Below are 144,179 nucleotides of genomic sequence, written 5' to 3'. Positions count from 1 at the left end.
AACCTCCCAATAACCTCCCTCTCACTTGAATGAAAACACAAACTCCTCGCCAGCACTACCAAATCTTACACGTTCTGGCCCCTGTTCATCTCACACTTCATTGCCTTCTACTCTCCTTCCTCCTCACTATGCTCCACCTGCCCTGGTTTGCTTGTTATTCCTTAAGCACATTAAGTTCATTCTGCTCTAGGGCTGTTATCCTTGATATTTCCTTCTGCTTAGATCTTTACAGTTCTGTCTCTTCCATCATCCAGGAATGAGTTGGCTCAAACCACTGCTCAGATATCACCTCCTCAAAGAGGCCTTCACTGAATTACCTATAAAAGTAGCAACTTCCTTTCCCCGTTTTCTCTATAGCTCTTACCACCATTTGCAACTGTTTTTTAAATTAATTAATTTATTTGTATGCATGTATGTATATCTCCCCCGACCAGAACCAATGTGCCATGAGGATAGAGAATTTCCTGCCTTTTTTACTTGTGTATCTCAGGACCTAAAAATGTACACATAAACATTCCCTATATATTTTCTGAATGAAGGAATGAATGAGGGAAAGAATACTTTGTCACTCTCTCCTTACTGAACTTATACTTTGGACTTCAATTTCTATATCTGAAGATACCAGTTAATATGATTAGCTAATAACAACAAAAGTACAAAGAACAAAGGTGGAGACACTATGCTTCCTGACTTTAGACTACATTATGAAGGTATAATAATCACAACAGTATGGTACTGGCACAAAAACAGACACATAGATCAATAGAACAGAACAGAGAGGCCAGAAATAAACTCACACTTCTATGGTCAATTAATTTATGCAAAGGAGGCAAGAATATACAATGATGAAAAGACAGTCTCTTCAATAAATAATGTTGGGAAAACTGGACAGCCACATGCAAAAGAATGAAACTGGACCGCTCTCTTATACCAAACACAGAAATTAACTCAATATGGATTAAAGATTTGAACAGAAGACCTGCAACCAGAAAACTTCAAGAGGAAAACATAGGCAGTAAGCTCCTTGACATAGGTCTTGGCAATGTTTGTTTGGATTTGACACCAAAAGCAAAGACAACAAAAGCAAAAATAAATATGTGGAACTACCTCAAACTAAAAGGCTTCTGCCCATCACAGGAAACCATCCACAAAATGAAAAGGCAACCTCCTGAATGGGAGAAAATATTTTCAAATCATATATCAGATAAGCAGTATTTAAAATATATAAGGAACTCATATAACTCAATAGCAAAACAAACAAACACAAACAAAAAAAAACTGATTAAAAAATGGGCAGAGGATCTGAAAAGACATTTTCCAAAGAAGACGTACAGGTGGTCAACGGCAGGTACATGAAAAGGTGCTTGACATCACTAATCATCAGCGACATGCAAATCAAAACCACAATGAGACATCATCTCATACATTAGAATAGCTATTATCAAAAAGGTGAGAGGGGTGCCTGGGTGGCTCAGTCAGTTAAGAGTCTGACTTTGGCTCAGGTCATGATCTCAGGGTCCTGGGGTCGAGCCCCACATCAGGCTCCCTGCTCTGTGGGAGTCTGCTTCTTCCTCTCCCTCTGCCCCTCCCTAGGCCCACCCACCCCCCTTGTGTGCTCTTTCTCTCTCTCTCTCTCGTGCACTCTCTCTCTGTCTGTCTCAAATAAAAAAATAAAATCTTTTTTTTTTTAAAGGTAAGAAATAACAAGTGTTAGTGATGATGTGGAAAAAAGAAACCCAGGTGCACTGTTGCTGGGAATGTAAACTGGTGCAGCTACTATGGAAAACACTATGGCATTTCCTCAAAAAATTAAAAATAGAACTACCATATGATCCAGCAATTCCACTTGTGGGTATTTATCCAAAGGAAATGAAATCACTAACTTATATGGAAGCAACTTAAGTGTCCTTTGATAGATGGATTAAAAAATATGTGGTATTATATATATTTACAATGAAATGTTATCAGCCATTAAGAAAAGAAGAAAATCTTGTCCTTTCCGACAACGTGCATGAACATTGAGGGCACTATGGTAAGGCAGACAAAGACGAATATCATGTAATCTCATTTATATGTGGAATCTAAAAACAAAACAAAACAAACAAAAAACTGAGTTCATAGATACAGAAAACAGATTGGTGCTTGGGGTGAGGTAGGGGTTCGAGGTAGGTGAAATGGGTGAAGGTACAGAAAAGGTACAAACTTTCAGTTATAAAATAAGTAAGTCATGGGGATATAATGTACAACATGGTGACTGCAGTTAATAATACTGTATTGTATATTTGGAGGTAGCTAAGAGAGCAAATCTTTAAAGTTCAAACAAATGTGTAACTATGCAGGATGTTGGATGTTAACCAGATTTATTGTGGTTATTATTTTGCAGTGTATATAAATACTGAATCATTATGTTATACACCTTAAGCTGCTACAGTGTTATATGTCAATTACATCTCAATTTAAAAGAAAAAGACCTTAGAGAATTTTACTAGAGGAGCTGTTCTACAAAAATGAAGAAAGTTTTTCAAGCCAAAGGAAATTATGTCAGATGATAATTTGGATCTACACAGATGAATGAAGAGCTCTGCAAATGATAAATACATGAACAGAAAATACTTTCTTAGTTTTAAACTTCTTTAACAGATAATTGATGAACTAAAGCAAAATAATAACAATGAATTTTCAAATTTATAGTACAGTTGACCCTTGAACAACACAGGTTTGAAGTGTGCAGGTCCACTTCTATAGAGATTTTTTTTGATAAATACAGTAAGAGTCCTGTAAATGTATTTTCTCTTCCTTATGATTTTCTTAATAACTTTTTCTTTTCTCTAGCTTACTTTATTGTAAAAATACAATGTATAACACACTCAGCATACGATCTATGTGTTAATTGATTGTTTACATTATCAATAAGGCTTCCGGTTAACAGTAGGTTTCAGGAGTTAATTTTGGGGGGAATAAAAGTTATACATGAATTTTGGACTATGCAGAGGGTCAGTGCCCCTAATCCTTGCACTGTTAAAGGGTCACCTATATATGAAAAGTGAAATGTATGAGAACAATAACATAGAGGTAGGTAAATGGAAGTGTTCTGTTATGAGTTTTATACTATATGTGCATTGAAGCTAGACAGTAATAATTTTAAAATGTATGTTATAAATCCTGGAGTAACCACTAAGATAGTAAAACAAAGAGGTATAGCTAACAAGCCAGTAGTGGAGGTAAAATGGAATTTAAATAAAAATGAAATTAACCTAAAAGAAGTCAGTCAAAAAAAACAAAAAGCAGATGGGAAAATGGAAAATAAATAGTGATATGTTGAATTTAAATCCAGTGATATTGCTAATTATATTAAATATCATGATCTACACAAACTTAAAAGGCAGTGATTGCAGGTAAGATAAAAAAAAAAGCGAGACTCAATTATATGCCATCTATAAGGCACAAAAATATTAAGACATAGATAATATTAAAGTTAATGGATGGGAAAAGATACACTATAAAAACACTAATCAAACCAAAACTGGACTTTCCGTGCTACCCAGAGAGAGGTCCATACAACATTGTTCTGCATCCCTGTCGTAACTTAAAGAGAAACTTTCACAATGTCCTGAGCCCTTGATGTCCTAGAAATAAGGGAGGAGGATGTCCTCAAATTCCTTGCAGGAGGAACCTACTTATGTGTACCAACCTTGACTTCCAAATGGAACAGTACCTCTATAAAAGGCAAAGTGATGGTATCTACATCATAAATCTGAAGAGAACCTGGGAGAACCTTCCGCTGACAGCTCGTGCCAATATTGCCATTGAAAACCCAGCTGATGTCAGTGTCATATCCTCCAGGAATACTGGCCAGCGAGGTATGCTGAAGTTTGCTGCTCCTGGAGCCACTCCTATTGCTGGTTGCTTCACTCCTGGAAACTTCCCTAACCCAGATCCAGGCAGCCTTCTGGGAGCCAAGACTTCTGGTGATTACTGGTCCCAGGGTGGACCACCAGCCTCTCACAGAGGCATCTTATGTTAACCTGCCTACCGTTGCTCTGGGTAACACAGACTCTCCTCTGCGCTATGTGGACATCATTATCCCTTGCTACAACAAGGGAGCTCATTCAGTAGGTCTGATGTGGTGGATGCTGGCCCAGGAAGTTCTGTGCATGTGTGGCCCCATTTCCCCTGAATACCCATGGGAGGTCATGGGTGATCTCTACTTCTACAGAGATCCTGAAGAAATTACAAAGTAAGAGCAGGCCAATGCTGAAAGGCTATGACCAAGGAGAAGTTTCAAGATGAATGGACAGCTCCAGCTCCTGAGTTCACTGCTACTCCACCTGAAGTCACAGACTGGTCTGAAGGCGTGCAGGTGCCCTCTGTGCCTTTCAGCAGTTCCCTACTGAAGACTGGAGCACTCAGCCAGCCACTAAAGACTGGCCTGCAGCTCCAACTGCTCAGGCCACTGAATGCTTAGGAACAACCACTGAGTGGTCTTAAGTTGCTCTTCCACAAAGGCAAACAAAATGGAAAGAAGGTTGACAGAAAATAAACAGTTTCAAGAACGAAAGAAAGAAAGCTAGCTAGCTAGCTAGAGTGGCTATATTAATACACTAAAAAGTAGATTTTAGAGCAAGGAATAGTACCAGGGATGAAGAAGGTAATTTCACAATGAGGGGTAAATCTATCTATAGGACATAACAATACTAAATGTATATGCACTTAATAAGACAGCTTCAAAATACTAAATACTGAAACAATATAATACATATGAAACAAAACTGATATAACTGAGGGGAGAAATAAAAAAAAATCCACAATTATAGTTGGAGAGTTCAACAGCTTCTCTTTTAATAGTTGAGAGAATAAGAATAAGAATACAGAAAACAATAAAAATATAAAAGATGTGAATAACTACCAAAATTTTGACCTAATTAACATTTATAAAACACTCTACCTAACAACAGTAGGCTACATATTCTTTTCAAGTGCACATGAAATATTTACCACGAAAGGACATATTCTGAGTCAGAAAATAATTCTAATAACTTTAAATCAATTAAAATCATAAAAAGTTTGTTCTTTGACCACAGTGATATTATATTTGAAAGCAATAATAGATAGCTCTATGGAAAACCTACAAATATTTGGAAGTCAATCAGTATACTTCAAACAAACCACGGGTCAAAGAAGAACTCATGAGTGAAATAGGAAAATATCTTGAGGTTAAATAAAAACAAAAACCACAATATATCAAAAGTTGTGGGATGCAACTAACAATGCTTAGAAGTTATTGCAAGCATTAGCTACTTATATTAGAAAAGAACAAAGATTTCAAACAGATGATCTAAGTGTCTACATTAAGAAACTAGAAAAAGAAGAGTAAATAAAGCACCAAGTAAACAAAAGAAAAAAAATAAGGACCAGAGCAAAAATCAGTGATACAAAAAAAACAGTAAAACAATAGAGAAAAATCAATAAAAACAAAACATGATTCTTTGAAATTATTAACAAAATTGATAAAACTCTTGCCTAAGTGTTGGTAAACTATGGCCAATGGACCAAGTCTAGTCTGTAATCTGATTTTGTATAGTCTGCAAGCTACAAATACTTTTTACATTTTTAAAAGATATTCAAGAAGAGGTGGAGGGTGGCAATGAGAAGGAAGAAGCCTAAAATAGTTATTATCTGACATCTTAGAGAAAAAAGTTTTCCAGTCTCTGATCTAGCCAGACAGACATATTACTAGAGATCCTACTGACATCAAATAGATAATTGGGAATACTATGAACATCTTCTTCCAATAAATTCACAATTTAGAATTAGTATTATTTCTTCCTTAAATGTTAAGTAGAATTAATTCTTGAAGCTGGACATAAAGTTCTCTTCACAAATTCAATGTCTTTAAATTTAAATTTTAAAAATGTCTTTAATTTAAAATATTCTGATTTTAAATTTATTTGAAAATTTTTTGAAAGACATGAACTGTTAAAGCTCACTCAAAAAAATGGAAAAAGAGAAATAAATCATCTGAACATCTATTAAAGATACTGAATTTGTAGTTTAAAAAAAATCTCCCCTGAAGAGGACTTTATGTCTAGCTTCAATAGTTAATTCTACTAAACATTTAAAGAAGAAATAATACTAATTCTATGTAAACTCCTAGAAAATAGAAGAGGATGGAATTCCTTTCAACTTATTTCTAAGATCATTATTACCCTGTTCCAATACTAAAGATAGTATAAGAAAAAAATCACAGAATATTATGATAATGTACCAAGTCTAAGTGTTAGTCATTTCAAGAATTCAAGATTTGTTTAATTTTGGAAACTCAGTGTAAATTCAGTGAATTAGCAGACTATATTGAAGGATCACTAGAGGGGGATGTAGTGAGTTGCTCAATGGATGTTTAGTTACAGTTATACAGGAGAAGTAAGTTCCAGAGATCTGCTGTAGAACATGGTGCCTGGCATTAACAGTAAGATACTGTACTGTTAAAAATTTGTTAAGAGTATAGATCTCATGTTAAGTGTTCTTACCACAAAACAAAATATGAGACACAAGAAAACTTTTGGAAATGATGAACATGTTATTACCTTGATTGTGGTGATGGTAACCCAAGTGTATACATATGTCCAAACTCATCAAATTGCATATATTAATTTTGTGCAGGTTTCTGTATATCAATTATACCTCAATAAATCTGGGAAGAAAAAGGATATATTACACAGTCCTCTCAAGACCCACACATACACCTACACACAAACCTAGGAAATTTAACACCCATTTGTTATAAAAACTTTCAGTAATTTAGAAATAAAACTCTCTGATCCTAATAAGGGACATATACAGAAAACATGCAGCTTATAGTGTAAGGATGGACATATATTGCTTCTATTGGATAGAGAGCCCATAAAGAAATCTGCACATATATCATCAATTGATTTTCAACATGATCTGAGATAAACCAATCAGGAAAGAGTAGTCTTTCCAACAAATGATTCTGGAAAAAAAAATGGACATCCATAGGCAAAACTATAAACCCATTCCATATTTTATATCACCGACAAAAATTAATTATTAAATGTATCCTAAATTGGGGCACCTGCGTGACCCGGTTGACCGTCCAACTTTTGATTTCAGCTCACAGCATGATCTCAGGGTTATGGGACCAAGCCCCAAGTTGGGCTCCGCACTCAGTGGGGAGTCTGCTTGAGATTTGCTCTCTCCCTCTCCTTCTGCCCCTTCCCTGACTCTAAATAAATAAATAAATAAATAAATAAATAAAATATTTTTAAAATATATTTTTAAATGTATCTCAAATCAGTAAGTAAGTACAAATACTATAAAACTCCTGGGAAAAAATCGTTGTCATCTTGCGTTAGTAAAAAATGTCTTAAGTATGACACCAAAAGCATGAGCCATAAGAGAATCTAAAAGCCTAAGTTCTAAATTGAGACTTCTAAATTTAAGAAATCAGACACAAAGATTATTTACTGTATGATTCCATTTATATAACATCCTAGAAAAGGCAAAATTATAGTGACAAAAGCAGATCAGTGGTTTGCAGGAGCTGGGATGGGGGAAGAGTAATGAATGCAAAAAGGAATATTTTTGAGGTGATAATGTTCTATAACCTGATTGTAATGGTGAATACACAATTATACACATTTGTCAAAAATTGGAGGTACAGGGACACCTATGTGGCTCAGTCAGTTAAACGTTTGACTCTTGGTTTTGGCTCAGGTCATGATCTCAGGGTCATGAGATTGAGCCCCGCCTCAGGCTCTGCGCTGGGCATGGAGTCTGATTGAGATTCTCTCTCTCACTTTCCCTCTGCCCCTCCCCACCCCACGCTCACCTGCTCTCTCTCTCTCATAAATAAATAAATCCTAAAAAGGGGTGGGTACAGGCTTCCAGTTATGGAATGAATAAGTCATGGGGATTTCATAGCATAAGAAATACAGTCAATGGTATTATAGTATCATTCTCTGGTGACAGATGGTAGCTACACTTGTGGTGAGCATAATGTACAGAGTTGTTGAATCACTATGTTGTATACATGAAAGTGATGTAACATTGTGTGTCAACTATACATCAACTAACGAAATGTAAAAAAAAGTATTGAAATGTATACATAAAATAGATTAGTTTTCTTGCATCTAAAATACAAACAACAAATCTTTTTTTTTTAAAAAAGACAATTCTAAATAAGATACTTTAATAAAATAAGAATATGGAAAAGTACATTAGTATTTCTTGGACACCTCCAAAATTTTTGTAAAACTTGAAAACTATAGTCTGACCTAAGGTTCTATCTTTTGAGTTCCAAATAAAGCCACTTGTTTTGTTTGCTTTGTTAGAATGAAATATGGATTTAACATACTATGGGAGAACAGAAAACAGTTAATAAGCCATTCACATAATGAATGTCTACTTCAGAGAAAAGAAAATAACCTCAGACCATAAAAAAGAAGGAAATCCTGCCACTTGCCACAAATGGATGGATCTTGAGGACGTTATGCTAAGTGAGATAAGTCAGACAAAGACAAGACCATATGACCTCACTTATGTGTGGAATCTAAAGAAACCAAACTCATAGAAACAGATCAGATTAGCGGTTGCCAGAGGTGAGAGGTAGGATTAGGGAAGGTTATGAAAGAATCAGTTATAAAACAAATAAGGCTTGCAGATGTAATGTACAAGCATGGTGACTCAAGTTAACAACACTGTATCATATTTTTGGAAGTTGCTAAGGGAGCACACCTTAAAAGTTCTCATCACAGAAAAACAATGTTGTAACCATGTGAAGTGATGGATGGTAACTAAACTTACTGTGGTGATCATTTTGCAATATATAGAAATATCAAATAATTATGTTGTACATCTAGAACTTATACAACGTTATATATGTCGAATATATCTCAAAAAAACTGGAAGAAAAAAAAAGTCTCAGAGAGATTAAGCAACTTTCATGGAAAAGTCAAACTGTAGGTAGCAGAGGTGATAATCTGACCCAGCCTAAGTTTTCTAGAACAGAGCTGGCGCTCTTCCCTCTTCATTATGCTGCCTTCACATGACCAAGTCATCTAAAAACAAGATGAGGCAATAATAACTTTCAAAACTGAATTTTAATTTAGGGCATAGGTGGGGGAAAATAAATATTTTAAGTGCAGAAGCAACATAAGGACATTAAAATCATACAAAATTGGAATAAGACCTCTCGTCAGTAATTTACCCATGGACAGCCTTTGGAGAGGTAAACCTCTCTGGGAGTCAGTTCCTTTCCTGAAAAATTGAAGTAATAATGTATTTTTTGCAAGATTATTTTGATGTTGGGAGGTTTATGTATAGCTTAGTGTATCACCTTAACAAGTACTTAAGTCTACTGTATATTTTTGCACACTTAGTGAAGTGGAGGTGTTCTCTGTTAAAATATACTTAGGGAATGTGGGTTAAATAGGTTTCTTCACATCAAGGTTTCTTTGTGAGCGAGAGAGCACAAGCAGAGGAGAAGCAGAGGGAGAGGGAGAAGCAGGCTGAGCAAGGAGCCCGATGCGGGGCTCCAACCCAGGACCCTGGGATCATGACCTGAGCCGAAGGCAGACGCTTAACTGACTGAGACACCCAGGCGCCCCGAAACATCAAGATTTCTTAGAGCCTTCAGTATAGAATATTCATTTTTAATCTCCAGGAAGGGAAATTTGCATAAATTATTTTTCCTATTTTTTTGCCATGAAATCATTTTTCCATGCTACACAAGTTGTAAGACTCTGCCTTTTAAAAAGGCACATGCCTTTCCCAATTTCCTTGTCCAATGTTTTCTAGCCTGTTCCTCTTGAGTGTTCAAACAATTAAAGGTTATAGTTAAAGGCATGAGCTTTATAGTCCAATCCAGGAGTTCAAATTTCTGCCGCATCACTTCCTAACCATGTGACCTGGGCTCAGTATAACTCTCCATTTCCGCATCTGTAAAATGAAGGTAATAGCCTCATGTATAGGGTTATTGTAGAGATTAAATGAGTTCACAAATGTTGAGCATTTGGCACAATGCCTAGCACATCATAAGCACTCAATAATTGTTAGTTATCACCCAGCTTTGGTGTTTTGAATTAGGAAGAAGGCTGCAGTTCAAAGTAGCCACAAAGAGAAATTGAACTGATTAGTGCTGCTCGAATAAGCAACGACTCTTCCCCTGAATATGTGGGTACCTGCCTGCTGACCGCACCCCACTTGTTGCATGCTCAGGGTATGCCTGGGCAGGAGACCCAGCACATTCACAACTACCTTAGGCATGAAGAAAAAATTTCATGCCTGTGGGGCTACCCAGTTACCTCCTAGCCAGGATGTGACCTCCATGGTCTCCATGATGACATGATATTATTGGATAGACTTTGCTTTCTAGCTAACTGGAAGGAGTTCAGAGGAGGGCAACCAAGTTAATAAAAGGTTTGGAAATGAAACCCTATGAGAACAGATGAAAAACCTGGGCATGGTCAGTCCGGAGAACAGGCAAAGCAGCAGCCCAGGTGCACCATGTCATGGAGAAGACAGATTCATTATTCTCGGTTATGAATGAGGTTACCGCAGATGACATGGGGTTTAGATTTGGCCAGAAACATTTTGAAAAAAATGAATACACTTCTCAATAAGGTGTAAGACAATATAGGAGATTCCTAGGATGACTATTAAATTATTTTCAAGAGGAATGTTTAGGACCACCATAATTGCCCAACTGGTCTCTTGGAATAAATTAAAGATAAACCAACCACACAAGAATGGAATTAAATTAATACACCATACTGCTTTCTTTTTCATCCTTTTCATAATCTCTGTTATCACTGCCACTTCTTAAAGCAGTTGTGATCCCATGATCCTGAGATCATGACCTGAGCCGAAACCAAGAGTTGGAAGCTCAACCGACTGAGCCACCCAGGTGCCCTCAAACCAATTGTTTTAAAAAGAGTGGTATGAAGTGATGTCTCTTTCTATATTGTCCTGTAAAACCAAACTATAACTCTCTTGTGGGTAGGAGCCATGTCCCACTTCTGCTTCTTCGTAGCCATTTCAAACAATGGCCTTTAATTATGTGAATAAAAGCAAATAAAATGAAGATAGGATTATGACTTTGGCTTTACTAGTTTAAGATCTAGGTTAAAGCTCCCACTTTTGTGGCCTATAATCTTTTTTTTTTTTAAGATTTTATTTAGAGAGAGAAGGAGCGCGTGAGCAGAGCAAGTGGGGGGAAGGGCAGCAGGAGAGGGAGAAAGAATCTAAAGCAGTCTGTGCTGAGCGCAGAGCCTAAGGTGGGGCCCAAAACCACAACCCCGAGACCATGACCTGAGCTGAAATCAAGAGTCAAATGCCCAACCGACTGAGCCACCCAGGCACCCCCTGTGGCCTATAATCTTAAAGATTCAGATTCTATGCAACCAAATCAGAGTTCTGAAAAGTTAAAAAAAAAAAAAAAAAGCATTATGTATATAGAGCCAAGAAATAGTACAGTGTTACTGAACCTCAGCATCGGGAAGACCGGAAAAAAGAAAAAGCTGTCCAGGCTAGTTTAATCGTTAGATCATAGACTTTGGGATTAACTAAATCTGGGTTCAAATCCTAGCTCAGCTACTTAGTAGCTGTATGTCCTTTTGCAATGACCTTCTAAATTTCAGTTCCTTCATCAGCAAATACAAGGCCTATCAACACTGTAGAGAAGATTAAATGAGATTATTTGTGTAGAGCCCTTGGCTTGGTCCTTCCCACCAGGAAGCCTCAGCAAATATTAGTCATTATTTCAATACTTTGATACATATCTTTTTACTCCTACTACAATTGTGTGCCTGGGGGCTGGGGTTGGGTTGGGCTTGATTTTAACATTACTGAATAGTATTAGAGGTTCTAGGCTAAAATTCTTGTACATGATATCATAATTTCTGAAAAGACAGCTAATCTAGCTTCTATCTTGTTATTTTACACCAAGATATACTTACTACTGTCACTGAAAATTATGTCTAATAATTTTTAACATCGTATATTTGAGCAATTTTATTGCAATATAATTCAATACACTTTTCTTCATTATCTTTCTTGGGCCAAGCACTGCAATAGGAACTGGAAATAAATCTTTAAGTTGCTGGAAGCCCAGAAGTACCAATAAGCTGCAAACAACAGAAAAAATTGTCAAAAAATTAGAAGAAAAGTTACTCTATAACTCAGTTATGCAGAGATTAATAAGATGAAAGAAAAAAGATATGAAAAGTAGTCCAGAAAAAGTTTTATATGTTATAATATACACCAAATACATAGGTTGAATTCCAGAAGAAAATACAGCAAATAGACAAAAAGCTAACATAAAAATCTATAGGAGAACTTTGACCTGAACCACAGGTAGATTTAGAATTTAGATTTTTAGATTTTAAAAGTTTATAATGAAATGACTTAACTGGGTCAACATTTTGAGTTTCAAAGGAAAAGAAAAATCCCACAAGCCTCATGTAGATAAATAATCAAAACCAGTTTCTTAGGAAAGGAAAACTTTCCAGTTATCATTGTCTTCATCCTTTTGACAGTAAATCCCCAAATTCTGGGCTCATTCCTACTGTTTCTAAGGTATGAAATCAATAGCAAGATTATTCTTGGGGATATAAGGATAAAGAAAGGCAAGAAATCATTTATCCTTTCTGATATTTTTAATTGAAAATACAAACCAGAGATTAATAAAAAGAACAAAGTCAAAAAAATTTAGTAAACTTAATGTAAATGTCAAGAGTAAGAGCATAAATAAATGATTATTAGAGCATAACAAAAATTAGGGAAGTAAGTCAACTGAGTAGGGAGAAAGAGGAAATCAAAGAATGCTACATTTTTATTTTATACAGGGACATTAATAGTGTTACATAAACAGTTTTTAAAAGATATCAAATACTGTGGCGCCTGGGTGGCTCAGTCAGTTAAGCATCTGCCTTTGGCTCAGGTCATGATCCCAGGTCCTGGGATGGAGCCTCACTGTGTAATTGGGCTCCCTGCTCCGTGGGGAGCCTGCTTCTTTCTCTCTTTGCTCCTTCCCCCTGCTTGTGCACACACACACACTCTCTCTCTCTCTCCCCTCTCAAATAAATAAATAAAATCTTAAAAATAAATAAATAAAATATATAAAATATTAATGCATGATGAGCTGGCATTCAAGCCAAAGGAAAAATGGATTACTCAACTTCTGGTTAAGACTACCAGCTAACCAAAGAGAGAATATATAAAGTTAAATTACTATAACATACAGACATCAAAATTAATCCCAGATGGCCTAAAGATTGAAATGCAAAAATTAAAATTATAATTATACTGGTATAAAGTATAAGTGGCTATATGGTCTTAGGAGAGAAAAACTTTTCAATGCATGACATCAAAGACAAAAATATAAACGAAAAGGCTGATAAGTATGACTATAAATTTTTTTTCTGTACTTAAAAGAAACTCCATGTAAAAAATTGAAAGACAATAAACCAGGGGAAATTATTTGCAGAGTAAATGCCAGAGGTTAGTAGACTTAATATACAGAAATCTTATAAATCAGTAAGAAAATGACAAATATCACAATTAAAACACACACACACACACACACACACACACACGGGTATACTTGAGCAACTGACAAAAAGAAGAAATACAAATGCTTAGTCAATTTAGAAAAAAATTTCCAATCTGATAATATTTAAAAGCAAGGTAAATAAAAGTATGTTGACATGTTCAAAGTGAAAACAATAAATGAGGAAATTTTAATGGTGTTTATTTAAAAAACTCAGGACACAAAACAGACACTCGGGAATTATGTGCTGAATATTTTCCCCCAACACCTTTTATTTCTCAAAATCTTTTCTGAAAATAAGAGTCAACTTGACACCGTGGAGGACATTAAGATCAGAATATTGCTTCATTATTTCATTCTACTATTAATAGTCGCTTCTGTTCTCTGCTTGGTTCTCCCTAAAACCTATAATCACTTTAGATACTTTAAAATATGATTCACTGTAACTCCATTGAAATTAAAACTATACACCCTTAAAAGTCAATATAATTAGAAAACTAGTTTGTGGGTATAAGTTACACCTTTGCAAATTAGTACCCTGATTTGACCAGTTTAGGGCAAACCAAATTATGCTATATATTTGTGTCTTTTCCTTTTAAACGTTTTCATTTGGTAAAGACAACTCAAAATGTTTTGCATATATTTTAGGTCCCTTTTCAGGAAGAAGATTAAAAAAAGGCCCGTTCCAGACTCCACCCTGCCCCTGCAAGCCCCTATGCCATGGTTGCAAAATTTGAAGAAATTTACCATCTCTAGTTTGGATTAATCTCCAGGCAGATTAATTAATTCCTCCCTTGAAGGATCCCAGGAACGCCAGCCTAGTCTTGGCTCCTGGCCAATTGGAGGATAGTGGGAAGGCAGGGTCAGAACCAAGATTAACCTAGTGAAACAGACAAGACTCTGATGTAGGCTCAGAAAAGCAGGCTCAGGTGTCCCTCTGATCACTTGAAAGTGATTAGGCTTCTCTAAGAATCCTATAAACCCAAGGCATCTGAATCTAGTGTATGCAAGACTCAATTATTTGTAGATTTAATACTCAAAGAATTGGGTGAGATCACATTGCCTTTAGAAAGTGAAAGGAAGAGCTGCAGATCGCTGAATACATTAGCTTTAGAATCTGCAGGGTTGAAAGAGGAAAAAGAACAGGCTCAGTGGACAGTAGATAAAAGTCCATTATAACAAACCTGTGAATCTGACAAATAATTTCATGAGAGGATAATTTTATGAGGATGGATATATTGCTGGAAATAATGTTCAGTCTTATGGACCTGGAGAGAAAAGGAAACCACTGTCAGGAATAAATTACAAATTAGGGAAACAAAGAGTTGAAGGGTAAGAGAGATTTCACCTTCAGACAACTCTCCCATTTTATCATTCCTAATGCCAGCCCCAGATCTTTCCTTTTTGGGGGGTTGAGGGATGCACTGTTTTGTTTTGGTGGATTGTTTGGGATTTATTATTGCTGTTGTTACTGTTGTTATTATTATTATCATTCTTTCCTTGTGAGGATGGTTAGAGGTTAGAATGCTTGATGTGGGAAAAGGGAAAGAAAGTTGAAAAGTACTTACTACTTAATGGCAGGACATAAGGTCTATTAAGCTGTATGTTGCAATAAGTTTTTCAGGCTTTCTCCTCAGTGCCACCTGTCAACAATTAGTTAACTTTATTATACAGACTGGCAGGTGCATGGAGGGAGACTAATAAAAATATTTGTTGAGTTTATTATGGAGAAAATGCTTCAGTTACTTTCCAAAAAGCACTGCTATCATAGACCAATGTCTGTCAGGTCATATAACAGATTTATTATAAAGAATGTTTTCTTTTAAAGGGATCTATTGTCATGGAACTTTATCTATCTGAAAAACCATAGATTTATCAGTGAAGAATATGACAATGTGAAGCTTGTGACTTGTTATCCGAAGAAATCATTTAAAAGATGTTTTTAAATGTATCTAAATAACAAGGTTAGCCTCAACAGAATAAAGGAAAATGTACAACTCAACAATTTATAAGCATTTTTGTTTTTAATTACTTGAAACTATCTAAAGCTTAGAAGACACAATTTTAAGACCTTGGCCAATTTTATTAAATGTTTATTCAGGCTTATAAAACATCTTTTACATAACACACACACACGAGTCTAATGGCTGCTCTTGGAAAGTGAAGAATGTAAAAAATAATTCCTGTAAGTCATTTACCAAATAATAGGGTCAATGATCAATTTTCTGATTTCTTTTCAGTTGGCTCTACTTTTTGTTTTTGTTTTGTTTTGTTTTTTCCAATAGTGCTGCTACCTGCCTAGAAATCCAATGCAGCCATTTCAATGATGGAAAAAGACTAACAGTGACAAATCAGTCAATCCCAGAAGAATTTTCTCAGTGTCCTCAGAGGTTTATTCCTTTACTCTAAGATAATAAACCCAATGTAGTGGACCACATCTATCCATTGGCCTTACGTAGATGGTTATAATGTTTTTGCCACCATAATTATTATTAATTTAACATGTTTTGATCTTTGAGGTACTAAGGTAATAAGGCAATGGCAACTGAACATAAAACCCCACTGCTTTTATTAAAGGAATCAAAGAGAACAGTGTACTTTAATAGATGCACTATTCCATCCATAGAAAGGAAGAATTTCTATTTTCTGAGGGATTTTTGAGGCACTTTTCTTGTGGGTTAGCCACTAGAGGGCATCATGATGCTATACACTTAAAAAATACTTCGAATATTGATCACTCTTGAATTGATTACTCTCAAAACACTGTTCTTCATGCTCACAACTCTCATTTAAATGGATAAAAGTGAAGTGGTAAAAAAATAAACTCATCTATCTTCCATTAAATCTTAAGAAATCTGACACAACTGGAGACAGAGACTAAAACTCTGTATTACAAATCCACTGGATTACAACTGAAAGAATTCATCTCAGAGAAGAGTGGATGTGGCCAACAGAAAATGGAACAGGTCAACATTATTCTTGAAAGTAAGTAAAAGTCTTAAAAATTCATTCCCTGTTCCACCATGTTTTCATCATAAGCATTATAAGCCAAGAACCAAATTCAGATAATTTCTACTTCAAAGACAGTCATGCTCAAAGTTCAACATGTATTTCTCAAACAAGAGGATTGCTACTTCTTCATATAAGACTTCTGGATATCAGACAATGGTTCATCTTTAACCTCCCAGTTTGAGAGAAATGGTTGGAAGTTTTTAAAAACTTGGGCTTGAATTCAGTTAATATCTGGCTTCCTTGATTTCTTTCACATAAGTTTCATGAAAACATTTGGCTAAAGATGGTCAGGCTACATTGCCCTTTGTGATGCACAAACAGCCTTAATTTTAACATGGACTATAACAAATTATTTTACCTAATATGTAATTATTTCTCAAGAAGCATGTACTACACAGTGAATATCATCGTCAATGGGGAAAACTGAGAACTTTTCCCCTGAGGTCAGCAACATGACCGGAATGTACACTCTCACCACTGTTGTTCAACATAGTAGTGGAAGTCCTAGCCTAAGCAATCAGACAACAAAAAAGAAATAAAAGGCATCCAAATCGACAAAGAAGAAGCCAAACTTTCACTCTTCGTAGATGACATGATACTCTTGTAGAAAGCCCAAAAGACTCCACCCAAAAATTGCTAGAACTGATACAGGAATTCAGCAACATTGCAGGATATAAAATCAATGCACAGAGTCAGTTGCATTTCTATACACTAACAATGAGGCAGAAGAAAGAGAAATCAAGGAATCAATTCCATTTACAATTGCATCAAAAACTATAAGATACCTAGGAATAAACCTAACCAAACAGGTAAAGGATCTGTACTCTGAAAACTATAGAACATTCATGAAAGAAATTGACGAAGACACAAAGAATTGGAAAAACATTCCATGCTCATGGATTGAAAGAAAAAATATTATTATGTCTATGCTCCCAAAGCAATCTATGCATTCAGTGCAATCCCTATCAAAATAGTTGGAACAAACAATTCTAAAATGTCTATGGAACCAGAAAAGACCCAAACAGCCAAAGGAATGTTGAAAAAGAAAACCAAAGCTGGAGGCATCACAATTCTGGACTTCAAGCTCTATTACAAAGCTGTAATCATCAAGACAGTATGGTACTGGCACAAAAACAGACACACAGATCAATGGAACAGAAAAGAGAGCCTAGCAATGGACCCTCAACTCTATGGTCAACTTATCTTTGACAAAGCAGGAAAGAGTGTCCAATGGAGAAAAGACAGTCTCTTCAACAAATGGTGTTGGGAAAATTGAACAGCCACATGCAGAAGAATGAAACGGGACCATTTCCTTACACCACACACAAAAATAGACTCAAAATGGATAAAAGACCTAAATGTGAGACAGAAATCCATCAAAATCCTAGAAGAGAACACAGGCAGCAATCTCTTTGACCTTGGCTGCAGCAACTTCTTGCTAGACATGTCTTCAAGGGAAGGGTAACAAAAGCAAATGTGAACTATTGGGACTTCATCAAGATAAAAAGCTTTTGCACGGCAAAGGAAACAGTCAACAAAACTAAAAGGCAACCTACGGAATGGGAGAAGATATTTGCACATGATATATCAGATAAAGGGCTAGTATCTAAAGTTTATAAAGAGCTTATCAAACTCAACACCTAAAAAACAAAAAATCCAGTCAAGAAATGGGCAGAAGACATGAACAGATATTTCTCCAAAGAAGACATCCAAATGGCCAATAGACACATGAAAAAATGCTCAACATCACTTGGCATCAAGGAAATACAAATCAAAACCACAATGGGATACCACCTCATACAGGTCAGAATGGCTAAAATTAACAACTCAGGAAACGACAGATGTTGGCAAGGATGTGGAGAAAGAGGAACCCTCTTACACTGTTGGTGGGAATGCAAACTGGTGCAGCCACTCTGGAAAACAGTATGGAGTTTCCTCAAAAAAGTTAAATATAGAGCTACCCTACGACCTAGCAATTGCACTACTAAGTATCCAAAGTATACAAAAATAGTGATTTGAAGGGGCACCTGCACCCCAATGTTTATAGCAGCAATGTCCACAACAGTCAAAATATGGAAAAAGCCCAGATGTCCATGGACAGATGAATGGATAAAGAAGATATAATTTATATATACAATGGAATATTACTCAGCCATCAAACAGAATGAAATCTTGCCATTTGCACCAAGGTGGATGGAACTAGAGGGTATTATGCTAAGTGAAATAAGTCAATCAGAGAAAGACAAATACCAAATACCATGGAATTTAAGAAACAGATGAACACAGGGGAAGGGAAGGAAAAATAAAACAAGATTAAAATTGAGAGGAAGGCAAACCATAAAAGATGCTGAACTCTAGGAAACAAACAAGGCTGTTGGAGGGGAAGCTGTGGGGGGAGGGATAATTGAGTGATGGCCTTAAGGAGGGTACTTGATGGAATGAGCACTGGGTGATATATGCAACTGATGAATCACTAAATTCTACCCCTGAAACTGAAAGAAAGAAAGAAAGAAAGAAAGAAAGAAAGAAAGAAAGAAAGAAAGAAAGAAAGAAAGAAAGAAAGAAAGAAAAGAAAGAAAGAAAGAAAGAAAGAAAGAAGAAAGAAAGAAAGAAAGAAAGAAAGAAAGAAAGAAAGAAAGAAAGAAAGAAAGAAAGAAAGAAAGAAGAAAGAAAGAAAAGAAAAGAAAGAAAGAAAAAAGAAAGAAAGAAAGAAAGAAAGAAAAAGAGAAAAAGAAAGAAAAAAGAAAAAGAAAGAAAAAAGAAAGAAAGAAAGAAAGAAATGTGGGTATAACCCAGCAATTGTACTACTGGGTATTTACCCCAAAGATACAAGTGTAGTGATCCAAAGGGGTACGTGCACCCCAATGTTTATAACAGCAATGTCCACAATAGCCAAACTATGGAAAGAGCCAAGATGTCCATTAAAAGATGAATGGATAAAGAAAGACCCTGAAATCTTGCCATTTGCAACGACATGGATGGAACTAAGTGAAATAAGTCAATCAGAGAAAGACATGTATCATATGATCTCATTGATATGAGGAATTCTTAATCTCAGGAAATAAACTGAGGGTTGCTTGGAGTGGTGGGGGGTGGGAGCGATGGGGTGGCTGGGTGATAGACATTGGGGACGGTATGTGCTATGGTGAGCGCTGTGAATTGTGTAAGATTGATGAATCACAGACTTGTACCTCTGAAATAAACAATACATTATATGTTAAAAAAAAAAGAAGAAGAAGAAAATAGTAGGAAGGGAAAAATGAAGGGGGAGGAAATGGGAGGGGGAGACGAACCATGAGAGACTATGGACTCTGAGAAACAAACGGAGGGTTCTAGAGGGGAGGGGGTGGGGGGATGGGTTAGCCTGCTGATGGGTATTAAGGAGGGCACGTACTGCATGGAGCACTGGGTGTTATATGCAAACAATGAATCATGGAACACTACAGCAAAAACTAATGATGTAATGTATGGTGATTAACATAACATAATAAAATAAAATTAAAAAAAGAAAAATGTGAGTTAATGCCACTTTATGTTTTATTTATTTCTTTAATTAATAAGCTTCATTTTTTAGAGGAGTTTTAGGTTCATAGCAAAACTGAGTAGAAAATACAGAGAGTTCTCATATATCCTGACAACCTCCCACACATACCCTGTAACAACCTCCCCAGCTAGCAACATCCTGTATGACAGTAGTACATTTGTTGTAATTGATAAACCTACACTGACATATAATTAATGCCCAAAGTCTATAGTTTACATAATGGTCACTTTTGGTGAAACAATAGGGTTGACAAATGTTTAATAACATGTACTCACCATCACAGTATCATACAGAATAGTTTCATTTTATGCTCCATTGAGTCCTCCCTCCCCTATAACTCCTAACCCCTAACCCCTGCAACCACTGATCTTTTTACTTCTTTGAAGTTTTGCCTTTTCTGGGATGTCACATATTTGCAATGATACAGTATGCAGCTTTTTTGAATTATTTTCTTTCACTTAGTAATATGCATCTAAGTTTCCTCCATGTCTTTTCATGGCTTCATAGCTCATTTTCTTTTTTTTTTTAAAGGTAATTCTTTTTTTTTTTTAAGATTTTATTTATTTATTTGACAGAGAAAGAGAGATAGCAAGAGCAGGAGCACAAGCAGGGGGAGTGGGAGAGGGAGAAGCAGGCTCCCCGCCGAGCAGGGAGCCCAATGTGGGACTTGATCCCAGGACCCTGGGATCATGACCTGAGCAGAAGGCAGATGCTTAACGACTGAGCCACCCAGGCGCCCCATAGCTCATTTTCTTTTAGTGCTGAATAATATTCCGTTGCCTGGATGCCCTAAAGGACAAAGTTGGTTGCTTCCAAATTTTGTCAGTTATGAATAAATTTGCTATAAACATTTGTACACAGGTGTTTGTGTGGACATAAGTGTTCAACTCATTTGGGTATTTTGTTTTGTTTTTAGCAAATCTGGGCTCTTTGAGCAATGCTTCCTTAGAGTAGCTAATGCTTGGCCATTTTGGTTCTGTTGACTCATAGAAAGCCATGTGGCATCAGAACTGGAAGAGAATTTGGTTGGCTAATCCAATCACTCATTCTATACTTTAGGAAATTGAGGTACACACATGTGAACTCCTTGTTATTCTATTTTTTTTTAAGTCAAATATTCCTGGTTCTGTGTTTTTGTTTGTTTTGCTTTGTTTTGTTTTGTTTGTTTCGCTTTGCTTAAAATACAGCCACATTATGTGACGCCTGGGTGGCTCAGTCAGTTAAGCATCCAACTCTTTGTTTTGGCTCAGGTCATGATCTCAGGGCCGTGAAGTCAAGCCTTGCATTGGGGCTCCGTGCAAGGAGCCTTGAGATTCTCCTCCTTTCCTTCCGCCCTGGCCCCCACTTGTGTGCTCTCTCTTTAAAATAAAGTAAATCAATGAAATTTAAAGAATAAAATAAAATAAAAACAAAATACAGCCACATTGCTTTTTGAATGACTAGTAAATCTTAAAGATCTCTTGTCCATTGGGGTCAATCTCATATTTTACCATCAGTTTTTTCAGGGAAAAAAAAATGTAAACATGAAAAAAATACAGCAAATAATTTTTGAAATGCAAAGCTTGGAATGGGAATGGGCATGGAGAAGAAACACTGTTTTAATAGTAAGAGTTTTGGTTAAAAGGTTGTTCTAAGTTGGTGGTTCTACTTCAACGCTGTTGCAGACAATGCTCATCTTACTAACTTATCAACTGGCCACCAGTCTTCCCCCCTCAAAGGAGGGCATTGGCCTCCAATCTGGAAAATCAGCCAGACTAGTTAGTGTAACTGGATGCTAAGCGAGAACTCCCCTGTCACCTCCCTCTCAGCTGAGGTCCCAAAGCTGATAGTCATAGATGACAACTATTCCCACCTTCTAAAGAGAGATGTTAAACCACCTCAGCAGAGCTTGCCAAAGAAGTGTCCCTTACCTCAACCTGATCAGAAGAGAATGACAGGGAGGATTTCTTTGAAGGGCACTGTTGAAGGAGAGTATGGTATTTCCCTCAATTCAAAATGAATGAAAAGAACTTTTACAAGAACCATTTGTAGAGAGTGTGGGTCTTGTCAGGAAGGGATATTGACAGTTTATCCAGCTCGCACACTTCCTATCCCTTTCTCATACGTTCTCTAAACAGAGATCCAGGACAGAGCCTGATTGGTTATGGAGTTCTTGGGAAAACTTGGCGTTCATTCCCTGCAATACAGAGACTGGTATCCATTTTTACCTGGAAGAGTCTAAACAATAGACAAAGTCTGTGTGGGCGCCCTGTCAGTTGGAAAAGCTGGGCTGGCGTGGCAAGCAGTCAGCCGGAGGACCATCCCCTGCTCTAGGAATGGTAATGTTGGAGGCCTTCTGGGGAAGAGAGGAGTGGTCTCATCAAGAACCCACAAAAGCACCTGCATTAGTCGATACTAGTGCTTGCAAAATCTTAGGAAGAACAGGAGCAAGCCTCTGGGAATGATGTGTAGAATGATACAGAACTGACCCACAAGGGGAACTAGCCAGATCCACCACTATTTTTCTACATACAAGAATGTGGAGATGGAAGGGTGCCTGGGTGGCTCAGTTGGTTAAGCGTCTGCCTTCAGCTCAGGTCATGATCTCAGGGTCCTGGGATCGAGTCCCGCATCGGGCTCCCTGCTCGGCAGGAAGCCTGCTTCTCCCTCTCCCCCTGCTTGTGTTCCCTCTCTCGCTGTCTCTCTCTGTCAAATAAATAAATAAAATCTAAAAAAAAAAAAAAGAAAAGAATGTGGAGATGGACACAGGAACACTACATGTTTCTACCATCTTACTTGTTAGAAACCATAGCCCAAAACCTCAAAAAGATGATCCCCACCACATTCCTGCCTTCCAAATCTGATAAGTAAATCCAAATGACAGAAAGGAATTCACATCAAGAAACATACTGGCAAAGGAGTCTGGAAAGTATAGTTTTCATGTGTCCAACCCCTCCTACTAGAAGCGACAGAGGAGGAGGTTGATGAGCCCATCCAGAGTACCCAAGACAGTACCCTATGAGAGGAAGAACCCTGTAATTGGACTCCTGCTGTATAGAGAACCTCATTGCCAGATTATAATAGCAATGGCCGAGTAAGATGGTTTCTTTTTGTCTTTACCTCACCTCATATTCTCCTTTCTCTTCTCTAGCCTGGAGGAGCCAGTAGAACATAGCTGGGAATAGTGAACAAGGTGAAGAAATAGTAAAGAGTCTATATCTATTTCTTGCATTGCAAGTTTCTGAGACTGGGTTGGGTCTGAGTGATGTGGAGAGAGAAAAACTTTGAATTGGTATGAAATCAGAGTTTTAACATTAGACAAAGTCTAAATCTTTAATTGCTGAAACCATGACTCTTCCTTAATATCAGAAGGTGCAGGTGATATTTAATATGTTCGCCAGCTAGGATAGCATGGGCATTGACCAGTTAGAAAGCACACTAGCCATAAGTAACTGGTATAGCTCTATTAGGCACTGTTCAGGCTGGACATTGGCCCAGCCTGAAAGTGCCCTGAACTAGAGAGGGATCTTCCAAAGACACTGTTTAGGAAAAGAAAAAAAGGATATCTACCGGAACAGACGTAAAAGTTAGGTGTGAGGAAAATACAGTGTTGATTCCTACTTGTACCAACAGCATGTTCAGCTAATTTGATCAACTAGTTACAATAGATTTTTCACTTGGGTTAATCCTGTTGATCACCTTATTGCCCTGTAGTAGTCATTCATGGCTGGAGTTTAACAAAGAAGTATGAGATTTTCCTTCTTGATTTTGAGTTTAAAGAGTTGGGTCAATCAGTATGTTCCCTGGACTCACTTGCCATCTAACTTATTTCTCTTTCAGTCCTTCCAAATAAACAACCCATTCAACAGGGAGCTTGTCTGCCTATCTCAATCCTAATATTCTCTCTTTGATACAAGAACTAGAACCTATCAGAGGGTAATGGTGAATGATTATAAGAACAGAGTATATAGATATCTGAAATTTCCATATGTGAAACTTTCATGGGCCTCAGACACATTTTCCCAAAGGTGTAACAACTCATCCTTATATCCATTCTGTGAAGCCTGGCATTTTAATCTATTGATCTCTCTGCAGAATATCACTAAAGACCTTTCCTTTTGAAACCTTTGAGACCTTTTTTTTTTTTTTTTTTTTTGTAGTATACATTTATTGTTTGAGTTAGGGTCATGCGGTAGCAGTATATTAAAAAGCAATAAACACTCAAGGACTTCAAATTGATTAAACAAAGTAATGAAGTTTGGCTTAGAAGATGGCAAATCCCATTTGTCATTTTAAACCTTCACTGAATTAAGGGACATTATCTCAGTAAACATTGGATTTGGGGGTTCTCCCTGTGACTGTGTTATTCTATACTACCAGGTCCTAGTGATCTTTATTGGATGCTCATGAATAATGGGTCACTTTGCAAAGCTAGTGTATAGTGTGGTATCATTGGTTCTATTCTCTGAATACAGTGATGCATCTGTCATCTGTATTGTAGGGATTCAAGCACAGAGAGAGTGTCAAAATGACTAATGTCTATTTGTTGCCATTTTACAGTTATTGCTATTGTAGGGTTAAAAGGGAAAGGGACAGCACTCATTTGTTATGGATTGCTGAAAACACCTCGTTTTTATATAGATTTCAAATAAATCTTCCAAAATTCACTTTTAGAAAAGTTTGAAAAAGAATTCTGTTTAGCTGTGTCTTCCCCTCTGCCTTACCTTCCCCCCAAACATTCTGCTCATTTTAAAGTCAATCTTATATTTTACGGTTCTTATTTTGTTTAAAGTTGTTCTCTGTTTTGAAACACAAAACCAAAGGCTTGGTCATTTCTTTTGTCATTGTGTTGGCTTTCTCCCGAATTCTGACCCCACTTTTTCAGTTTGTTTATTTTATTAAGCAGAATGGCTATACTAGCAAACGTTTCCCTTCAGGCTGAATATCCTAAAAGAAATCAGTGGGATCAGGTTCCAATATTCAAGAAGATGAATGAGATAATAACCAAAATTCATCTTTCAGTTGACCTAAGTTAAATTACGATTCTAATATTGAAAAAAATCCATTCTCATTCCTACTCAATATAAACCTGGGTTTCCTGATTTAGACCCGAACCTACATATGAAATTATACTCAGCAAAGACTCTGTCTGTGGTGACTCCAAACATCATGGTCATCTGAACTAGCTCATGCATAATTATGCCCCATCACAGGGTTTTTCAGACCTTAATTCTTGTCTTATGCTCATCATCAGGACAGACAAGTTTCTATTCATTTTTTAAATTTTTTTATTAACATATAATGTATTATTTGTGTCAGGGTTACAGGTCTGTGATTCATAAGTCTTACACAATTCACAGCACTCACCATAGTACCTACCCTCCCTAATGTCCATCACCCAGCCACCTCATCCCTCCCACCCACCCTCCATTCCAGCAATCCTCAGTCTGTTTCCTGAGATTAAGAGTCTCTTATGGTTTGTCTCCCTCTCTGATTTCATCTTGTTTCATTTTTCCCTCCCTTCCCCTATGATCCTCCATCTTGTTTCTCAAATTCCTTATATCAGTGAGATCATATGATACTTGTCTTTCTTTGATTGACTTATTTCGCTTAGCATAGTACCCTCTAGTTCCATCCACATCGTTGCAAATGGCAAGATTTCATTTTTGATGGCTGCATAATATTCCAGTGTGTGTGTGTGTGTGTGTGTGTGTGTGTGTGTGTGTGTGTACCACATCTTCTTTATCCATTCATCTGTTGATGGACACCTAGGTTCTTTCCATAGTTTGGCTATTGTGGACATTGCTGACAAGCTTCTATTCTTCCATTTTCTTCTAAGTAGAAATAAAAGACTCAGGTGTGGAGGACAGGAAAGAGATTTTTGTTCCAGAAACAGTAAGGTTCTTGCCCGAGACAAGATGTTTGAAATGTGCTATATAAAACTTCTCTTTCTGTTCCCAAATAGGCTTCATATGCCAGTGAAGATGGAAGTAGAGCATTGTTAAAATTAAAGACAGTTTTGCCTTTCAACACAACAGATGAGGATCTGACTCATCCCGGACACCCTAACCAGGCTCTCTCTTTCCTTCTCTTTCTCTCTCTCCCCCAGAAAACCTGGCTTGGAGATGGATTTTCCATGGTGACAGTTACAGAGCTGCACCCAGGACTTGTCATGGCTCCTCTGGTCCCATGATAGGTAGGTGGACTAGAGATCAGAGAGCGCTACAGAGATGAGAATAGCAACTGAACTGACTCAAGTTGGGATGACTCCAACAGATCAAGGCCACAGCAGCTTGACAGTTAGATTTAAGATCCATGATGCCACTATGGGAAATCTGTAGTCTGAGTGTTGCCCAGACCCTGGATGCGTCCCGGGGCAATGCCCAGAAAACTGGGTCTTTATTCCTTCATGCGTGCAGTGTCATTTGTGAAAGCTCTGCCCACAAAGTCATCAGATGGTAACAATTTTCAGTCACTTCCAACACGAGATGGTTTTGAACTTTAATATGCAACCTAATTATGACTGCAAACACTTTGTTAGGCAAACAAACTTCAAACCCTTTTTGAAAAGACAGTTCTTCTCTGGTCACTTTGTCTTGTACAAAGGCTTTAAAAATAAAACTGTGTTGGGAACTACGGAATCCAGGGATGAAAAAAAAAAAAAGAGTGCAAAATTAAATGACTTGAATGTAATCACCGCTTGAATACTGAGTATCTGAAGGTTTTCTTTCAAACCAAGATTGAGAAAATCCAGCATCTTATATTCCATTTCCACTCTATAACCGTTTGACTTCTACCCCAGAATTACAGATATTTTTAAAGCAGATAAAGAAATAGACTTTTTTTAATTTGATCCCCAATTTCCCTTAGCTTGCTAACCTCCTCTTTTCTGATTCTGACATATCTCAGGAGCTTGAGGTTTCTTCTCTCCCTGTTTCCCTACCCCCTTTTGGATTTTCCCACAGTAACTTTTCTTTTTGCCCTTCTTAGTCATTTTTCAAGACTGGGATCATTACATAGCAAAGAGAAATACATGGATATCCCCTTTTCGGGACAAAACCAGGGAACGTGGGAGATTTGCAGTGTTGAGAGGATGGTGGGAGTGGTGGACCCTGAAAGAACCCACCTAAGGACACTGCAAATTTGCATCTCTGGATTCTATAGACATCTGTGTTCCTCTTGTCGTTATGCCACAATTCCCCCCACAGTTCATTTCCCTGCTCTTCTCTTGGTCCAAGAAATCCATAGCTTCTTGAGCGTTTTTCTTCATTCTGCTTCAGAGAAAGGATGAGGCATAGAAAGTAGATCTCTGATACCTACCTGTATCATTCAGCAAGTTTAAGAAAGAAAAGATACAGCAGGTGTGTTCTCCAGATCTCTAAAATACCAGGCTTCCCTTACAGAAGGGTAAAGTTATTAAGAATAATACACTTCAGAAGAAACTCTAACACTGCCCCCATTTGAGAATCACTGAAGGTATTACCTAAAATTCATGGTCTGTGAGTAGCCTTTGTCTCCCCGGTTTTCATTTCCAAAAAAGAAATTGCTTCATCCCTTTGTGAAAGTGGGAAAAGTTTGAAGTCAAATATTGCCAATAATCAAGCACATAAGAAGACCACTCTCTCCTAGGAAAGCCCATCTGTGCTTAGGGTATTGAACTCCAATTTTGTGACAAACAATTTTTGTTACCTACTAAACTGCTATTCCTCCCTGTGCCTTCTTCCCCCTGACAGTGAGATGCAAAATATGCTGGGAGCTCATGGAAAGTGTTCCTGATTGATACAAGAGACACACAAGAGGAAACAAACCCTTTGCTTCCTCTGGATCTTGCTGTCTGCATTTGAGGGTGGGCATAATGGCAGCCATCTTGGGGTCATGAGAAAATTCAGCTAAAAGACAAGCTAATGTCTTACAGAGGGGAGATGGAGCAACTGGAACCTTGATGATATCATTTAAAAACTAAATTAAACAAATCTGGAACCACTGAACTTCCAAATACCTTGTTATATGGGATATAGATGTTCCTTATTGCTACATCATTTTTAGTTGAGTTTTTTAAAATTTATCTGAAAACATTATGATATTGATAGGTGGACTACACCTTTGAAAGCAGAGAAACATAAAAAAATATTTCCCTATAAACTCTATTGGCAAGACTTGATACGTGGAGAGTGATCACCAATTGCCACTGTGCATGATCTCTAATAACATGTCTTAATCCTGGTCAACCAGTGAATCTTCTTTAACTCTTCTGATCTGGATTGATTGAAAATAAATGTAGATTCATTTACAAACTTTAAAAATTTTGTACTGAAACCATTATTTTATCAGCCCTTATAAAAATAGCAATTTGGGGACCATTAGCCTTAACTTAGAGATATTCCTCCTCTCTTATTCACCATCTACATTACCTCTTCAACAAGTCAACAGGGAAACATGAAAAGCCAAATTTTTCCTGTGACTGTGATAACTTGAAAAAGCAGTCACTTGTTCCCTATGCCAAAAGGAGGCCCCAGTACAATTATTCACATCAGTAATATGGCAATATGAGAATTCCAATAAGCTCCCTGTCACTGCTTAAGCTTTTAAGGGGATTAAACAGAGTCAACCTCAAACACAGTTTTACAGCTAAACTTAGACAAGCCCCAAGTTCTGACTGTTCTTGTAGAATTTCTTTTTAACTAGAACTGAAGCCTTTTGTCCTCAGCCTGCCCCTTTAGCCCACAGAGTAGAAGTTCCCTCATAGGCTATGAGCCCATTTGGGGAGGGGTCATGGTGGGAAGGTGCCTTGAGGTAAGGCCATGAGGGGATTCCTTCCATCCTGATGGTACCTTGACCAGACAGTGATAGACACCTTCCTCCCTCCTGCAACTTAATAATGAGAGTGAAAAGGGACTGTTTTCAGGGGTTTTTCACCTAAAGCCTGTCTGAATGTAAATTCCTGGGTGGAGAAATCTCAGGGGCATTAAAAAAAAAAAATCCATTAGGTTTTCAGAATCCATCAAGTGGAGCATTACATTAAGAATTTACTGCTGCTCCCTAACTGTACCTTTCTGGGTTTCCTGTCCTTGTACACATACATCTGGGGAACAGTCAAAGCCAAATGATTAACCATGGGAATGCCCCCAAGTGGGGAATTCTGTGCTCTCTTGGGAGAGGGGACTGGGAAACTGGGGGCTTATCTTGGGATTCACTAGAGTATCTCCTTCCTTAAACTAAACTGGCTTGTTTCATCTGTTCCTGCTTACCTCTGGGTAGCCCACACTGAATTTCACCAGAGCCTAAACTGTACCATTTGGGACATTTTCTGATCTTTCACAATTTTTTATATCCTCTTTTGTCTCTCTTTAAGAAGAATGTTATTTTCCCTTGGCCACCATCATTCTTTCTCCTCCATATGGTTACATTAAAATCTCCTTAGGGAATTTGACTTTATCTAATGATTTCAACTGCAACTTTTGCATCTCTGGATTCTATAGACGTCATTGGGGAGAGTCATCTCAGCTTGGGGACAACCTTGGAAAATGAATACATCATTTCAGATGAAGAAGATGTGGTATACACACACCACCACACACACACACACACACCACACACACACACACACACTGGAATATTACTCAGCAATCAAAAGAATGAAATCTTGCCATTTGCAACAACGTGAATGGAACTAGAGGGTATTATGCTAAGCAAAATAAGTCAGTCAGAGAAAGACAATTATCATATGATTTCATTCATGTGTGGAATTTAAGAAACAAAACAGAGGGTCATAGGGGAAGGGAGGGAAAAATAAAATAAGATGAAATCAGAGAGGGAGACAAACCATAAGAGACTCTTAACTGTAGGAAACAAACTGAGGGTTGCTGGAGGGGAGGTGGGGGGGGATGGGGTAACTGGGTGATGAACATTAAGGAGGGCACGTGATGTAATGAGCACTGGGTGTTATATAAGACTGATGAATCACTGAACTCTACCTCTGAAACTAATAATACATTATATGTTAGTTAATTGAATTTGAATGAAATAAAATTTTAAAAAACAATAATAAAAAAATAAAAGTGAACATTGATAGTACCCAAACAAAAATGTGTTTTCCATTCTGGGAAAAAAAAAAAAAACTTACTCTGTGTTTGGCTTGGTTTGGGGAGTATTAGTTGGGTGTTTGGAACTGTGTCTTAAGGTTTAATGGAGAGATTTATCCTGACTATTTTTTTTAAAGATTTTATTTATTTGACAGAGACACAGTGAGAGAGGGAACACAAGCAGGGGGAGTGGGAGAGGGAGAAGCAGGTTTTCGGCTAAGCAGGGAGCCCGATGCGGGGCTTGATCCCAGGACCCCGGGATCATGACCTGAGCCGAAGGCAGACATGTAATGACTGAGCCACCTAGGGTCCCCTATCTTGATTATTAATGTTGAATGAAATGGCTGGTAGTTGGTAGAGTCATGGACATAGGGTTCATTCACAGAAATGACTACTTGAAGGGTCATAAGACTAATTAAAGCCAAATTTGAGAAAAAGAAGAAGATATACTGGCAATAGCATTCAGAATGTGCGTTGCTAAATCTGCTTTGTTATATTACTTAAAATAACTCATATGGGAAAATATTTTTACTTCAAATAAATACGGGAAAATACAATTGATCTACACAAACAAAAGAGACAAATTAGCACCCGCTCAAATCCTACAGTCCAAAATAAGTCAAGATACAGAGCCAAAAAGAAATTCGATAAGCTCCACCTTTCATTTCTGTTTCCAGGTTGGGTTTCACACAATTTTTGCATGTGGGAGAAACTCAACATTACTTGACCATGACTCCAGTGATTAAGGATGCAATCAGGAAGCAATGGCAAAGGGAATGTTAAAAACAAACAAACAAACAAACAAACAAACAAAGGTAAAGTAGAGCTTTTAAATAGTTCAAGTAGATCTGTCTAGCTGCATTGGTGCTAAGACACCTCAGAGATTGCATTTCAAACATGGCTTAAATTAGTATGCAAGCAGCACTTGAGTTGGAGCTCTTCTTATTCAACAAGGGTTATTTATAGAATCAGAATAGCTCTTGGAAAAGATGCTGATTATTCACACTGCTTTGGCTCCAGCTTTTATTTATTCTTTCACTCCATCAAATATTTATTAAGAATCTTCTGTGTAGCAAACATTGGTGCTGTGAGAACAAGAGGAGTTTTCTGGCCTCATGGAGACTATCATAAAAAATTACCCAGATCATCATTTGATTAAAGTTATGATTAATGCTTAAAGGAAACTGTAGTGTGCTTTAAGAGTGTACTAAACGGACCCCTAACTGGAGCGGGGGTTCAGCGAAGGTGCCTGCAGACTTAAGATTACAACTAAGATCCAAAGATGGAGAAAGATTAACTCCTCAGTGAAGAAATACTACAAAGATTCCCCAGCAGAAGACACAGAATGATGAGTGGGGCCAGAGGTGTCCTGGAGCCCAGCACGCTCAAGGAAAATGAAGTCAGAGCATGACTGCTGGCGTGGCGAGCAGGGGATGAGGTTGACAGGTGGGCAGGGACCACGTAAGCAGGGGTGATGTGCTAAATATTTAGCAACTTGGAAAAAGCACAGACCTGGCCGGTCAGAAGGGAGACTGGCTGTCAACTACCTGTGTGGTGGAACCAGTATACCTGGCTGACTGTCAGCCGAACTGTCAGCCTCAGGATCAAATATGAATTGTAAACGTTTTCTAGATAGAAAAGTCTGCAGAAGAGGAACTCAGTTGACCCAGGAGCATGCATTACACAGATGCACAGTGGTGTTAGGAGCACTGAGATGAACAGAGACCAGTTGCTGCCCACAGGAAGCTTTCAATTGATAGCTAACACCACTCAGATATTAATTATTCAAAGATCTGCTCTGGTTAGGTAGAATGTTCTAGAAGCTCTTCAGAGCAATAGGTGGGAACAGAAATACAGTCTCTGCCTGAAATTCATTATCTCCTTATATAGTAGATGAAAATACCATTTTAGTAGCTCTGTATTACAGAAGGAAAATCAATTAATATTTTTTTATTATTGGACTTTTTTCTGAGAGCTCAACATGTATAGTGAAGTCACTCCCCCAATACAGAAGGCCATTAGAGTCTCTCTGAGGGTTTTGTTTCCCAGTGGGCCCACACTGGCACTCACACCTCTGTCTCCATGTATCAGCAAGAGATTGCCCTAATCTAAAGACAATCATCTTTCCACCAGTTTGGGTATTGCCAGACACAGAGAAGATAAGAACTGCCAGAAACACTTGCCTGTGAGTGCCATAATATCTGTTGGTTGAGAAAACAGGTTAGAGGATGTCTTCCCAAAATGTCCCTATAAAGTCAAGGTGTTTCATCTTTTCACAAGCCATGCAAGACCCCTCTTCTTATTATCCTCTGGGTACGTGCTTTAGCAAAGTTATGAAAATTAGTACAGATCCCTAATGGGTGTGGGAGGGCAGTAAACCTAATATTTAAGAAAAAAATAGGCTAAGGTCAAATGTTAATTTTTAAATCTTCATTTGATGTATTCCAAAATAAATTAGTAACAAACCAACTAGCTAAACAAATGGAAACTTCACTGTAACGTATTCAGAAAATATAAAAATACACAGAGCATGGCCAAAGAGATAGGTCTCCTTCCTCCCTTCTTATCTCACTCAGCAGGGGGACCAGTGTACTATGTATACATTGACATTTTTCTATGTTTATCAATATATACACATAGAAAGTTTTCTTTCCTTAAAAAATGGGGTCATTCCAACATATAATGTGACATATTGTTCTCATTGTTTAATATATCCTAAACATTTTTAAGTATTCTGTATAGCAGCCTCGCATTCTTTTTAATAACCTTTTTGTAGCTCATAGTATGGATATATCATCATTTTGTTACATGTTCCCTTATTATTGGGCACTTTATAGTGTTTTCAACTTTTTTTTTGCCTCTGAAGCAATGTTGTAATAGCATCCTTATAATTATGTCTTCGTCTATTTATAAAACAAGAAGTGGGACCATAAAATCATAAGGAGTTCACATTTTTATTTTATTTTATCTTATTTTATTTTTAAAGATTTTATTTATTTATTTGACAGAGAGATAGAAAGCACAAATAGGCAGAGAGGCAGGCAGAGGGAGAGGAGAAGCAGGCTCTCCTGCTGAGCAGGGAGCCTGATGCGGGGCTCAACCCCAGGACTGTGGGATCATGACCTGAGCCGAAGGCAGATGCTTAACCGACTGAGCCACTCAGGCGCCTCTCACATTTTTATTTTAAAAGAAAATTTCAAACTGCCCTCTAAAAAGGGTTGTGCTGATTTACTTTCCCAAAGAAATCATTTTAAATGGGAGCAGGGGGGACGAAATGACCCCATATGTTTAGTACTACTGACATTTACTCACATCATGCTAAGAGCTTTTGGATATATTATCCCCTGAGGTCACTACCCTCCTAGGAAGTAAGTAGAGCAGAAATCCCATGGTCATTTTTTCTGCTGAGACTTCTGGGAGTAGATACATTGGGCCATTTGCACACTGCCACACCAGCAACCAGCCTAGGTGAGAAGGCCATGGACTGTGATGTCAGGCTGTCTGAGTTCAAACCTTGGTTCTATTTTACTGCTGAGTAACATGGGCTTTATTTCTCTCTGAGGGTTAATTTTATGTGTCAAGTTGGCTAGGCCATAGTGCCCATGTATTGGGTCAAACATGAGTCTAGATATTGCTGTGAAGGTATTTTTTTAGATGTGATTAATATTTATATCAGTAGACTTTGATTAAAGCAGATTATCCTCCCCCCACCTAATTTGGGTGGTCCTCGTCCAAGCAGTTGAAGACCTTCATAGAAAGACTGAGTTCCCCGAGAAAGAGTGAATTCTGCCTCCATTCTGTCTTCCCACTCAAGCTGTAGCATCAGCTCTTCCCTATGTCTCAGCCCTGCAGATTTCAGACTTGTCAGCCCCCACAATTATGTGAACCAATTCGTTAAAATACATCTCTCACTAGAGAGATAAATACACACATACATATCCTACTGATTCTGTTTCTCCAGAGAATACTAATACACACTGTGAAGCCTCAGGTTCCTTATCTGTGAAATGGTAACAATGCTCTTTACTCTGTGAGATTACAGCACAGACTAAAGGAAATAAACCATGTTAATGTGGGCAGGCTCTCTCCAACCAGTTGAAAACCTTAATAGAAAGACCGAGGTCCCCTGAGAAAAAAGAAATTCTGCCTCCAGACTTATCTTCAGACTCAGGTGCAATATGAATTGCCAGTGCTGGGCAAACAGTCTGGAATCCAAAAATTTTGACTACTATTTCTAGAAAAATGAGCTTGAACCCACTGTTCTGTTCATTGACACCCCCTCCCCCCATCATGCAACACGAAGCGCACATACTCAAACTCACACACAACCACCAGGTACACACAAGAACCTCTGGGAAACTCCAAGCCCATGTTCTTCAGTTTCCCACAAGAAATGAAAGCCCATATTGCGAAGAGATGTATTCAAGAGCTTCTTGAGCAAAGCTGAAGCCAGGAATGAGATCTCCATCTTCTGGAGGCTTGTTTCCCTCTGCAATACCACCTCTCCACTTTGAGCTGGGTACTTCTTGTGTCATTAATTGGAGGTGTTGTCTTCACCACCCACATAGGGTGTGCCCATTAACCTCTGCATCATGCATTAGTTGATGCCATGACACTCTCCCTTGCTTCTGTTATGTGTCACCTTTGTTGAGGCTCCGCTCCATCCCTTCTCCCTTTCCCCTGGTTTTCGCTTCAGTCAGTCATACTGCAAGAGGCAAGAGGGAAGGAGGGGGGAAATCAGATAAGGAAACATCAATGCCAAGCTCAGCTAAGCCATTATCTAATACCAGACAGGTCACTGCTCCAACTTGGCCTGGAGGAAGCAAGTATTAGACTTTCACTGCCTTTATTTTGTGATGACAATAGGCATGATGAAATTAAAGCTCATATTTTTCCAGGCTTGCTTATTCTCCTAAATATAGATGGTCCCATGTAGCCAGCAACACATTCTGGGTCACATTCACTCCAGCTTCAACTCTGTGCTTTCAAAAATACTGCTAATATGTCTTGCTACTTTTGGTGCTTCAAACAGAAGGGCTTCCCAGAATATGTCCAAATATGCAGGAGAAATTTGAAAATTTATTCATGACTGAGTTGTCAACCTAGAGTGCCATTCAAGAGTGGCTCAAATAAAAATTTATTCACAAATACTTTGTGAATATATTATGGCTAACTGAAATGACATTTTGGTATTTTAAAAGTCATTCCAAATATGGAGGTGGACACTCTCTTGTGAGTGACTTCCCGAGAAGACAGGGTGGAGGAATGGAGCACTCACGTCTATAGTAGATCCACCAAAAAGCATCTCACCATGTAATGCTGAGAAATTCAAGTTTGAGGATAAAATGGTGAGAAACAACAAATAGCCATATTTATTGCTTGTCAACACCAACAGTGCTCAGGAGAAATTTAATAAGTTCCAATAAAATGAACTAAGTTTGTGAATAAGTGGTTTGAATTGTGAATAGGCTTTGAAATGCTTAAACCTTTCCCAAATGAATACATTTCTGTAAATAATATTGTAATTCTTAACAAAATTCTGTTTTTTGATACAGATCATCTTTGTGACCATGCGTAAGTCAGCAAAAAGCCTGTAACTGATCACAGTGGGCTGCGATAAGCCTGGACTGGGTCAGATCCCGACATCTGTGCTTTTGTTTGTTGCTACTCCTTCATGGTCCTGCTGCCTACACCATCTTAGAACTAGCATGTAGCTAATCCCTACTTATAAATTTAACTGGACAAGCTATTTTCCAAACTGGAAACCAAAGGGGGTAACATCTTTTTTAAAAAAATTATTTCTTTTAAGAGTAAACCTGCTCTGTTTACCAGCCGTCTGGTAACTTCCTCTTGAGCAAGATCCAGAAAATTACTCTGAAGTCCAGAGGCATATGGAGGTCCCAAACAATTCAGAGATCCAGAGTCTGACCAGGTCACAACAAATGTTGCCTCTCAGTGTAACACGGAAGCTCTGTGTGCTTTGCTCTCTGTTCCTGTATACTCTGGTCATTCTTGCCCACTGAGTCAGGACTGCCCAGCCCAGGGGGAGTACTCAGTCAAGTCTTCACTGCTAAGCTCTTCAGTTTACTGTCACATACTGTCGCCAAAACGTGCCCATGCTGCTAGGGAGGCTGTGGGTGTATGAGTTTCCCAGTACTGCTGAAACGAAGCATCACAAACTGGGTGGCTTAAACAATAGAAATGTATTGTCTCAGGGTTCTGGAGGCTAGATGTCCAAGATCAAGATGTTGGCCATGCTGGTTCCTTCGGAGGGCCATGAGGAAGGTTCTGTTCCAGGCCTCTCTTCTAGGTTCTGGTGGCCTCAGGCATTCCTTGGCTTTTAGACAGCATGCTCCTTGTGTCTCCACACTGTCTTCCCTCCACACATCTGTCTCTGTGTCCAAACCCCCCTTTTAGAAGGATACCAATCTTATTGGATTAGGGCCCACCCTAACAACCTCATTTTTCTTATTTTTATAAAGACTATTTCCAATAAGGTCACATTCACAGGTTTCGGTTAGGACTTTAAGACCTCTTTCGGTGGAATGTAATTTAATGCATAACACTGGGTCAAAATGAACATCCGTATTCAGTCGAGCCAAATGCTGGAAATTCAGCATCATTATGGACCCGCCATATTAGGTCTCCCAGACCTTGAATCTCTAGAAGCAGCAGTTGTGGTCCTGATTCTTCCCCTCACCCAAAGTAAAGACCCTTTTCTTACCAGGGACATCAGTTCACCTCATCCTCTAAGACAAAATTACTACAGCAGGCATCTGGATCATCTTCAAAGCACCACAATATTTTACCCCCAAGCAATGGCTGTGGTTATTTAATGTACATTTGTGAAACAAAGAGGGCTACTCAAGTAACAGGACATACCTATCAACTTCTCTCAACTTGAAAAATTGCTACATAAAATAAAGATAATGGTGTCTCTTCTAACCACCTCATAAAGTTGTAAAGACCATATGAGATGGTAGGGGAAATAAATAAACCTAAATAAACCACAATAAAACCTCAAACAGCTCTTAGGTGTAAACCCTTATTGTAGAGCAGGAGTCAACAAACTTTCTCCGTGAACCAGATAATAAATATTTTAGGCTTTGTGGGCCAAGAGGCAAGATCAAGGATATTATGTAGATACTTCCACAGTAGTCCCACATTATCAATGGTTTCAGTTACCCACCATCAACCACTGGCTGGAAGTAGGTAATCTTCCTGCTGCTGTATTTCCAGAAGATCAATAGTAGCCTAAGGTTACGTCACAATGCCCACGTCATTTACTTCATCTCATCAGGTAGATATTTGACCATCTCGTATCATCACAAGAAGAAGGGTGAACACTGCAGTATTTTGAGAAAGAGCAAAAGAGACCACATTCACATAACTTTTATTGTAGTATATTTTTATAATTGTCCTATTTCACTATTAGTTATTGTTGTTAATCTATTACTGGGTCTGATTTATAAATTAAACTTCATCATAGGTATGTAGGTATAGGAAAAATCATAGTATGCATAGGGTTCAGGATTATATGTGATTTCAGGCATCCACTGAGGTGGGGGAGGGTCTTTGAATGTATCTCCTTCAGGTAAGAGGAAACTACTGTACAGCAAGAGTGAAAACAAATTTTTGCAACTTTGTAGGCAAACCTCAAAATATAATAATAATTGAGTACAGTTTTTTATAATACAGGTCTACTAATAAGAATAATTAAATTCTTGGGGGGGAGGGGCTAACATTTCCTTAATAGGGATTAAAATTGGTGTTTCCTATGATCCAAATTTGTTGCAAGTGTTCATTTGTTAATGTTGATCTGGAATAAGAGTTTATGCCCTTCATCTCTGAAAATGTCTTTTCACACCTATAGGTGATCCACATGTCGCCTAGAACACTGTCCGTTTATAATCACGTCCCGGCAATTTTCACTGCATGGAGTGACAGTGCAAAACAATGCAAGTCCACGCAGGGTTTCTGTCACAGCTCCTCAGCTTGGCTGTTGGAGCACAAGAGCTGTCATAGATGGTACCTAAGCAAATGTGTGTGGCTGTGTTCCAACAACACGTTATTTATGAATGCTGATGTTTGAATTTCAAGGACTTTTCACTTTTCTCATGAAATATTATTCTTTTGATTTCTTAAACCATGTAAAAATATAAAAATCACTCTCAGGCTGTACAAAAAGCAAGGGGCTTGATTGGGTCCTAGGACTGCCTTTCGCCAATTCCTGTTTTAGAGGATTCATTGACCGAAAAAAATTAATCCTCATCTGATCGCTCCTACCTGACTGAGATCATTTATCTGAATTTCCACCAATCGCTCTCCCACTAATAATTTACAAATGTTTTCTTACTAATACGGTACATACACTTTACTCCTAAACTGAGTTGTGTGTTCTATAAATTACTTCTCATAAGCAGCACTGGAAAAAAACTCGAGTATGTGAAAACTGGGGACCTGGCTTTGTTTTTTCAACACCTCCCAACATCCCAAACAATGTTTATTGTAGAGTGATTTATACAAACTGAACCTTATAAAAATCCCCATACAAGACCTTCCCAAACTATACCCATTGTCTGGGCCTAGTGCCAGTCCTTGCCCCTTCAGGAAGCCTTCCCCAGCCAATTTGGTCCATCCTTAAGTCCACCTTCTCTGCACTTCCATTGAACTTATGATCCATGCCACATAACTTACCATTAACCTCTGATGAATTCTCATGCTAGTTTTGACTCTTAAATAAAACCAAAAGCACTCCAAGAAAGAAACTGATGTTATCCTTATTTTTCTTTCCCTTGGGAACTAAGTAAGTCCGTACTAGGCACCGTCAGAGGCCATGAATTCCCTGTCAGTAGCACTGGCTGCTCCCCTGGCACTCCTTTAAGGATTAGGCTGGGTCACTGTCCACCCACGTCTCTGGCCCAGAGACTTTTGCCAAGGCGCAACTACACTGACTCAACAGTGCTGCCATCCATGTGGGCACCGAAACTCCAGAGCTCAAGGAAGGGGACTGGTCCTCCAGCCATGGCTGGAAGCCAGGAATTAGTACCTACTTCAGAAGTATTAAATTAGAAAAAAAAAAAAATTAACTACTGAAAGATTTTCTTAAACACAAAATTTGAGGGACCACTGACCAAGTTCATGCCCTAATTTGTGCCCTCTCTAAATAGATGAATTTCTAAAATAAAGGGAAAAGCCCAGTGTCTCCCATTCCACTTCAGTCTTCTCACTTGGCATTTTCTTTCTTAGAAGGTATTACAGTAATTAGTGTACACATTTTTAAGGGCAAGTCTTGACCCTTGATGTATAATATGAGCCCCACGGCAGTAACTGATATTTTAAAACTTGTCAAAGGAGGGATTTAAAGCACCAGACCAACATGTTTTCCTTTATGGATGACTTATAGTGTGAGATTAATAAAATACTCAAAGATGTTGTAAGAATAGGCGATATCACCACACCTTGGGTGGGGGAAGCCACTTGGCTCCGGCACCCAGTCTCGCCACACCCCTGAGGTGTGGCAGAACAGCAGAGTATCACCACACCTACTGAGTGTGGCGGCTCAGTGAAAAGCAAACACTCGAAAGGCAGAAGGAGAAAAATCAATAGAGGTGCCTCAGGAAGTGATACTAGAAAATGATGTGAGGCTCGGAGGATTCTCACTGCAAGTGAAGATACACAATTAAAAAGAGATCACTTCTTGAAGGGTTCTGGCCAGGGCTGTTTGTGAATTCCACAGCCGTGGTTTTTGAGTGAGTTGGGATTGGTCTCTTCTCTGGTCAGTCTCTTATAGAGGACATTTCCCAAATTACTCCATCTTCTAAACACTGTAAGGATTTGGAGACTGAGCTGAAAACTCAATTAGCATTATGCAAACCGTGGGCTTCTGGTATTTCTAGTAAGTTTAGGGAGCTGCCAAACAATCCTGCCAAGTTCCTTGGAGCTTGGAAAGGCCTGGAAAGACTAATCCAAGAAGATGGCTGGCTGGGACAAGTACTCACTCTTTTACAGGCTGAAAGGGAAATGCTTTGGGACTGGGGAGGTGGACAGGTTGTGAGGGAATTGTGAGGCCCTAAGGATGTCAGCTTTGGAAAAAACTCTGGGTGGAACTGGACAGGGTTGAGAACCGAGTGTAAGACCACACAGACACGGGAGGTAGGCACAAGGGATCAAATGCAAATCTTCATCGGCAATAGAGCTCCTTCTCCAGACAAGATCAAATGTCTAAAGACTTCAGAGAAATTATTAATCCCAGGAGGTTTCCTTTCCTCTGTAAAGTTGGAAGATGTCAAGGTTTCCATAGAGGCTCTAGGGAGAAAAACACATCATCTTCCTTGGTGACACATTTGGCTTTCACACAGATTTGATTTTATTTGTAGTTAATGTGTGGTTCTTTTAAATTGGCACCTGACTTCCTCCTCCTTTTTGTTCTACTTTACTTCTTAGAAGACTGACTCGCTGTCAAGAAGAATCGATTTTTGCAGCAAGTGTTCTCAAAGATCATAAATAACTGGTATTCACAACATGTTTTTAGTAAAGAAAGGAATGGAAAAACGAAGCAAACATAATGAGCCTTTCTATATGTGCCAGATTCTGTGTTAAAGTATTTTGCATTTATTATCTCATTTCCTTGAGGAAGATATACTCTGTTAATTTTAGAATTGATACAAATCATCACCCGGTTTATTTCCCAGAGTCCAGAGTCTCTCATGGTTTGTCTCCCTCTCTGATCTCTTCCCATTCAGTTTTCCCTCCCTTTCCCTTCGGTCTTCCACTCCATTCCTTATGTTCCACATATGAGTGAAACCATATGATAATTATCTTTCTCTGCTTGACTTAGTTCACTTAGCCTAATCCCCTCCAGTTCCATCCATGTCAATGCAAATGGTGGGTATTCATCCTTTCTGATGATTGAGTAATATTCCATTGTATATATGTATATTAAGGAGAGCACATGTTATGATGAACACTGGGTGTTATATGCAACTAATGAATCGTTGAACACTACATCAAAAACTTATGATGTACTATATGCTGGCTAACTGAACATAATAAAAAATTTTAAAAAAAGGATACAAATCAGAAAAGTTATTAAATTTCAAAGGGCTAAAGAATAAATGAATAATTGGGAAAAGGGTTTATCAGAAGGGGAGGTCCTCCAGCTCAAGTGTGGCTAGATAGAGCAATCATCGCTGTTTTGATTAGCGTGTAGGTAAATGATGGCACCAGAAGGGATCTCAATCCATTCTTCAAACAACCATCATCCAGATCCTCTGCGCCCCCCCCCACCATGTAACACCACTAATGAGGTTCTCATTAGGTTCAAAATGGAAAATCAGCCATTTCTTTACCTTTCTGAAAGCCCATTCCTTGTCTTCAATTTCCACTTAATATATTCCACTGATAGGTTATCACCGTGTCTTCCAATCATTCATTTATTCAACCATTATTTATTGAGTATCTACTCTGTGCCAGATCCTGGGCTCCACTCTGTGCATCCAAAGTAGGCAATCCAAGAAGGCAGTGCATCCAAGAAGGGAACTGCTGCCCTCAAGAGGTCTGCTGTCGATGCCCTTCTCCTCAGGGAGCAGGAGGCAAGGACACTAGCCAGATGTGCACAGTGGCACCCAGGGAGCCACTTCAGTCAGAAAGGACTCAGGACTCCAATATGTGCAGCTAGTGGTGACTCCTCTATTCCCAAATAGGAACTGGAAGACCATTACTTCTAGAGAATCAGTGTCATGAGTCAGGTATAAGAGTCATTGACATAGAAGAAAAATCCAGTTAGTGATCAGAAATGGAAGAAAGCAAATGAGAGTGTTGGTCCCCATTTGGCAGTGGAGGAGGACATGGAGGACTCTCTGAGTCAAGGGTGGCTTGTACTTAGGGATTTTACTGAGCACAGATTCCCCCCCATGAATAGTGAGGGAGAGCTCAAGGATGCTGTTCATGGCGCTGAGGCAGCTTAGAGTTTCAGAGAGGGAGAGAGGACAGGAAATTAATAACCCCACCGAAAAGACCATGGCATGTAGTCAAATGACTATGGATTCCAGAATCAGACCAGAGTGTCAATGCCGGCACCACGGTTTCCTTGAATAAGCAACTTCAGCTCTGTGAACTTTAGTTTCCTTGTCCGTACACTAGGAATAATGTTTTTGTTGTAAGAATTAAATGAAATGATGTATATAAAGTCCCTGGCACAGTCTAAATATCCAAAAAGCAGTAGTTATTTCCATTATTTTTAAGGGTGGCAGAATAAGTACTACAATGGAAGAAAGCACCCAAAAAAGTCATCCCTGGAGAAGCCTAAAAGGGGTTTCCCTGGTGCACAGCCCTGAAGAATGAGGAGTCCCACAAGTAGTCACGGAGGAAGAGTAGAAGAAACCACATGGGTGAAACATGCCTAGTGCCCACGTGTGGCTGGAGCACAGAGGACACAGTGCATGAGGGAGAATGGTGGAAGGGGAGGTGGAGCCATAGCAAGGAGCCGAGCCACGAGGGGATGTGTGGCAGGTGCAAGAGCTACTTCCTCCCTGACCAGAAGATGGCGGAGGGTTTAAAGCTACAGACTACAAGAATCAGGTAATAATAGCTTATCTTTATACAGCCAACACTTACTTAGACCTCGCTATGCGCCTGACACGACTGTAAGCATTTTACCTCTATTAACTCACAGGATCCTTGCATAACCCTTTTAGCTAACTACTAAGAAAACTAAGCCACAAAGAGTTAATGAATTGGCCCCAAAACATAGCACACTAACATAGATGGATAAGGCCGGGAGGGAGGAAGTTTGGAGGGAAGACAGATTGGAAAAGAGAAGCCATTAGAAATGAGTTAGGAGAGGGGCAGCTGGGTGGCTCAGTCTCGATTTTGGCTCAGGTCATGATCTCAGGGTCCTGAGACCGAGCCTCACATAGGGCTCTGCGCCCAGGGGGAAGTCTGCTTAAGATTCTCTCTCTCCCTCTGCCCCCCACTTACATGCGTGTATGCGTTTTCTCTTCCTCTCCCTCTACCTTTCTCTCAAATTAAAAAAAAAAAAAAAATGAGTTAGGAGCGACCATCCAGGTAGGAGATGAAGGTGCCAGAACTAAGGCAGAGGGGAAGAAAAAGGAGAGGCTACTCTGAAGTGTAAAATCCAGAGTGCAGGGAGTCTGGTGGCAAGCTAGATATGGAGACAAGTCATTCCTTGGGGAAAACCTCTTTGGAATTCAGTTGGTCTGTTTTTCTCTTTGAGATATTTCTATAATATTGTCCTTTTCCAAGGGGATGACTCTGCGGGGATGACTCTGCAAGAACGACAGCTTGCACTTTCACCAACATCCATTCACTTGTCCCATTCCCCCAAATCTAAACACTCAAGGTATTAGAACTTCAAAAAAAATTCAACCTGGTATTTTCGCTTTTGCCTTGAAACAGGGTATTTACTCTTCATCTAACAATAGACCTGTTGTTTCTGTCTTCGAGGAGTTTCACTTTGATGTGTCAAAGGAAATGCCATGAACTCTAGGGGAGAGTCATCACTGCGTGAGTGCAGGATGAACAGCAGGTGTGGCTGGGGCTTTAGGAGAGGGGCCAGTCCTCCTATTCCATTTGTAGGGACAAAAAAGATGCATATTTCAAACACTTTGGTTTTCAGAAGTCAAAGACAGTTTCTAAAAGAGTCCTCAAATAGAAACCCAACACTTCAGAGTGAAGCTTCGTCGGAGAGGGGCCTCTCACTGTCCTGATGATCACGATTAGGAAGCCGAAACCAACACACACTCTTCTTTGCATCACTTGGGTGAAGCAGGTGCAAGACAGATGCACTGCCTGAACACCTGGGGAGGTTGAAGTCAGCTGGTTAGTTTGAACATTAAGCAATGACCTTCCCTGTTAGAACTTTACAAATTAAATTGTGTCCTAGACGTGAGTAAACAGATGATCTGCAATGGACAGCTTCGGGGACCAGAAAGAGACGATGGCAAAGAATCCCTTACATTCTTATTGTCTCTGGATCCTTCACACAGTGGTCTCCCTGGGGTGATCATATGCATATTCTTGTCCCCACAGAACAGCTAAGGGATCTGAAGCTTGGAGAGCTGTCCTGCCCAAGGTGACAAAATGATGGTAACAAAGTAGGACAGGCCTGGCTGCAAGCCTAGTGCCTTTGCTTCCACACCATGATGAGGTGGATTATGATGGCTTTAGTTCTTCTATCAACAGAGTCCTCTTTCCCTAACAATAGAAACTTCTCATTCCTGGGGGGGCCTATTCCCCTACTTAGGGATGGACATGTAATCTAGTATATAGATCACCTCCATTTGGTTAAAGTTCAGACAGCTGATCCAAGCTGGCCCACCTTCTCTCTTCCCCAGTCTTCCTCATCTTTCTCTCTCCGTGAAAGATGGACTTTTCCTGCTGAGGCTGTAGAGCTGTAGAGGCTGGGGGGTCTTAAACAGCCCTGACCCATCATACTCATCCTGGGGAATGACTTCCAAAGAGATGGAGCTAAAATTAAATCATGTTTAAGCTTCTGATTCCAGTCATGTCAGAAAGTAGCCCTACCTTTGGACTGTTCGGTTCAGTTACATTAACTCATAAATTATTTTTGCGGCACCTCGGTGGCCCAGTTGGTTAAGCATCCGGGTTTAGCTCAGGTCATGTTCTCAGGGTCCTGGGATTGGGCCCCATGTCGGGCTCCCTGCTCGGCGCGGAGCCTGCTTCTCCCTCTCCCTCTCCCCATCCCTTTGCTTGTGCTCACACACACACTCTCTCTCTCTCTCTCTGTCTCTCAGATAAAAAAAAAAAAGCTAATAAATTATTTTTAATCCTTTAAACTCATTTGAGTATATTGTCTGGATGTTTGGATTTTGGTTCAGCCACTTTCAACCAGAAGTTCAGATCAACAGATGTCCAATAGAAATAATGAACCTGAACATGAGAGGCTCCGAGAAGACCCCCTGAACACACTACCCAGTGCCCCATCCTCCCCTTCCACTTCTAGGCCCATCCTCAGTGATGATTCATCCATGCTGCTGAGGAACCTACAATCTGGGGTTATTTCAGGGAACTCTGAACTGTTCCTTTCTGTAACCAGAGTGGTTTGTTCTTTCCTCTGTCTTGGATTCTTAAAGAGCATGCCTTGGGTCAAGTCAGTGGCTGAGATATGAGCTCCTGGGAGCCCCTTAGCTCTGGGAGGTGGAAGGGAAGTGTAAGATGGGGCTATGGTGGGTTGTGCACAGCAATATTCATGGAATCAGAGGGAGAGAGTGGACTCTATCCATCTTACTTGTTTGCACTTGGATGGCTTTCAGGGCACTGAATCAATAAAACCGAGTCCTTCACAAGACCTCCATCTGGCCAGGAAGGCCCACGAGGATTCGCCGTTTGGAGCTTTCTGTCCAGAGCTCTTACCCATACTCCCCACATGGAGGCCAGCCCAGAAAAAACTATGACAAATTCCGTGCCCCTTCATGTCTCTCCCAAAGCTAAACAGAGACAGTGATGAGACCTAAATATGTTTGCTTTTCCTATTTCTACCAAATATACAGTGTTTCAAAAGAAATGCCGTATGTAAACACAATAACAAAATCTAATGTGCACATAATGAAGTTGAAAGGAAACTGTGCCCTGTTTCCCTCCTCCTGCTTACAAATTGCTTCTTTGGCAATGCTAAATTCTGAAAACAAAACAAAACAAAACTGGAACTATTCTGAGGCATAAATTCCAGCCCCCAAACCAAAACAAATATCTTTGATTTCTTTAAATAATAGCATTTATGAGGTTTAAGCAAAAGCTGTCTCACTGGCCCTCCAGAACATGCACACCACAGTGATGGGCTCGCTACCGGTGGGTGTGCATTTTGACTTGCACGATCTGGCCTCAAGAACATTTCTGACATATTGTTGTTTGTTTTACTCAGGATTAGCAGAAAATTTCTGTGGGTGTTTTACGTCACTGGAGTAGGAAGCACTGCAAAACTGTACCCGCCTGGTTGATATTTCTGGAAAGAGAGCTCTAAATTATTAGAAGAAGGAGAGAAGAAGGGGGGAGTGGAGTGGCAGGAAAGAAAAGAATGAGTAAGAATCAAGAAAGCCCCATCAGGAAAGCCCCACATGGAAAACTGAATTGATGGCAAATGGGATTTCTTGTATGTAGTGGCATTCAGCTCTGCTACATGGGGAAATCAAAGTTTTGATTGTGTCAGAGGGCGTGAAAAAAGTGTGGATCTCATCTCAGTGTCTACCAATTGGTGGAACTGAACTTCGGCAAACAGCAGTGAGAGTTACAACAAAGCACTAGAATTTCCCTTTCAATAAACTGCAGATCTGTATATAATTGGAAGGAAGGGGCTAGTGGAGTTTAGTCTGGAAACATTTGGTATGAAGTTTGAGATTTTTCAGATAGTCCAAAGGAGTAGAACAGTCACGGAATGTCTAGCCCACATGTGTTTTGTTTTGTTTTGTTTTGTTTTTAAGGCACAAGAAAAAAACCAACACTGCAATACAAGAATGGGCGAAAGATGTGAAGATACAGTTTGCAAAAGTAGAAATACAAATGCCAAGACTCAAAAAAGGAAAAGCAAACAAATAAAAGCCCTGATGTCATTTATAATCAAGGAGATGCCATATAAAATACTAAGGCCCTATTTTTTCATCTATAAAATGAATACAGTATTTTTTAATGTGATAATCTTGTCTTTGACAGGGTGTCAAGTGACAAGGCACACTTTTGTACCGATTCAATTAATACTATCATTATGGAAAGTAATTTGCCAGTATTTTTTTTAAAGGCATGCCCTTTGACCCCCATAAGCTTACTTCTAGGAATTTACCCCACAGACTATTATGAGAAGCACACAAATATTTACATTCATAGTAGCACTGTTTAAATGTTGAAAAGTGGGAAATAACTCAAATGTCTAACTATAGAAGGGTTAAATTAATTTACTCACATAACAATACTATAAAAATGTTTTAAAGTACTTTATCAAAAACATTTAGGGTCATGGGAAAGTGCTTAATGTAATATTAAGAAGCAATATCCAATTCCAGAATTATATTTAAAATATGATCTCATATATCATTTATATAACATATAAAATATATATTATATAGTAAATATGGTACATATCTATAGTAAATATTTATACAAGGAAGAATATGGGAGAAAATAAAATGTGTTCATGGTAATAGTCACTAGTGATAAAACTATAAATTATTTTGATTTATATATTTTTTAAAATCATCTATAATTTTTTAATATGAGGTGTGGAAATCCTAAAAAAAATAAAAAAGCATACTTAAGATGTACTAAGGAATATCTCTAAGATAGTCAAATAGACAGATAGCCAGAATGGGCAAAGTATTTGGTCTTCAACATTTTGTTGCATTTATTTGATTGATTGATTGTTTGATTGATAGAGTGAGCATGGGGAGGGGCAGATGGAGAGAGAGAATCTTAACCATTTTCCATGCCCAGCATGCAAGCCCCATTTCGGGCTCAATCCCATGACCCTCACATCATGATTTGAGCCAAAATCAAGAGTCAGTCACTTAACCGACTGGACCACCCAGGCTCCCTGCATTTATTTTTTAAAAACCAAAGCAGAGGAGTGTTATGAAGTAGTAAAAGGAGTACTGGACTCATAAATATGTTATATGTCATATAAAATATGGTCTGTTCTATATGTGTATGTGATATAAACATATTATACATATTCCAAAAAGGATTTTGATCTCTTAATAATATGAAGATGTGTGAGAAGCAGGTATTATACATATACAAAAGGAAACTTAGAGACTCTTCGAATAGGAGAAAAGTGAAAGTTCACAGTACCAGAAACATGGAGTATGTTTGTGTGAGCACTATATTTCACTTGGAGCTTCTTAGAAGTCAAGCCAAATGAGGAAACATAATGAGTTACACAGTTCTAATTATCTGATGAAAGGAAGCACACAAGTTTATCTGGAAAGACAGACTCTTCTTTTCCTACTGACTTCTAATAGATATTTGCTGTGTACATCTTTATATAAGAAATGTTGCATAGCAAAATAACATTGATCTTTGATAGATGTCAAGGACATCATATTAAAATAAAGCTCAATGAATATTTCTAAAGGAGTCAAGCTAGCACAGCCTTGGTATGAGTTGCTTTCTGGTGAGCTAGCTTGATGCAGGAATAAAACTTAAAGAATTCAGAAAGAATTCAAACTGGCTTTCACAGGCTGGATTTGACACACAGCGTGTTTTATAAAAATTCTAATCCACTGCCAATATTAAAAAATCGTATTTACATAAAAATCCAACTTTGGAGTTTCTTTTAAAAGGCTGCAATATTTGGCAAATTAAATCACTTTCTTCATAACCATTGGATGGCCTTTAGCAGCCAATGACTCTTGGGCCATTTGTTCAGAGCTAAGTCTTCCTTCATAGGTCACGCTGGCCTGACTCCTAGACACGTGTGCACATGTGAGCCTAGATCTAGAAGAATGAACAGATAGCACACCCTTATCTCTCAACTATAAATTGTTTCATGTTGACTAAATCTAGACAGCAGTCCATTTAACACTGAACTCTTAGATGGTACATTAAAAGACAGCATAATTGATTCTATAAATCAGAAAAAGTTCATGAAATAACAGGCTTGGAGCTGCGATCTGATAGAGTTGGGCACCAAGGAAATGACGGTTTTAAAGAAGTCATATGCTAAAGTCTGAGGGGATTTGGAATTCTTACTTTTCTGAAGATCAAGGTGGTTGGCACTCAATCAAGTAAGTGCCGCCTCTCCCACTACATCATGACTTTCCCTCCTTTCTCCTGCCTCCCTGTGCCGACTTTTCCCAGCACTGTCATGAGGCATTTATCTGAGCTTTTCCCAGGGGCAGTTTCCCAACTTTGCCCTGGCCCACATGTTCTCTTACCAGTTCTCCCGCCCTGCCCCCACACATGGTGATTCATGCTAGAATCTGGTGAAAAGGCAAGTGGGAATTCTGAGTTCAACTTTTAGCACAGAAATAAGAGGTGTTAGCTAATCCATACAGAGACTGAACTATAAAATATATATATATATATCCTTGAACTCTGAGCCAGTGTTATAACCAACCAAGCTAAGACGTCTCCAAAACATCTGCCTACTGGACCATCTTTAGTGGTAGCAAGAAAGAGTACTTTTCTTTAGTCAAGCCGTCTGTGGCAGAGGGTGTTGGTTGCGTGGTTGATAGCCATCCCTGATCTTCTTGTTCATGGTTTTGTGGGTCAGCATTTGAGAAGGGCTCAGCTGAAAAGTTCTTGCTTGGAGTTTCTCATGCACATGTAGACAGATGTTGGCTGGGGCTGCCATTGTTTAAAGACTGGACATTCAAGACAGCTCATTCTTGTGGCTGGAGTTGATGTTGACTATTGGCTTGAAAACTCAGCTGGAGCTGTTGACTAGAGAACCCACATGTGGCCTCCCCAGCACGGTGGTCTCAGAATAGATAGACTTCGTTCACTGTAGCTGTTTCCAGAGTGAGCACCCCAAAAGAACTAAGCATGGCCTTTTGGATCCAAGCTTCAGAAATCACACATCACTTCTACCACGTTCTATGGGTTGAGGCCAGCCCAAGCATGCCCTGATTTAAGCAGGTAAAACATAAGCCTCACTTCTCAATGGGAGAAGCATCAAGGAACTTGCAGATTTGGTTTAAATCTGCAAACTGTGACACATCAGCACAGTATACTCTTCCGGTATATCTCTGTATTTACAAAGTTACATGCTGTACAAGTCAGCTGCTCATTTTAGTGCAAAAAGGATCTGTTCTAAGTTTGCCAATTTTATGAGGGACTGTAGGTGAAAGACTTCAGTATCTGCCACCTCATTTTCCCTGTCATTTTTTATTAACTCTAGCAGAGTCTGGTACCTTCTCAGGCTGCCCCAGGTTTCTCTACTCCTCTATTCCCTCTTTTTCCTCCCTCCCTTTCCCTCCATCCCTCCCTCTCTCGCTTTCTGTCTTTGTCTTTCATTCCCCTTCCTTCTCTCCCTCCATCTCTCTCATTTTCCCCCTCTTTTCCACCAAAGCTAGATGTTTTTGCTCCACATACACATAACTTATTTCAGACAGGACACCCCACATTGCCCTGACACTACCCAACTGAGACTAAGAACATTCTGTAGGTTGCAGTTCCAAATTCCTGGGTCCAAGAGTATTATTGATCCAGAAGGAAAAGACTTATGTGCTACTCAGCCAGGCCTGTTAGAGCAGACCCTACGAGAACAGGCATGGACATTTAGGAAAGCTAATCTACTATATTTGAGTAGCAGAAAAACAATTAATCAGTTACGTATAAGTTGGGCTCTAGTAACACAAAATAGCTCTCCTGAAATCAACATTCCCTTCACTGGCTTTCTGTTACCTTCAATCTAACTGGCTGATTTGCAGTCCACTTGCATCCTGCCCTCTGCATCCACAACATCTTCTGTGAGCTCCACAGGCAGTGATCCTGAACCATCCCTGTCTACTTGCCCCAGTTCCATGATTCCAGTCATGAGCCCCCAATTCTAACCTTACCAGAGCACAACATTTCTGGTCATGTAAAATTAATCTCACACATTACTTACTCCAGAAAAATAGTTTCAAACAAAAGTTTAGACTGATAGCTGGACTCAGATATTCTTGAGCTGAAGGCAGAATCGTGTTCTCATATGCAAACAATGAATCATGGAACACTACATCAAAAATTAATGATGTAATGTATGGTGATTAACATAACAAAATAAAATAAAATTTAAAAAAGGAATATGAAAGATAAAATATGAAATTAACTTGTATAACTGCCACCATTTCTGGCACAACTCTGCCATAGGCATGTGTGCCTAAGTCCCTCAGTCATGGAAGTCCACAGGATATAGGAGCTTGGTTTTATGTATATCATTATATAGGTGCCTAAGAAATAGTCAAGTGATCTTTTTATGCCTCCCCCAAATAAAAAATGTAGATTAAGTCATCCCCAGTTATACGGGAAAGGATGCCTGCAGTAGCCATGGTTGTACCCCCAAGAGAGGGTGCATGTGCTTTTTAGGATTGGGGGCGTGTGTAGCTATTGGGAGCAAGAACTGATGGTATCGGTGCCTATTTCCTTCCTAAGACTGGGAAGCTATTAAATGCACTTAATAACATGGACAATTAATGTATAAATAATACCACAAATATTCAAGTCCCCATCTTAAGGCAGTTACAAATGGAGGAGGAAGTAAACACATAGTGGTCGAGAGTTCAGATTCTGTGGTCAAAACCATCTGAACACAAACCCCAGTTGTGTGATCTTGGGCATAACCAATAATCTCTCCAAGCCTCAGTTTTCCCTCTTCTGTAAAAAGGAATAATATAGAATAAACACCCTTATAATTATTGTAAGAGTTCAGTATAATAAACTAGCGTATTTCCTGTGCACAGTAAATACTGTTACATTATAAAAGCAGAATGAAATAATGGTTTATTATACTTGTTTAAATAAAAATATAGGAGCCAAAGGGAAAGTAGTGATTGCATCATTCATGAAGACACTTTTCTCCAGACACTTTCTTCTTCCACACAGCACAATTAACAATGTTTTCAATCTCCAATGTGATCTCTCTTTAAAAGATCATTGCCCATTGCCATAAGCATCGAAACATGCCAGGATGAAGACTTGCCTTGATCGCTACATATCTTGATCACCACATATGCATACCTACACACGGGCACATATAGTAACAGCGTACTGCCCCATTTCTTTGTTCTCCCTTTACAAGAAACTCTTCAAAACAACCTTCTGTGTTCACTGACTCTATTCCCTCCCCTCCCACACTCTTCAGCCCATTCCTACTGGTCTCTTATCTGCCCCCTTCAGGAAAAACTCTCATCACAATCAGCACCAGCCTCCATATGTCTTACATCCTTATTCACTCCTCAGTGACATTCTTCTGTCCCTGGCTTTATATTCTGTCCATAACTTATGGTTTCCCAAATTTTTTGTATTTCCAACATTGACCATATGCCTACTGTCCAGATTCATATGTCTATCTTTCAACTAGACTTTCCATCTGCTCATCTATAGAAACCCCACTCTTAAAATGTTCACAATGAGCTCTTGATTCTCCAATCCTCCCCCAAAGTAAAATTAAAAAGTCTTCACCTTTTTCAATCTTACTCAACTCAGCCAATGGCAACTCTATCATTATCTTTCCAGTTTGCTCAGCCAAGCCTTCAAGTGAAGAGTGAAGCCTTGACTTCACTCTTTCTAGCACATCTCATATCTAATCCTTCAGCCAAATCCTGAGGGCCTTATCTCCAAAATATACCCAGAATCTAACCATTCTCACTTCTCACCACTAGACCCCTAATCCAGCCACCATAATCTCTGGGTCATTGTGACAGCCTGCTAGCGGCTTTCTCTGCTGCCATCCCTTGTCCCAACATCATCTCTCACAGTAGCCCGAGGAAAACTGTTTAAAACATGTCAGTACAACCTTCTGATCAAAACACTGGGAGGCTTTCCATTTCACTCAGAGGGAGTGATCTGGTCCTGGCTACCTCTGTAAAATCTATCTCCTACCAGTGTCCTTGCCCACATGGCTACCTCAGCTAACCACTGCAACTGACTCCTGTTCCTAGCTTCCCCCAGTCCTGCTCTGATCACATTGGTCTCCTTTCTCTTTCTTACGTATTCTGAGCCACCTTTTGCTATAGGCCTCTTGCTTTTGCTGTTCCCTCTGCTAGAAAACCTGTCCTCAGATAATCTACATGATTTATACCCTCTCCTCCTCAGGTTTCTGCTCAAACATCACCTAACCAGAGGGACCGATCTTTGCACCTATCACTTTCTATCCTTTAACCCACTTTATTTTTTCTTCTTACTGCATACGAACACCAGACATACTCTGTTTATTCATTTATTTATCTTCTCTCTGCCCCTGCCACAGTGCAAGCTTCATAAAGGCAAGGACTTAATTTTAATCACTGATTTAGTCCCAGTGCATGAAATAGTGCCTGTCTGACAGTAAATACTCAGTAAATATTTTTCTGAACGAATGAATGAAGTGGTTTTCTACTCAATGCCACAATCTGCGGTAGGCAGCACGAGTTTTAAAGTTAAAGGAGTTCGGACATGGGTGAGTCAGAAAAGAATGACAGTGAAAAATCAATGAAACTGATTAATTGTCCAGTTAAAGCTGTCCATTAAAAGCTGATTTTTCCGTTGCTGAAATTTCTAATCAAAGAATCACTCCCCTGACTAAAACCTACACCAGGCTGAGTCATATAGGACATGCTGCTAGGCCAGTTTTTCTCCTGTGTGACCTGAATGACTCAAAGTGCCAATGACAATGTAGGCCTTATGTCCCAGGAACTCCACTTAGAAGTCTGGAATCAACTGTGAACTTCATTCAAGTATGTCTTGCTCGACTTGGTTAACTTGAAAACTCTTCATTCCTTGAACAACATTGCTGCTGTATCTTTTGTCATCCACTTGCTGTGTGACTAATTTGAATGTTAACATTTTTAAGTGAAAACGCTTTGATGCTAAACAAAGCTTTTGTAGACTTTCAAATGTCTGGATAGGATATTCTTTGGGGGGAGGAAAGCAACTTAAGACTTGCTAACCATAAACTAAATATACATGATTTTAATTGAGTGCCAGGAGCCCAAACCTATTATTTAAGCATAAGAACCTCTTACAATATGCTAAATATTGTGGCATTGCTATTTGAATTTGTGTCCCATATTTTAATGAACCATACGCTAAGCTTAGTTTCTTTCTTTTTTTTTATTTTATTGTTATGTAAGCTTAGTTCTAAGACATAAAAATTTCCTTCCCCTCACCCCAACTACATAAAGTGAGATGAACAGTGGTGAAGTGCCCAACCTGACACAAAAGTGTTAAGAGTTTTATTATTATTACTTATTATCATTATTATTTGTTTTAGGAAAATATTTTTGTTTTAATACTTTTAATGGGGTTTGCTACTACCTTCACAATTGATTTACAGGTCCATATTTGTATTAAATGACCAGACATAAATCTTTGGATAAAAGGGCCAAAGAATTAATATTTCTAAAAATTCTTAGGGAACAAGAGAACAAAGAAAAAAAATAGTTTATGTTGTTCATAACCAAGTTAAAAAAAAGTAGATCTGGATAGCCGTGGGAGACGCTATAAAATGGCACTGGAACTACTCCTTTGTGTAAGCTTTTGGCCTTGCTTTAGGGAAGATATTCAGCTGGTTCAATTTTCACCTCCAGAGATAAGGAGAGGAAGTGAGGAGCTTGGATACCCAGATAAACTTCCTAAGAAGGGAACTGACCAGCTACAATGTGGTATGTTGCATCCTGGGAGATTCAAGGACATAGTCCAAAAACTTCACAGAGCTCCCAGTCTGGAGGACAAAATCTTTATCATAGTGCTACTAGGATCCAGGTTGTCATGGGCACAAAGATGGGGCCATAGAACTCTGAATGTGGCTTTAGAGGGAGAAGATGCAGCCAGGTTTGGAAGGCTTCCAGGAGACCAACTCTTAAATCTTGAGAAATGAGTAGGAGGTGACCTGACAATAAAGATCTAGAAATGGAAGAGAAAGATAAGAAGGGAAAGATCATCTGAACTGTTGTCCCATACTATAGCCACTATTCACTTGTGCCTATTTCAGTTAACTAAAAACCAATGAAATACAAGTTTTAGTTTCTTGGTCACACTAGCCACATTTCAAGTGCTCAGTACCTACATAAGGCTACTGTTGACCATATTGGACATCATTACAAAAAGTTCTACTGAAGAACACTGACTCTGAACAAAAAGAAGTGTGACAGCACAGAGACCTAAGAGCAGGTATTGGTGGGGATAAGTGCAGGGGGGTAAGTACAGGTGAAGGGCAGGCTATCCAGAGAGGGTACCCAGGTAATGAGGCTGGAGGCATAGGCCAGTTCAGACAGACCATGAAGTTCCTTGGCTGATATCACAAAATGTAGAAGGATTCAAGTCCTGGCAAGTTCTGCCTCTCATTATGAACCATTCCCTACAGCCCTGGAAAGCTGCATGGCCAAAACATTTGAACAAGCATCCTTAGTTCACCAATTGTATATATGAAACCATATGTCTTCTGGTAATGATGGCAACTCACCACATCATGAAATCATTATTTTTCTTTGAAAAAAGGAGATTGAATTTTTTATTTGAGCATCTTATCCCCCTTTTACTTTTTATAAATTAAAAAAAATCTGTGTAACATTTTGCACTTAACAAAAACTGAGTTTTTATAGTTTCTTCGGTCTATAACATGCAGATTTTGGTAGAGCTAAGTTTTGGCTATAGGAACACATGGTTCATGCTATAAGAATTCAAGAATATGCATGGAGCACTGGGTGTTATGCACAAACAATGAATCATGGAACACTACATCAAAAACTAAATGATGTAATATATGGTGATTAACATAACAATAAAAAAATTTAAAAAAAGAATTCAAGAATAATTGTAGGTAAGCTCCAGCCAACCTCACCAAGCATTTTTCCTCAAACAATTAAAGATCAAAACAAGACTTTAAAAATAATATAGATAAATTGAGAAATAAGTAGGAGTAGATCACTCATTTAGGATTCCCTCCCCTACAGGGGCACAACAGGGCTGGGGTCAAACATCTGTCACTTAGCTATGTGGCTTTGCTTCAGTCCCTTAACCTCTTCAACCTGTTTCTGCATCTGTAACAGAGTATGAAAAATGCTTCTCTCAAGATGTCGCGGAGACTAATTAAGATATGTAGCAGCAGTTAGCACATGAGATCACTCTGTGTGTTTGTTGGGAAGGTAAAGAGAAGGGGAGTGGTTGCTTGATAGCCATTTAAATACCTAATGATGCTACAAGTTTGTCCTAATACTTCTGGCAACATTTCCTGACATGGGTTTTAAGGCTTTTTACACCAAAAATGTACATCAAAGATTATTAAGTAACGAAACCACAAAAAATAGTAACTCACATTTATCCAGGCACAAGAGCCCAGCACTTACATGGCTTTCATGAAAATGGATGTTTATCATGGCGGTTCCCAACTTTCCCATTCATAGTACACTTAATGACTCACCAAAATGCATACCTAACATTTTTATTTATTAAGTAGTTAGGGCCAAAATAGCACACTATAATGATTCATGCAGTGTTCAACAGATATTTCCTAAGAAATTTTAAAATAAGCCACAGCACCCTTATGACTTCATTGCAGCATCCAGGGGACCTTGGTATGTAGTTTGGGAGCCATGGATTTAGTATTTTACACTTTACAAAGCACTTTCACAGCCATCAACTCACTTATCTTCTCCACAAGCCCTATGAGACCTGGAGCAGATGAGAAAATTGAAACTACAAGAGAATGCATTCAAGATTTCATAGCTAGGAAGTTGCAAGTCAAGACACAAGTTTATTGGGTTCTGACTCCAGAGTCTTCCTCCTGATCTGTAAGCTGTTTCTTCCTCCACTCAGAATGTCAATGGCATCTTTTATTAATCTTCATTATTTTTATGTATCATTTCCCCTGAAAATTTAGTAAATTGAGATACTCAAGAAATATTTCCATGCCAGGATGCTCCTTTTCAAATTTATATTTTAATGCCTCAACCAGACAAAGTGCTATCCTGTAAATGTTTTTACAGGAAATGAACCTCTACTAAAAAAATGAAAAAAAGAATTGTAGCAGGTGTATTCATGTTTCAGAACAAAGCAAGGCACAAGTTTTCAGATGAAATAATAGAAAAGTTGTCATGCAAACTACAGAATGAAAATAATAATAGTAATAACAGCTACCAGTTACTGAAAGGTTAAAATGTGCCAGGCACCTTACTAAATGATTTACAAAAATTAAACCTTTCCAATAACTCTGTGGTATAGATATGATTATGATTCACATTTTAAAAGGTGGGAAACTTGAGGATCAGAAGAGGAACTTAACCAATATACTACTGAAAAAGAGCTGGAATAGCAGAAACAATCTTGGAAAAGAAAACAAGTTGGAGGACACAGACAACCTGATTTCAAGATTTACTGTAAAGTTACTATAATCCAGACAGTGTGATATTGGCAAAAGGATAAACATACAGTTTGATGGAATAAGATACAGTCCATAAACAGATCCACTCGGTGGGTCAATTCATTTTTAACAAAGGTGCCAAGGCAATTGAATGGCACAAGTTTATTCTTTTCAACAAATGGTGATGGAACATCCATATGTGCAAATGAATCCTAACCCATACCTGGGAACACATATAAAAAATTCATAGTGGTCACAGACCTAAATGTTAAATCTAAAACTATAAAACTTCTAGGAAAAAAAAATACAAGAAAACTTCTTGTGACCTTGGGGCAAGCGAAGATGTCTTAGAACACAAAAAGCAAGATATATAAAAGAAAAAAGGTAATAAATTGGACTTCATCAAAATTTAAAAGATACTTTTAAAAAAATTAAAAGCCACAGACTGGGAGAAGAGGTTTGTGACACATATCTGATAAAGATCTTGCATCCAGAATGTACAGAGAATTCTCAAAACTCAATAATAAGAAAACAAACAACTCGGTTTTAAAATAGGCAAAAGATTTGAACAGAAAGCTCACCAAAAAAAAAAATATATATGGATGAGAAATAAGCACCAAAAAAAATGCTCAGAATTCTTTATAGTTAGAGGAATGCCAACTAAAACCACAATGAGATACCACTACACACCTATTAGAATGACTAAACTTTGTAAAACTGACAAAGACAAATGCTAGTTCTTGTAAAGTTACACATATACTCACCATAATCCCACCTCATAATCCCACTTCTAGGTATTTACCCCACAGAAAATGAAAACATATGTCCACGCAAAGACAAATGTTATAATGAATCCTGAAACACTACACCAAAAACTAATGATGTAATGTATGGTGACGAACATAACATAATAAAATAAAATTAAACAACAAAAAAACAAAACAAAACAAAACAAAAAGACAAGTGTTATTATAGCTTTATTCATAATCACCAAAAAAACTCAAAACCTGGAAACAACCCAAAGCCCTTTAACTTGTAAATAGATAAGCAAATTCTGTTACATCCATACTATGGAATCTTACTCAGCAAAAAAAGAAATAACTGCTACCTTCAGTGTTTTACTGCAGTGACAATTTTTTACCCTTCATTTCCCTTTTAATCAGTTTTACAAGGCATCATTGCTGCCATCACATTTGTCATCATGCTGTTAAGTAATGGCAACTTGCATTTTTATAATCACATATATTACAGTCTTATTTTATAGAATGAATGGGCTAGTCACCTGAGTTGTATTTGACAAATGTTCAAGCCTCCATGATAGGATTCAGCAGATACTCCCTAATCATCAGCAACACATTCACAAACACCAAACCATTTAGCTGATCACATCCCTTAGGTATTGATTTCTGTCAGCTTACCTTCAATGTGTCTTCAAATTTTCATGGAGTTTTACTGTAACCCTCTAAATACCGAGTGTTGGAAAAAAGTCTCTGCTACTGTCTAATCGGGGAGACAGAATTCATGACTTTCCTTGGGAAAACCCAATTTCAGTTCATTTTACTTTTTGTAAGAAAACTGATTTAATCATTTTATTGCTATGATTTTAGTAGTATCTCCTATGACTGAATGATATATCTGATATATTCTTCATGAGGAAAATATGGAATATATATTATGTAAGATATGATTTATACTCTATATAGCTCAGAATGCTCCACCCTTTTACTATAAAAATAAAATTACAGTCCTTGTTCTAAATCCACTTGAGGTAGGCTATTACTTTGGTGATAACCAATGAACCATACCTCCTAGTGTTGATGACTTTGTGCATTTCCCTCCCACATTGACTCTGAGCTTGGTCATATGAGTATAAGGCTTGATAAGTGCTTGCATACTGGGCCTTATCTTCTTGGAATACTCACTCTGAGGATGTTTCTTCGTTGGAACGCAGCTACCATGATGTTGGAAAGGAAGTTGCATAGAGAACACAAGCATAAGTGTAAGAAGAACCCTTCTCCTTCTCTACCTGCCATCTCCAATCCAGTCTGGCAGTGAACCAGATTTGATCCATGTAGACCACATCAATGCTCTAATGCAGCAGTTTTGAAACCTCTTGGTCTCAGGGCACCTGGGTGGCTCAGCCATTAGGCGTCTGCCTTGGGCTCAGGTCGTGATCCCAGGGTCCTGGGATCGAGCACCGCATTGGGCTCCCCGTTCCTCGTGAAGCCTGTTCTCCCTCTCCCACTCCCCCCCTGCTTGTGTTCCCCCTCTCGCTGTGTCTTTCTCTGTCAAAAAAATAAATAAAATCTTTAAAAAAAAGGAAACCTCTTGGTCTCAAGGTCACTTTGTATTCTTAAAAAATTATTAATGATGTCATAAGTTTTTGTTCATATGAGTTATACCTAGTGATAATTACTTTATTATAAATTATAAATTAAAACAAAATTTTAAAATATATGCATTTATTAATTCATTGAAAATAATAAAGCATCACATGTTAATATTAATAATATATTTTATTAATATTTTAAGTATTTTGCCAGTATTAGTAGCAACTATATTTAAAAAAATAAACTTTGTGAGGAGATGGAATTGTTTCCCATTTTTTGCAAATCTCTTTAAAGTCTGGCTTAATAGAAGATGGTAAGATTCTTGTATCTACTTCTACATTCAACTTGTTGTGATATGACCTATCAGGTAGCTTTGGAAAACTCTATACTCATGGAAGAGTGAGAGTGAAAAGAGCAAATAATGTCTTAGTTTTGTTACGTAAGTAGCTTCAGCTTTATGGAACCATGCACTCTGAGAACCAAGGGATGGCAACTGAATGACCTCTAGGTCCCTGGTCCCTGAATGTCTGGGTAGAGCTCAGCCCTCTGCCAACATGGAACATTCACCAAAGACTATATAAAAGAATATCCTGGGGTCTCCATTACAGGAATATATTCCAACTATGGTTGCAGGAGAGAGGACTCTGCTCTCCCTTATACTACTTTAATCTACAACCAGCTAACAACCCAACTTCACCTCCAGGGTCCTCAAATGTGATTTCTTGTATCACTTCCAATGAGCACCACATAGCCAGGGAGAGCTCCTCTCTATCAAAGGACCCATTCCAAAATTTTCATGCCTCAGAGTCTAGATCAAAGACATCCCTAGCTCAGAAAGAGGAAGTAGCCACACCTACCTCCCAAACTAAGACCTTAGATATTAAATCCTCCTCGGAAGGGCTGATAGTGGACATATTCATTCTCCTTAAGATAACCATCACCTTCATCTGGCCCTAAAGCCTGGAAAAGGCATTCATTTAACAATTGACATTGCTATTTTACCCAAAGTCTGAGTTACACGGTGTTTATCACTTTGTTAAATATCCACAAAGATAACTAATAACAGCATTGACAAGGGCCAAATTAGTAATTTAGACAATTTATTCTGTGTTACCAGACTACAGTGATAAGAAGGATAGAGTGGTATGTTAGTGTTTTTCATGACAATAAAGAAACTTAGTGGATCCTGATTACCATTTGTGTAAATCGAATCGAATTGAATCGAATCAAATCGAATTGAATAGAATAGAATAAGTAAAATCCATGCCTGGGTTCATAATGGGTTCTGCCATTTACAAGCATTGACTTTGGGGAACTTACTTAAACTTTTCTCCGCTCAGTTTCCTCATCTGTAAAGTGGGGATAAGAGTCTCTACCACCTATGATTATGAATATTTAGTGGATTAGTATTTTTAAGCTACTTAGAGTAGTCCTTGGGACATACTAGGTATTATAAGTATTTGTTAAACATAATATGCAAGGTGTGTTTGTATGTTGAATTGTGATAAAAAGTTTGGAAAAACTCAGAGCTAGAGGAAGTGAGACATAAACTGACCTTCAGCAGACAAATAGGCTATAGAGGAGAAGAAGGAGTCTGTGAGCTGGGGGTGGAGGTTCTAGAATGGGGAGTCTGGTGGGTGGGGGTCTTCATTTAAGTCTCTCCTTTCACAGTCCAGGGCAGCTGTCAAGGGAGGGGAGAAGAACATTAAGAGGAGAGAAAGTTGTTATTTTACCTTATGGGGAATTTTTTTGTACTCAAATCCCCTTTATCAGGCAGGACCCAGATGTTTAAAAAACGATGCCAAGCTGTGATAAATGCATGCAGGAAATACAGTGCATCAAGCAAGGAAAACTGTAGGGTAAATCAGTTTGTTAAAGACAAGTACTATGTACTAATCATTTGCAGATGATCATTAAAATATATCCCCAACAGTCATTTCTTATGGTTGTTATTGTTTTCAAAGTTTCATCTCTAAAAATCTCTTAAGGCCACTTACCCAGCTGGGCTAAAAGCCACTTACAATTAGACAGTTATTTAACTCTAAACTGACACACGAAGGGTGAACAGTGTGGTTTGAAGTTCTCCACTCCTGTACATTGGAACCCAGCACGAAGAAAACGACTGTGACTTCCACTAACCTGCACAATAATTTGGACCATGGTAAGATCACTCTGAATTGGTTAAGCCCATCTAATTTAGGTTACAGGAAAAAATTTTAAACCTCATAATTTTGACATGAGAGTTCATCTGATGACTCCTCATTTGTAATATATAACCATCCTAAGCCAACTGATCTGTTACTGAATAGGAGCAAGACTGAGGGATAAGAAAGGTAGGGGCTGCTTGTGTTCAATTGCACTTAATCTCAGTGTCAGTGAAAGATCCATTCATTTGAATCAGTTCAAAAACAAACCTACAAGGAAATTCTGTACTGGTGACATAACAGTGTGATTCAGAATGAGATCTTAAGGCATCTTAAAAGATCATTATCAAGCAGGCTGTCTTGAGGCAGGTAATGTATTGTTATAGCCCCATTTTATGGATGAGCCAACTAAACCAAAAGAGATTAAGCAACTTGGATCAGGAAAGTAACAAAAAGAGAAGGAAATGCAATGCTCATAGCCAAGCATCCCAGAGTGTTCTTGGTTCAGTATTGCTTTGGACTTTCCTCATCTTCATTTCTATTATTCAGGAGTATAGTGTGTGTTACAAATCAGGTATCAGCTGTGTAAATAGGTACCCAGCCTGAAAGAGACATGTGTCAATGACCTGTAGGGCTGGATTGCCGAAATTATAGTCCATGTGACTGAGTCCAGTTGATGTAAGTATCCACTCACTGAACATCTCATGTGTAAGCTATACAATAACAGAAAATACTTTCCTTCAGATTGCCTGGTGATTCAGGTAGTGCGCATCTACCAAACTCACGGTGAGGGAAGATGAACAACAGGTTTGCCAACATTATACTTGGTGGAGTGCCAGTCACGAGCTTTTCATGAAGAAGCAAGTTGTTTTGTTTTGTTTCTAATGACATATTTGCATGTACTTAGGAAGGGGTGTGCCTATTCAGATCTATGACTAGGACACCAGGAAGGATAGCATTAGAGTGAAACCCATGAGGCAATGACCTTAAGCACAGGTGGTTGCCACAATGTCTATTATTAGGATCAGTGAGATACAGTCAGAAGTCATGTTGCAAAATGGCAGGATGGAAGGCCAGTTTCCCCTGACAAAGTGCAAAGGCATGCCATAAACACTTGCATGAACAAATAGCCTTAGCAGCAACCACAACCAGGAGAAAAATTAGAGGAGGCTTTCCACAACAAAGGAAGTATTGTTCTCCTGTGGTCACCCTTAAACTCATCCTTTGTTGAAGAAGACGCTTAGGCTCCAACATGGAACTGTGCATCCCACCCAGCCTTCTCCCTATGGGCTACGTGATGGAATAAGTTGATTCATGATAAACTGTTCCTTCTGACTGGGGATCCCACATCTCTAGTTCAATAGCAAAGACTTCTCCAAAAAACAAAGAGGTGCAGTAGGCCAAGCTGACTACTGGTAAGGCAGATGTGAACAGAGCCAATTCTCACCCATAGGCCAGGACCCTGTCCGAACTAGGGCGGGACAACTACTCGGGGTTCCCGCTTCTTCATCTTGGTGCTGGGGATCTCCAAGCTGGCACTCAAGCAAAAATCCTGTCTGCTAAGGGAAGTCAAAAGCTTGCAAGAAAACACATTCTGGTTGTGTAACAGACATGGATGATGCCAGACAACTGTCTGGGTTCCTGCAAAGTCAGAGGGGGGAATTACACAAACAGGGATAAGAGGGAATCTGGGTAAACCCTCCTGCTGGGGAGGCCTCTATCACCCAATGACTCCACAAATGCTCTCTCCTCACCCACCCCTGCCCCTGGTTTGGAGATTAATCATCTCCACCATGTCATCAAGGTGTGCCTGGTCTGACATCTAGCTTCTCGGTAGCAAAGCCCATACAATTCAAAAACATGCATTAATTCCACAAGACTATCCGTTGAGTATCTCTTAAGTTCTTTGGCAGAAGGAAAAGGGATTTAGAAGATTCCTAATATAATAATTTAGTAAGTTCAAATAACATTACAGGCAGTGAGTCTATAAAAGGTGAATTAAGATATGGACCCAAGTTTCCAAGGGCTCACAATCCAGTGAGGAGCCAGGTAAATAGCTCAGGGTCAGCACTATACTACAGGTAGCCAAGAGTATACAGAAGCCACAAGAAATTTCCTGCACTGCCAAGGTATGTTTATGCCACTTCTCCCACCTGTTTTTGAGCGGCAGAAATCCTCAAGAAGAGTACATTGTCTTCAGAGGGCCGCCAGCCTAACCCCTTCACCCGGTCAGGTAAGAAGGAAGGAAAGTAATTATAGGTGGGGTTCTGAGTGATAGGAGTCAGTGTTAAGTTCAGTTAAGCTAGCAAAGCCCATATATGAGAGAACTTCCTGTAAATAAGGTATTATGACTGTCTCCAGCTCATGATGAATAAATGAAATAATTTATCACAACAGGCACATTGCCTGAAAGAAAGTGGCTCACACAGTAATATGTCTTTTATTTTTCCTGTTCTGGGGTGTGGTTCGGTGACTTTCCCTTGATTAAAGGACTTTTGGGTCTGGGTGCATAAGGTTAAGTGCAATCGCAAAGTTGAAAGGACCCAGCCAGGAAGTATTTGTGATTTGATAGGGAAAAAAAAAACCAAAAAACCCTTGATGTTACGAAATGAACAAACAAACAAACAAAAGCCAAAAAACAAAAACACACTCACGTATACACAAATACCTTGGTAAAAGCATTTTGCCTCCTCGGCTTGAATTTTAAATCCTGGGATTATCTTTTAGGCTATCTCATTGGAAAAGCTTTCCCCAATACTTTCTCATTAGCAGATACAGAATAGAACACAATTACAATTAAAGATAATATGTATTGCTTTACTTCCCCCACCTCCTTTCCAACCTAGAATACTCTATTGCCAAACAAAGCCCTATGAACATAGAAATGTTCGTTCCATTCACCTTTTAAGCTTTTGTCCTCCAGATACCTTCCAAATCTATATAAAGATTTGTAATCCCTGAAAAGTGGGTTTTCTTTGCTATGGCTTCTCTTTCTGCTCAGAACAACGAAGAACTCACCATATTCCTTCTCCATTATATGTTAATAGATTAAGAAACTGTATCTGAAAATTAGCATCAAATTTAAACCTGAACTTGAAAAATCAAGGGTGTTTGTGGCTTTAAATTCCCTGCAGAAGTGAAGGTAGGTCAGGAAGAAAACAGAGACCTGGGCAAGGAGAGGCCCCTACCTGGTCTTCTCCCAAATCCTGTTTCTATTAAGTTCACTAGCACTCCTTGGGGGGCGGGGGGGTGTGGAAGTCTATTAATTACAGGTGATGTAATTACCTATAGGAGTGATTAGAAAATAACGGCCAATAGTCTTTTTTTAAATTATAGCAGGGGGGCACCTGGGTGGCTCAGATGGTTAAGCGTCTGCCTTCGGCTCAGGTCATGATCCCAGAGTCCTGGGATCGAGTCCCGCATCGGGCTCCCTGCTAGGCGGGGAGCCTGCTTCTCCCTCTGCCTCTCTCTCTCTCTCTCTCTCTCTCTCTGACTCTTGTGAATAAATAAATAAAACATATTAAAAAAAGTTATAGCAGGAATAAGAGGAAAGAGGAAGAGTGAAAATTTCTCAGGTTTGTTACTACTGATTCCATAGTTGCTTTATTGTGCGCTCCTGGCTTTTACCCTTTTGCCCCCAAAAAAATTTTAAATTAAAAAAGTTTTTAAAGTACTGAGAGAGGAAATAATAAAAGGGAAAATTCCTCACATTTAGGGAAAAAATGTGAGAAATTAGAAAATACTAACAGCTAATAATACACTGTGTAGTGCTTACTCTGTGCCAAGCACTCTTCTGAGTATCTCACACTTATTAACTCCCTTATTGTCACAATCCTGGGAGGTTGAGAGGATTATTAACCACATTTTACAGCTGAGGAAATGAGGCACAGAGAGGTTAAGTAGCTTGCCAAGGACACACAGCTAGTAAGCTTGTATGTACACTGAGCCTGTGCAGCTCCAGACCCGGTTTGGTTTTGTTTTTTAACCATTAGGCAGCATTACCCCCTTATGCTTTCACCCCCATTTCACAAGAATTGATTGAGCTGCATATGTGTAGTAGGATGAAGGGGCAGAAATTTTCCAAAAGAAGTTAAAATAGGATGTAGCTGAGGCTTGAATCACCACCGATTAAAGGGCGGAGGGGCTGGTCATAGATTGTCCGGGCTTCCTTTTGCATAGTCTGGCAACAATACTGATTTGTAATATCCAGGGCAACCCAGAGCCAGACCTTCCATGACCTTACTTCCTTGGAGCTGGAGAGCAGCATGAAGCCGCCCCAGAGAGTCTCCTGGTGGAATTAGCCACACGAAAGGGGTCATCTCCTGCTCCAGGCTTCCCAGGCTGCATTCCTACAGCTCACGAGCTGTGAGACCTGAGTTTGACTGTTCCCATCCTCACCTGAGTTTCTGGTCACTAGGCAATCTCTTCCAGGGCAGCATCTACGTCAGAACCTGTGCTGAGCCCCTCCACCTTCCTTTCCACCCTGTCTTTCTTTTATTACTGTCTTGGGAACACATATTTGTCCTTCTCCACTCATAGAGCAGCCAGACATCAGCCTCGGGAGGAGCCTGGGTAATGATTTGCTTGGGGGTTCTCAGCCAGGGCTGGGAGTTATTGAAAAGGACCATTTGTCCACACCGGGGAAAGGAGAGCAGCACAAGATTCTTACGTTGTTCAAAAGGAGGTGGGGATTTGTTTAAAAGCTTAGAATTGATATTCTGGTCCAACTCCTTCATTGCCCAGCTCGAGCTACGGCCCAGAGAGGTGAAGTGACTGTAGGCAAGTCATGGAGCCAGTTAAAGGCTGATAGGAAACTGGACCCAGACCCAGTGTCCTTGGGTCTCACTGGAGCTGTTACCACCACATGCTGAAGGGAGGCACCTGCACTCTCACCCCCAGGGACTCCTACTCAGACTGCCTACAGGACTCTTCCAAAGAGAGTCACAGCTGAGTGTTTTCACACACCACTATCTTCAACTCTTGTTCTCTTAGTCCATAAATCACCCTTTAATAAGAGAAAGAAGGTGCTGATTTCACTTTCCCCCCATGTTTATTTCTATATTCATTTTCTGCCTACCCTGATCTTTCTCCTGGATTCTTCCTTTCACTGTCCTCCCTATTTCTCTTTATTGTTTTGCAACCAGTTCTTGTGAGCTCTGAGATGGCCAATGGGGGTTTGGGTCAGCCCCATAGCCACTGTACCTGCTTCTTCACAGCCGGCTTTTCATGGCCTGCCTCTGGGGGTTTGGCCTCACATCTCCCTCTCTACTTGTCCCCATGGCAGCAGGAGGGCTGTGTCCTACTGCAGGGTCTCTGCTGGTGGCTGCATTCTGAACCGAGCCAGTCAGCTCCCCCATCCCACACACAGAATAACTGAGTGGTTTATCTTAACATGCATTCCCCAAGTTCCTACCTCACAATCCCAGATGGAGCCACATGGAACTATTCTGATTCCTGCCCCACAGGTATGCTCAGCTCTTAAATCCCCTCCCCAATCCCCATTTCACTCAAAACAAGATGACAAGAACTCTTTGTGGAATGCTCACTCTGTGGCAAGAATCTTGATAGGTCCTTTGCATAGGAAATCTATGAGAAGTTATTAATCTCACCATTTTGCTGATGAGGAAGCTGAGCTGTTTTAACAATCTGACCTTCTGCCTCACAGTTCTTCAACGCTGACGTTGGGGCTGGAATCCCAAATCCGTCGTGGACACAATCCAAGCTCTTGCCCCGCCCCCCCCAGCACCCTCATCTTTGTGCCAGTGTTATCAGTCATTCTTATTTCAGTCATTTTCCTGGAAGACCCTCGAGTGAATTAATCAGTCCCGGCATTTCAATATGAGGCTCTGCCCTCTCCCTCCTGGCGCCTGTATACATGTCTTGTTCTTCAGGCCCCTTGCCCTTCCCGACCTGCAAAGTTCTCCCTTCCCCTGCTAGCTTGCACCTTCTTTCTTTTCTCTTGGGTCTCTGTAGAGGAAGGAATCAAAACTGACAAGACAACGAGGAACTTCCTCTTCTGCTCTTGTTCTTCCCTCTCTCGCCACTTGAGTTTTGTTTCCTCCATGTATGGGGTCCTCTCACGCCTGTCTCTTCCCCTTCAAGCCTGAAATTCAGACTCTTTCCTCAGGTGCTTCAGTAAAAAAAAAAATCAGCTCCTAGAGACGGTTGCTCTGGCTCTTGGTGAGCACACGATTTGCCTTTCTGCTGGCTGGTTTCCATTCTGCTATCATCAAATAATGTTTGCTGGGAGATTTTCTTTATAATTAAAGTTCTCGCCTCCCTCCAAGCCACTGACAACTTAGCTTGAATCATAGCGTGTTGGGCGCCCAGCAGTGCGAACATCAGTTTTCACAGAGGAATGGGGGCTGAGACTTGGTTGAAAGCCACAGGGCTTGTCAGGAACAGAGCACTGACCAGAATCTCAACTTGAGACGGTGTATGGTTTTTCTTAGAGTCTAACAGTTCATCCACTATACCAGAAATTCTCAAAGTTTGCTTCAAAAGTACAACTGAGGTGATTTTCCACTGAAATAGATAATGGTGGTCTTCTAATATGCAGGGGGAGAAAGATAATTGGTAGATTTTTATCATTTTTCTTTCTTCCACACAATTTTCTAAACTTGTAAAGGTATCTCCTACGAATCTGAACAAAATAAATTGATCATTCATAATGAAATACTGTCAAAACATACAAATATATCTATGAATTTGATACACTCAGTTTAACAATCATGAGCAAACATACTCATACAACAGAATTACAGTTTTTGCTAATTAAACTACTTCCTGAAATGGAATTTATTACATCAATATTTAATTCATGATTTTTCGCATGGGAGCCCCTGGACTGGATTCTCTGGAGGGGAGAGGGGGGGCGGTGACTGAGTTTTCTTTTTCCTCCCTCGAATAATTCAAATGCAAGATTAGCCTTGGGCAGCCAGGAGCAGAGCACCTGCCCCTGTATGCTGGGGCTACTGGAGCTCCCGCCTGGGCCAGGGAGCAATGGGGCCAGGGTGGGAGGAGGCAGGCAGGAGGAGCCCGAGATGGGGAGAAGAAGCCAGAGCTGGCTGCCTGCTGACTGCCCAGCTTCTCCTTCCTGCCTCAGGGTTTTCTGTTCCTTCTCTTTTCTCCTACTAGGCTTTTCCAGATGGTGATTAGATTCAGCTCCCACTCCCTAGCGCATTGCCATGACAGGCCTCATGTCCTAAGCCCTACAGGGAGGAGCCAACACTGTGAGCATTACAGTTTGGAATCTCCTCGTTGCTTGCACGATGCCAACATCTTTGGATAAAAGTGGGGAGAAAGGAATGGTTTCCCTGACCACACACAGTTTGGATAGTCTGTGAGTCCATCTCTTCAGCGCGTTACAGAGACATTGAAAACATTCACAAAATAAACCATCTCGACTGGCAGCAAATGGTGAAAAACACAAAGGCATGGAGAAATGCTCCCCATTCGGGCTTCCATTTCGAGATGCTCTCGTCTTGCAGAAGTTTTAAACTCGATAGCAAACCTACTCGATAGCAAACTGTCTCTTCTTCCGGGTGTATGAAAAACGAGAAAGGTCACCCACTGATTTCAGTAGTGAAACTTTTGCTCATGGAAGACCAGACGTGCGATGTGGTGGGCAGCGTGCAGACAAGCAGGAAGCTATATGTCATAGAGTTACTTGTCCTTCGCAAAGCAAGAGGTGGTGGTCACTGGCCTCAGTGGGCTGTACATTCCCTCGCCAACAAAATCAACCAGTCCTCCTTGAAATTTTGTAGCAAGACCTGTGAGGGATGCTGCCTCTTCTCTAGGGTGTAAGTGGGCAGCATAAGTCCATCTTCAGAGCAAGAGGGGAGCAAGGTTCCAAGAGCAGCCACAGGCCGACTCCGGAGCAAAACCTTCCACGCTAATGTGTATGAGAATGACCTGGTGCGATGCTCATGTGATGCTCTCTCCCACTGTCATTCTGATTTAGTTGATCTGGTTTTCGGGGGCCAGAGACTTCGGATTTTGTAACCCAACCCAGCTGGTTGCAATGGGCAGCTAGGGTGGAGAATCACCTGCCTGGAGTCCCTGTCTATTGGATGACTTGTTCAAAGCCTCACTGAGAAGCATGGTGGCCCCTTTAAGAGCAAAACAAAAAGACTCTTTTCACTCATTTGGTGCCAGAGACCATGTCCCCAATACCTCATTTTATGCACAAGCTGTCAATACAGGAAATGGTGCAGCTCCTAAAGAAGATAATGCCTGGGTTCTTAAAAAGCCTAAACTCAACCACTCACTGGTGCACTGTATGGGACACAAACAACCTTCAGCTCAGAGACGCACAAACAGAAAACCCACAGTCTTTAGGCAAGTACTTTAACTTCCCTGGTCTCGGAGTCCTCTGTAAAATAGAGTGTTGGACTCATCAGACAACCCCTGAACTCCTTGAAAATTGTGTAAATTTATGGTGTTTCCTTCAATGTATCTGATTGTTTCAATCTGTACTCACCCGTTCTTTCCATCTACAAAATAGAAATAAAACACATGAAACATATACATTCTTAGTTTAAATGCCAAAGAATTTTTAAACTTTCTTTGTAGCTAACCTCCATCTTCAATGTATAAGTTGAAGCAAATCAAGTCTGGTCAAGGCTTCCTCTGGAGGAAGGTAACGTGAGACCTGCCTTGTTTTGACATGCCTCCCAAGGACATGTTCTGAAAGAGGAATCGGGGGCTGGGGGCACATTCTACTTTTCTCTCTGAGCCCTGAGTATGCACCATTAAAACTGATTTCCAAAAGAACCTGCTAAGCTCTTCCTGATGCAATTCTCTTGAAAAATTGCTAAAGAGTATGGACTTCCTATGGCAGATTTCAAGGCTTGGGTTTCCAAGGAGGCTTGATTCATGTGCAAATGTGACCACACCTGCCATCTGTCACCAGGGCAGGAAGGAGACATGATAAAGTGGTACCAAAAGCCCTAGGAATTTAACATTTGCACAGTTTGCCATCCTGTCTGTGCACATGGATTTCCTTTTCTGACTAATTTCTTTTGTAGAAAGAGTAATTAGCTTTATTACTAACACTGCCTCTGTTACTACCTCTAGGCAAATCATTAAGAGTCAGCTCTATGATTTAACAGCATTATAGTGCTTGGACTTTTAGCACCCCCAAAACTAACGATAGATAGGCACATACATGTATATGTGTGCATATATAAAGCTTTAAATGTGAACACACACATATATACCATCATCATCATCATCATCAAAATCAACATCAGCCATTCATTTTATTAATCACCCATTGCAATCTCTGCCCATAGCCATGTATAGAATAAACTAGTGGTTCTCAAAGTATGGTCCAGGGACCTCTGGGGGACCTTGAGTCTCTCTGAGGGAGCTCACCAGGGAAAAACTCTTTCCATAATAATACTAAGATGTTACTTGCTTTTTTCACTCACATTTCTCATGAGTGTATGATGGAATTTTCTAGAAGAATATCTGTGATATTGCAACAAATTGAATGCAGAGCAGACAAGGAATCTAGCTTTCTTTTATTAAGCCAGAAATTAAAGAGATTGGAAAAAAGTGTCACTTGTCTCGTTAAATATTTTGGTTTTGAAAATTTTGCCTACCCTTGTTAGCAATGTTAGCAATATTAAAATGTAGTAAGTTTATCATTATTTTTAAATGAATGTTCAGTTTAAAAATCTATTTTCTCAGTTTTAATTTCAGATAAGTTACATATACAATCCACATAAACAAAAGCTTTTGGGTGCGCTCAATATCTGTTAAGAGGTTAAAGAGTCCTGAAACAAAAATGTCTGAGACTTGCTGGCCTAGACCAAGTTCCTCCTCTCCACTCCCCCAGGTTTCACCTATTTGAGCCAGGCAGAAGGCCACCTCTTCCATGAGGTCTTGCCTGATTCCTGTTCCCCTTCCTCAGCCACACAGAAAGGGTCTAATAATTACTTGGACAACTGGTATGCACCAAGTCCTACCCTAGGGGCTTTTTCATGTATTAAATGCTCCCTCTCACTTGGAATCTCTCTGTCCTTCATTGCTCATGGGGTATTCTTACTTTGTAAAACATAGGCTACCATTCCTATTAAATTATAGGCTCCTTAAGACATCTCTACCTACCTTTATCTTTGTGTCCTAAAAATTGAAAAGTGAATAATGAATGCTGACTGACAAAATAGTGATTTAGAGATGAGCTGAGCAGGAGTGCTGAGGGAACACCTACCCTGAGGAAATGTGACAAAGAAAATGAGATTTGACGTGGGTCTGAAAGAGAGGGCTTCCAATAGTAAAATGGAAAGGGGGAAGACATTTCAGATGTGGGAATAACATGAGCAAGGGCACACAAATAGGGATTTTCAAAGTACACTCAAAGAACAAAAGAAATGTTAATGCTAAAACTGGCATTAAGATTCATATGAGGAGAAGCAAAGGAGCAGACAGAAAATGGAGTCTGGACTGTCTGAAAGAAATGATCACATAAAGACTTCTGGTTTCCTGAGGATGAGAAAAAGAGAAGTAATAACATTCTGTGGCTTATTTCCTAACATGAAAATTTGGTATTAAAGGAAAAAGTAAGCCAGAATTCAGTAGGAAGGGATAGTAAACAAAGAGCACTTCCCACATAGGTCAAGCCAACCCTGCTCTTGTGTTAAAAGACTCAATGTTCAGCTGTCTAATATATCCGGTACTTTCCTTGAAATACTGTAAAGTTCAAGTTTTGATGTGTTTATGTTTCTAAAAATTGTATTTTTATTTTGTAAAAACTTGATCAAAATAAGGTCAGGAGGTCTCATAAAAATGGCACCTAATTTTTTTTTTTAAACCTGTGCTCACAAAATAAGCATTTGAAACATGTCAGGCATTTCAAAGTCATTTTTTTCTACTGAAGTGAGTAGTACCCCTTCTTTGTAAACAAGAATAATATTTTCCTAATAGACATGCCATAGTTTCCATCCCCATGCAAAGTTTTACAAAAGTCTTCAAACATTTTGAACATTCAAAGTATTTAAAACTGGTTAAATATTTAAGACTGTGTAACAAATTTTAGAGGGCAGTAAAGTTGAATTAACATGTATTTTGCTTCTAGTATATTTCTAATAAATTACCAATCAACAACAACAACAAAAAAACCCAAAAACAAACCAACAAAAAAATAACACCAAAAAAAGAAAGTAAAGGAAGGTAACACTCATCCTTTCTGGAGTAGATTGGAAAGTTAAAGAGGGGAAGCCTTGATCTCAATGAGCGCAAGGGGGGAGGTGGCATGCATACATCCTACCTCATGGGAGCCATTATCCAAGCCATTAACCTGTGTAGTGTGTTCTATTGGCTTTGTGGTGGTTTTGATAATGTAACAACAAAAGACAGAGAGGGGATGGTTTAGGTGAAATATGAAACCTGATGAAACTATATAAATATTTGCTAGCAGTAGCAAAATAATAGAGTTGTGAAATTGTGAGTCTTCTTTAGCATATTTTAGATATATGGAATAGCTGATAGGTATTTAACAATTAGAGGAGAAGTGCCTGGGTGGCTCAGTGGGTTAAGCTTCTGACTTTGGCTCAGGTCATGATCTCAGGGTCCTGGGATTGAGCCCCACATCAGCCCTGCATGGGGCTCTGCACCCAGCAGGGAGTCTGCTTGTCCATCTGCCCCTCCCCCTGCTCATGCTCGCTCATGCTCTCTCTCCCTCTCTTAAATAAATAAATAAAATCTTTTTAAAAACCCAAAAAACAATTAGTGGAAACATTTCCTGTACAAGTGTCATTCATTAGAGACATTTTCTTATAATCAGTTCATCAAAATACCATTGTTATTTTATCTTATTTTATTTTATTTTATTTTATTTTATTTATTTTTTGAGAGAGAGAGAGAGTGGCAAGGAGGAATAGAGGGAGAGGAAGAGAGAGAATCTTAAGCAGCCTCCACGCTGGACAGGGGGTTCAATCTCACTCACAACACTGAGATCATGACCTGAGCCAAAATCAAGAATCAGACACTGAACCAACTGAGCCACCCAGGCTCCCCAAAAATACAATTTTATTAGAGGCCATACATCCAGAAATAAAAATAAGCTTATAAAATTATTTGTACTGCTATCCCCTTAATAGAATGGAATTTTTCTATTATAAGTTTTCAGAAAGTGTCTTACTTTTACTTAGGTACCATTCAGATTACATAGGCAAACATTTGTCATTTTCCAAACCAAGAAGTTTTCTTACAATTTTTAGACAAAATAAACTTTGCTTCTATGCACTGGCATACATATGTTTTATTATACACACACATACACACACACACACACACACACACACGCACACCATGCCACACAGAGGCAGCAGCTGGAGAGCGGAAAAGCCATGGATTTAGAGGCAAAAACCTCGGGATCCAGTTATGATGTGTTTACTAATTGTAAGACACAAACAAAGTCACTTAATTTCCCTGAAATCCAGTTTCCTCTTTTATAAATTAGTTATAATAATTACCTCTCTGCTTACCTCAGAGAATCACTGTAATACTCCAAAAAGATGACATATAGGAAAATGTTTTGTATAAAGATATCATTTTCACAAAATATTTAAATATATTTCTTATGCTTTAAGGGCTCAGTTTCAATAAGAGCTATCTTTGTTAGGCAAAAGTTGAGTTATGAAACTAAAAGTACAACTTTCCATATGATGTGGAGTTTCCTGTTCTGCGTTTTACAGAGCCATGTCCCAGATGCACAACTATTTATTACCATATGACCAACTCAAGCTTTGATTACAGTTATTAGGACATGAAAATATTGACAGAGGTGAGATCCCTGTTGTGAAATATAAGGGCCATGAAAATCTAAAATGTCATGGGACATCATCTTTCACTGCTGGACTGTAAGAACTAAGAAGGTGGAGGATAATTTCAACAAAATAAGTAGAATTGGAAATAGAAGGTTAAACATTACCTTACTGATGAATTTACCAGCTAGACTTCCCGGCTAGCATGAGGAGGTCATGCTGACACCTGGGTTTTGATGCACCCCTGGGTTGGCCCAAGGCCATCGAGAGCCAGTCCTCCTTCCTGGGGCATCATTCCATTGCAGGTACCTGTCTACCCCACTGGCCTGACCCATTTGTGATAGCCCAGGCCTGGGGTGGGACCTCTCTTCAGAACCTCAGCCTCACTCTCAGTCCATGCTCCAAACTTCCCTTGACTCCCAAGGGGCTTCTCGTTGTCTGTTAAATTGCTGCTCTGGATCCAGGCTTCCTGTGCCTTATGCTGGGGACAGTCATCTTAACTGATCACCTAAGTCCAAGAGTCTCACACTAAAATGACTACAGGCCCCAGAAAGTAAAAGTAGATGGGAAAATGGGCCAATGGAATCTGTCACCCTGAACAGTGCCTGAACCATGGGAGCATGGTTCCATTGAGCCAATGACCTCTGAGCTGGAGCCCGTGGTAACCTTACAGAAAGACAGCCCCTCCCCAGGTCTTCTGATAGTCTAGAGCCTCTGGGTGAAGGGAGAAGAACGTACGCCAGAGGGCAGGACACACACAAGTCAACAAGGCAAGCCCAAAACCCAGATGAGGAAGTCATAGATCATTTAGCAAGTTATTAGCAAAGATAAAAATAAGAGCAGAGTTTACTATTTCCAGTTAATCCAAAAGATTGTCACTAATTCAGAGAGTCACAGAGTAGTTACCCTAGATGGGACTTGAAGATCATCTTGTTTTCATTTTGCAGATGAAAATATCAATGCTCAGAGACTCTTCTAAACTCAACTACGTTAACACCACATGCACAGCTTACTGTCCAAGACAAAGGTATCGAAGCAGATATGTTGTCCTGCATCTGGTCTCCTCCATGTAGGTATAGACTCTGCTACATGCTGCATAAAGGTCAGGGAGATGTTATCAGTGGTCAGTATATTTCACTGATTATAATATCAACACCCAATAATTGTCTCCATTTCAACCAGGAAACCAGTCAAATATGACAAACGTGCCCTTGTAACTCAACAAGTCTCTGAAAGCATCGCTCTGCTATTTGCAACTTTTGAAAACCAAAAAATGACTCAACCAAGAAAATGATTTGATTGAATTACCTTGTAGAAATTACCTTTAAAACCAATGAGTCTGTGAACTGCAAATGGGATCTCAAACATCCTGGAAGGAGGCTGTAATCATCTCTAAAGAAAGCCAGTCCGCAGCCGTGGAGAAAGCAAAGTCTAAAGTTCATAGACCGGTACAAGAGATCTGTCTGACTGACAGCTCTGCCATAGTTGGGGAAGGAGCCACTCTTCTTATGTAATGGGAAGTAGACTTTCAACATAGGGCACCACGAGTGGCTCCCAGTGAAAGCGACGTGTGCTAGATGGTGACTGTCACCCACAGGAACCTGTTTAACAGTCATGTCCGGCTTTGTTAACATCATGTTTTAACAGGAGGGTTTTATAGATCTCATGTTATTACTCAAAAATGGGGGGGGCAATTATTAATCAGGTCAATACCTATCCTCCCATTTAACCAACTGAGAAACCAGGGTGAGTATTTGGCCTTTCCAGCCTCCTTCCAAGGTGAGTCACTTTGAAGCATCACACCTGGGATGCCATGGCCCTGCACCCTAGCCACAGTGCGGCCCCCTAAATTGTGGTAAAAAACAACAAGTGAGAAAGGGGACCCAGACCTTGGAGGGATTCATCTTTTGGTTTGAATTTGTTGATTTAGGGCAGAGGGAAAGGTGGTCTCTATCTTTTCAGAAAAGTAGGTTTTGACCTTAAATTTTTTTCAAACCATCATGAGACCATGTTCTCCATTACGAATAATTTCCAAGTGTGATTTGAACTGGAAACTTCATTATCTCATTCAGGCATGATCTGTGTCATTTAACAAAACACTGCTTCAGTGTAGAAATAAATGTGTTTTCAAGGGTGTACTGTGTCTAATGCACAGAGTTCTGACTTCTACTCAGAAAGAACTGGCCTACTACCTATTATCTCATGCTCAGAGGGGAGGTACCAACTATTCAGGTCAAGTTGTTCAGAGGGGAAAAAAAAATGTGACATGCCTATACAATAAAATCCTTCACATTTATACAGGAGTTTAAGAAGCATTTTCATATAACTAATGTAATCCTCACAAAACCTTTGTTTTATAGATGAAGCCCCAGAGGCTTAGGGGTGTTAAAACTTGCCAAAACGTCCCTGGCTTCTAAAATGCTGGAGTCAGAGTCTGGCAATGCCTCTAGCTCTGCTGCTCCTTTGGACACATACCCCCACCTCCACCCCACCTCCTCCAGCTCTACTTCCCCAAGTAAAGAAGGAAGCCAGGCTTTCTCCATCTAGTACTCATCTCTGATTATGAGATAAATGCCTTCATGCTCTGTTCCATGGCACACCCTTCCCCGGCTCTGCACTGCTGGTAACATCCTAAGTCATCATACCCATGATAAGAAGGGCCACACTGGCCTTCCTCCTTACCCTCTCCCCAAACCAAGCATGATGCCTGTCTCTTATTGCTATAGGTATTTGTAGAAGGAAAGAAGGAAGGAAGGAAGGAAGGAAGGAAGGAAGGAAGGAGGAAAGGAGAGGCAGAAGGGGAGGGAAGAGAGGAAGGAAAGGAGGGAGGAATCTTAGAAAACTCTTCTCATTACCACACAGCTAATCATATAGAAGTGTCTTTAAGTATTTACTTACTATTGCTTGTATTCTGTTAGAATAGAAGAGAAACAGGATCTCAGTAGGGATCCCACTGTCAGGAAAACTATAATATAGCAAAAAGATAACAAAAAGGGGTCAACTGGAGAAAACCCCTGCACAGGACAGACTGTCAGAGGGGGGTGGGGGGCATTCAGAGAGAGAGAGCAACGGGGCAGGAGAACTCCAGGACTAGGGGCCCTGGGAGAAATGGAAGCTGCCCTGAGATCTCACTTTAAGTACAGAAGAAAGCAGCCTGTCAGGGTGCAGGCTGGCACAGGAAGAACTGGATTCCCACGTTTTACGTGAATTACGTGCATTACGTGCGACAAGCCAAGAACACCACGAGGTGACACTGGCTACTCTGTGGGCATCAAGTGGCTCCATGAGTCATTGCTAGAATGTCAAAGGGATTTCTTAGTCAGAAAACTGTCTCTGCCTCGCTGTTTATGATCATCAATTTAGACAAACAGAAGTCTAAAGAGCAAACAAGGTGGCACAGTGCCCTGGGCCCCTGGAATGCAGGCTGTGCCCCATTGGTGGTGAAAGCACCCTCTGCCCTTATATCAGCCTTTCTCCACTGCAGTGAGTGTGAGACTTCTGCATTTACACCCCTGCTCTTTGCTCAGCATTTCACTCAAGGGGGACTGACCAACATTGATCCAAACGCAATGTACCCACGATATCTTAAAATAATAATTATTTGTGGAATCAATGTGTTATTTCCACATACAAATATTGCAAAAATCCTAAGATAAGTCACTCTATATGATTCCCATTGTGCAGACTATGGCACACACAGCTTGCAATTGAAAATGACATTCTTCATCGGAGGATAAGTGGTTTTCATGATTTAGATTGGAATCGGTTTTTTGTTTTTTTTAAAAAGATATTATTTATTTATTTGACAGAGAGAGAAAGAGTGCCAAGCAGGGGGAGCTGCAGAGGGAGAGGGAGAAGCAGGCTCCCAGTTGAGAGGGAGCCCAACGCAGGATCCCAGGACCCTGGGATCATGAGCTGAGCCAAAGGCAGATGCTTAACAGACTGAGCTACCCAAGTGCCCCTAGATTGGAATAATTTTAAAAGTTAAGATTTGGGGCACTTGAGTGGCTCAGTAAGTTGGGTGTCAAACTCTTGATTTCAGCTCAGGTCTTTTTTTTTTTAAGATTTTATTTGTTTATTTGACAGAGAGAGAGAGATAGCGAGAGCAGGAACACAAGCAGGGGGAGTAGGAGAGGGAGAAGCAGGCTTCCTGCCAAGCAGGGAGCCCAATGCAGGGCTCGATCCCAGGACCCTGGGATCATGACCTGAGCCGAAGGCAGACGCTTAACAACTGAGCCACCCAGGTGCCCCTCAGCTCAGGTCTTGATCTTGGGGTCATGAGTTCAAGCCCTGTGTTGGGCTCCATGCTGCACATGGAGCCAACTTAAAAATAAATGAAAGCAAGAAAGCAAGAAAGCAAGGAAGGAAGGAAGGAAGGAAGGAAGGAAGGAAGGAAGGAAGGAAGGAAGGAAGGAAGGAAGGAAGGAAGGAAGGAAGGAAGGAAGGAAGGAAGAAAGAAAGAAAGAAAGAAAGAAAAAATAAATTTATGTCTTGCCAGATAAACATGTATAAACTTGTAATCACTTAATATTTTGGGCCTCAATTTTCTCATGAGTACAATGCATGAGTGGAGAGAGAAATATTTTTTTTAAGATTTCATTTATTTATCAGAGAGAGAGACGCAGAGGCAGGCAGAGGGAGAAGCAGGCTCCTTGCTCAGCAAGGAGCCCGATGTGGGACTCGATCCCAGGACCCTGGAATCATGACCTGAGCCGAAGGCAGACGCTTAACCAACTGAGCCATCCAGGTGTCCCGAGAGAGAAAAATATTCTATCTCATTACTTTCAGCTCCAGATTCAGAGCATCTGATCTCTTTCTATCCCTGAAGTAGCAAACAACACTAAAAGGCATGCAGTCTCCCCTTGAGGAATTTTCGGAACCCTGAATATTTTGAATGACTGGAAAAGCAGTATCAGCCCACTCCTCAGGACTCTCTCAAATAGAAGACCACTGTCTCTCCCCCTGTAACTGAGACTCAGCAAAAGACCTGGAGATTTGGAGATGCTACCAGCAGATTATTTTAGTAGTGTTTGTTTTCCTGAAGTATTATCAAGTCATTTTTTGCCCTAAAAAAAAAAAATCATCAAATAATTCTGCAACCAAACATTCAAAATACTGGCAAAAACAGGATCCCAATCTTTTACCTAGTAGACCTATTTTAGTCCTGGTTTTACAACTTAACTACTTTGGTGATTTTTGATGCCCAAAACTCAGGGCCTTGCACACCTTGCTCTCTTAGAAAGGGGTGATGGGGAGGAGAGAAAGGAAGAAAGCTTTCCATGTCTAGTTCCCAGGTTTGCCTGAGGGACACAAGAGATAATTGGTGTAAAAGTACTTCATAAAATTTAATGTGTTCTACAAATGAAAGGGATTGTATTTTTTTTTTTTTATCATGAAGCCATTGTTCATGTGATTGGAGGAAGCCAGATCTATAGCGTAAACATGTATTATAAATATAGGTCTAAAAGTTAATGCCTTTAGCAAAGGAAGCATTATTTTCATTATTATCATTATTGAGAGGGCAGGACATTCTGAATGCTAACAATCAGAAGAAAACTCATCAGAGGGAGCTCCACCTTTTAAAGATAATTAAACCTTGCGACAACACAGGTAACCAGGCAACTGGGCTACCTCCTACCCTGAAACAAAGCAGGTGACAGTGGCATAAGTCACCCTTTCCCTGGTATCAAGCACAACTCCCACTAAGAACACCACCCAATGTCCAGGTAATGACAGCACCCACATGGGTCAACAACCCCTCCTCATGACATGACAGAGACCTGGGATGTCATGCTGAATCTCCACCTAAGGATCTTGGTTGACCAAGGAGACTTCCAGAAAAGTTGACCTCCAACAGCTATTTGCTCTTTCAGGCCACACAGGAACTTTTCCAGGCAGAAAGGAATACCTCTCTTACCTGAGATGGTGTAATCAGGACAAGCAGCGTGAAGCGTCACCAGTCAAAAACAATGGTGGGGCTGGGTTACTCCTGATTTTCTGCACATCTTGCAGGGCAGAACTTTTCCTGAAAATCCTGAAGTTCGGATGTTTACAATTATAGGCAATGAGGCTCAAAGAGCCGGCCTCATGGATCACTTGTGTTTTATTTTTGGTTTTGTTTTCATTAGATGCAACGCTGACCTGAGCCATAAGCCTTCCAGGGAGTTGCACAAGCTCAGCTTTTAGGGATTGTGTTTCATGGTCATGGAAGAAAAATAAATAAATAATTGGATTTAATAGGTTTTCACAATCATACTATCTACTTAACCTTCCAAGATCATTACTCACTTAATTGCAAGCCCCAAGGAAAGATCAGAGGGTAGGGGCTACACTAGGCAATCATAACAATAAAAAAGTAGATTCTTCACAATTGATGTAAAATCTAAATATAGCATCAAAAATCACTTCAAGTGTTCTGATTGAAGCCCCTTAGATTTAAAATAACTAGGCTCCCTTGAGAATCACTCTCATGACAAAATGGATACTTACATATTTAAACATAAATATATATTTACATGTGCCTAAAACAGATTATATGGATTTAAAGTAACCTCAGGGAAGCCTCAAGCTATGAGTGACAGGCTTTTGCTCTACTGTAGCTTTGTACAAGCACTGTCCGTCCCTTATGGATGAGTGACTACACTGCGGAGCTCTGCGGTCCACACGAACACTGCGCCCCGTGTGAGGGTGGCGAGCACACAGAATACATAGCATGTGCCCGAGAAGGGTGCTTCCGTCCTGCAGGAAGTGCATTCTCCGCTTAGCTCTAGAGTCCCACAACAGGTCATTCAGGTTATAAGAAGCTTTAATCAGGTGTTCTACAAATGAGAGCATTCTTCAATCTCCAAAAGATGTTTTCCATCTTGACACTGTCTCAAGGAAAATCTTGAACGTAAGACTTACTCTAAATCTGGTTCTTATTCTCTCATCTACTTCTGTGCGATTAAAGCAAAACAAAAGCACTTTTTTTTATATATATATACTCTCTATACAGAGTGTACTCTAATTGGATTCCTCGTCACCGTTCCAAGTCAAGGCGTCAGATCCACGCTGCGTCTGCCAAGTTTCTCCTTCAAGCTGCAATGTCCTTGTTTGTGTTCACTCCCAGTGTTCCAGATGAATCTGTCAAGCCGGGCTCACACTGCCCCCCATCCTCCCACAGAGGGCTTGTCTTGTTGATGAGAAGCTCAGCAGGAGGATGGAGTCCACAGCGTGACCGACTGAATCTCAGCCCCAGGAGCACTGGGTCTTGGGGGGAAGGGCAGAGCCGACAGCTGCAGATGACAGGCCCCTGGACAACTGTCACACCAAAGGGTAGCAAACGCAGGCAGTCTCTCCACGCTCCAAACAGTGCCATGAACCAGGGCTGGGAAGTAGTTTCCCGATCTAGGGATCTAGTCTGCCCTGAGCCTGACAGGCAGAGAGACTCACAGGCTCCTCTGCAGGACATTATGTGCTAGGTAGATGAAGGAAAGAAAAAAACCCGTCTTCTTTGAAAAAACAGTCTTTCTATAAGTTGCAGTAGAACAGAGAAAAAGTGTATATTCCTGATAAACCGTGTCTTTCAGAGGCTTGTGGAAAGGAAGGAGATTGTATTGTAATAAAATTAAAACCTTATTAAAATGTTAAAAATCGATTTGATATCAAGTAATTCCTTAATGAGGTGGGCCAAACAAAAATGATTTGGTTAAATTACCATTCTAATTTTCAAAAGGATGTTTTCAGGGAAGGTGGGTGTTTGATTACTTCGTTGCTACCACTGAAAGTGCACGCCCGAGGATTCTGTATAGTCTGCACCAATGGCCACCCCAATGGCACAGGACAGTCACGGTTTGCTCCCATCTTTGTCTCCTCCCTACCCCATTCCATTACTCCCCTCCTCTGACTCATGGCCAATACTACCATAGCTCACACTCTCGGTCTCTTTTCCAAAAGCAACCCACTCTTCTCAGTGTGCTTCCCATCATAATTTCAGGTATCACTCCTGACTCCGAGCTTGCTGTGTAGGATCTGGACATCGGTGTCCTAATAACAGAGGCACAACCGAGAGATCTTATCAGGACAACCTGCTCCAGGGATAACACAGGCTGAGCTCGGCAGGAGCACCCTATGGAGGCCCTGAACTTCAGCAGGTCTAACAACTACTCCATCTCCCCAAGGCTCCTCCAGGAGGGGAATGTGCTCCATCTCTGTATGCACTAACCTCATCCACATCCACATGAAATGTTCTAGAACAATTTGCCTTCTACTCCCCCAGCAAACACCGAAGCAGGATGCAAAACTTATTTTAATAGCATTGGCCTTCATTCAAAAAACATCTATTGAGAATCTACCTATTGAGAACCAACTAAGCAACTCTTAGTTGCTAAGAATATGGAGATGAAAAGACAGGTAGACCAAAGTGGTGGTGGTGGGTGTTAACAATAGTCATTAAGGTCATCCCAGTTCCTTTGTTCTGACTCCATGATCACTAGTAAACTCTTAGTTTTATAGGGACTTTAAAACACTTGGACATACCTGGTCTTATTTGATCTTCACAATAATCTTGTTGGGTAGGGATTGTTCATCTTGTAGATGAAAGAAACTGAGGCTCAGAGGTGCTGAGTGATTTAACCTCAAGTCACATAGCTAGTAAGTGGCAGAATATGAAATCAAACTTAAAACTTCTCACTGTATGTCCACTGCTCACTCCATACATCATGTAGTCTCTTGAGGGGCAAAGCGGGAAGTGTTTTTCCAGAAATGTCTGGGTGGTAACACGACAAACCAGTCTTGAACAACTACCACATGCAAAACCAGCCCTGGCCTCTGGGAAGAAAATGTAGCAATACAAAGATGAATGCAACATGGTCCCTACTCAAAGGACTTTAGTGAAAGGAAGAAAAATCACTGACTGTGAACCAATTCAGGGAAGCTAATGAATCAGGGGAAAATGAAAGCGAAAGTGCCCTGTGGGGGTTAGAACCTGTAGGATCCAGATTGAACTTGGGCATTGTGTTTGGGAGGGGCTATCTTTGTCCTCCATCCCAGTTACTCTCAGGCCAAGAAGCAAGAAGTAGCAATATGGTTTTCCATGTAGACTTTTCTATAGTAGAGAAAGGGAGCTGCTCATCTGACACAAGGAGGTTGACTTCTAAGAATTCTCTCCTAAATTAGTAAGTTGGAAGAATAACTTATTTTAACAACTATCCAAAAAAATCTCTTGGAATTTGACAACAGAACATGAGTCCTCAAGAACCTGAAAACTTTCAGAGAACCGACAGGGTTAAGTGTGTTAGCCTACAAAGCTAAAAAGTAGACTTTGGACTATTAATGATTCTCTGTGACCTTTACCTAAAATGGTCACCTAGTCTCTGTTTTTGACATCTATTTAGCTTTGAAGCTTCATAATGGTATGGCGGGACAAACTGAAGTTACTACCATTTCTTCCGGAGGATGAGGAAAAATTCAACAAGGGCTGGCATTCGCTAGATCATAAATGGCTAAGAAAATGTGATCTGCTGCCAATAGCAGCAACTCTGGTAATAAAAGAGTCTCTGGACCACATCACGTACTTCTCAAAACAGTAAGACCAGAATAACTGTTGTGCAAGGGAGAGCGTCAAAATAGGTTTCCCTTGCATGAGCTAAATTGCACTGCCTCTGCAGACAAAGTCAGTGGTCTGTGTAGGAGTATGATTCCTATGAAAATTCGGTCCCACTGTTCACTGTTTGAGAGACCAAATGGGAGTTAGAGCACCCCACCAACCCCACTCCCTTGTCCGGTCCATCCTGACCTCTCCAGGCTGCACCCTAGATGGGGAGCTACCATTACCACTGGCACACACTGAAGGCTATGGAGTAAAAAGGCCCCTGGAGATGGAGGCTCTATTTCCTGAGGATGGGGCTAGAACCTAGAACCTGGGAGACTTGAGAGGGGGAACAGAGGAAGGAGAAAGACTAAAGAGAGGGAGTGGGAGAGAGGACGAGATACGTGACAACCTCTTTTTAAAGACTTCTAACCCAGGACGCCAGGGTGGCTCAGTCGGTTAAGCATCCAACTCTTGATGTCGGCTCAGGTCATGATCTCAGGGTGGTGAGATCGAGCCCTGGGTCCAGCTCTGTGCTGGGCATGGAGCCTGCTTAAGATTCTCTCCCTCTGCCTCTGCCCACTCTGCTCTCTGTCTAAAAGAAATAAAATAAAAAATTAAATAAAGACTTCTTACCCTTGTGCAATGGGAAGAAATGTATCTTCATCCTGTTATGCTACCCTGTTCTGTGAGGTATACTAGATCTTTGAGTAAAGAACCGTGCTTACCTGCTTCTCTGTCCAGAGGTCTGAAAGGGAGCCAAGCCCCTTTGTGGATTGTCAGGGGTACCATCACTGGTTATTAGCAGTTTTTTTAAGCTACCCAAAACTCATCTAATACATTTAGTTTTGGCTTCAGTTAACCATAGTTATTTTCTGTTGCCTGCAGCCAAAGGAGCCTAGCTATTCCCTCCCTAGTCTTTCTAATACTGTACTTTTAAACCTACCTAGGTCAGCATCTACATTCTCCCCACCCTCCTGTTACAGTGAAAGAAGCGGCCCTTCTCCTATGGAAAAGCAATCCCTTTAGCAAGTGCTTAGATATCACCCTCTTCCATACTTTCAGGGACTCTATTCCTGCATCATCAGTCTCTCCCTGCCTACTAGGTCATTCTTGTAAGCTTATGAATAGACTCAGCTAGCAACCATCCTAAAAGATCCCACTTGCCCTACTTCTCCTATAATCACTGCTCCTCTCTACTTCATGTGATAGCTGCTCTTCAGAGAGAGTTGTGCAGACATGTTTCCATTGTTCACTTCCCAATTCTCTCTTCAACAAAGTCTTGTCTGGGTTCTACCCACAATAGGCTGCTGACACTGAAATTGCTTTTGCTAGGTCCCTGGTGACCTCCATGCTCCAAATCCACTGGATATTTTCCTACTCTCATTTTACTAAGCTTTTTGGTAGTATTGACCTAGCTGGCCAGCCCCTTTCTTAAAGGCTCCTCTTGACTCATCAGCAGGCTGCTCTTGCTGAGAGTGGGGTGAAAGAGTAGAAGCTATGGGCGTCATGGGATCTGAGCAGCTAGGAAGCCCAAGGGAGTGAGGACGGGGGCTCATTTCATTTTTACAAGAAGTACACGTGGTCTTCTTCAATGACTTAGATCATTTCATTCCCCTAATTCAAATCTTTCACTGATATTCCATCACACTGAGAATAAAATTCACAATCTTTAAAATGCCCACAAGGAAAACCCCACATCATCTGTCTGTCCTATCTATAGCCCCAACACCAAAAGTATTCTCTTGACTTGCCCAAAATCCTGCATTTTCATTTCAAAACACTAAGAGCTACTTAAAAAGTTGTTTTCTTCTGCTTTGTGTTTTGATCTATATAAAATTATTATTGGTACTTAAAATAGAGAGTAAGGAATGGAACTCTTATCAGCTATTGAATCAAACTTTATATACAAAGTCTATCACTGCCAGTAGGATGGGGGAAAGCTTCAGGCCCATGTCCATTCTGGGAACTCTCTGTTCTTTGAAGCAAATAAAACCACAACCATCCTCTTATTATTCAATAGGCAATTGTACTGGACATGCCACTACAACCAAAGATAACACAGCGACATTGTCTTATAACATACTGGATAGAAGAGACTTCACAGAGTCCAATGTTTTATCCATGTAAGTCCAGATGAAGTTCAAGCCGGTGTGCAAACCTATTAACCACCTAAGAAATTTCATGGAGCACTTGACTTAAAGAGTTATCATTAACACCACACTTGTCTTTCCCTTGCTCCCCATGCCATGAGTTTTTGAGATTTGGCTTCAATCCTGAAAGTATATATCTCCATTTCATTTTATACTTTTGCCTTTACTACCACTCCCAGGAAACTACGTCAACATCCACAGTGCAATTTATACAGGGGAACAATCCCACCACCTTAGTCTGTATTGTTTTCATGTAGAGCATACATTATGTTGTTTTGCAAAATTTATAAACACAATGGCAAACATTGCCCAGTTTGTGGGTTGGCAGACACACCCACGCACTCATTAGACCAAGAAAAGAATGGTTTTCTATGAGGTGAATAGGTAGATCAAGGGCAGCAATTTTTAAAGCCTATTAGGATTAAACTCTCTAGCATTTGAATCTCTTGCTTTTGTCTGTGGTTTGCAGTGGTCTGCATTGGGGCGGGGGGTGGGAGTCCAGTATGTATGACCTCTTTTTTGGACAGATATCATTTGACAAAGCTATCCACAGGGTTAATCTAGCCAAATATTTATCTGGATGTTATCAACTTGTTATGGTCAGGAAAATAAAGGTAATTTCAAGAACAAAGTAGAAAATCATACTCCCCTTTAGGGCGCCTGGGTGGCTCAGTTGGTTAAGCGACTGCCTTCGGCTCAGGTCATGATCCTGGAGTCCCGGGATCGAGTCCCACAATGGGCTCCCTGCTCAACAGGGAGTCTGCTTCTCCCTGACCCTCTTCCCTCTCGTGCTCTCTATCTCCCATTCTCTCTCTCTCAAATAAATAAATAAAAACTTGAAAAAAAAAAAAAAGAAAATCATACTCCCCTTTAAAATAAAAAGAGTTTTTAAAATCCAATGGCTTCTTTTTTAGCCTCCTTCACTCTTAACTTACTTTACTTGGTTATTTTATCATCTTCCAACATATTTTCCCCAACATCTGGATGTAACAGAATCGAAAGATTCTTTCCTGGTTCCTTTTTCTGAAAGAGGTACATGTAGATGTGACTGGCCTAGTATGTCTGAAACAAGGCATAGAGCCTGCTACCCCACGGCATTGTTACAGTATGAAAATTTACCTTCAAGTAACTTGAGCTTGGGATTCAGCAATTAGCTGAGTCAGTGGAGGTCACAGAGAAATTCAGCAGTATCAACTACGATTAGTCAATTGAACAATGAATCAACAGGAATTTCTAAAAACTCCTATGAGTTTAGAAATTAGTTAGCACTATGAGATTTAAAGAAGAATACCATCTGGTCCCATCTTCAAACAGATCATATCCTAGGAGGGGAAATATGATCAACACCAAACTTTCATTGTCTCCTTCACCAGGCCAGTTATTATTCTCCTGTTGGTAGGAGAATTCACCACCCTCCAGTCTTAAGATAGCAGAGCTTTGAAATCAGCACATGTCACTACAGAACTATAAGTATTTGGTTCCCTAGGGCTTCCTGTTCCAGTCTCAGCACACAAGTAGCATTTCCATTTCTCTGAACTCTCCCTATTCTTTCATCCTTTCTATTATTTGGATATTGGTCTGTCTTCTCAACTTGAAAGGGCAGGGAGATGGGAGCATGAGGGTCCCCTATGAGTGCTAGAATGATAAACTTATTCATAATTGTACCTTCTACCAACTAGCATTTAACAAGTCACCCAGCTCATAATTGTTACTCAAAGAGAAATTGTTTTAAGATTTGAAACCAGGAAAGAACAATGAACACTGTACATGTCTCAAAAGCTGGATGCAGGGATGATGAGCAAATGCAGAGAGTTTAAGGAAAATTTACCATTTGAGCCTATGAAATCAGATTGGAGGGTGGGAGACTGGAGCCAGGCAGGTTGGCAGGAACAGGGCTATCATGGACCTAGCCCTGAGATAAAGAAGCCCTAAATTAGGACAAGGAAAGTACTCAAGAATGTAAGAAAATTTGGGGTGGGGGTGGGAAGCAGTAGAACTTGATGACTAGCTGCCATGATGGGAATGGGACAAGCAAGAATAAAGACAGGAGGAACATTAGAGATGACTTCAAAGTTTTGAGCTGCCACAACTCTGAGACAAGCATGCCATGGCAGAAACAAGGAACTTGGAAGGGGAACTGGTTTTGTGGGGGAGAGATGATGAGCTCAGTTAGAGACTGTTGAATGTGAGGCGATGGGAAGACTTTCAAGTGAAAATGACCAGTGAGCAGTCAGAGATATGGGAATAAACCTTGAGCAAGGGGCAGGATGCAAGCTGTAAATCTGTGAGTCATCAGCCCCAAGTGCTCACAGCCGTGAGAATGGAGACAACGTCCACATACTGTGATGCCAGCAAGAAGAGTAGAAGACCAAGGATGGAGCCTTGGGTCATGGGACATGAGGAGGAACAAGAGGCAGATGGGAAACTTTAGGATAATTGGAAAGTTAGCAGGGAAATGAGGAGAGTAGAGCTCAGGAAATATGAAAGGATGAAAAATTTCCAAGAAGCAGGTGGGAAAAATAACGAGGGCTGTGGAAGGCATAGTGAGAACGAAATCAAATGGAAGGAAATTGGATGTTACAGTAGCAGTTGGTGACTTCTAGGAGCCAATTTGGGCAAACAGGTGGGGGTGGGGATTAGACTTCAGGGCACAAAGAGGGATTAGGGAGAGAGGAAACAGAGATTATGAACTATATTTTTTTAAAATGTCAGTGAAAAACAAATAGCATTATAGCTGAAGAAGACAAAAATATTATTTCTGAGAAACATTCTAGAAAATATTTTATCATATTTGTTAAACAAAGTATTTAATTCCTAAATCTCTTGCCAACATGGAAACCAGAGATTCAGATGGAATTTGGCTATCTTTGAAATGGAGCTTATTCCTCCCTCCACTGCACACGTGCACACGTGCACACACACACTCATATTTGCCTATTTACACACACTCACTTAAAAAGTTCACAGACCCCTTCTCATGCCACAAGAGTCACACTTCTCAGAATTGGGGTTTCTACATAAAATCAGCCTGAAACTTGCCACAAATGGGCAATCTGAACCTCTAATGATATTGAGGCTAGGTAGCAACCATTGCCCAAAGCTGCGTGTCCCTCACAAGAATGCTCTTATTTGAGCATTTTATCTCAGCCTTTGCTCTGGTGTTCACAATCTACCTTTTGTGTAAAAAGGACTGCATGTTCAGTGTTCATGTTTACCCTTTAACTAGCCAAGCCATATTAGGGACTTAAAAAAAAACAACAACAACCCACTAATCCCATCATTGTTGATGTGGTCATTCCTACAGCAGTGGTTTCAATATAGTCCCTGAGAAGACTGAGGAGCCAAAAGAGCCAGCTGCTAAGCCTGTGCCAAGGACCAGCAGGAGTACATTGGCCAACATCTTCATTTTTCATTCAAACACCCGTTTGTCTAAAGTCAGCCTGTCCCCCATTACCCTGCCCCTACCTTGTCCCAAAACATAAACACCCTATGCTTTTCCAAGGTTAGAAAAGATGTGACATGTGACCCTAGAACACATATTTATTGTATATGTGTAAACATCTAAGAGAATTTCAACTCTGGCATCTGTGATGTTGCTTGACCCTAAGCCAAACTTAGATTTGAATGTAGAATATAAACTTCCAGAAGTTTAGTTTGTAAAATATAAACACTTTATCCTAAACCTGAGAATACTAAAAACAGATGCCTTCAGATAAAGAAATAGAATGTTCTCATGATTTTGATTTGGGGACTTAAAAACTATTAAATTCTGACACACACAGAGGAGTACACAAAGTTGGAGCTTAATGAATTTTCATAAAATAAACATGCCCACGTAACAAACACCCAGGTGAGGAAATAAAACATAATTAGCCCCTTAGAAGGCCCTCTCTTGGCTCTTCCCCATCACTACCTGGCTGCAAGGAAACCTGCCTTCTGAAATCATATATTAGTTTTACCTGGTTTTAAGTTTTGTAGAAATAGAGTTATAATGTATATATCCTTCTGTGTCTGGCTTATTTTGCTCAAGGTTCTGTTTGTGAGATTCACCTATGTTTTTGTCGTTGGTTATAGGTGGTTCACTGCATAAACATATTGCAATTTATTTATCTCTTCCTCTGTCGATGGATACTGGAGGTGTTTTCATTTGGGGGTTATTGCAAATAGTGCTGCTGGGAACATTCTTGTACATGTCTTTTGATGCCCACGTGCTTTCATTACTCTTGGGTATAAATGTGGGAGTGGACTTGCCTGGCCATACAGCATGCATACAGTCAGTTCAGTAGAGAGTGCCGAACAGCTTCCCAAGGTGTCGTCCCAATTTAGCCTCCTGCCAGAGTGTACTTGAACTCCAACTGCTCCATCCATCACCAGCATTCAGTATTGTCAGGTGTTCTCAGGTTTTTTCTTTATTTTGTTTTTGCCATGCTAATAGGTTTGGCCCTTTTTAAATTATCCAGAGACCACAGTGTCAGGAACAACAGCACGATCATTCTTCAGCCTCAATGAACATTACTAATATGGGGCATCCCCTATTTTCAGAATTTGCAACCCTGCCAATGATTCTTCCGAATATCTGAAACATCCTTTGTGTTTACATTGAATGGGGATTTTACCAGGTCTTTAGTTTAAAAGTCATACAATTCAAAAAGATAAACTGGAGTGCTAGAGTCCCTCAACTCTATATTCAGATGTCTTAAAAATAAATAAACAAAAGATAAGAATGCAAGATAGGAAGGAAGGCAGGTGGACAGATGCTGTTGATTCTCATTAGCCAGAGTGATCTTCTGAACATGACTTCAACAACAACAACAAAGGAACAGATTCTCTAGGAAAATCTTTGATTTGCTTTAATTCCCTTACAAGTATATGTTATTCTTTGGGGATGACCATGCAAAAAAAAAATTTTAATTAAATTATACACACACACACACACACACACACAAACACACACACACACACACACATACATACGTATATACATATTTATACACATGTAAAATAAAGTATAAATGTAAATAAAAATAAATGACATTAAGACACAGACATCAGGCAATTTCAGACAACACATCTCTCCAGCATGTTGGAAATTGCTTGATTGGGATGATGGTTGTTGGAAATGCCCCTGAAATGCCTGTAATCTTCACAGTTATCACTTGAGCTAACCATGCACAACTCCTCAAACCCCCCCCCCCCAAATTTAGGAGAACAGCAAAGGGAAAAGCCAACTCCAAAGCCAACTTCCTAAGAAGACTCTCAAGTCATGGTTGCTCTGCCTCCCTGAGCTCCAAATGTGCAGAGCAGACCAATCTCCTCCCCAGCTCCCTGAACAAATGGGGCTCGTCATCAGTCCTCCAGGCACATGCTGCGGTCAGCCCATCGGAGCAGCAGTCCTCCTAGTGTTAGAGCCTGGGTGTACCTGTAAGTTTGCCGAAAAAGGCTGCAAAATCCAGAAGGGCAGAGCCCAGGTCTTATTCATCTGAGGAGTTGCCCAGAGTCACAAGGACTTTGCAGGCACAGAGCAATGTCCAAGAGAACTTTCTGAACTGCCCCCAGGCTAACTGTGTTCCTACTGAGAGTGTTGAGTTGCCCATAAGTTAAAGAAAGTGGGTGTTGTTTTCCATAATGTGGAACCATTTAGTTCATCATTTTGGATACTTCCACCATCCCAACACACACGTATCCATACACATGCACCCCGTCCTCTGGCTATTCTCCCTCGCCTACAAATAACACACAGGCACTGCAAAATCACTCTCCTTTCCCTGACAATTCATAGCCTGGCTAGCTTCACCCCACTGAGAATGAGCGCACAGCTAAAGTGGTGTCGTGGAAAAGGCCAAGACTGACACAGGCGCTGTGAATTCTACTCTTATCAGCCCCTAACAGGCTGTGTGGCCTATGTCTTTTGAGCCTCATGTTTCTCATGCTGTAGGTCTCTCAGCTTCCTTCAATATTACAGACGTGCATGTCTCCATAATTCCTCAGACCCAGGGATCATCCAGTGCTCCTCTTCCCGTTTCCACCAGGACAGCGTCACAGCCTGAGTAGTTCTGATTTTCTGTTTGCTCAACCGAGGCAGTTACATCAGGATCAGTCTTATTAAATCAGAGTGTGGGAAGAACGCTTCTTGTCTGTTTTGGCAACAAGACACTTGGACATAGGAACTCAATAACTGGACTTACAGCACTCACAAGTCATTCTCCCTTTCCAAACCCAGCCTGCCTTGCTAATAGGACGCAGCAAAGGAGGAGACCCTTCAAACAGGAACAAGAGATTGCACACTAGAAACCCAGCAGGTAAAGAGTTTATAGAGAGCTCAGCAATGCCCCACCCTGCCCTTCTTGTAGCCAAAGAACCATAATTTTCTAAATTACTTTTTGCCAGATTGCTGCACACAAGAACAGATGAGGTCTTGGCTTTCTCCTAATCCCGAACAGGTTGAATCTTAAGAAGTCTAAGTAGATTTTCTCCTCAGAGCTGTCTGATCCATGATGAAGTCTGCAGCAACCCCATGTGTGAGCCTGTTTGCCTTTTCTCCAAAAGCCAGGACAAAAGAAGGCACTCTGGGTAGACAAGAGACATGTACTGAAGTTTCCTTTTTCAGAGCCGAGTAAAAGCCTGAATGTGGAGACTGATAGAATGTCGACTGAACAGCAACAAAACAATCGATGAAGTTGGTTCCCTTCCAAGAAGCATGGGTCTGAAGGTGTGCCTGGATATTGCAACAAGATACCTAGAGGGAATTCCAATGTTTTTCCTCTTTTGGAAGAATAAAACAGAAAATTAATTCCGGCTTCTAAGAGCAGGAGTAAGACTCTGATCAGAGCATGATTTTTTTTTTTTCTTTTTCTTTCTCTCTCTCTCTTTTTTCATTCCAGGCTGAACAAGGCCAAGCACCAGATGTTCAAAGTGGTAAACTGTTGGAGTTCTCTGCAAAAGCTCTTCAGCCAATTGCACTTGGGTGGTGGTTATTCCTGCTGCTCTCCTGTGGGCCCCCCATATTGTTGTTGTTGTTGTTGTTGTTGTTGTTGTTGTTGTTAAGGTTAAAGTCCAACCCCAGCTAAAGCTGCATTCAGAGAGTGGGAGTAAATGTCTGGCCACAGAGAGAAGTGGGGAGGGTGACTTTCTCTGCAGTTGTGTGTCCTAGATTTTCTGAAATGATTACATTCTGAGGACTCAGAGGCAGCTCACACTTTCAAGTCTGAATGCTGACTCATGTCCTCCCCTTCAGGGCAACGGAAAGGAAGGGTGGAGTTGGAGTATCGGGTTGGGGAGCAGGCTAGGAACTGACTTGGGGCTGGGGGGGAGCAGAGGGAGAGAGGGAATGAGGACACCGGCAAGACTCCCTTCCGAAGGCAAACCTTCCTTCTGGTTTTCAGTAAGACTCGTGAAACTGGAGGGAAGAGTCGGCAAAAGTTGTCCCGCCAGCATTGTTTCGTCTTTCCTTGCCTGATCCATTCCTTGTTTTCTTCTGAAATCTTTGGGACTCGTACAGCTAATAAAGGGGGAGGAAAAATATCAAAAGGCTATTTTTGTCTTGATTGCAAGGATCAGTGAAATGAGTCAAATAAACTGAGGGGAAAAAATCCCCCATAACTCAGGCTGATCCAGAAGGAAATCTCTGCCAAGACTTCAAATTGTCATTTCCTCCAATGACCTAAATGGGTTCATGAAAGTTTGGGTCCTTCGGGCAGCTGGCTATCCACAGGGACATTGAGTAGCTTACTCGTCTAAATAGTCAGCAGTTTGATGGTGTCATTTGTCTGACTATTCACAAGAAACACACGCATACGCACACACACACTCTTTCCTAATCTCAGGTACTGTTGGAGTTTTTCCATTAGGAAACCCATCTGCGGTGGGTCCAAAACCCATCTTACCTCTGGTGACCCAGGACAGTTTCAAAAACTAGCATTTTATGTTACCTGTACATACAGGTGTGTTTTCCACAGAAGTGATGCGTAATCATTCGGGGTGGTTTCATTGCACTCAGATACTCCCTTTGTGACCACTGATTCATTTATTCAACAAATATTTATTCTGTGCCTACTGTCAGGCACCTCGATGGGAGCTGAGGATGCATGGAGGTCATGTCTACTGGGAAGCCTTAATATAGGCACCTATATTTACACATCGACATACCAATGTATGTATTTAAACTACAGGTCGTGTGGGTGTTGTGAAGGAATTGAACAGGATGCAGTGATAGGACTGAGGGAGGAGGTGGAATCCGCTAATCAGCTGTGTGAAGAAAAAAATGACCAACTCTGTTGGGCTGGAGAAAAGTGCTCAGACTGGGTCTCTTTCGGCTTTACAAACCCTGTGCCCAGCCTAGCACAGAGCAGACATTCAAATGTTTAATTGGATGCCTCTCAGCTTCACCCACACTCACTACGATGCTCTTAGGGCTGACAATCAGGCAGAGTGCACTGGCTGTACTAATTGTTTGGTGGCTACTGCTCAGAGACTCTGAAACACCCTCCCCTACCCCCCACCCCCGGACCAGTCTTGAAGCCCACCCACAGTTGAGCAACTAAAGGGGGAATGGATCCCCAGCACAGATTCAAGACCCTACTCTACTACTCCCACTGTGCTTGTTCTAGTGCATGTGTGCTAGAGCTCTCTTGGCTGCTAAATATTTCAGGGGTAAGCCCTGCTGTCAGAACTTGGGGTGGGAAGGGGTGTGAGAAAGCCCATGTTCATCCGGCTTAGAGACAGCCAGCTGTCTTGCGGGAAATGGCTAGGATTTGGCAATACTGTGCCCCTTTATCAGTCTCATTACTGCCATCAGAGAGCATCTCCCCACCCCAAGTCCTGCAATAGATTCGTAGAGAAATGAAATAGACATGGTTTGTGACTTTTCAGGTTATGTACCTAAAATGCATAAGGCAGACTGTATGCAAAATGTACAAAGAGATAAGACATTTGTTTTATCTCAGTAAGTTCGATTTTGGGTAAAGACAGTTGTATCAAAGTTGACCGTTTCTTACTCAGCCTTACTATCGATAATAAGTCAACCAAACAGTGAAATTCTCTTTAACTGTAGGCACAGGAAGAAGCAGGAATAGAAAAAAGATCTATTTAATTATCCTTTCCCTATATAAATATAAAACACAGATTTGCATGTTTAATATTAAAATATAACTCTGAAAATTATAGATAACTCCATCTTTAAGTTTAGGGGCTTAGAATACAATTCAGAGTGAAATTTGAGAGATCTATAAATAATCACAAGTAAATCACCTTGCTCTCTGTAGCCAGTCAGTGCTGAACTGAAGCCTGGTTTTCTTTTTTCTGATTTAAGAAAGCTCTTTCCAATGCCTGCTACTTCTTTCTGCTCCAGCTCCTGGTCCAAGGCGTCACTTTTCAGTTAGACTTTAAGAGACCCATGGGCCTACCAGTCCTCTCCCTGCTTGGCGCCTCTCCTACTTCTCCCTCATGGAAAGAAAAACATCTCCTTCCTTTTAGGCAGCTCAGCTGAACTCCATTCCTGCTTATTCTCTCAGCAAAGGAGGAAAGATCAGAAAACACAAACCACTGGGTCCTGACCATAATGTAAGTCCTTCCTGGCGGCATCCTTCTTATCAGAAAAAAAAAAAAAAAAAAAAAAATGGACGTCTCTTCAATAACCCATTTCTCCAGTTTTGTTAGAACTTTGCGCCTTTAAGATCAGAGTGCTTTGTATGGAGCAGAGAAGAAATCTACTGGGAATAGCAGGAACAAGCCATCTGAAATCCCGTTAGTACTCCATGACTCCCATCTTCATTGCTCTTGCCTTCCCCAGACCCACTTCTGTTTCTTCTCTTCTGTCTAGTCCTCTACCCCATAGTGGGATTGCTCAATTCAATTACTTCAGTTCACTTCAATTCAACCCATATTACTAGGTGGGAGGGTGTCTGCAAAAGTACTTTGTAACAGGAAAGCGCTCTACAGATATGAGTTAGTATTACTAAGTACTCACTTTGGGCTACTCTTCGCTGGGTTGTAGGTGGGGTGGTGAGGACAAAAACAGATGAAAAGCCTTGACTGACATTCCAGAAAAATATGACATCTTCATCAAGAATTACAGACGATGGGTCATGAAAGCGGTCTTCCAAACCTACTGGAGAGTGCATTTGAATGGACCTAGAAAGACCTGTGTGACTTCTGCTGGGCAAAAGGGTAAGAGCATTGAAAAAAAAAAAGAACATAATAGATGGTATACCCTCTTGCTTAGGAAGAAAGAACCATCAGATCAATGGTAACCCTGACAGAGGAGGGTGAATAAGGATTCTGGTTATTTAGTTGTACCCTCAATCCTCCATGATGCTGCATGTAAGAATTCAGTGTCCAAGTTTCATCTCTGTTTTGAAAGAAGTCAAGTTACACCTGAGGTCCTTGAATCAATATGACAGAAGTTCACCTGTGTACAAAAAGATCAGTCCCCTTCAGTGTGCTTGAGGACTTGAAGAGACTAAGGGTTTCGCTGAGCCATAGAGAATAGCCTGGGAGTGGGGGTTGGAGGTGACATTCTTTACTAAGTAAAGTGCAAACACTCCCTTATAAAGAAAGGTGCATTTGGAAGGAATGTGGTCCTCATACATCACCTGTGATTAGCTTTTGGGCAACTTTCATGGACAGGAAGGCTTCCCATTCAGGAGCAGACAATTCAGCTGATTACCTTGTGTGTCTTAGGTCATCCCCTGAGAATGGGAACAATGGCCCTTGGACCTGTGGAGGAAACTCAATCAACCAACTCAGGTGTGCAATGAAGCGTTTGAAGAGCCATTGAAGATGCTGTTTACTCTCAATGGGATTTTTTTTTCTTTTTTGGATGAAGGTAGATAACATGATGCCTTTTACTAGAATCTGTTATCTGGGAGATTTTTGTTTTTCTGTTTGGGGCTTTTACCAGTTCTGTATTCAAAGACCAACACAAAACCCCTATTTACTTTCTGTCTTGGAAGATGCTGTCAGCTCTGTGTGGAGCACTTCCTAGAAAATGCTCCCCTCCCCCACCCCAGTAAGCCTCTTCAGTTTGGCTACAGAAGGATGTTTACCTCTGACACTTACCATCAAGGTTCAAACCTTGTCAACCTTTTACCATCCCTGAACACACAAAGCCACACTCCCCTAAAAGGGCCCTGAGCTCTCCCAGATGCATTTCAATGACTTCCCCCCACAACTTTTGCATTTGGAGAATTGCAGAGAACCAGATCTTATGCCCATTGGAGAGTTTTGTCAGCTGTGATTTTCCTAAGTCAGGTATCCATAGTCAAAGACAAGAGCAAGAGGAAATTTTAGCCCAAACATTAAAGAAAAGGAAAGGAGTGGAGGAATTTAGAATTACTGCAAAGTTTTAGCTTTTCTAAGAGAAAGCAAGGACAGAAATGTAATTAGATTCTTAGATTATAATCTAATTCTATCTACTTCCCTCCCTTTCTCACTCATCCAGAATCACTACTTCTTTAACAATGTTGAAAAACTGAGAATGTCTAACATATACTCCCATTGAGTGATTGAAAATGGAAGCCAGAGGGGGAAAATATTCTCCAAATCTCATTCAAAGCAAAACTAGAAACCAAGATGTATAAAAGAACTAGAGTGAAATAAACCTCCAGAAGATGTAAAACAGAGGGAAATCCGGGCAGTTGTAAAACTCTCCCAGATCTACAATTCAATGTGTTTAGCTGGCTAGTTATTCTGAAATTAGATCTGCAAATAAAGAACCAAAAAGACAGACGGTAGGATCAGACGGGACAGGCAGTGTTTCTGTGCCAAAAGACCTGGTAGAGAGGGAATGTTCATCATTATTCTCAAATGGGGGAGGGGGGAGGAAAAAAAGAGAAACCTTTCTGGCATCTACCCACACAGAAAATTTTTGTACTTCTTACCATGGAAATATTAACTTAGAGGAAAGGAACAGAGCACTGGGGAGTTCCATCCCAAAGCCTTTCTGAAAGGGAAATGCCCAGAAGTACAACCAGAAAGGCAGACTGGCAATTGGATTTGTGCAGAATCAGACACCAGATGTGTCTACACAAGCTGCACTTACTCACCAGGGATTCAGGCAGATCACTTTCTCACCCCATGAGTTGCAGCCCTCTTGGCCACCCCCAGTCCATGGCCCACTTGCCAGGCCCTCAGCAGAGCCCCTGGTTTACTGAAATACCACATTGCTCCACCCATCCCTGCTCAAAACACGCAAACTCCCTTCAGCATCCTACACATCCCAGACAGTCTCAGCCTAGTTGCCCTGCTTAAAGTTGCCCTGCCCTTCTTGGATCCCTCAGGGGCAGGATCCAGGCACTAAAAACCCTTGGGGACCCCCACTATTCTGAAGCCAAAGTCCTTCACCCCAAAATAAATCTCCAACTTTCTCTTTCTAAAGTCCCATGAAACAGGGCGCCTGGGTGGCTCAGTCGGTTGAGCGACTGCCTTCGGCTCAGGTCATGATCCTGGAGTCCCGGGATCGAGTCCCACATCAGGCTCCCTACTCAGCGGGGAGTCTGCTTCTCCCTCTGACCCTCTTCCCTCTCGTGTTCTCTCTCTCTTAAATAAATAAATAAAATCTTTCAAAAAATAAAATAAAATAAAGTCCCATGAAACAGAGTTGGATGGGGTAACTTTGCAGGATTGCTAATGAACTTTCCCCATATGCAGTTTCTCCACATTTCTTTTTGTTCAAGGAGTAGAATTCATGAAAGCACTTACATTGGATTTGGCACCCATGCCTTTCCCTTTACAAATACCATTATATTCACCACAGGTTGATGGCTCATCACAAGGGAATGTGGAGCACCCCGCCAATTCAGTAATGTGTTTTCTTCAGGTTCCAGGTGCCCATATGCTCCAGGTTCAAGGTAAAGTGAAGAGACTGAGAAAGAAACCACAACAGATGTATTCCTTCCCCAGTTCCAGGAGGGCCCCAGTTCCATTGCGTGCTTGGGACTACATAATCATTCAATCTAAATGTTCGTCAACAGATGGAGATGAATAATTCTCACCATGGAGCTCATAATGATTTGAAAAGGAGGTTGTACTGAGATGAAAGGCACTGACGAAGAAACATCTTTTTGTGGAGAGGCGGACTTAAGTGACAATGTTTAAAGTCCTGAGTTCCAGGCCCAACTTTGGCTCTAACTAGCTGTCACAGAATTTTTCTGGATACAAAGATCTCATCTGAAACATGAAGGGGGTAAATTAACAGGTTTTTTCCACAGTTAAAAGTTCATGACCTGTTGTTTTCTTCATATAAATGTTTAATTATCCAATTTTCCACAGCCACTCGAACTGACTCTGCCCAGCCTACTACAGCCATGGTTATGCCAACTGCCTCGACAAGGGGGGCAACTAGTCCCTGAGAGTTAGGCTTTTGCTGTGTTCCAAAACCACATTCGGCTGTCTCTTTTATTAATTACTTGCATCTCTTCTTCCTTCTGTTAGAACAGATCACTCAGAGTTAACTCTCTAGTTGATGAAGCCAAAAATCACCTGGCAGCTGTGCATCCTGGAAGGTTTGCCACACACATAACAATAGGACATTAGAGCATTGAAGAACCTTAGAAACTATCAAGAGGAGTGGCCTCCAGAATACAAAGGGGACATATAGGAAGATCCATTAGAATGTAGGAAAAATACTACATCACCTGTTCTTATTTATTTTGTCATATCCCTACTAAACTTCTATTATTAGAGTATGTTTTATAATGTATATAGGATATCAGACACTTATAGATTCATATTATTTGTAAATTAGCATACATTTATTGAAACATGCACACTAACTGCTTTTGTTGTTGTTACTTATAGAAGTGTGTGATCCAAAAAGTTCAACGATTAATTACACCAAGTTCTGTCCACCATCAGTTTTTGTTAATAAAGTTTTATTGGAACATAGCCATGCCCATTCATTTACATAGTATCTGTGGCTATTTCCACACTACCTCAACATAATTCAGTAGTTGCAGCAGAGATGGTATGACCCACAAATCTGAAAATATTTACTCTCTGGCCCCATACAACAAAAATTCACTGACACTCGATCTAGATTAACAACTTGATTTCTATAGATGAAGGAAGCAAAGCCTAGAGATGTGGACTATTTTGGCAAAGCAGAATTAGAACCACAAGTCTTCTTCATAGCATTCTTCAGCTGATGCTTTGTGCATGATATTACACTGTCATCCTCATACCTTGTGTTCCTTCAAGTCTTTTGACATCTAAACTAATATATTACTAGACTAAAATTCCATTTTACCCACAAAGACTTCTTCTACCTGAGCTTCCCTTTCCCCTTTCCCCCAGGCTCCATTACTCCCACCACCACCACCCTGGGCTAGGTTGTGTCAGCCTCTCTTATGCCACACTGACAACCTGCCCCCTGCCAAAAGATGCTGTTCTACTGCTCATATGCTCTTTAGCTTCAACAGAAGATCCCCTATTTTTTTTGCCTTCCCTTTATGCATTCTAATTAGTATACTATATTTCTTGAACTACCTGGAAATGCAGCGACCAATAACATGTTTACTTATTTGGAATACCTGGCAAAGATGCTAATACTAAGATAATGAAAATCAGTCAGGACTCTCCAACTGTGGGATCATCAAAGGGTCTTGCTCTGCCCACCCAATGTACACTTCTTCAAACACGTGAATTTTGCAGTCAGAGTCAGCACCAGCAGCAGCATCACGTGGCAACGTGTTAGAAATGTAAATTCTTAGGTCCCACCCCAAAACTACAGAATCAGAAATTCTGGGGGTGAGCTCCAGAAATCCGTGCTTTAACAAGTCCTCTGGTTGAGTCTGATGCTTGCTGAAGTGTGAAAAACATGAATTCAAGGAATGTGGCATCACCACCAAGGACCAAAAGCCAGAAGGGAAGGAGCCCTTCTAGCACAAGTGCCTCATCTGAAGTCCCCCTCCTGCCAGCCCTACCTGCATCGTTACATTTGGATAAGTTCCCGGGAGAGACACTACTTCCATAAAGGCAAGAAGGAGCTTTGGGTGCTTAATGGAAAAAGACATTGCAGCTTGCCTAGTGATCATTGTGCTTCACGTCAGTTATGATCATGTTGCACTGCTGGATCACTGCATTTTTAAAAATATTTATCAAGGACTATGGGGTTGCCTGGGTGGTTCAGTTAGTTAAGCATCCAACTCTTAATTTCTGTTCAGGTCATGATCTCAGGGTCATGAGATCAAGCCCCGAGTCGGGCACCATGCTGGGCAGGGAGTCTGCTCGCGATTCTCTCTCCCTCTTCCTCTGCCACTCCCCCACCCTGCTTGCCTGCTCTCCCTCTCAAATATATATATCAAGGACCTAACTAAATACAAAATTCTATGTAAAAATGGATTGTGTACATCTTCTCAGTAAACATTTACTGTGGAGCTTAGAGTCTGATGAATGAGATGGATTTTTCACTAAAAAAAAAAAAAATCACATACAGATATTTTGAAAATCCAAGTCAGGTCCTCTGAAGAAAAGGAACAAGTTGCCACATGAATATATGTATCGTGGAGGAATTTGACCCAAATGGGAGAGTTGGGGATGCTTCCCTGGAGAACCGACATCGGAGCTAATCTATGGACAAGATTCAAAAGTGGGAGAAAGCACTGTGCCCTAACAGAAAACAGTATGTGCAAAAGCCCACAGCAGAAGGAGAATGATATTTTAAAGAACTGAGAGCAGACCAGTGGGGCTGGAGCACAGAGTGAGTGTAACATAAAACGCGACAGGGGAAGCAAGATGCACCCACACTAAGGATTTTGTTAACTGTTCTAATAGTGAGATCACTCTGGCTGCTGTGTGGAAAACTGTAAGGAAGCTAGAATGGAGTGACCTTTGTAGTTGTCCAGGCCAGACATGAGGTAAGTTAGACCAGGGAGAAGTAGACAGATTTGGGAAGATAAGTAAGCAATAGCAATAGATTTGGTGACAGGGGGTATGAAAAAGAGGAATTTGTCAAGGAAGATTCCTTAGTCCTGGGCATAGGAAACTGGATAACTTCTTGCAGATATAGAGACACTGAAAGGGCAGCAGAGAGGGTGGAGTTGGGGCAGGTATGGAAGGTCTGTGAGGTCTGGTTTGAATGAGCATGTTTGCTGTTCCTTTGATATTTACAAGTAGAGACATCAGGTAGGCAATAGTAGAGTTGTTCTGGAGCAGAAGAAAGACATGAGCTGGACATATAAAATCGGTGTTCACAGGCAGAGAGATGATAATTAAAGCTACAGATTCAGATAAAATCACCCAGGGAGAGTACAGACAGTGAGAAAAGAAAAGGGTCTGACAGAGAAAAAATCAGGACAGGCATTTCTGAAGTAGCCCCCTGAAATGTTGGAAGGATGATGATATAAACCACCATCATCACCCCCCAACATGTTTCTCAGTAGAGGCAGATGGAAGAGGGAACAGGCCAACTGGAGGAGTTCATCATCTGATTTTTTTAAATGTAGAATTGGTATATCATCATTATATTAGCTTCAGGTGGACAACATACGGATTATGTTTCAAAGGCAGTGAACCCATTAATTTTTCTCATATATCTAAAATAATTACATAGGAAATGGTCAAGTGGGGGAGGGCCTTAGACTTCAAGAAGAGTTTATTATAGTCTCAGAATTTTCCGGTCAGCCACAAAGGATATGCTGTGCATGCTCCATTCATTTTGCAGGGTCCATGCCATCCATGCATAGGGAAAGGCAGGCGCCAAGTCCCAAGGGACTTGCATGTTTGTTTGGAAATCATGACAAGACTTCACACTAACAAGCATTTCCAAATGAAACTATTATATAGAGCTATACAAGAGAAAGAAAAAAAATCACATTATGAAATTATACAGGAGTTCAAGGAGACCCAAATGTACTTTTCCTAGAAGGTTCTCAGTTGCTTTTGCTAATTAGACAAACAGCTCAGCTCCATAAATGCAGGGTGGAGAATGAAGTAGAAATTACTGTGTTTTTCTCCTCGTCTGCAGAAAAGGTCACTGAAGCGGAGAAGTTCTGCACCTAACACGGTTACTGAACCTAAAGACACCGAGGATCAGGAAAAGTGCACCTGGGAAAGCTGAGCACGGGGAGGAATCAGACAGCTGTGTGTGGTATGGCGGGAGGTAAGCTGAGCAGGGGACATTCACAGGAAACTGTCCACAGAGTGAGAGAGATCGAAACTGATAAGACTTCTCTGAAAGTATACCCACAGAACTGGCCAAGGGTTCCTAACAGAGTGTTCCAACGTACACAATTGTGTGTATGCATGTGTGTGGCCAAGAAGGAAATTTAAGGAAGGTAGTGATAAAAGAATGTGTGTGATGGGATGTCTCAAGAGAACACATCTTCACCAATGTAACTATACTTTCTGGGCAGTAACTTGGACTTCTCCAGGTCAGTTATTCAGACTCTCAACCAATCTTCACCATCATCAAGAGCACCCATTTAAGTGGGAGCTTCCCAGAGGATTATGATCTACAGTCTTGGAAAAGAAGACCAAGGAATAGGCCCTGTAAGAACAGACCACTTGGGCCCATTGTGCTCTTCCAGCTGAGGAAAACATGGCACCTGGCCTTTCCATGCTCTCTCCACCTTCTCTCCCCAACCTAGGTCACTAAAGGTGAACACACAGGCAAGCTCCTCTGATGGATACATACCACAGACTTAACTTTCACCACTGATCCGGGGAAAAATTTCTCAGTGCACCACACAGGGCTTTCGGCAATTCCCTCTTTCAATATAGATTTCTGAACTTGTGTGTTCACTTAGGTTCATACACTTCATAATTCTCTCTGTTTTATAGAACTAATTGCTGCTGTAGCCATTTCTACACCCTTAGGTGTCATCACAGTCTTTTTCTTAAAAATGTGAGTGCTTGTTCAAACTGACTTCGGAGCTATAATTTGTGGAACAGACTGAGTCACTGATCTCAGCTGGTTGCCTTTGTCCTGCTTGGCGTACTTCCTTCTTTTCTAAACGGAATTTTCTTTGAAGAAAAAAAAAAATCACTTTTAGATTACTTTTTACAGAACTTTTTTTGAAAGGGAGTTTTCTTGGGAAATTATATGAATCCAATGTTGAGGCTCTCAGAGAGCAAAAATGCTACTCTTTGATATACGTTGTGAACAAAAGAGCTAGAGAAAAATCATCTATATGGAAATTGTTTTTTAAGACATGTTAACACAAAAATTTTTTTCTGAATAAAATTGATATGGGGGTTGGCCACTGCCTCGCCATTTAACTCCCCTGGGTCTCAGTATCCTCCTACCACAAAATAAATTGTTAGATAATGTAATTGTATTCTATCTTCCTGAGAAGAAACACAAAAATGAAAAGTGTTTTTAACACTAAAATTAAAAACAAGATATGCTCTACTAAGGCAAAAAGAATCCCCATTTACAAGCCAATAAAATAAGAGGCAAATACAAATGTTATAAGGCATTTTACTGCAGGGGTCCTTTTCATAGCCAGTCCATGCAGAATCTCTCAAAAGTTGATCCAATTCACAAAATTGATCCAAATCACAAAAACTTACGAATTTAACCATTCTGGAGCTATTATACTGCCTGAGTATGATACCTCTCTATATATCCACCTGTTTATCAAAATATATCAGATACATTGATGTTCTAGGCATTTCAGACATGATCCAGTTTAATCTTCATAACTTGGCATTTACAGATAGGAAAACTGAGGGTCAACTGGGTGACTGTTATTTGAACCCCCAGCCCAAGTCCATCTGACATAAGCATTTACACTAAAACTGTGCTTTGTAGACTTTGGTTCCAGTGAGCCCTTACTTTGTCACAAAAAGAGATCTGGTCAAGTGTATTTGTTCCTTTAAAATAGATGTTTGGTTTAAGTTCCTTTTTCCTCCATTCCTTCCCCCAACTCCTTTCAATTTTAATTTTTTTTTTCTCTTTTGTGGCTGGGTTTGATCTTACATAGACTTCTCAGGAAAACTGTGTTCATGTAAAACTGGAAGGCCACAGAGCTTCCTGACTGGAATAGGCAGGTCGTTTCTGAGGGTGCGGAGCTCTTGATGAGAGGAGGTAGCCCACCTCAGTAAGTCCCGAGAAGGGATTTTCCTACGTCATGTGTGACTCGTGGTATATCTCCATACTTCACCCTCTCTAGTTCACGTAAAATGTTATGAAGTCTGTTTTCTTTTCTAAACGGAATTATAAAAGGATTTTACCTTCATTCCAGCCCACTTATTGACCATAAGTGACAACTAGGAGATTTAATGTCATTCTACAAAAGCAATTAATCCAAATGGTTACTTCCAAATTGTTGTCTTCCCAGTTCTGAGTCTATAAGCAAATGGAGACCTGCCCAATACTGGCCTCGAACGTCAGTATTTTTCCTGCACACAGAGCTCTTGGCACTGAAGCTGTGGTGACTCTGGTGCCAACGCCTCAGGAAAATTACCTTTCTTTTTTTTCTTTCTCACTTTTCTTTCTAACCTGCTATTCGTAGAGTAATAGGAACCTTGAGAGCTTTCTATTATAGACCTGACTTTTAAAGGGAGAAGTTGGCAGAATCTGATCTATTTGGACAGGATTTATTCTGAATGGATTTTTTTTCTGTTGAATATTCTGGACTTCTGACTGAAAACATCTTGGAAATCCCAAAAGTTGGCATGCTGGTGGCTTCTTTATGTTCCACATCTTTTCTAGCACATTGACGGTTGCTGCTCTTCCCATCTCTAGGGGATAATGGTTGGACCGTGTTCCTTCAGCTGACACAACTGTCCTCAGATAAATGGCTCACACAGTGACACATCATCCTGACTGCAAATTATTTTCACGGCTGTGAACTCTTCCACTAAACAACTTACTTCATTGACATAAATGGTATTTTCTTAGCCTGGCCCAGCTGGAGCTGGAAGAAAATCCTTTTCAGAACATGTGTTTCTCTGTCACAGAGAAAGTCTGAACCCAAAAGTTTGAAACTTGCACCATTTTGTAAGCCTAGGTCTCACATTACTCCAAAAGTCACAATATCTTGGGAACCAGGTGTGCAGTCAAAAATAACTGCTTTCATTTCTATAACACTGAGTGTCAACAAAACTCATTTACATACATTATTTCGTTTGAGTCTAACAATAAGCCTATGAGGTAACAGGACAAAAACTATGATTGCTATTTTTCAGATAATGAAACCAAAATTCAAATCTTACTATTATTATTTTGAAACAATAGTAACTAACATGGAATGGGGTATTTGGTACACAATGTAACTTCATACAAATTACCACAGTTGCATTGACAACAACACTACAAGGAAGTCAGACAAATACTGTTATTCCAGTATTTTACATGAAGAAACAGATGACTGAAGGTAAACTTTATTACTATTTCTGCTAACAAAATGTCTCTACAGAGCTATTGGCAGAACACACTCTCCTCAGTAACTGTCCCTTCTCATGGGCAGCTCTGTGCAGGGGACAGGCCAGAGCTTGCTGTGACATGTTCTGCTTGCTAGCTCTAACTCCGCCCCTTTCCTCCCACTCAACTCCCAAACCTACTGGTGAGCCTCAACACAGCTGTGGAGAACAACTCAATTAGACATATTTTTATTGATAATTTGAATAAAAGTAATATAAATAACACTACTGAAATTTTGGAAAACAGAAGAAGAGAAAACCACCAAGAAGTCCCATGACCCTAACTAAACCTCTGTTGGTATTAGGTTAAGTTTCCTCTACCTTTTTTTCCCCCTCTGCGTCTGCTTTTCTCCTATTTGTAATTACATGATAAATTTGTATACATTTTAATTTTGCATTTTCAGTCTACAGTTGTATTCTACACTATTCATTCATTTTAACGGCCGTTAATTCCATCAAGCAAATAAAATATAATGAATTTACCTGTTGGACACATGTTATTTCTGCTATCTCACGCGTGTAGCTTTCCTGATATTTTGGGTTGTTCCCTACAGTAGATTCCCAGAAGTGGGACTACAGGGTCAAAGAGCACAGATATTTTTCTGGCTCTTGATAGCACCAAACCACTTTCCTAAGAATTTGTCCTAATTGAAACTGCCATCAACAAAATATAAGAGATCAATTTCATTAAGATAATTATTGAGTTTTGATTTTTGCTATTTATTGTTTTATTATTTAAATTTGTATATTGCTAATTAGTACATTTCAACATTTTCTTTATTTTTGTATTTTTTTTGAATGATCCGTTCATGACAATTAGACTTTAACAGTATCATTTCCTTGCATAGTTAAAACTATTACTAGTTCACAGGGCATAATTAGGAACATAATTAGGAAAAATGATTTCTAAAGTCATAGTTAAATGATTTGGAAGTTCCCCCCCTCCGCACTGTTCCTCTCACATAATGTATCAGAGGTTGATTCACACATGTGATGTGTGAAGCACAGTGAAAATCACACTGATCTCCATAAATGATCCCAAACGAAAACAATGCCCTGTCTTCACATTTGACTGTTGTTCTCATTAATTAGCACAAAAAGGATAAAGGTATTACATCGTGGGACCAAACCCAGGCCCTACATAGCAACTAGGTAAATCAAGTAAACATACTGAGCCTATGCCTTCATTTGTAAAAAGGAGTAATACTAATCCCTACACAGGTCTGTTGAAAGGACTGGGGAAACAGGTTTACATGTGTATATTAAAATGTGAGAAATGATCAATTTTGGCTTAAGTTTTGAAACACAACTTTTAAAGAGCTAAGAATCCCTAGTAAGATAATACCTGACACTAGACATGCCCAACATAGATACAACCTTCTCATTTTCTAGTCACTGAGGAGACATAGCTGAGACACACAAGGAATAATGTTTTCTTCTTCTACGTTTGAAGTCCAATATTATTAAGAGACTTTATAAAATCTACCAACCCTCATTGTAGCAACGCAACAGAGACTGGGCACTAGATAACTATGGTTTCAAGTGGTAAATGTCTGTTCTTCATTCTAGGCTCCCATGCGACCAGAAACTGTAGACTCTCCAATGTCTATTGCAATGCACAGCAGAGTAGGCATTCAATAAATATGTATTTACTGAATACAGAAACTAATTATATCAGAGTAACTAGAAGTTACTGACTCCTGCCTCAGGCTGGATAAATAGTCTGACAGGAGGAACTTACTTAGTTTGCTGAAGACATCTGTTTGAGGAGGAGTGGGAGTTAAATGACCTAACTTACTAGTGTAAAAAATATATATATATACACAAATTTAAACACCAAATATACACAGTCTACTTAACAATAGCATTAAGGGGCCTCACTCTAGTGCCCTGGGTCTTCCAAAACATATAAATGCAAAGCACAGAGGAACCAGCTTGTGTTTGAAATCCCATCACTGTATCCTCTTCAAGGAGCAAATCCACTGAGCTTCATCAGAATAGCCAAAAATTTCATTTAAAAGGAAGAGGACTTAGTGTGACAAAAATGTATGTACCAAGGACAGTGAAAGGACCTAGTCCCCTGACATGTTCAAACATTTTAAGGAAAGCTATTATTTCAAGCACATGTCAAGATGATGGGGAGGGGGTGTAATGAATTACAGAATAACCAGTGTTTATGCCTGAGAGGTCCTTGGGCCATTCTGTACCTCCTGGAAATTGTTCATGCACACAAGTCCTGTGATCATGGGGCTATGATGAGTGGATGCTGACAGTGTGACAGCAGAGGAAGGCATGACTCACCACTGCTCCATGTAGGAGAGAGCTGAGCAAAATCAACTCTGTCTTAGAGATGGACTTCTTTTTCCACATTCTGCCTAAATTCTGGTGACTTGGTGCTACAGGACAGGATGGAGAAAGAGTGGGGAACTAATGACAGATGAATTCCACTATTTTGGGAAATTCCACTTCTTCCTATAACTCAATCATTTGGGGTAATTATAATTACTTAATTTGTACCTAACAGCTAATAATCTCCCACCTTTTCTCCATATTGATCCATTGATTTTTTTTTTTTTTTTTCCGAGAGGGAAAGAGAGAGAGAGGGCAGGGACAGAGGGAGAGGGTGAGAGAGAATTCCAAGCAGGCTCCACATTGAGCGCAAAGCCCGATGCAGGGCTCAATTCCACAACTCCAAGACCATGACCCAAGCTGAAACCAAGAGTCAGATGCTCAACCGATTGAGCCACCCAGGCTCCCCACCATTGATTTTTTTTAACTGAGCTTCCCAAAGTGCCCAGCACTGCATTTCTAAGATGGTTCTATCAGTAGGAACACATTCATTTCTCCTCACTCCATGCTTTCATTGCATCAAGAACTCAAGATAGGAATGCCGCCAGTCAAGGGAGAGTCAATAAGACTTGATGACTTTCTCCAATTTCTAAGAGTTATCCACCAATGAATTTGACTGGATGATTGAGTCATAATAAATATGTCACAGCATTAGAGATATTTTGTTATCATCACAAAATAATTGGAAAAGGTAGTCAGAAAAATGTCATTCCTGAACATAGTTGGAAATGTCCACCGTTGGCAACAGCTGTACAATATTGCTTGGCTGAGATGTTCTACCTGTCTTTAGCTGCAAAAACAGACTAAGAATCTCAGTGGAAGCAAAGAACTAGGAAAAAATGTGGTGATAGGCAAAACTGCCTAAATCAGTCACAAGACATTAGTTTGCTTCAAGTATTGGCATTATTAGATTGCAAAAGACTTTGCAGCTCTTAATTCCTTGAATTATTTATGTCTGACTCTATGAGTGAAGTATAGCCGTTCCAAATCTTGTTGTCCATTCACGAGAAGTTCTTACACGAGAGCAGATGCACTCACTGTCATAGACACCAATGGTGGGACTGGTAACAGGGCCTCCTCTTAACCTTCCCGTGGGTCCTTTCCGACCTAAGTCTGAAAGGCTGCTCCTGTCTAACAAATGGATGATAAGTTGGGGGAGACCAGTTAACTGCAGGTAACCAAGAAGAAAACATTCTCAGAATGACATGAGGTAAGACATTTAAAGAGAGTTAATGTCATCTTCTGATGTCTTTCCAGTGATTTCCTTAGAAATCTGTCCATGATCACTCACATAGAGGCAGGGGGAAAAAAAAAACAAAAAACCAACCCTGGGGTTAGTGAAGGGCCTTTATCCACAGCTGAAACTGATGAAGCCTCCTGGCAAAACCCCAAAGCACTTTGTTTCCTGTCTTCTCAAAGTCTTGACCTCCAGTATTTAAGGAACCAATAACATGTTCTCATTTCTCGAGTTATTTTTCTCATGCAACCCATGACAGCTGTTTGCCAGCTCAGCATTCAGACTAATTTGTTACAGAAAATGGGGTTAATGTGTGTTTACCAAGGTCTAAAGATTAGCAAAAGGCCTAAATATATGTTATGCGCAACCAAATAAGATGTGTAATACTTTCATAGTTTTGTGTATTGTAAAGTTAGGACCTTGAGATTCAGAACATTTAATTTCTAGATATGTCTCAGCTTCTCATTTGTTGTTCTGTTTTTCCTTGGAAAATAGCATGACAAAATATTCTGATAATGATTTAATTTAAACAAAAAACCTTCTGAAAAGAAATACAATTCTGTACTAGCTATGTATAACTACTACTTAAAAATATTTTTCTTACAGTAACCAAGTGATTTATATTCAGCTCAACAATCTTGCATACTTGTTTTGAGGACTTAAAGCTTCTGTCCAGATAATGGGAAAGAAAAGAAGAACACATATATTGTGTTCATTTTCTTCAAATACTAAAATTTTGCAAGTGCTCATCTTACATATATCATATCATATATCATATCATATCATCAATCTGCCCCCACTTGAAAAAAGTATACTGGTATTCAAATACAAGAAGGAAAAACTGATATTTGATTGTCCCATTGTCAACTAAAATCCATTGGAAGCCACACATATTTACTTCCTTTAAAAAGAAGTTCTGGGAACTCTCTCAAAAGAATGAACGAGAAAGCTTCCCAAGCAATAGCCAGCACATTGTTCCCTTGTCCTGTTGGCGATTTTGCAGCACCAGCTGATGGGGGAAAAGGTATCGAGCTGTGGCAACATTTTCTCAAGTTTAAAGCCTTCCCAAATTTTGGAGTTTGGGTCCAACTTAAGTATTTTGGTGCATGATAATATATATCGTTGGCCAAGTGCAACTTCCCGTTTCTAAGAAGGGTAAAGGCTGGAAGAGTATAGTAAAAAGGATCATAAGCCTTCTTGGATATCAAAGAGTGCTCACAAAACCACATTTTGATGAGTTAAGTGTAAATGAATCAGAAACTTATGGCTTACATTTCCCTGAAAACACACATGGATTTTAAAAAGAAATGAATGAAAAAAAAAAATGTCCCCAACACAATACATTTGGTATATTGCCCACCAACGTTTAAAAGAAAATAATTCAATACTTGCAGCAGACGAGGGATAAAAGGGATCTTGCGAGGCTTGGTCTGAGAGCACACGAATGTATCTCAGCTGTCAATAGCCCAGAATAACTACCTTCAGGGCTACTTCCTATGACCCAAACCAATTTAAGCACAAAAGCACACACTTTTTTTTTTTTTTAACTGAAAACAGTAAACAGTTCCTTTATTGCTTAACATTTTCTTCGGAGAATAAAAGCTGAAAGACACCAACCAGTGGCCATGAACAAAGTAAAACATAATACATTATTCTCTACCTTAAAAACTCATTTATTCATTTTTTTCCACAAATATTTATTGAGCAGCTACAATGTGCCAAGCACCGTTCTGGGCTCGGATGACTTAATGGTAAATATGGCAGATGAGGCTCTGTCTTTATGGAGTTTACTGTAACAGGAAACCTTCCCTGTCTTATTGCTGTTGGAAGCAATTATTTAGTAATTGTCAAAACTTGGATTTGGATGTCAGGGTGACTAACTTTGTGTATGTCCTGAACATCTGGGGAAGAAGGAAGAATAAAAGGTCCCAGAGGGCCCTGAGTGGATATTATAATAGGTAGGCCTCATGCTTACTTGGGTTGGCTTCCCAGCAAGGACACTGTTAACAAAATCATGTGAATTGATCTAATTTTCAGAGAGAAGCTGATGTTATAAAACCAAGTTTTATGAGGGTCTTTATCAAGGGTCTCATTTTAATCAGCTGTAAGTAATACAATCATACTCAATGAAGCACAGATCTTTAACCAAATATGAATCAATTCAACAGGGCAAGTACTCAGATAGCATTTCATTTTTTTCCAGCTCACAAGAAGTGCTATAAGGAACAGGGAGAGAGATCATAGAGCCTACAGGATAGCGTCAGGTGTTGCCCAGCACTTAGATGCCCCGGCCTACATGGGTACCATTTAATGGCAAGACATTAAGGTAGATTTCTAAACTTCCAAAAATTATCCACAGCTTCCATCTTAAACCACACACCAACTCGACAACACTGTTGTTCCAAGTTCTGCCCTCCTGACCTCTATTTCCTTCCTTGTACGGCTCTACCAGTAGCTACACTTACCCAAATAGATACCACACTCCCTTGCCCCCAGCCTTCTTCATCTCAGCCTATGTGTTGCCTTCATTGTTATATCCCTGGTGCCTACTTCAATGCCTAACTCATAGCAGATAAAACATTTTTCATTGGATGGATGGATGGATGGATGGATGGATGGATGGATGGATGGAGATATGAGCTTCCCTGGGAAAGTTCCTGGTCTGTCAGAGGCTCCTAGTCTGTTAGAAGGTAATGCTTCCATGCTAACTCCTGGTCAGAAGCTCCTGCTCAATTGTTCTCATCAGTGAACCCCTGATAAAAGTCAACACAAGTGAACTTTACTGTCAAAAAGCCCAGAGTTCAAATTCCAATTCTCCTCTTTATTAGTTCTATTACCTCGGCCAATCACTTTACATATCTTGGTCTCTGGGGCTCATATTACATCTGTCTCCTCTGGTTGCTGATGGTGGCATGAGATGGGCTCCCAAAAGCACTGGGCACATGCTAAACTCTCCCTTTCCCCCCATCCATTTCCTAAGGTAAATTCAAGTCAATTTAGCTGGAAAAAATAACCACATCCAATCAAATTTTATTTAAGAACTCCTGAGGAGGAGGACTGAGAACAGCAGAGGAAGGGGTGGGGGGAGGGTCTCAAGAAAACTGTCACCAACATTTTCTTGAGAATGGCTGTGTCTAAGGAGGGTTGCCAGGGAGACCACTGGAAGGGAGCTGGAAAAGGGGGACAGGGTTGGTCCTAGAAAGTGTCAGACTCAGAATACGTCAAGAAGCAATGACAAAGTCAAGGGTCTCCAAAGTGCATGAGATGAACCACTGCTTTAAAAAATCTCTATTTATAGTTCTTTAATCCGAAAAGAAAAGGTTTTTATGAATTAAGTTTTACTAGTATCTTCTATAGGGGTTGGCACTGGCCTCCTCATTTTATCCACAGTCAAGAGGTGAAGGCCAAAGTGACAGCTCAGGAGGGATCCCAAGGGAGAACGTTCCCTTGGCGGACAGTGGGGCCAGGGGATTGCAATGTATCACAGCTCACATGCGCCTGGTTAAGTGGCCTTCCAGCTCATATAATCTAGTTTTAACTAAGCTAGCCTTCTCAAAACAGTCAATTGGCCCAAAAGGTTTCTTTTAAAGAAACTGTGGACTAAAAACTAATACTAATAATATGAGGATCAGTAAACGACAAGAAACTAGCAAACCTAACACTTCTACTATAAGAGCTATTCATTATCCACATTGTGAGACCAAAACAATAATGATCACATCAGAACTGACGCATTAAATCACACTGCTCTCATTAAAAGTATTAATAATATTTATCTCAGCAAGAGCAAAAAGGTCTTTTGTACCATTAAACTAAATAAAATAAAAATTATACTTAAAACACTGTTGCAACCCTAGCTCATGCTTTTAAAGGTTATATATTGTGTGTGCCTTAGAAAATATATATTTTGAAATAGTAGAACATGCATATGTTTTATCCATAAATCGGTAGGCATACATTAGAGGCACATGCTCATCATTTTTTACTGACAGGGATTTCCCCTAAGTTGGGAGACCCTGCCCTAGAAAGCAGTTTGTACATGTACATGCTACAAGAAATCACCTGGTTGCACTGAGCAGAGCCCTGCAAGTGTGAATCGGCGTGAGCCAAGCCCTGTCTGGGTTCCTGGAGACCACCAACAGTCAGGCATGGGACAGGATCCACGCTGGCGGATGCCCCGGAGCAAACACGTGGTCAGCAGCCAGGAGTGGGGCCCAGGCAGGAAGATCAGCGCATGTGAAGACCACTAACGTTAGTGGACATTTATGGCCCTGTTTATACCCCTTACTCATGGAGAATACTTTGAGGAGGAAGTTGAAAGAAAAATGGAATTTGGCTTTTGGAACAGGAAGGGGGAAACTTTCAATTGTGGCTAACAGTCTGGGGGACCACAACAAGATAGGATTCCATGATAAGAATCCCCAGGAGGTAGTGAGATAAGATGACTCAGCTGAGGGCAGAGATGGAGAATGAGATGGACGACTATTCTAGCAAGTGAAAACAGGGAAGGAAGCTCCCTTCATGCCAGGATTCTCAGTTTGAGAAATAACAATTAATAATGACATGTTTAACAATGGCAGAAAGGAATGCAGGAAAGAGGAGGGGTGGTGCTCAGGATCCAGCCTGATTTAGGGAACACAAAACAGGCAGGTGCCATTTTGGCAGTTGGCTGAGCCCTCTGAGGAGGGCGCTACCTCAGGAGTAAGCGCTGCCAAGAAACTCAGTACACAATGAATCAAAGTGGAAAGAGGATGATGTTTTTGCTCCATCAACCTCCCCCCCTTTCCCTTTCCTCAATATGCTTGGACATTTTTAGTAGCCAGCTAGCAGGAGACAGTCTAAGCAATGCTGAGAAAGGAGGTAGACATGTTTACTGGGGAGACGAAAAAGGAAATAACACCAAGAGGATGAGAAAAAGGGAGCAATAAAAGTAAAGAGGAGAAATGGAAGTAGTTGACCATTGAAATTGGAACAAAAGTGCAAAAACATTAAAAAAAACCCCATAAAATAAAAAGACAAAGGATGATGAAAATAATGGGGCTGAGACATTGAGTTACATCAAAAAAGACTGGGGTAGGGGGGGCCATCCCTCATTTTGGGAATGATAGAATTGCATCTCTGCCCACTCCCCAGAAGGCAATCAGCATGCCCTGGAGTAAAGAGGAGCACCCAAGCCTCCTGCATCTAGGCCACCCCTCTCTCATTACCCTCTTGTTATTCAAACAACCAGCCATTTTCCTCAAGGCTTATGACTTTGAATCATGGGGGACCTTGAGACAGCCTGATTGTTGAGCTCACGATCCATGGGATAGCATGAAAATGAAGGAAAGGAATTGATAATAAGGGTGGAAAAAAAGATATTAAATGACTGGGAATATCCATAGCCAACAGTAGGAGAAACTCAATATGAGCAATTATTGTTTGCATACCATTCCTCACAGATGAAAAGTGGCAGCAAGTAAACTTGGATTTAGGTGCCACCTTGTCCTCCTGCATCTTGTCAGGGGCAAACATGTCGGATAGTGCCCTGCTTTGGAGGAGAGAAGCTTTTCTTTTTGTCATCACCTGCAATTCTTGGAACAAACACAGCATTCTACTTTAAATCTGGGGGAAATGGGCTGGTTAAGTTTGCAAATGGGCTCATATACTACTTGCAGAATTCATTCAGGAGTTCCATATTGAGTTTTGACAGTCCTATCATCACCACGGCTGATAGATAAACTCAATCTTTAAGCTTCCAACGGAATTCAGGACAAGTGGACAAGAAGAACTATTGTCTCAAACAAACAAAACTTCACAGAGTTGTATTTTCTAATGATATTATGTTAAATAAGTTATTCAATGCTAAGCAAAACATGTTGACTTAAAGATGGTGAGAACACAACTTTCGGTGCCTAAACTTTTCTTAAATAGTTAAAACTGTTCATTTTGTTTTTACTCATGTACATGAGCAACATAACTTATGCAAATTTTTCCTCTCTTTAGCTAATGTGGAAAAGTGACATAGACCTTATATGAAACAGAACTTGATTTTTTTCTCTAATTTCATATCATAACATTTCACGAAGATTAATTAAAGTAACATGAAAAGAAAAAGAAATGAGGCACATACAATGTATGTGAAAAAGGTGCCACTTGAGTGTTACCTGAGGTCCCAGGATATACATTTCTGATTTTTCTCCTTTGCCCTAGCTCATGGATACCCAAGTGTGAGACAAATACCACCAGAGGTGGTATCTGGTTTTAATGCTAGGAAAGTTATTCTCCATTCCATTTGCTTTCCATCCTAATTGCCTCACTTTGAAAGTCTCAGTTTGGGCTACTATGGGCTTAGCCTCTAACGATTGCTTTTCTCACCTTTTTAATTTCAAAGCAAAGGTAGCCTTCAGCATTGGGATATTCAGCAGGCTGCCATAACAAAATCCGATTGGCTAGTGGCTTAAATAACAGGAATTTATTTCACAGAATTTATTTCGCCACAGAGTAAGTGTCTGGTGAGAGTTTCCTCCCTAGCTTGTAGACGATTACCTTCTCACTGTGGCCCCACATGGTCTTTCCTTGCACATACACGTGGAGACAGAGAGAGCTTTCATGTTCCTTCCTCTTCTTAAAAGGACCACTCTCATGCAAACCTAATTACCTCCCAAAGACTCTACCTCCAAATACCATCATAATGGGGATTAGGGCTTCGATATATGAATTTGGGGGGTGAAGGACACAAACAGTCCATAGCAGCATGCAATAATTACTAGTTTGAATTTAATAAACTTTTTTTCCTTTATAGTCCTTTTGTAGTGACCTTGTATTTCTAGCAAGTGGTAGTGGATTTCCATTTACAGTAGTGGCAAACTAGTTACTTTTAAAATATATTTGCCAAAAAGTGAATTTTCTTAGACAAAAACATTAAGTGAAATATAACAGAGGAGGTATGAAGATATGGCCAAAATCATGAAAGTGGTAGAAAAATGACTGGTTATCCTGGGGAGCCATACAAGGAAGTCACTCCTAGCTTGGATAGTCTGAGTGGAGAAAACCAAAGAGACTCGCATCCTTCACTTGTTCCATGGCAGGCTGTGGCCTCCAGGGCATAAGTCACTCATGTGTAGAAAAACACAAGACCATTATCAAGACCTTGTGGACAAAATTCAGATACCTGCCAATCTAAGATAGATCTAGAAAACTGTTCCAGATGTCAAGAAAACTCTTGTTTTCAGCAATTTCTTTTTACTGGGCTAGATTCCAAGTAGGTTTGGAAAACAGAAAAATATTCCAAAATAGATGATGGAAGAGTAGAGAGAGGTTCACTATGAGGTTACCCTGTGAAAGGGTTCACGTATCAATCAGGACAGCCTCACCCTGAATATCAAGGGCTTTCAAAGTCAGAAGAAGCTTGCTTTCTCACTGTTGCAGAGTCTGTGGTGAGTCCTGCAGCTTTCTACAGCAGCTCCCTTCCAACCTGTGACTGAGGAATCAGGCAGCTGCTACATTCTGGCTCCATCATTTTAACCCATGGTTTCCAGGCCAGGTAGGCTAGGGAAGAGAGAGAGCTTGAGAGTTGCAGAAGGGCTTCCCAATGCCTCCACCTAAAAGTGGCACATGGCATTTCCACTCATGGTTCATTGGCCAGAAGTGGCTGGGAAACATTGTCTCTCATGTGCCCAAGAGGGAATGGAAAACAGGATATTGGTGAGCATCCAGATGATTTAAAAGAGTATACAAGCATTCACTTTGAAGTCAGTTATGAATTACCTGGAGAATCAGTGAAGAATTTAGAAAATGTAACTGAGAGCATGAAATAAACAACCTGTATTTTTTCAAAAATATTTTGCCAGGAGGTCTTTGTCCCCCCGTCAAAGGTACCTAAAATACCCTTTAATATTCTTGTAGGCAGAGCTGCGTACTTGGGCAGGTGCCTCCGGTATAAATCACCAATAGTAATTACCAACTCCTTTGTTAAAGAGAAAGTTCAGTGTTTTGTTTTATTTTTTAAAAAAGACCAGTAAGAGGTTTCCAAGAACAATAAGACTATTTCCTCTCCAAATAACTTGAAGATAACCTTACTTGGAATCAGGCTCAGTCAATTCAGTGAGTGATGATTCTCTATTGTTTCATCATTTCTTGGATCTTTATATTTCTGTTCCATAAACTCCCTGTTACCTTTCTACAATAAATGTCTTTGTCCCCAGAGATTCCCTGAATTTGTAAGTGTTCACTTGAAACACTTTAATCTTGACCAAAAGCCTATGAGATCCATTAGAACTGGGGGTTTAGTCTACCCAATAAAGTCAGCATGTTTAAAAGCAGAGGTAGAATGACTGGGGCCACCTGCCACGAGAGACAATGAGCAGTGCAGCATTGCTGGTGACACTCAAAGCTTCCATCAGGATTTTTCCACTGTAGCCTGTTTATTGGGAACATGGAGGGAAGACACACCCCAGCAAAACTACAGTCTTTCTTCATTGTTCATTCTTTGGCTTGGCTTGAGCAAGTATGAGGTAAAGATGGAGAATGCCTCAGGTCTTGATTTCACCGGGGCTTTCTAAACTATTAGTGACTCCAGGGGCCTAGACACCCTGAGGATTGGAGCAGGCTCTAATTCCATACACAGGAAAATGCAGAGGCAGTTTGCTCACATACAGGATGGCGGTTCTCAAGTGATTTCTTTAACAGTCCTTTGTGGAAGACCCATAATTTGAAATCCTGGCCAAGTGGGGGCTGGGGGGAGTATCACATTCCACTTTAGCCACTCTACACTTCCTTTTCCTCATCTACGAAATGGGGATTTAAAAAATAAATATCCAGTTCTAATGATGCTTGTGAGGATTCAGTGAGATAAGACCACAAAGCATCTATGTGGCGACTCAAGCATCATAAACCCCTAGTAGGATTAGTTGAGATGGAAAATATTCCTGAGCTGTGGGATACAACACAGGGATTATTCAGAAGACAGGGAATTCTTCCTTTGTTCCCTTTGTTCCCATCTTTCTTTCTCAACTCATACACATACTGACTGCTCTTTAAATTTGGTCATTCCATTGCGATTAGTCAGAGAACTATATTGCTCGAAAATTCAGAGAAGCCAATGGAAGAAGGGAGTGAATAAAAGTGGACTCAGCCTACACAGAAAGAGTCAGGAATTTTATGAACCAACTCTAATGGAGTTCTCTTTCCTTCTATACTGCAATCTCCCTCCTCTTATAAAGAGGCCCCTATTGTGGCACATCATGGGCAGTTTTTAAATGCAATTAAATGAGATGCAGAGACCACAGTCACGTCCACACATGACCTGAAGCCTCTGTTTGACCTAGCCTCTTCAGAGGAAAAAAGAAGATTGCATCAAACTAAATTTGCTAGGACCTAGACCTTTAATTATACAGCTTCACCATTCTAAAGGAGGCCGCCACTAATTTGAAATTGTCTAGCTATTGCCTGCACAAGCAAGGTTTGCAAGAGAACAGAGCAATCCCAAATTGGGCCATAATGGACCAAAGTCTGTCCCATATAATGTCCCGAATAGCTAAACCAAGACCCAAATCACCCATGTCTGTCCTGTAAAATATGAAGTAAACTTTCATTGATGCTGACTGTAGGCTCTCTATAAGACATTCTGTTAACCAGCAACCCATTTCCATTCTGATAACATTTATTAACTCTTGATCTGAAGGAAAAGCTTACTCAGCACAACTCACTCAGAAATCTCTAGTGAGAACTGGATGATAATAACAACCTCACTTTGACAGTTTTGTGTTGTATGCCTTCTTTGTAATTTTTGGTGCCCTTGGCAGCTTTGAAGAGCAGCCATGACTCTTGACAAAGAGTGATGACCTAGCATATACAACCTAATGGCACAACATTGTTTGGATGTTTTATAATCATTTATTTCTTACAATAAAACCATCCCTTAAACGGTAATGCTGGTTCATTGCAGAAATTTTAGAGAATGTGATAAGGAGACTAAGAACACATAATCCCATTAACCACACAATCATTGTCAACATTATGGTGTGTTTTCCTTCATTTACGTCTATTAACCCAAATAGGTAAAACCATGCCCACACCCTCTACACTTAAATTATATCATCAGCACTGACAATCATTAAAAATCATCTGTGAAGGTCATTTTTACAGTTTCTTTTTCATTAAAGGCCATGCTATTATTTACTTATCCACTCTCTTAAAGTTGGACATGGCTATTTCCAAGTTTTTTACTCTTATAATTAATGCTGTTTTGAATATGCATATATCCTGTCAGCATTTTAAATTATTTCCTTAAGACATACCAAATTATTGAAGTAGAGCATATGAATATCTTATAAATACATGCTTATCTCTAACATGTAGTATATAGAGAGGGTCCTCCTTGCCTTTCTTATTCTTTACTTGACCAATGATATTTGGCTGTTGTTAACACCAGGGGGAAAAATCACACATTTGAAATTAAGCTTGAGTCCCATCTGAAATGGGATGATTAATACGGAAGATTGTTTTCAGATATTTCTTCAGGAACAAGGACTAATGACTTATATATTTAATTGATATGGTTTATAATTAGAAATCTACCTAATAATATATCTGAGCACTAAGGTAGAATTTAGGAATGAAACAGATCAGGTTCAGGGACAGGAGTAGGGCATGGTAAAGAGGCAATAAGGAAGCCCAAAGTCTATTTATCCCTGTAGAGCAAGCTGGCCCCTGCACCATCTGGTGAAACAGTACGCACTCACCTCGCTCCTGATGTGTAGGACTTACTGGCAGAGGGACAGGAGGGAAGAAGCAAGTTTTCTTTCTCCAGATAGGGAAGGGCCACTATGTCAGGAAGTGTGGCTGGGACATGTGGGTCTCCTGCCTATGGGCCCCCAAGTCTTCCAGAGAAGCCCAGCTATTCACAGCCCCTCCACCGGAGGAGAGAAGGTACCCCTGGTTTACATTTCCCACAGCAATGGCCAAAGGACATCCACACAGCTCCCAGCTCTGTCTATAGAACCCCATGCTTTTGCATTCAGCACATGAGGAAGCAATGAGGTGATGATTTTTAAATGTTTGTGATGTCCTGTGCAAGTGTAGCAGGTACGTCAAGGCCTGTGGGGAGGCATCAACCCCTTCCACTGAGATTCTAAACTCACCTCTAAGGAATGTGTTTGAGTGAGGGAACAGCTCCCTCACTCCCTTCTTTTCTCCATCCATTCATTTCTCCATTTGTTCTTTTCTTCAAAAAATAGCTCTCGAATCCTATCTACCACCATGCAGTGGCTACTGTCCTAGGAATGGAGGACCAGTCAACAGGACGAATGTCCCGCCCCCATGAGGCTTACAGTCTAATCAAAGACACAAGCAACTAAACAAGCAATGGCAACACAACACAGACGGACTGCAGTGCGGTGGAAGTGGAGAGGCTTCTGGGGAAAAAGATGCCAGTCAGGGGTCTGTGGGCCAACCCAGAACAGAAGTGACCCAGGCGGAGGGGCAGGGCTGCAGGGTAGGGAAAAAAAAAAAAACCAGGGAGGAAACTGTCTAGGCAGGGAGGGGGCAGTCGCTGGGACAGCAGCAGCTAGGGGGACTGCCCAGGAGACCATGCTGGCTTCCTTCAGCTCCTACTTACGATCAGAAAACAAGAAGGCAGCCGAGCAGGAAGGTGGACCACGCACTGCTGCCACAGACCTGCACCAGCCAGATGCTGGGGGTTTTCTCAGTAAGCTTTCCCGGGGGTTGGGGGGGTGGGTGCTCAATACATACATATCCCCACGTATAAATACGTGCGGTCTAGATAATATCAACTCAGACACAGATGTAATAGTAACCTTAGGTTTAAAGAGAAAACTTTGACTTGGTTATGTCCGTCTATGAATTTGGAGGAAGTCCAATATTTGAATTGCATTAAATAAATACTCAAGGCTAGGGAAAAAGCAGCTGCATTCACCACTAAGAGGATGCACCCCCCCCTACTGAATCACTTTAAGGCAGAGTGGCAAATCCCATTATTTGTGAGCATGGAGTCAATTCACGGGCAAAGATGAATAGCGAACGCAGAAAATTGTGCTGAAAATGAAATCGTTATTGTTGGGTAGCCACCGGGGGAGGCCGTCGGCGATCACTGGGGATAGTCCCCGGATGTGAGAAGGTCCAACCGAGTTCGAAGCCCGATGGGATTACACATTTCTGACATAACTTGAACTCTCCTGAGACTGCAAAATCTCACCTCTTTGTGTTTTTCTTTCCAGCCTGTTAACTGAACCACAGTAATGGACATCAGAACAGTCCTTGCATTTTTTTCCTATCAAATCTGCTAAGAGGGGAAGAAGTTCCTGTTGTTAATTGCGGGGGATCTCCCGCTCTTTGTTTTAAGGAGAGTTTAAACAAAATGATCACCCACTCTGAGGCTTTAAACAAAGTTCAAACAGAACGAGGTTCTCTTGCCAAGGTTTAAGGCAAATTTCCTCTGTCCAGATGGCTTCCTCAAGCAGGCCAACATAAGAACTAAGACACTCAACCCTGTTGCCTTTTAATGCTGCTCCTTGATTGTTGCTAACGATCCGCAGCTGTCGGGCCTTGCTGGTTCCTTACCCTCTCTCTGCTGGCCACATCTGCCGGCAGCTCTAAGGAAGAGGGAGAGACTGACAAAGAGCTACCCCAAAGCAACACAGGTGGAGTCCTCAGTGGTGAGACCACGCATTTGGGACAAGGTTAGAAATTAGTTTCCACAAGAACTTTCACAAAAAAAAACTCAAGGATGATTTTTGATAAATTCCCTGATGATGGGAAATGCCACTCACTGTAGCAAACCCACCAAGATATCCATGAGTGTGGTGGTTATACTTGGTAGGGCACTTTCCCTATTGACTAGTCCACACGTTTATCTGGGTAGCAGCCCGGATTGGGGTGGTGGCCATGAGAATTCCTAGTGTGTTCTAGCAACACTCTCTTCACCCTCCTCCCCAGCTGTGCACTCAAGCCCATCACCCACAAGACACACTCACTTTGGTGTGCACCCAACACAAGTGGGTCACATCCACCTCCTGTATGGATCCCCTCTGTTTTCTGTGTGTCCTGCAGACTTCTGGTGATGTTCGCCGGTGTGTTCAGAGGTCTTAATACAGAAGCTTGCTGGGAGGTCCATTTGATTCAGACATTAAAAAGTGCTTTCTGATGATGTCACCCTATTGGGTACACTACATTTTTTTAAAGATTTTTTTTTTTTGATAGAGAGCACGAGGAGGGGAGGGGCAGAGGGGGAGGGAGAAGCAGACTCCCTGCTGAGCAGAGAGCTGGACAAGCGGCTTGATCCAGGGACCCTGGGATCATGACCTGAGCTGAAGGCAGATGCTTAACTGACTGAGCCAGCCAGGCGCCCCCAGGTACACTGCAGTTTTAATAGTCAAATCCACCTCATCTATGTTATTCTACATTCCCTTTCTATGCCCTGTATGCTCCTTCTCCAGTTCCCGTTTCTTCAGGGAAGCAAGCCTATTATCTTTAGCCTAAAATCCAAATGTAAGATTTTGACTTAGCAGGAATTTTGTTTATTTGCTTGTTTGTTTTAGCCTACATGAGGATATTATGGAGTTTCCTCTTTTTAATTCAAAATATTGGAAAAGAGGTTTGAGCTCCCTAGTTCAGCTAGTAAACTAACTGATGACATGAGGCTAACAAGAGGCATACACTGGTCTGGTGACAGAAGGATGGCAGGCTTTGCATACAGACCGAGATTGAGATTATGTTTCTTTGATTACTTATCTTCTGACACTGGCCATATTTGGTGGCATATCTGAGCCTTTGCCTTATTACACATGAAACTAGAGGACATGCTCTGATCTTTGGGGTCATATTAGGGATTACAGATAATATGTGTAAAGCTTCAAAAAAAATATGTGTAAAGCTTCTAGCTCAGTGCTTTCCACATCATAGGCACTATGGGAACTATTATTAGATGTCAAAAGGTCTTCGTATTTTGTTGAAATGTGAGTCAATTTCTTCCCAATAAGTGGCCATTTTGTCCACAAGGAAATGATGTGGAAAAGAGTAGATGGCTTGGTCCAAAAGCAAACTATCAGTAGATGCAAAGTGGCCAACAATTGGTTCACACTCTATGGGGTTGGGGCACCCCCCTCGTTCCCCAGCCACCCTTTGAGTTTTCTCTGCCTTAAGACAGGCATAGGTCCTCAACTCCCCACCTACTTCTGGTCACAGTTTAAACTGTCAAGCAGGCTGGCAATAATAGAGTAACACCTTTCAAAATTGATCAAAGATTTGACCACTGCCTCATATACTTGGTGCCTACAGCATACTTGGCAGTTGGTGTAACATACAAATATCATCCTACCCAGAAAAGGAAATCCTAAGATGAGGCTTCCTGAAATAAGTCAATCAGAGAAAGACATGTATCATATGACCTCACTGATATGAGGAATTCTTAATCTCAGGAAACAAACTGAGGGTTGCTGGAGTGGTGGGGGGTGGGATGGAGGGGGTGGCTGGGTGATAGACATTGGGGAGGGTATGTGCTATGGTGAGCACTGTGAATTGTGCAAGACTGTTGAATCACAGATCTGTACCTCTGAAACAAATAATGCAATATATGTTAAGAAAAAAAAAAGAAGATAGCAGGAGGGGAAGAATGAAGGGGAGGAAGTTGGAGGGGGAGACGAACCATGAGAGATGATGGACTCTGAAAAACAAACTGAGGGTTCTAGAGGGGAGGGGCGTGGGGGATGGGTTAGCCTGGTGATGGGTATTAAAGAGGGCACATTCTGCGTGGAGCACTGGGTGTTATGCACAAACAATGAATCATGGAACACTAAAAAAAAAAAAAAAAAATTTAGGCCTAAAGGTTTAATTTCCATGCTTTCTGGTTTTAAGCCAACAGACTGCAAATATTCATTTAATATGCTTTCTTATGGTTTAATGTGTAGTAATTTTAGCATTTTTAGAAATTTGTTTTCCTGAAAAAAAATGTGTTCCACTGATATTTCTGAGGAGTGGGAAGAGAGAAGGTTTAAGGCCAAACTTAACAATTAGAATTATGACACTCATTAGTATAATTTGAAAAAAAAGTATAAATTATTCCACATGATTTTTCCCCATTTAACCTATATTTCATCCCCAAAATTGAACAAAGAAATTAATAACAAAGCTGTGAATGTGAATACATACTCAAAGTAAAATGAAAAAAAAAAAAGATGAGGCTTCCTGATAAGTTGACCCTTGAACAATGTGAGAATTAGGGTTCCTGACACCCCCATGCAGTCAAAAATCCATGTATAACTTCTGATTCTCCCAAAACTTTACCACTAATAGCCTGCTGTTGACTGGAAGCCTTACTGATAACATAAAGTTGATTAGCACATATTTTGTATATTATATGTATTATATACTGTATTTTTCCAATAAAGTAGAGAAAAGAAAATACTAAGAAAAATCATAGGGAAGAGAAAATACATACAGTACTCTACTGTATTGATCGGAAAATCCACATGTAACCGGACCTGTGCAGTTGAAATCTATATTGTTCAAGGGTCAATTGTATACCTCATTTTTTTTTAAGTTTCTATTTAAATTCCATTAGTTAACATGCACTGTAATATTAGTTTCAGGTGTACAATGAGGTAAAGACTTGACTGTCCCTTCTCACTCATGGGTACATGAGTCCTACACATATATCCTAGAGTGACAGCAATTAGAAGCAGGACCCAAATGCTGTCCTTCAATAGTTACAGAAAACAACAACAACAACAAAAAAAAGGGGGGGTTTCTGACAAAAGTGAGAGCAAGGTAGAAGCAGGAAGCTCTACTTTCTCACACTGTCCCAGGAAACACAAGATAAGCTTGTTGGGGGCCTCCTAGTCAATGACACATTGATAAAATATGTCTTACAACATGAGAGGCAAGTCTAAAAAAGTTTTTCTTACTGGAAAGATTGCTAAACAATCTTTTCCGGGGTGCTGTCAGGGAAAAAAGAAAAGGATCAGGCAAAAGAAGTTTTTTTTTTTTTTAATATTTATTTTAGAGAGAGACTGTGAACAAGCAGGGGGAGGGGCAGAGGGTGAGGAAGAGAATCTCAAGCAGACTCCACGCTGAGCACAGAGCCTGACTCAGGGCTCAATCCCACAACCCCAAGATCATAAGCAAGAGTCAGATGCCCAACCAACTGAGCCACCCAGGTGCCTCAGGCAAACGAAGTTTAAGAGCAACTTATTCCTCATATAACACAATATCCCCTATACATAGACCACTATCCAATACAGTCTAGATTTCCCTAGTTTATATTTTCTAGACTTTCTTCAAGTTTCCAATGTCACTCATCTTTAAAGAGGATTATGATAAAGTTCATCACCATTGATGTACAGGTATATGCCCCTCCTTGAAGGTAAAGCAGAATTCTCCTTCTCCCAACTCCGAACTTCCCTCCCCAGGAAATCCTGAGGTTCCCATGCATCTGTTGTGCCCCCAAGAAACCTGCATTCTAAAAAGAACAACATGATATTAAGTTTTTGTAAATATAAATACAATTATTATGAAATGATGAACCAGCAATAGCAATACGTCTTATAACAGACACCCAAAGAACCAACAACAGCTATAGCCTGGGACGGCTGATGAGGATCCATACCCCGAAATCAGAAACAGCCTTTGTGCTCAAGGAAGCAGAGGCATGCTGGGCACTCCCTAAGGAACCTCCTTGGACCTCTGTGACTTGGCCAGCAGGAGGTCTGCCTCTCTGATTAACAACAAATACAAAGTCAAAGACAGTGGTATGAAAAGTGTTTTGATACATTTTTCCTTTCCAGCTTGGCCAGCTACACTGGGTGACACCCTTGTAGGACTGGCCTCTTTGCACCATCAGTGCCTCAGAGTGCATCATCCTGCACATCTGCAGGTCCTTAGCTGAGGTATTTCCAGAGATCTGGTGTGGCCTGGTATTTCCAACATCAGCTCTTGTGTCCATGTACCAAGTCAGCACACAAGGTGGGAAGTCTGCAAGGTGATATCCTATCCAGGGTTATAGAGACTAGGAGGTCATAGCAATGGACTTAAGATAACAACAATGTTAATCTTCTCTTCTGACAATTATGTTGTGGGGGCAGGGGTCTTCTTTCAGTCAAATGTGGCAGATAAGATCAAATAGGCATGGCAAAAATAGAAGAAATGTTCTCCCCTGCAGACCTTAAGCTGTGGCTAGCACAATGCAATTGCAAAAGGTATTAGTTTTTCATTTTACTTATTTTTAAAAACCTTTAAAGGCAATTATAAAAACAGATGATTACAAATGAATTTAGTATCATCATCTTTAGCAAAACAAACAAAAAACCAAAAAAGTTGATTATATAACAGAGGCAAATAATAAAAATGACTAGACCCTTTGGTAATATCATATATTAAAGCCATTTATCTTTCAATTATTGAACTACTAACTAAGCAGATCATTTTGTAATCAACTCTTTTAATAATTTTTTTTAAAGATTGGTTTAATGCACTCACAGGCAAGAAACTGACATGCTTCATGGGCAAGTCTGAAAATCCTGTTTGCCTACAGAGTAATATGTCAGAGTGACAAGAGTAGTAATCTAGGCCCACTTCCAGCAGGGCAGACACAACGCAGACTAAACAGGAATGGCACAGATGCATGTGTATGTGGGCCAGGGGTGTGAGGACAGATGAGGGATAGCAGACCCAGATCAAAAAAAGCAAAGCAAAGCAATTTTCTCATTGATCATAAGACTGAGAGTTCTGACACAGCAGGTTTCCTTTCTCCTATCCTTCACCCAAGGGCTCTCTTGGTCATTTGAATCATCCGGACACTGGTCTTTGGGTCTGTGAGTGAATCTCTTCCCATCCAAGATAATGGAGCTGATCATGGAATGGTAATAACTGTGAGCAGCACTTACTGAAATGAGTTAATATGGACTCCTTGGACCATCTGCCTCTGCTGGCGAGTGTCAAGGTGCAATTGGAAGAGAAATAGAGGAAGGAAGAAAGAGGAGAGAGAGAGGAGAGGGAGAGAAAGAGATAGGTTGTCTGAATCAGTGTTAGACCACAGCCAATTCTCATCCAAAAAAACCAGAAAATCCTCCCTTAAAATAAAATCTTCATATAAACTCAATTTCCCATCTCTCTTCCATTCCTTTCCCCTCTCTTCCTTTTCTTTCCTTTACTGCCCTTTCTCTCTCATTCCTTTGGTATCACCCAACAAACTAGAAATGACTTAAAAGCAACCCAAAAACCAAAGGTGAAAAATATAAGTCATGTCAGAAATTCAGAGGCAGGGATAATATATGTCAGAATAGAAATTTGAGCCATAGGAAAATTGAGAAAGCATATATCTGCAGGCTGAGGGTCTCACCATTATGCAAACTGAGCTCTAGATTTTTCTATGAAATTCTTGGTAGACGAAGTGGAAAAGGAAATCAATTACATGTTTGTTTGTTTGTTTTTTAATTCTTCATGTCAAGACTAGAAAAAATGGAAAACTAATTCTAAACCATGAACTGTGCCTGACTTGCTACCTTCTTCAGTGAAACTGTGGTTTCCCATCTGCCAAATAAGAAGTGGATCTGTCCCATGTTTTACAGTATTAGATGTAGTTAGAAGTAGTAAGATATTTTATACAAAGAACTTACCTTATGAAATAAATAGTAGATATTTCTCATGGTGATTTGGAATAATAACAACAAAAAAGCATGACCTGGATATTAAATATGTATAATCAAACATGTAACCTATTTATAAAGCAAAAGATCAGATTCTGCCTCATTAAAATCTGGGCCTGGGCAGTTGCTGCTGGGTTTTTTGTTTGTTTGTTTTGCTTTTGTTTTGTTATAATTATTTGATAGAGTAGGATTGTAACTTCATCTAATAACTCTGGTTGAAGATTTAAGAGAGACAAATTACAGTGATTATGGGGCACATTTATCCATTTTACATTTTGAGAAGACAATATTAAGTAGCTACTAGAGAAACTGACTAGCCTCAAAAGAGAGAAAGGATCCATTCCAGATTCCCATCTTAAAATCTTCCTAAATTTTAAGAAGAAATTTTCTGGCAGTAGCAGTTTAAAACACAAATAAACAAGCAAAACTCTTCTGTGGCCTATTTGTATGTCAACCCTACCCAGAAGAGCAAAATTCAATGGAGATTTACCAAATCTAAATACTTGATATTTATTTGCCTCGAAGACAGTTGACACCTCATTTATTCTGTTGAAGATCTTATATAACCAAAATTGACATTACAGGGACAGATATTATAAATTTTTATTGTTTATTATTAAGTATATTGCACATACCACAGAGCCTTGAACATATCACTTAATTATCAAAACAATAAGGCATGAAACAAAAATAAAAGTTAAAACTGCTAGAAAGAAGAAAAATTATGAACTGAAGACAATATGTTAAGTTATTGAGAAAATCAATGGGAAAGGTAATAGAAATAAGAAGATATTTTACAAATTGGCCGGATATAAGAGAACTACCAAAAATTTGCTAAGATTCCTCTTTACTTTAGGCAATTACAACTGAGAAAATATAATGGGAAAACTTTCCCACTCAAAATTGCTATAAATGATAATCAAATGCAGAGAAAACTCTAACCAATTACATAGCTATACTAGTCAACATTAAATTGATTCATTCATGAATATTAATTGGCAACCATGACTTACCAAATACTTGTGTAAAATGAGTAACAGAAAAAGAAGGACTAAGACAAATAAACCAAAAAACTGATCCCAGAAGAAACAGAGCTATTTCAAAGAACTGAAGAGAACCTTTGAAACAGTGATATGGTGGTCTCAGAGATATTTAATATTAGGTCCACTTAAAAAAAAAAAAAGGCAAATATAAGACGAAACAACCAGAGAACATGACAGAGCTTCACAAAATAACAACTGAGATTGTCAAAATAAAATATGTACAGACTAAATGGTAGGTTGGGTGGAGCAAAAAACCAAGTTGGTGATCTTGATAGTCAAGTTCAGACATTATACCAGCACATAGAGCAAAAATGAAAAGAGAGAAATATAAAAGATCATCAATGGGAAGATATATATATACAGAGAGTCCCTTCCCACTTTAAAGGAAAGACTATATAACTAATAATAATTAAAAGAAATAATAAAATAAACTTTCACCACGCCAAGGAAAATCACAAGTCTCAAGAATAAAAGGGCAAGTGAGGGACAAGATAAATGGAAAAAAAAGATCCACACCTAGACACAACATTGTGAAGTTTCAAAACTCTTTAGATAAAGAGAAGATTCTAGTGGGTTCCAAAGAAAATAAATAGATTACCTGCAAGGAATAAGAATCAGACTGACATCAGACTTCTCACCACCACACTAAATGCTAGGAGAAAAAACAATGCCTATCATTTTCTAAGGGAAATTTATTTGAATGTATAATGTCTTTGCCCTACCAAATTACCAATGAAGGACCAATAAAGACATTTTTAAACATGTAAGAACTAAGAAATCTTAACATCCAAGAATCCAGTAAGAATACATTATTGGAAGAAATATAATAGCAACACCAAAAAAAAAAAAAAAAACCTTAAAGAGAACGACAAGAGAATCAAAAAACAGTGGCATCTGAATATGACCCAGAAGGAGTAAAAGAAGCTGAAAATAATTAAAAGAGGCTCCACTGGAGCTTGACACTCAAGACCATCTATTCTAAGCAACAAGATTTTCAGCGACACAGGATTAACTTTCCTTCAAAAATAGGTCCAATCACATGGCTTAGTTCTTGCTGTTTGAGGGGCCTTAAATTTTTAAAAGTCTTTAGAGCAATAACAGAAAAGTTTAATTTTATTAAAGGAAAAAATGTAAATGACATAAACCTTGACAATTTAGAAATGATAAAAATCAGAAGTTGAAGCAGGAAAGGGAAGTGAGAGATAGTAAAATGCTTTTGATTCCTCCTGGGAGATGTAACATGCATTACCAAGTGATAAAGCAGGAAAGAAAGCTTAAGTGTGACTATGTTAGGTAATGAAATAGTGAGTTGTCTTGATCAAAAATGGCCAAATAAGATTATGACTCTCTTCTCTCCCCAAATGCAAGAAAATATAAAGGAAATTGAAAAGGTATGAGCCCATAATATCAAAGAGAACTAACTGGAGAGGCACTACAAGAACGTGAGACATTTCCAAAAGCTTCTGAAAAATGGACAAAGACATACTGGTGAATTAAAATGGAATGAAAAGAACTTCCATCTAGAATTCATGAAAGGAGAGTTGCCATAGAGGAAGGAGCAGGTCATCAAGGTTGGAGCCCAGGTGTGAAAGAGTGCAGGGGTGAGGATAAGGGCCAAACAGGAAGACTAGCTGAAGGTCTCCGTCTGGGAGGGGTACCCACTCTGCCCCCACATTCCAATCCCTACTCCTGTACCCAGACTGACAGCCAGCCACACATTATCACTAGGTACCCACCCAAAATTGTAGGGTTCCTTGCTAAAGAAATTAAATGAACTCTCTGAAGAGAACTAAGAAAGCAAACATGAAGTTTCCTTCATTGCGATATCTGGGGGACATCTAGGGTAAAATGCAGCTCCCCATCCTTTCTATCTAAGTAGACAAGCCCCTAAATTCATAGAACTGCCCAACCGCCTCCCTACAAAGCCCCTATACCCTCAGCCTTCAACATGAACGGGAAGGATACATGAACAACTGAAGTGCAACCACAGGATAAAGAGAGCAAAATAAACTCTCAAAAAAACATATCAGAGGAAGCAGAAAATTCAAACAACAGGTGTGACTTTTTACATAAATTTTCAATAAGTATTCTCAGATTTTTAACTTTTTATCAAAGTATAAAATACATACAGAAAAATAAGATTATTGGTGTACAACTTAACATAATATCACAAAGGGAATATATCCATTAACTACCACCTAGGTTGTCCACATTTTTAAAAAACATATATTACCAGAACCTCAGAAGCCCCTTCCATGCCCCCTTCTAGTCTTCACCCCCTCTTTTCTCCATGAAGGAGCCTGACTGCCAACACCAGAGATCTGTTCAGTCTGTGTTTGAATTTTACATAACTGGAAGCATGCAAGATGTATGTTTCTGGTTTCTCTCACTTGATACTGTGTTCATGAGATTCATCCATGTGTCTGTGAAAAAGACACATATGGTCCTGCCCTCATGGAGCTTACATTTGAGTGTGTGGAGATACCCAGTGACAAGAAAGTAAGCAAAACAACAACATATCTGTGGGGTACACAATAGTAGGGTTTTGTGATAGAGAGGAACAAGGTAGCTCCTTTAGGCTGACTGAGCAGAAAAGTCTCTCTGAGAAAGTGATCTTTAAGCTACGATGTGACAAGAAAGAGCCAATTATGATAAGGATAGATCTGTAGGGAAGGAGTAGTTACCTCTCGCTCTCCCTCTCCTTCCCTCTTTCGCTTTCTCTTTCTTCTCTTCCCCTTTCTCCCTTTCTCTTGTTCTATACACACACATATCAATAAGAAAAAGGCAGTCAAAATGATAAAAATTGGGCAAGAGAATAGAAAAGTTATTGCACAAAAGAAGATATCTAACAAATATATCTGATATCTAAATGTCCAATAAATACATAACGCGCGCTCAACTACATTAGTAATCAATAAAACTAGCAATTTTACCCACCAGAAAGGTTAAGAAAAACAACAACAAAAAAAACCCACATGACTGATTTTACCAAGAATTGGAAGGATATGAGAACAACTCTCATATGTTACTGGCAGGACTGTAAATTGATACAACATTTTCAGAATACTGTTTGCCGTTATCTTCTAAAGTTAAATTTAAGCATACCCTGTGACCCAGAAAGCTCATTTCTATTTATATATCCAACAAAAATTTGTCATAGGTGCACCAAAATACGTCTTAAAAAATGTTTATAGTAGCACTATTTGTAAAAGACAAAAAGTAGAAACAACCAAATGACCAGCAACAGAAAATGAACAAGCTGCGGTCTATTCACATGATGGAACTAGACTACTAAGAATGAATGAGCTACTGCTGCCCATAGCTAAGCAAAAAAAGGCTACCTCCAAAATCCCCTTTTTGTTGTTCCTGGATATGGGCATTCAGCCTCCTGCCCTTCGCTGAATTGGGAGCCTCTGCCTCCTACTCTGTGTATCCTGGCTCTGGTTCATGGAGAAGCTACATAGCCTTTCTTTTCTTGCACAATGGCTAGCATCTGGTAAGGCCTTCACATTCTGATTCTTCAGTTTTCTGCCTGGTGATGACTTAATGTCATTGTCGGGGGAGAGGAAACAGTCCATGCCAGGACAGCCTGTGTCCTTCACCATTGTCTATTCAACACCTAACATAATGCCTGATGCTGAGAAGGAACTCAATAAATTACTTGTTGAAAGAATGAACGTTCAATCATTATTGTCCTTGTAATCTATTGAAATCTAATTGCTTGAAGAAATGCATTATCAGATTAAAGGGTGGAATTTAGTAGTCTTTCCTTAGTCAGAGTTGGCATTTACCATGTTGTTTTGTTTTGTTTTTAAAGATTTTTTTATTTATTTGATAGAGACACAGCGAGAGAGGGAACACAAGCAGGGAGAGTGGGAGAGGGAGGAGCAGGCTTCCCACTGAGGAGGGAGACCAATGAGGGGCTCGATTCCAGGACCCCGGGATCATGACCTGAGCCAAAGGCAGATGCATAACGACTGAGTCACCAGGCGCCCCACCATGTTGTTTTGTTAATTTTGCATGCGCACACACACACACACAATTTTATTTCATTTTTTTTTTTTTTTACTCTCAGTTGTCTTTTCAGATTTAGACATGGGCAGGGTAGCTTGCTTTTCCTAGGCAAAGATGAATTAAATTTGGTTTTACTTGGTTTGCAGTTATAGATGGAAGTTTCCCACAACTCAGTTTAGGAGGGTGGTCTCAGGCCCTTAAACTCAGAAAGTTTAACAAAAGATTTGGAGAAATCCTTACTCCCACAGGACACTCTTGTCTCCTAAATTTTATCCTTTCCTTTTTGTGTAAGGAAGACTAGGGGTTAGACATACTGAGGATCAGAGTAAGTTCAAAGAAAGAAATGGACCAGGAAATCCCATTGTGGAGTAGATTTAAATGAAGATGAGCTAATTAATAGCTAAGTAGCTAAATTAATAGAAAATTATTAATAGCTAAATAGCTAAATGACTTGCTGGCCCCTTGGTTAGATGGCAATTTGCCCATGGATAAAATTCTAACAATACTATCTAGCAGCTACTGGATATTAAAAATGTATTATATGCCAGGCAGTGGGTTAACCCTTACCTCGACAAAGGAAGGATAAATTGATTTTATCAGGGTATTAGATCAAGCCCGGAAGAATTCACTTCTTATTATATGGAATAGATAATCCAATAGTTGGTGCTTTGGTGTAAACTAAATCAGAATGAAGGGTTTCATCTTGTCCTTGCTAAAATTACTTTGCCATAAAATTGGCTGTTAGAAAGTCCTGAAATTCTAAGGAATCTCAAAAGATACAAAGATGAATGTAAGATTCAACACCTGCCTTTGAGTTGCTCACCACTATTCTGCGTGGAAAAGCCAAATACAGTTGATGCTTGAACAACACACAGGTTAGGGGTGCTAACCCCCACACAGTCAAAAATCCATATGTAACTTTGACTCCTCCAAAACTTAACTGCTAATAGCCTACTGTTAACCAGATACCTTACTGATAGCACAACCAATTAACATATATTTTGAATGTTATATGTATTATATTCTATATTCTTACAATCAAGTAAGCTAGAGAAAAGGTCATTAAGAAAAATCATAAGGAAAATACATTTGCAGCACCGTACTATATTTATCAAAAGAATCTGCTTATAAGTGGACCCAGGTCAAACCCATGTTGCTCAAGGGTCACCTGTAGATAAACTCAGTCCAGAATGCTAAGGACTATAAAAGGAATAAGTTCAAAGCATTGTGGGAACCTGGGCTCATCCAAGGAAGTAATGCCTAAACTGAGTTCCTAAAGGAAAAATAGGAGTCTAGAAGGAAGACTCCTCCCAGGCAGAGGGGCCGGCACATGTCAAGGACTAGCTGTGGGAAATGGCATCCTGCATTAGGGGAACTGAAAGTAATTCAATATTGGCTAGAGCACAGAGTGTGTGTGGGTATGGCAAGACTGGAGGTTGAGAAGTAAACAGAGTCCAGACCATGAAAAATTTGTAAGCCATGCTAAGCAGTTTGGAATTTATCCTGTGGACCATGGGGAATCACTGAACAATTTAAAGCCAAGGAGTAATTGATCAGATTTGTGTTTAGAAAAATCACTTTTGGAGGCACCTGGGTGGTTCAGTCGATTGAGCGTCCAGCTCTTATTTTCAGCTCAGGTGGTGATCTCAGGGTCATGGGATTGAGCCCCACATTGGGCTCTACAAGCAGAGAGTCTGCTTGAGATTCTCTCTCCCTCTCCCTCTCCCCTTGTGCTCTCTCTCTTTCAAATAAATAAATAAGTCTTTTTAAAAAGAAAAAAAGAAAAATCACTTTTGAGGGAGTAAGCCTGGGCATAGGGGTAGGTAGTGGTTGCAAAGAGACTGTGCTAATGGTGATGGTCTCATGAGCCAAATCAGAAGCAATAGGAATGAAGAAAATAAGAAAATCAAGCAAAGAGGGAAATGAGAAGAAATTAAAGATGACTCCCAGGTTTCCAGAAGAGAATGTTGCACCTTGCAATATATGATCAGAGATGCTTCCAAGTCAGTAAAGACACGTTCATTTGTTTGTCAAGACTCTGAATTCTATTAAATACAATTATAGTGCTATTAATGCCATCAGAGGGCTTGACCATAGTTTAGAGGAATCTCTACACTCCAGTTTCTTGTAGCGGGGGAATTTATGGGCTTCCTAGTTCATTTTGTTTAAGGAGAAAGAGGACTTGAAAGGAAGTTAACCAGAGGCACCAACTGATTACAGTCTAGAGGGAGGGCCAGGGAGAGGAAAATTAGATGTTGGTCAATCTGAAGACTAGAGCCTCCTGGCAAGGAAGTGAAGGGAAAATTGAAGAGAAGAACAGAATGATTAGTGTTAATGGGATGGCACTGAACGAGACACCGCAGATGGGTAGAGATTCCCAAGTGGGTGTGAGTTCAGGGTAGAGCCAGATAGTCAGATTTGATAGGATGGGTTGCTTTGCCAAGAAAGGTATTGGACAGAGGTGAGAAGAGGACAGCATGGAAACATGGACCCTCTAATTTAGTAAATTGGCTCAGAAACATCGAAGGTGTAAGCAAAACTGATTCCTATTGGCTGTGAGTGAATTGCACAAGACAGCTTGGAATCCTCTTCATCCGGCTTATAGAGCTCACCTGTCTCCTGTGGAAGCCTGCAGCCCTTATCCTAAGTGTTTTGCAGGCTGAGCAATGACTAGGACTAGGAATACTAAACAAATTCTGAGTCAGCCGAGAGGTTCAGAAGGGAGGTGTGCTGAAGGAGAGCACCCAGGATCATGCGCGTGTGTGTGCACACACACCTCTCCCCTCCCACCCCACTGTTCACAAGCCTTCTGCCTTGAAGCCTACTGTTTTCTTCTGGTAAAATGCACTAGACCAGGTAAAGCCAGAAGCCTCCTTATGCCTAGAAGTGGTGCCCTGAGAGCTGAAGAAGTTCTCTAGCTGGGCTTTAGGGATCCCCACAAGTCTGAAGAAGTATTCTTACTGTATCCTCAAGTGCTCTACAAGAATTTTTTGATTTGGGGTTTCCACTTCAATAAAATTGTAAAAATTAATATAAGCATATTTTGGATTGACTTCATGACCTCCTGAACGTCCCATACTGCCCTGTAATGCCAGTGCTCTTTCTAGGTATAGCTTATAGTCATGCTAGTGGCAAGTAATACTTTGTTGTCATGACCCACTGACAGGAAAAGTATGCAACAGAAGTGATTCTCCAGGGGGAGTACTACTGAGTACTCCAGTAACGCTCATGTACCAAGGTGATACTATGGTACAGGAAGTAGCTAACTAGGTAATATTTCAAATGCTAAGGTAGTGCTAAGGCAGTCAGGAAAAAGAGCTGCATCCTGCTTTAATAAATGACATGACAAATCTATCTCGGTCAGAAAGAGCCCAGGGGAGAACTCCGGGGACATAGACAAAGCAAGCAGGAGAAAAAAAGGACACAGCAAGGTGGCTGCTAAACCCTAGCTAAAAACCTCAGAGGCTGGAGTAAAGAGAAGGGAGGAAGCCAGAGTTCAGGATGGAGAAGGATGAGAGAAGAAGGTGCTCAGGAAGACTTCAATACATGGAAAGAACTTTGTCTTCAAGTCCCTCAGGAAGATAGGGCTTAAATTGATATTTTTTTCTCCTGAGCTCCTGCAGTCTTTGTGGTTTTGTTGTGCTATCCATTCCATAATTCCTAGATTTGAGTTGCTTTTCTCACAATAAATTATTAAGGCCAAGGTTACTTTGGCCTTAGTAGACTCCTGTAATTAGTCAGTCTCTGCCTGTGTAATGAGAAAAGCATAGACCTTAATGGCATTCCCAGGACAAACTAAATGTATTCGTTCACTCAGCAAACATTTACTGAGTATCTGTTCTGTGCTGGCCACTAGGATACGGTAGAGAACACAAGTGACTAGGTCCCTGGCCCCGTGCAGCTATCTACAGTCTCGTAATTTCATGAATGGTCAACACTGCTGGACCATGCTTAAGGTATAAAAGTTCCTCCCCGTCCTGACACTGCACTTAATTTTTCCAATAAAAATAGTAAAAATAAAAAAAAACCCAAAAAGTAAAACAGATGCCAATGGACTCATTAAGTAGGTTCTCTGGTACCTCTCTCTTCAAGTGTGGCTCATGTTCCAGCAGCAGGGGCAGCAGCACCTGGGAACTTAGAAATGCAGAAGCCAACTCCCACCCCAGACCTGCTCCATCAGAATCTGCATTCCGATACCCAGATGATCCACATGCACATCAACATTTGAGAAGCATGGTTCTCTTAAAAAATATTTTTAAGAGAAATGGCTGCCTTGTAGTCAGGTAGACAAATCTGCCAATGTTTCATATGTCTTCTTTAGAAACTATTATTTAGATTTGATCATAGTTTCTCTGAAAGAGCCTTATTTCAATGGGTCTCAGGCTGGCCAAGAAAAGTGTGTCTGGTTAATAGTCTAAAAATACATTCTCAAGTTCCCTTTATAACTTCTGCATTTCTCATAGTTAGTCTTTAACTTTTACTTCCAAATGGCGTATTGAAGGGAAAAGTCTCCATTGCTGTGACTTTTCTTAAAAGTTCTGTGAAACTTTTTACCATGGAACTCACGTATTTAAATCTTTGAAAAGATTTAAAACAGTGGAACTCACAGTTTAAGTCTTTAAAAATTAAGACCATAGATAATATAAAAGTTTTCTGCCAGTTATATCAAAGGTAACGTATTCCTTATTATCAACAACGAAGATAATCAAGGGAATTAATGAGAACTTTATGTAGATACATATTTATGTGCATTTGTGTGTGATGTGTGTGTGGTGGGGGGGTGCTTGGAGTGGAGGGGGTGTGTGTGTATGTACAGAAAAAGAGCAGACTTTGCCCAACAGTGTTAAATAAAACTATTTCAGGACTCTCCCTGTTGCACATTCAAACAAGGAAAGTAAGAATTGTTTGGAAAACACTTTATCAGTTCTAATCCCTTCACTACTTCAATATCCCACTGTTCTGCCTCAGGGCTTTCCCTACCGGTCCAACTCAGGGCAAGGCCTTCCTTTCTCACTGGTTATCTCAATCTCTGATTACTCAAGGTGATTTTGGTTTTTTGGGGGTTTTTTTGTTTTTATCTTTCCTGGACTTCTCTAACACTTGGCATCACACGTCCAACCAACACTTTAATACATTCAATCTTGTATTTTTTGCTGCTAAAATTTTAAGCACTAAAAGGCGGAACTTTAATTATAGATATGAGAAAATTCTGTGCGCATAATCGATGTCTAGTAAATACTCATTAGTTGATTGATTGGTCAACTATGTAAAACTCATATCAAATGAATAAGGATAAGAAAAATCTTCATGTTACTTAATTCAAATGAAGCTGAAAATGATTAGAATTAATAAGATTCACAATGGACACCTGGCCTAAGGTTAAGAAATTTAGGGGTTTCACGGTATTTGGTTACACTTTTTTTGTTCAGTTTCCCTTTAAAACTAGCTAAAGAACTTAAACAATTTAGGAAAGGTTCTTTTCAAAGTGTACCCACAAATCTTGTCAGTATTAGTAACAACCTTATGAGCACAAACAAATGGGAGCTATAAATAAAAGGAACATAGTCTAATAAGAATTCACAGGCACATGACATAAGAAGACATAAGAAGCTATATCTAAGAAGACATAGCTCAACTTGAAACTTTGTCTACACATGACTCTATGGTCGACCTCGAAAAACCCATAATTAATTTTTTAAAATTTCCCATCCTCTGTTGTCTGATAGTTTATGCATCTTAGGTGAAACCTTCAAAATCTGCTAAAGTCCTACCTCCTCCACCCAACTGTACTTAAACTGAGATTTTAAACTACTTTATTTTTTCTCAAAAATGCTCCATGTTTATGTCTTCTCTCACCAACTGCTCAAGTCATGATCCCGGGGTCCTAGGATGGAGCCCCACATTGGGCTCCCTGCTCAGTGGGAAGCCTGCTTCTCCCTCTCCCCCTACTGCTCCCCCTGCTTGTGCTCACTCACGCTCTTTCTCTTTCTCTCTCAAATAAATAAGTAAAATCTTTTTTAAAAAAATCTTAAAAATTAAACTTTTTGATACAGGCTCATTGGCACACAGGAAAAATGCACTAATCAAACAGAATAATTCTGGATACATAGTGCCTAAAGACAGGTGATTATTTGCTCAAGTGTAGTAGGACAGAAAGTTTTAGGAGTGAATTCACAAGTCACAACAAAAATGGAAGACTGGGAAATGTTGGATAAAAATAATGAATTATTTGTATTTCAGATGAAATTAGTTAGCATCAACTTAAGATGTATGTGCTTGAACACATCATCTCCTACGTTGAAGCATCAGCTCTAAAGAGAAGGCAAATGATCTCCACTGGGAGAACAGACCCAGAGAGTCTGATAAATTCAGCTCAGAGTTATAATCTTCCAAAATCAAATGCCAAATCCTTTAACACTGGCCAGTCCTCATAAACCATAAAACAGCCACCAGTCTATCAAACATGGTGGAAGAATTTTTAAAGTTCCTGGAATAAATGTCATTCTGAGTATATTTTTTTTCTTGTCCTGTGGGAAAACAGCACAAGGCCCAATTTTATTAGAAAAGCGTAACATTCCAAATTGCATCACAGTCATCTCATCCCAGCACTCAGACACAGTCCCAGGCACCTCACCCCACTACCTCCACTCCCCAGTTCCCAGTGACAGAGATTAAAAAAAAAAAAAAAAAAAAAAAAGAACTTCACCCAAGTTGTACTGACGTCAATGGGTGTTTGCGTGCAAAGACAGTCTTGTGGATGGACTGAAGACAGTGGTGTTGTAACTTTTCTCAAGGCCCCAATTATTCAAAGAAACCTCACTTCTAAAGGGAAGTGTCAGAAAATCCAGAACTCTATTTCAAGGAAAAAGCAAGTAAATCTTAAAATAACTGAATGTGTTTCAAAGTATGTTCTTAAACTGAAAGTTTACATTCATATCTTGACAATGTCCCAAACCTCATAGTAAGAGAAAATGGTAATCACACCTCCCTAGGGAGAAAAAAAAATCATAAATAAGAACAGAATCACAAGGATCCACAAATCCTTACACTTGGGACATTTTTTTTCTTTGTTTCTTCAACATTTCATGTATGTCAAATCCCACCTACGAATCTAAGGTAGTTTTCATAGAGTTTTCCTACTAATCAGAAAATTAGTGCTGGACATTCAGATTATCTACAAAAAGCCACTTGCTCAAAACAATTGGTATTCATTAAGAAATGAAATGTCACGTTACACTTTGTACTACATGGTGGTGGATGGCAAATTTCTAAAAAATACTAAACTGAAGAGAGAGATTCTTTTCTTTTTTTCTTAAGATTTTATTTATTTGAGAGCAAGCATGAGCTGGGTGGAGGAGAGACGGGAGAAAGGACAGAGGGAGAGGAACAAGCAGACTCCCTGCTGAGCAGCGAGCCTGAAATGGGGCTCGATTCCAGGACCCTGAGATCATGACCTGAGCGGAAGGCAGATGCTTAACCAACTGAGCCAACCAGGCATCCCCGAAGAGAGAGATTCTTGCTCGCAAACATTTACAACCTACTAAGAGGGCCAGGTATACATTCTGCCTTCTTGTTAACAAGCATTTAAATATAGGTTTGATATGTAGTATGCAATAATAGAGTAAAGCTTTAAACATCAGTTGATCAATAAAGACAATGAAGCGGCAGCCAATTGACGTGCATTCTAAGTAGTATGAGCAGAGGTTAGGGGGGACCTGGGGGCGCAGGTGAGTTGTACCCAAGGAAACATTTGACTGGTCCTTAAGACTTTATTTTCTTCCCTCTACCCCCTTGCAGATAGCAGACCGGGAAAACATTTCTGTGACTTGGAACTGTTCTTATTTATAAAGCTGTCTCAACTAGAAGTTCAAAATAAGAGCATATTTCTTTTTCAATTTCTATATGAAAAGGAATCCTTTCATTCCAGGAAAGACAGTGTTACCCAAATGAATCACAACACTGTTGCTTTGACACACTTCAAATTTGTGGTTGTTGAACCAACTCTCAGATAGAAAATGCTGTCTAATTGTCAGGTAGCTTGTTCCTCTGAGCCTTTTTTAGGTGACATGTTATTGATCAGCTGACATGTTATTTCAATCCATTTCAGTTCCATAAACCATGCGTAAAAATCTGTTCTCAAGACTGAAGTGATACAAAAAAAATGAAGACAGAGTCTCCGCCCCCATCTCGCCAGTGAACTCACTTCTACCTAAAACCAGGCGCATGCCCCCCCCAAGCAGCAGGGACACAAACACAGCCCATCAGGTTATCTTAGCCTTCTACAGAGGTGAGAGAGGAGGGAAGCAACAGAGGGGGCTGTTGATAATGGGGAAGCTCTGCCTGTGTGGGATCCGGCGATTTCAGGGAAATCTCTACCTTCAGCTCAGTTTTGCTGTGAACTGCTCTAATAATATAAAAGCTATTTTTAAAATGCCATTAGAAAAACTAAGGGTTTTATTCAACATGTGAATTTTACTATTTTTGTCTGTATAGCTATTATCTTTTCTCTGAACTCTTGAGGGCATTTTACCCCAGATTCTCACAGGACATTTCCATTTTCTACCTTCTCAGGTGAGTGGCTGTCTGTTGGCTGTCTATCTCCCCTGACAGAATGTGAGCTACGTGAGGGCAGGGACACTTGGCGTTCATCATCATCATAGCCCTGGAGCTTAGCACAGTGCCTGGGCCTGAGGACGTAAAGACTGAACCGGTGTCTGGCAAAGTGAATGAATGAATCAATGGAGAATGCACTATAGAACCACCTTTCTAGAGTCTGTGCACTCTCTGAGGTAGGGAGCACATGTAACGATTTTAACCTGCAAAATACACAACGGGGATCCAATAAATGTGTCTTAGAGCAATGAATCAAATCACAGTATCTTAGAGTTAGTGTAACCACATGCAGTTAGTCCTTCCGCAGCTTCCCATATGGATAATCATTCAGCCTCTCCTGGGTACTTCCAGTGACAGGGGCTCAGTACTTCCACTACAGTTTCTACCCTGGGGTTAGGATGACAAATGAAAAAGCATTACTTGTCTCTTTATCTGAATATGGTGCTGCTCAAATAAATTAAAACATTTTCCTTACTTCCCTGAAGATGGCGTTTTCTAGCAGAGTATCATGGCTGAGCCCAAACTGATGACCTCCCCCGTTTCCACTTACCTGAGTGGACAACCTGAGGCAGGGTCCTTCACAACACTGTATGTGCCCCAGAATCGCCTGCAAGCCTTGGAAAAATACAAACCCCCAGATTCTACTTCAGATCCACTGAATCAAAGTATCTGAGGGGAGGGGACTGGGCAGACACATTCACTTAATCAGAGCTGAAAAACACGGACATAAAGACGTTTTTAGTTTCAAGAGAGATTTTTGGGACCAGAATCCTTAAGTCTTGAGCGAAAAAGAAAAGAGATCTGAAGACATTTCCCTGCCTGCCTCCATAGGTGGTTTGGGCTTCCAGGAAGACAGCACTCAGAGATAGGGGTGAACAAGTTGAGAGGCCGGGGACACTGTGGGCAGGCCAGGGCCGGGAGCCCAGAGCACTGGGAGAGATGAGAGAGGAGGGAAGCAGGCACATTGACGCAGCTCAGAGTTCTCCTCAGGTCAGCGGCAGCCACCAGGTACCCCCAGGCAACAATAGGGGCTGGGGCCGATTGGAACAGCCAGAGGTCACAGGGGGGCTGTGGTTGACAGACCCACTTGATCACATGGGCAAACACCCTGCTGGGGACTTCCAGCCTGGTTGGGGAGGAGAGAAACTCTGCAGTGAGAATCATTCATTTAAAACATATTAATTGAGTACCTACTATTTGCCAGGCACCTTTAGAGGTTCAGGGCTTGGTTACAGGAGAGAGTAGGAATAAACACAGCCCCAAGCTTAGGAAATGTGATTTCTTAGTGCTCCCGCGCCTGTCCTAGGTTCTGACTAGAAATGTCCTGAAGCATTAGAAATCTCATTTTCATATCTAATGTCAAATTCGAAAGGCACAAAGGGATATCGGTGGATATTTCTTTATTTCTTCCCTGCACCCCCACTCTGCCCTGTCTTTCACTTAAAGAAAGGGGAAATCCTTTTTTGGTCTTCCTGTGTTTTTATCAAGGTGTATTTCCCCAGCACACACTGGCAGTTTGTCTGGGATGATAGGCATCCCTTAGACCCTGAGCTGGCCCTGTCTCATTTCCCACTCGGGAGAACGCAAGTGGCGTGCAGCCTCCCCTTTGTTCTGGCGGCAGCTGTCTGCCGGGATGAGCTCTCAAGAGCCCAGGGTAACGGTCCTGCCCTAACTGCTCACCAGCAGCTATGAAGGAAAACAGGCTGCCACATGAACACGATGCTCTTTAATTAGGAGGTCCCCCCGTGGAAGGAAG

General features: G+C 40.2%; 1 long non-coding RNA gene and 1 pseudogene across 4 annotated transcripts; one reads left to right on the top strand and one right to left on the bottom strand.

The window, feature by feature from the left end:
• Positions 1–3,605: 3,605 nt before the first annotated feature.
• On the top strand, positions 3,606–4,488 carry LOC113927777 (annotated as a pseudogene).
• Positions 4,489–33,290: 28,802 nt separating this feature from the next.
• On the bottom strand, positions 33,291–111,581 carry LOC113927781. 4 transcript variants are annotated; one of them, XR_003521736.2, is made up of 3 exons: positions 111,501–111,581; positions 37,374–37,530; positions 33,291–34,889 (listed from the first exon to the last, which is right to left on the bottom strand). It is a non-coding gene; the product is annotated as an uncharacterized LOC113927781 (long non-coding RNA). The 4 variants fall into 4 exon arrangements; XR_003521735.2 differs by lacking the exon at positions 111,501–111,581 and adding an exon at positions 75,753–75,893; XR_003521737.2 differs by lacking the exon at positions 111,501–111,581 and adding an exon at positions 75,767–75,848.
• Between the last annotated feature and the right edge of the window lie 32,598 nt (positions 111,582–144,179).

Source organism: Zalophus californianus, chromosome 7, assembly GCF_009762305.2.
Source record: "Zalophus californianus isolate mZalCal1 chromosome 7, mZalCal1.pri.v2, whole genome shotgun sequence".
NCBI classification, from domain to species: Eukaryota; Metazoa; Chordata; class Mammalia; order Carnivora; family Otariidae; genus Zalophus; species Zalophus californianus.
This window is presented reverse-complemented; position numbering and strand designations above follow the sequence as displayed.